Below are 140,285 nucleotides of genomic sequence, written 5' to 3'. Positions count from 1 at the left end.
AAATACTTTTTTTTATCCAGGTAAGGCTCTTTGAAGAAGCGACCTGTCCTATCGCAATTGATATCACCTCAACGAAGTAGCAGATCGTCTTCACGTTGACTTTAATAGCAGCCAAATACCCATGGAGAGAAATCCATGTGACCACCGGGACAGAGAGGGTGAGAGACGCAAACTCCAAATATACAGCAGGCATTGTCAGGGTCGGGATCGAACCCAGGACATCCTGTAGACCACGTGAGGTAGTCAACATCTCCTAGCCACCGTGATGATGATGAGAGAGACGCAAACTCCAAATATACAGAAGCAGGCATCGTCAGGGTCGGGATCGAACCCATGATATCCTGTAGACCAGGCGAGGTAGTCAACATCTCCTAGCCACCGTGATGATGATGAGAGAGATGCAAACTCCAAATATAGAGCAGCAGGCATCGTCAGGAATCGGGATCGAACCCATGATATCCTGTAGACCAGGCGAGGTAGTCAACATCTTCTAGCCACCGTGATGATGATGAGAGAGACGCAAACTCCAAATATAGAGCAGGCAATGCCAGGGTCGGGATAGAACCTACGACATTCTGTAGACCAGGCGAGGTAGTTAACATCTCCTAGCCACCGTGATGATGAGAGAGACGCAAACTCCAAATATACAGCAGCAGGCATTGTCAGGGTCGGGATCGAACCCAGGACATCCTGTATACCAGGCGAGGTAGTCAACATCTCCTAGCCACCGTGATGATGATGAAAGAGAGAGACACGCAAACTCCAAATATACAGCAGCAGGCATCGTCAGGGTCGGGATCGAACCCACGACCTCCTGTATACCAGGCGAGGTAGTCAACATCTCCTAGCCACCGTGATGATGATGCGAGAGACGCAAACTCCAAATATACAGCAGCAGGCATTGTCAGGGTCGGGATCGAACCCATGACATCCTGTAGACCAGGCGAGGTAGTCAACATCTCCTAGCCACCGTGATGATGGGAGAGACGCAAACTCCAAATATATAGCAGCAGGCATTGTCAGGGTCGGGATCGAACCCACGACATCCTTAATACCAGGCGAGGTAGTCAACATCTCCTAGCCACCGTGATGATAATGATGAGAGAGACGCAGACTCCACATAGACAACAGCAGCAGGCATTGTCAGGGTCGACATCGAACCCATGACCTCCTGTAGACCAGGCGAGGTCGTCAACATCTCTTAGCCACCACAATATCCCTCACCGAGCCCACACACCCAGCCCCGCCCCTCACCTACCCTTAACCCTTCACCCAGTTCCTCAGGCCGATTCCGTGAATCGTCACGATCGAGGCACCATTAGAGTCAAGGATCGATTCTTTATCTCTCCACTGCCCAAAGCCCCTCCCCTCACCCCCCTTCACTTCCTATAGCCCCTCCCCTCACTTCCTATAGCCCTTCTCAACCCCCTCATGCCCCATAGCCCCCCCCCTAATCCCCCTCGCTTCCTATAGCCCCTCCCCTCATCCCCTTTCATCTCCTATAGCCCCTCCCCTCATCCCCCACAGCCCCTCCCCTCATCCCCCTCACCTCATCCCCTATAGCCCCTCCCCTCATCCCTCACAGCCCCTCCCCTCATCCCCCTCACCTCATCCCCCATAGCCCCTCCCCTCACCCCCCACCTTCCCCCTCCTTTCTCCCTTCACCTCGCGCCCAATTCCCCCCACCCCTGCACATGACCACAGCCCCCCCCCCTCGTTACCATGGAGATCAGCTGACGAGCCCTCGACCAATGGAGAGACGCGAAGAGCGCTCGCCATTGGCTGAGCCCGATCTCGCGTGACCCCCCCCCCCTCAATACACCCCCCCCCCGCAACACACCCCTCCCCCCTATCCCCCGTTTCCCCCCCCACCTCCATCCCCCGCGCGCGGATCTCAACGGCCGTGAACTAAAGTAACCTTTGCGAAACTACTTTCTCCCCCCCCCCCTCTCACGTGACCCCATCACCGCCACCACCAACAGCCCCAAGACGTTGTGGGGGGTGGGGACTATTTTGTCCGTTGCCCGCGTTCATTTGTCTTCAAATTTTTTTCGACACTTTTAAAAATGACACTCGCATCGCGACAATTCCGTCGCGACGCGTCGAGACCTCCGCACGGATTTAAGGAGAAAACCAATAAAAATGAAAAAGTTATTTGAAAGAAAAAAATCGCTGGCACCGTCGATCTGTGCTGTCGAGTTACTTCGACGCGTTACTTCGACGCGTTACTTCGACGCGTTACTTCGACGCGTTACTTTAACGCGTTACTTCAACGCGTTACCTTAACGCGACGGCAACCCCAAAGGACTGGAACCTCCTTTCGCGATTTACAAAAATCATCCACCGGTCCATCGTGTAAAAGCACGTCGGCTCATCGTTGCGGAAGGAGCCATCGGTTTGCTGCTGGGCGGTAAACAGGCGCCGCTCTTCCATCCAGCAGTGGAGCAGTGGATGGACCAAGGCTGATCGCCATCACCCCCCCCCACCCCGCTTAGGATAGTTGAAGTGGTCTTCCACTAGAGGCCGCTATAGAGACATCCTTCACCAGCCTGCACATGAACACCCTGCAGATCTGTGCGGCTGGTATACAGGAGGTCGTGGGTTCGATCCCGACCCTGACAATGCCCGCTGCTGTTGTCTACGTGGAATTATTATTTGGTTCTTTCGGTAAAGTCACGTACAAAGATAAAATAATAAATTAAATAATAGCATACTACGACGTTTCGATTGCAACACAAGCAATCATCAGGTATAAAAGAAATAGCAACAGAAATCTAACCAGAAAACTATAGACCTGATGATGATTGCTTGTGTTGCAATCGAAACGTCGTAGTATGCTATTATTTAATTTATTATTTTATCTTTGTACGTGACTTTACCGAAAGAACCAAAGAATAATTCCTGCAGTCACGAAAGCTCCAAAATTAAGATTGTCTATGTGGAGTCTGCGTCTCTCTCTCTCTCATCATCATCATCACGGTGGCTAGGAGATGTTGACTACCTCGCCTGGTACACACGAGGTCGTGGGTTCGATCCCGACCCTGACGATGCCTGCTGCTGCTGTATATTTGTGTGTGGCTAGGAGATGTTAACTACCTCGCCTGGTCTACAGGAGGTCGTGGGTTCGATCCCGACCCTGACAATGCCTGCTGCTGTTGTCTATGTGGAGTCTGCGTCTCTCTCATCATCATCATCACGGTGGCTAGGAGATGTTGACTACCTCGCCTGGTGCACAGGAGGTCGTGGGTTCGATCCCGACCCTGACGACGCCTGCTGCTGCTGTATATTTGGAGTCTGCGTCTCTCTCATCATCATCATCATCACGGTGGCTCGGAGATGTTGACTACCTCGCCAGGTGCACAGGAGGTCGTGGGTTCGATCCCGACCCTGACGATGCCTGCTGCTGTTGTCTATGTGGAGTTTGCGTCTTTCTCTCTCATCATCATCATCATCACGGTGGCTAGGAGATGTTGACTACCTTCGCCTGGTACACAGGAGGTCGTGGGTCCGATCCCGACCCTGACGATGCCTGCTGCTGCTGTATATTTGGAGCTGGCGGTCTCTCTCTCCCCGTGGTCCCGTGGATTTTGTTTCCGAATCCCCCGTTTTTTTTCCTACACATTTAGAATCAGCGTCACGCGTTCATGGCATTCGGCTGCTACTAAAGTCCACGTGATGATGCTGTCAGCCATTTGTCATAGGTTAGGGCGCTTGTAGCGTTGAAGATTTATTCAGCTGCTAGCCGTGGAGTCAACATTGTGGGGGACCAAAACTTCCAGGGGGTCTGGGGGTCTAATAGTGTGTCGTATTACATTGCTCCGTTTTTTCTATTTTAAATGTTCTTGTTTCATTGTATGTAATGGCAGAGATTAGGGATTAATAAAGTACAACCATAACCACAATCATTTCAACAGAAATCAATTTTATAGCAATATATTGGGGGGGGGGGGCATTTTGAGCGTGTTAGACACGTCCCCCTCAGTGAGGCAGATGTGATAGCTGCCTCCCCTGGTGGTTTTTCATTGCAGTTTCATGACGAGACCGGCGAGCCTAACATCTTTATACACATACGTGAAATAAGTTACCTGGAGTATGGAAGGCGAGGACATGAAACGAAGGGGTCTACAAACATGACATTGTGACATACTGAGATAGTAACAGGCACGCGCGTATTGCCCTCGCTCCATCCAGTTACCGAGGGGTTGCGCAATCAGAGGGGAGGCTGAGCTCGTCGCTGCCTCACCTCTCGTCTCTTCCTGTATTTGCAGCGGAGCTCCGCAAATTTGGCGATTTCGACTAGAAAAAAATATTGGAATCGTACAGAAATGACATTTATAACACAGATCAGTGGGAAAAAAATCTTAATATACATTTTTTTCGTAACAGCTATTTTTATTGGAGAAGAGATGCCGCGACTCTAAGGTAATACCAATCGCATTTACACTAACCTCTGCTGCTGTCCACAAGTAGTGACTAATCCCATATCTGCATTTCCCATAAATATGCTAAATTCCTCTTGATATGCAAATTCCTTTGTCAAGGCGCTCTTCACCCTCCAACCTAGCTTAAATATACGCTGCCAAGCGTGGTGGTGTTTCATTCAGACGCTGTCTTCCCGACAGACCTGTTCTTCACCTGAGGGCGGCTGCTTGCGTTGTGGCCGAAACGTCGTGAGAATTGTATTTTATTATGTTGTATTTTTATTATTTTATTATTTCCCTTCTTCGTGAATAATAAAAAAATAAAACATAATCCTCTATTATTTTATTATGTAAAAATTGTATTATTTTATTATTTCCCTTCTACGTGAATAATACAATAATAAAATAAAACATAATAAAATATTTTATTGTTTTATTTTTTATTATTTTATTATTTCCCTTCTACGTGAATAATAAAATAATAAAAATAAAACTTAATAAACTATTATTTTATTATGTTTTATTTTTTATTATTTTATTATTTCCCTTCTACGTGATGACTTTACCGAAAGAACCAAGAAGATGAATCCCTGCAGTCACGAAAGCTTCAAATCGAAATCTATGACAGGTGATGAGGCTCTGCCTCCACTGCCTCCCCTGACCGCACCGCCCTGATCCACTTCTGCCTGAATGTGTTCCCCAACCCCCAGCCACCGCAGAACATGACGCGTCGTCCATCTATCGCTCCGCGTCTCGGAGTCGATGCCAAGCACACAATAAGACCGCTTCCCATTCAACACTTGGCAGAGATCACAATGATTACACTGATCAACACACATTTTCTGGCATAAGGTATTCCAACGGTTTTAAGGTAATTTTGGGGTGCTGATTCCAAATCTGTTTTTGTCCATCACATCAGTTTTTTGAGATATCAAACATTGCATTTTCAATAAAAACTGCGGAAGAAAAATATTAAATAAATGTGGATATCTACATAAAATGATATTATAAACACACTATCCTAAAAATACAGCACCATATTTTAACACTAAAGCAACTCACTGACTCGCAACAACTTGCAATCATAAGTGACAGAGTTAATTTCGGGTAAAATCAATGAAAATGTGGTATGCCGATATCATACAAATGAGATGTGAGATGAGCAAATCTGAGATCATATTTGGAATGAGCACTCTGCAAAAGTCCAGGCTAAAAAAAAAGATTTTATTTTGTTGACCAGTGTTATACATCACCTTACCCTAAAGCGTCGTTAGTGGGGATACATTCGTGTGTGTGTCTAGGGGCCGTCCATAAATGACGTCACGCACCTGGAAGGGGGGGGGGTCAGACATTTGTGACGATGTGTGACGAGGAGGGGGGGGGATTTGAGAAATGTGACGTCACATCAAAATGCGCAACTTTAAATCAATATAGACAACACGTTCTACTTAATTAAATATACTTTGTAATCATTTTTTTCTCCTACAACATCAGAGTGCAGCGCCCCATTAAATACGCACTACAATGACATTTGAAGCATGTTTTTTTTAGGGGGGGGGGCAGAGCTTTGTGACGTCATATTTGAGGGGGGGGGGTCTGACTTTTTGTGACGCCGTGTGACTGGGGGGGGGGGGGGTCGAAAATCGTCCAAAATCGCGTGACGTCATTTATGGACGGCCCCTAAACATTGATGCATGGTCTAAGGATCACAGTGACGAATCGCATTCACAACGATCGGCGTTGCTGCTACTCGCTACGAACAGCACTTGCCCCCAGCAGTCTGCTAGAGGCTACATGGGTGAGCTTTGTCTGTGTATAGGCGCTGTTGCTACTCTCTACTAACAGGACTTGTCCCATCAGTCTGCTCGAGGCTACACGGGGGATCTTTGTCTGTGTATAGGCGTGTTCCTACTCGCTACTTACAGCACTTTCCCCTACAGTCTGTTTGAGGCTACACGGGGAATCTTTGTCTGTGTATAGGCGCTGCTGCTACTCACAGCACTTGACCCAACAGTCTGCTAGAGGCTACACGGGGAGCTTTGTCTGTGTATAGACGCTGCAGCTACTCGCCACTAACAGCACTTGCCCCAACAGTCTGCTAGAGGCTACACGGGAGATCTTTGTCTGTGTATAGGCGCTGCTGCTACTCGCTACTAATAGCACTTGCCCCAACAGTCTGCTAGAGGCTACACGGGGGATCTTTGTCTGTGTATAGACGCTGCAGCTACTCGCCACTGACAGCACTTGCTCCAACAGTCTGCTAGAGGCTACACGGGAGATATTGTCTGTGTATAGGCGCTACTGCTACTAACAGCACTTGCCCCAACAGTCTGCTAGAGGCTACACGGGAGATATTTGTCTGTGTATAGGCGCTGCTGCTACTAACAGCACTTGCCCCAACAGTCTTCTATAGGCTACACGGGGGATCTTTGTCTTTGGTGGGGGGGGGGGGCAAATGAGTGTGTGGGTGGTTGCATTGCTCAGCAAAACAATTGGTGCTGTGGAGAGACAACACAATGGAGCTTGTGATGTTGGAGATTAGTGAAAGTGGACCACAGTGGTTACACAGACCCGTGCACAAAGACAAAGATCCCCCGTGTAGGCTCTAAGAGACGGCTGGGGCAAGTGCTGTTGGTAGCGCCTATACACACACAGATTCCCCGTGTAACCTCTAACAGACTGGTGGGGCAAGTGCTCTCAGTAGCGAGTAGCAGCAGCGCCTATACACAGACAAAGATCCCCCGTGTAGCCTCTAGCAGACTGTTGGGGCAAGTGCTGTTAGCAGCGAGTAGCAGCAGCGCATATACACAGACAAAGATCCCCCGTGTAGCCTTTAGCAGACTGTTGGGGCAAGTGCTGTTAGTGAGCACCTATGAAGACCAGAACGGCACACGAGTGGGGTAGGTGGCCAGCACCACACCCAGCCGCCTTTGTCTCCCCAGTGGCGATGTTTATGCACCGCACCAGGTTCACATTTGAAGTTGAGTCAACCTAGGGGAGACCCAGAACCAGTTCAGATAATCGTCACCGGTGTTGGCCGTGAGCGAAAATCGAACTCTGGGCGACAGGTTTGTAGTGGAGCGCGCTTACCGCTGCACCACCGCTCCACCTCTCGCTCACACTCCATCTCGTTCACAAATCATTTGAAATATTGGTGGCCCGGAGCCAATTGAGTAATTTTGTACATGCTTATGACGAGGCCCTGTTTCGATTTAAAGCTTTCGTGACTGCAGGGATTCATCTTCTTGGTTCTTTCGGTAAAGTCACGTAGAAGGTAAATAATAAAATAATAAAATAAAACATAATAAAATACAATTCTCACAACGTTTCGGCCACAACGCAAGCAGCCGTCCTCAGGTGAAATTTCAGACGCTGTCTTTCCCACAGACCTGTTCTTCACCTGAGGACGGCTGCTTGCGTTGTGACCGAAACGTCGTGAGAATTGTATTTGCTAATGTTTTATTTTTATTATTTTATTATTTACCGAAAGAACCAAGAAGATATATTGAGTATACTGATGATAGTGATGTAGTTTATATTTTAGTTATTTACGTGGTGGTTTGGTTGCTGCAGCTCCTTACTATTAAAATTCCTTCCCTTTATTACTGCTAATCCTACTTCCTCCTTTTATTACTGATAATCCTACATAATACACGAGCATAATATGACTTTGAGACCCCACCCACCACCACCTACACATTCCACAAGTAGTGATTAATCCCATATCTGCATTTCCATAAATATGCTAAATTCCTCTGTTTATATGCAAATTCCTTTGTCAAGGCGCCCTCCTCCTCTAACCCAGCTTAAATATACGCTGCCAAGCCTGGTGGTGTGCATTCAGACGCTGTCTTTCCGACAGACCTGTTCTTCACCTGAGGACGGCTGCTTGCGTTGTGGCCGAAACGTCGTGAGAATTGTATTTTATTATGTTTAGTTTTTATTATTTTATTATTTCCCTTCTACGTGACTTTACCGAAAGAACCAAGAAGATGGAGATTAGTTCACACACTCTGCTTCTGTACCATAATCCACCAAGCCTGCCCGCTCCTGCTGCTGAATGCTGTCTCCACAATTGCAGGTGGCTGTCCACAATCAGCAGCATAGCCACCACCACCAAGAAGATGAATCCCCGTTTATTTTTCGTACAGCGTTTGAGAAAGAAAAAAAAACAGCCACTGGGGAGTGTCAGCTATTTGGAGCAGACCACTCGTTCCACCAGCCGACAGCGTGGTGGACTGATTACTTAGAGAGTAACAACTGCCCATAGACCATCACTGCCCATAGGATCACACTGCCCATAGACTCACACTACCCATGGACTAACACTGCCCATAGACTAACACTGTCCATAGACTAAGACTGTCCATAGACTAACATTGCCCATAGACTATTACTGTCCATGGACTAACATTGCCCATATACTAACACTGCCCCCATAGACTAACACTGCCTATAGACTAACACTGTCCCCATAGACTAACACTGACCATAGACTAACACTGCCCATAGACTAACACTGCCCATAGACTATCACTGCCCATAGACTAACACTGCCCCCATAGACTATCACTGCCCATAGACTAACACTGCCTCCATAGACTAACATTGCCCATAGACTAACATTGCCCAAAGACTAATACCGCCCATAGACTAACACTGCCCATAGACTAACACTGCCCCCATAGACTAACACTGCCCATAGACTATCACTGCCCATAGACTAACACTGCCCCCATAGACTATCACTGCCCATAGACTAGCACTGCCCAAAGACTAACGCTGCCCATAGACTAACACTGCCCATAGACTAACACTGCCCATAGTATAACACTGCCCAAAGACTAACACTGCCCATAGACGAACACTGCCCATAGTATAACACTGCCCATAGACTAACACTGCCCATAGACTAACACTGCCCATAGTATAACACTGCCCATAGACTAACACTGCCCATAGACTAACACTGCCCATAGACTAACACTGCCCATAGTATAACACTGCCCATAGTATAACACTGCCCATAGACTAACACTGCCCATAGACTAACACTGCCCATAGTATAACACTGCCCATAGACTAACACTGCCCATAGACTAGCACTGCCCATAGACTAACACTGCCCATAGACTAACACTGCCCATAGACTAACACTGCCCATAGACTAACACTGCCCATAGACCAACATTGCCCATAGACTAACACTGCCCATAGACTAACACTGCCCATAGACTAAGACTGCCCATAGCCTAACATTGCCCATAGACTATTACTGTCCATGGACTAACATTGCCCATATACTAACACTGCCCCCATAAACTAACACTGCCTATAGACTAACACTGTCCCCATAGACTAACACTGCCCATAGACTAACACTGCCCATAGACTAACACTGCCCATAGACTAACACTGCCCATAGACTATCACTGCCCATAGACTAACACTGCCCCCATAGACTATCACTGCCCATAGACTAACACTGCCCCCATAGACTAACACTGCCCATAGACTAACACTGCCCACAGACTAATACCGCCCATAGACTAACACTGCCCCCATAGACTAACACTGCCCATAGACTAACATTGCCCACAGACTAATACCGCCCATAGACTAACACTGCCCATAGACTAACACTGCCCCCATAGACTAACACTGCCCATAGACCAACACATGCCCATAGACTCACACTACCCATAGACTAACACTGCCCATAGACTAACATTGCCCACAGACTAGCATTGCCCACACACTAACACTGCCCATAGACTCAACACTGCCCATAGACTCACACTGCCCGTAAACTAACATTACCCATAAACTAACACTGCCCCAGAGACTAACACTGCCCATAGATGACCATTGCCCATACGCTAACATTGCCCATAGACTCAACACTGCCCATACACTAACATTGCCCATATGCTAACATCGCGGAGAATGGAGCGATGACATCACACCCCACCCCCAATTACTGCAATTTAGCAGCAATTTAGCTGCCATTGTCTCGCATTTGGGTCAGCGGATCCACCGTTGGCCAGCAGTGCTTTACCACAAGCCCAACTTGGATAGACCCATTAGCCATCAGGATGGCCTCGTCTCGTAACGCTCGCGAGAGAGAGGGGGGACGACTCAGAGAGAGAGAGGACGACTCGGAGAGAGAGAGGGGGACGACTCAGAGAGAGAGAGAGGACGGCTCAGAGAGAGAAAGGACGACTCAGAGAGAGATAGGACGATTCAGAGAGAGAAAGGACGACTCAGAGAGAGAGAGAGGACGACTCAGAGAGAGAGAGGACGACTCAGAGAGAGCGGACGACTCAGAGAGAGAGGACGACTCAGAGAGAGCGGACGACTCCGAGAGAGAAATGACGACTCAGAGAGAGAAAGGACGACTCAGGGAGAGAGAGGACGACTCAGAGAGAGAGAGGACGACTCAGAGAGAGCGGACGACTCCGAGAGAGAAAGGACGGCTCAGAGAGAGAGGGGGCAACTCAGAGACAGAGTGGACGACTCAGATAGAGAGGGGGACGACTCAGAGAGATTGGACGACTCAGAGAGAGAGTGGACGACTCAGAGAGAGATTGGATGACTCAGAGAGAGAGGGGACGACTCAGAGAGAGAGAGGACGACTCAGAGAGAGAGGGGACGACTCAGAGACAAAAGGGGACGACTCATAGAGAGAGTGGACGACTCAGAAAGAGAGAGGACGACTCAGAGAAAGAGGGCGACTCAGAGAGAGAGAGAGGGGGGGGTGCGACTCAGAGACAGTGGGGACGACTCAGAGAGAGAGGGGACAACTCACAGAGAGAGAGGACGACTCAGAGAGAGAGGACGACTCATAGACAGATTGGACGACTCTGAGAGAGAGAGGACGACTCACAGACAGAGAGGACGACTCAGAGAGAGAGGGGACGACTCAGATAGAGAGAGAGAAAGGACGACTCAGAGACAGAGGGGACGACTCAGAAGGGAGAGGGGACGACTCAGAGAGACAGAGAGGACGACTCAGAGACAGAGTGGACGACTCAGAGAGAGAGACGGGACGACTCAGAGAGATTGGACAACTCAGAGAGAGAGGGGACGACTCAGAGAGACAGAGAGGACGACTCAGAGACAGAGTGGACGACTCAGAGAGAGAGACGGGACGACTCAGAGAGATTGGACGACTCAGAGAGAGAGATTGGACGACTCACAGAGAGAGAGAGAAAGGACGACTTAGAGGCGTCAGGACGATCCGGCGCTACCAACGATTGTCCAAGCTCTGCGATCATCTGCACGTGACGGCGCTGACGAGCGGTGAAGCGCGCGATGAAACCGGAGCACGCGTGCGAGGGGGAAACGCTCTATTCCTGGACAGACGGAACAGATGGAGATTAAATTTCGATTTAAAGCTTCCGTGACTGCAGGGATTCATCGTCTTTGTTCTTTCGGTAAAGTCACGTAGAAGGGAAATAAAATAATAATAAAAGTAAAATATTATAAAATTATTTTCACGACGTTTCGGCCATAACGCAAGCAGCCGTCTTCAGGTGAAGAACAGGTCTGTCGGAAAGACAGCGTCTGAATTTCTGAATTTCATTAAGACGCTGTCTTTCCGACAGACCTGTTCTTCACCTGAGGACGGCTGCTTGCGTTGTGGCCGAAACTTCGTGAGAATTGTATTTTATTATGTTTTATTTTTATTATTTTATTATTTCCCTTCTACGTGACTTCACCGAAAGAACCAAGAGGATAGAGATTAGTCCACACACTCTGCTGCTGTACCATAATCCACCAAGCCTGCCCGCTCCTGCTGCTGCTGAATGCTGTCTCCACAATTGCAGGCGGCTGTCCGCAAGCAGCAGCATCGCCACCACCACCATCACCATCACGTGGAGCAGTAGCACCACCACCACCACGTGCAGCAGCAGCAGCAGCATCGCCACCACCACCACCACCACAATCAAGTGCAGCAGCAACAGCAGCATCGCCACCACCACGACCATCATCACGTGCAGCAGCAGCATCGCCACCACCACCACGTGCAGCAGCAGCAGCATCGCCACCACCACCACCATCACCACCACCACCATCACCACCATCACCACCACCATCACCACCATCACCACCACCATCACCACCACCACCATCACCACCATCACCACGTGCAGTAGTAACAGCATCATCGCCACCACCACCATCACCAGCAACAACTCTGGGCTATTGATGGAGAACCCGCGGTTGGGGGCTCCGTGTGGACGCCCCTGGTATTGTCCAAACATAAGAAGTGAAAATCAGTACAGGGGACTCCTCTTCTGGTCGGAAGTCGATTTGTTCATGAGTTCAACTTTACTCCTGTCGATTGCAAACACGTACGGCGTGTACGCTAAACAAGGGGGTGGCTTTAAACGTTGAATAATCTGATGCAGATGCGTTCTGTAGATGTAGATGCCACTGGTTATTCATGTTCTGTAGATGCCGCTGGTTCTTCACGTTCTGCAGATATAGATGCCGCTGGTTCTTCACCTTCTGCAGACATAGATGCCAATGGTTCTTCATGTTCTGCAGATGTTGATGCCGCTGGTTCTTCGTGTTCTGTAGATGTAGATGCCACTGGTTCTTCACGTTCTGCAGATGTAGATGACAATGGTTCTTCACGTTCTGCAGATGTAGATGCCACTGGTTCTTCACGTTCTGCAGATGTAGATGCCACTGGTTCTTCACGTTCTGCAGATGTAGATGCCACTGGTTCTTCACGTTCTGCAGATGTAGATGCCACTGGTTCTTCACGTTCTGTAGATGTAGATGCCAATGGTTCTTCACGTTCTGCAGATGTAGATGCCACTGGTTCTTCACGTTCTGTAGATGTAGATGCCAATGGTTCTTCACGTTCTGCAGATGTAGATGCCACTGGTTCTTCACGTTCTGCAGATGTAGATGCCACTGGTTCTTCACGTTCTGCAGATGTAGATGCCACTGGTTCTTCACGTTCTGCAGATGTAGATGCCACTGGTTCTTCACGTTCTGTAGATGTAGATGCCACTGGTTCTTCACGTTCTGCAGATATGGATGCCACTGGTTCGTCACGTTCTGCAGATGTAGATGCCGCTGGTTCTTCACGTTCTGAAGATGTAGATGCCACTGGTTCTTCACGTTCTGTAGATGTAGATGCCACTGGCTCTGCACGTTCTGCAGATGTAGATGCCACTGGTTCTTCACGTTTTGAAGATGTAGATGCCACTGGTTCTTCACGTTCTGCAGATGTAGATGCCACTGGCTCTTCACGTTCTGCAGATGTAGATGCCACTGGTTCTTCACGTTCTGCAGATGTAGATGCCACTGGTTCTTCACGTTCTGTAGATGTAGATGCCACTGGTTCTTCACGTTCTGCAGATATGGATGCCACTAGTTCGTCACGTTCTGCAGATGTAGATGCCGCTGGTTCTTCACGTTCTGAAGATGTAGATGCCACTGGTTCTTCACGTTCTGTAGATGTAGATGCCACTGGCTCTGCACGTTCTGCAGATGTAGATGCCACTGGTTCTTCACGTTTTGAAGATGTAGATGCCACTGGTTCTTCACGTTCTGCAGATGTAGATGCCACTGGCTCTTCACGTTCTGCAGATGTAGATGCCACTGGTTTTTCACGTTCTGAAGATGTAGATGCCACTGGTTCTTCACGTTCTGAAGATGTAGATAGGCATCCAGAGCTGTCTGGATGCCTATCTCAAGCCTGACTCCCACCACCATCCAGCCCAGAAGAATTCCCTCATCAAAACATTACACCATAGGGCCCGTTGCATCTCCCACCAGCATCACCTAGTCAGTGAACTGGAGCACGTACACCAAGATATTCAGACCGGACAATCCGGAAAGCTGTCTCGGGTGTGGACCAATCAACTTCAAGGACAGTGCACATTATCAGAGTTATGTTTTTTGTTTGCATTATGACTGCAGGTATTGTGGTCTATGTAACATGACTCCTTGTAAAAAGGTGCCAGTTTTGTTGCCAGATAGAAGGGTAAAAAAACAATTATCAGTGTTGTTGTCACGTTCTGATCCCGTCGCCCCCCTATCTGGACATCTGTGAACAAAGCGCTTTATAGCTCATCGGATTCCTCCTCCTGCAGTATAAAATACTGATTCAGATTTATTTCAGAGTAGACTCCGTTTCTTTTTTTTTTAGTTACGTCGGTTTTTTTCATGTTAGTACTGCCCGGCATTGAATAGATCATTATATTCTCAACATGAATCGTCGTTGTTTGCACTGCGAATGGCAAGCGGTGACCTGCTTACGGAACGAAATGGCAAAGTATTCTTAGGTTTTTTCGGTAAAGTCACGTAGGTAAAACATTAAAATTAACAAAAGTAAAATAAAATAAAAATCACGACGTTTCGGCGGCAACACAAGCTTCCGTCTTCAGGTGGAACCGTCACACTCCGTTTAAAAGGAGTGGTAGCTCCTGCAATCTCTCATTTACTTGATACAGCTGTCGTGGCTGTGACTGTTCCACCTGAAGACGGAAGCTTGTGTTGCCTCCGAAGCGTCGTGATTTTTATTTTATTTTACTTTTATTCATTTTAATGTTTTACCTACGTGACTTTACCGAAAAAACCTAAGAATATGAATCCTTGCAGTCACGAAAGCTTCAAATCTAGAAGAAATGGCAAAGCTTTTACGAAGGGTGGAGACGAATCATCGGAGCAGTAAACGCGAGAATGTATTCACCATCATGAGACCTCCTTTGCCAGTACCAATACGTTATCATGTGCACCAACAGGGGCTTGCACACAAACACGTCCACGTCTACGCGCACCTCGTGCTCTCTTTTAGCCCCCCCCTCCCACTCCCAATACGTTCCATTCATTGGCTACCACATTCTGATAAGCTCCCCCCCCCCCTCTCATCCCCCTTAACTTGTATTTAACAGGTCCCTGCGGGGTGGGCTGGTAGGAACGAACAAATACGATACGAAGGGAGAGTTTGAGGCCTAGTTCTAGGCTTTAGGCCTAGCTGTAGGCTTTAGGCCGCTGTGAGTTAATTTTTAATGTAAATGTTTTAATTAAAAACTATCTCAGGGAATGAGTGAATTTTTTATTTAAATGTTTTAATTAAAAACTACCTAAGGGAATTAAAAAACTATCTCAGGGAATTATAAGGGAATGTTACCCTTGAAAGCCTCACTGAGTCTAAAGGTTTTTGTAGGGTCCTGCCAAGTGTTTGCAGTAGGGGGCGATGTTGCTACACCTAATCGGACGGACGGACGATATAATCTATTGTAGGCTGGTTCACTTCGTTCCTACCAGTAAGAACTTGCATCTTGAAATCCCTGCCTCACTTGATACAGCAAATCCTGGCTGTGACGGTCCCACCTGATGACGGAGACTTGTGTTGCCTTCGAAACGTCGTGATTTTTATTATTTTATTTTTAATTAATTTTAATTTCATGTTTTTTACCCACGTGACTTTACCGAAAAAACTAAGAGTATGGATCCTTGCAGTTACGAAAGCTTCAAATCTAGAAATACGATAACAGGTTTTCCCCTTTTTTCTGGCAACAAAACAGCTGTGTTAAGAAAGGAATCATGTCTGCATTAACCACATATACTAGTGGTCAGAATTCAAACAAAAAACCTACTCGGACAGATTGTCTTTGAAACTGATTGGTCCACACCAGAGACGACTTTCTTTCGAGCCTCGTCTCAAACGGTGTTAGACCAGAGGACGCCAAAAGGCGTACAGCACAAAGACAATGCCAGATCAGGACATTGAGAGCTCGGGGTTATCAGCTACATTATGAGACCTCCTTTGCCAGTATTAAATTATGATTATAGGGTTTTCCCCTTTCTGGCAATAAAACTGGTGTTAGGTTTTGATTTGAAGCTTGCGTGACTGCAGGAATTACTCTTTGGTTCTTTCGGTAAAGTCACGTAGAAAGAAAATGAATTAAGTAATAGAATACGACGTTTCGATTGCAACACAAGCATCCGTCATCAGGTAGAACTAAATTTGAGAGAGAGATAAAACACAGACACGGAGCCACACAGACAGACACACAAGCAGAGAGAGAGACACACACAGAGAGACACACAGAGAGAGACGGCTGCTTGCGTTGTGGCCAAAACGTCGTGAGAATTGTATTTTATTATGTTTAATTTTCATTATTTTATTATTTCCCTTCTACGTGACTTTACCGAAAGAACCAAGAAGAAAAAACTTAGAACATTTTTTGGGAAATTTAATGCAATGCAACACATAGAGTCGGCTAACACACAGTTAACGTACAGCCTGGTTGATTACGATCTCCAAAGATTGATATATTTGAAGTTAAGTGTGAAATTTGACACTCCCCACGCCACCAACCACCACCACCACGTACAGCAACAGCATAGCCACCATCATGAACAGCAGCAAATCCACCACAACCACCACCACGTGCAACAGCAAAGCCACCACCACCACCGGCCGGCATAAACTTAGCTTCTGAGGACTTAGAGGCCGTCCATAAATGACGTCACGCACCTGAGGGGGGGGGGGGGGTCAGACATTTGTGACGATGTGTGACGAGGTGGGGGGTGAGACATGTGACGTCACATCAAAATGCGAAACTATAAATAAATATAGACAAAACGTTTCTACTTAATTAAATAGACTTTTTAGCAAATTTCGATTTAAAGCTTTCGTGACTGCAGGGATTCATCTTCTTGGTTCTTTCGGTAAAGTCACGTAGAATGGAAATAATAATATAAAAAAATTTTTACATTCTTTTATTATGCTTTATTTTTATTTTTAACAAATGTTTTCTCCTACAAGAGTGCAGCGCCACATTAAATACGTACCGCAATGACAATAGTTTAAAGCGATTTGAAGCATGTTTTATTTCAGGGGGGGGGGCAGGATAGGAGGATATGCAGCTGGGTCTACTTGCTGATGGCCGGTAGCAGGAGGTAGCAGGAGGCTCATGAAGGACGCTACTGGGCAAAGAAGCGAAATATTTGTGCTCATCTTTCAATCTCAGTCAGCCATTCACCCACTCACTCACCCATTCACCCACTCACTCACCCATTCACCACTCACTCACTCATTCACTCACTCACTCAACTACTCACTCAACCACTCACTCACTCACTCAGCCATTCACCCACTCACTCACCCATTCATCCACTCACTTACCCATTCACCCACTCACTCACTCATTCACTCACTCACTCAACTACTCACTCAACCACTCACTCACTCACTCACCCACTCACTCAGCCATTCACCCACTCACTCACCCATTCACCCACTCACTCACCCATCCACACACTCACTCAACTACTCACTCAACTACTCACTCAACCACTCACTCACTCACCCACTCACTCACTCACTCACCCACGCACTCACTCACCCACTGACTCACCCACTCACTCATTCGCTGACTCACCCGCTCACTCACTCACCCACTCACTCAACTACTCACTCAACCACTCACTCACTCACCCACTCACTCAACTACTCACTCAACCACTCACTCACCCACTCACTCACCCATTCACCCACTCACTCACCCATTCACCCACTCACTCACTCATTCACTCACTCACTCAACTACTCACTCAACCACTCACTCACTCACCCACTCACTCAGCCATTCACCCACTCACTCACCCATTTATCCACTCACTCACCCATTCACCCACTCACTCGCTCATTCACTCACTCACTCACTCAACTACTCACTCAACCACTCACTCACTCACCCACTCACTCAGCCATTCACCCACTCACTCACCCATTCACCCACTCACTCACCCATCCACACACTCACTCAACTACTCACTCAACTACTCACTCAACCACTCACTCACTCACCCACTCACTCACTCACTCACCCACTCACTCACTCACTCACCCACTGACTCACCCACTCACTCACCCGCTGACTCACCCGCTCACTCACTCACCCACTCACTCAACTACTCACTCAACCACTCACTCACTCACCCACTCACTCAACTACTCACTCAACCACTCACTCACCCACTCACTCACCCGCTGACTCACCCGCTCACTCACTCACCCACTCACTCAACTACTCACTCAACCACTCACTCACTCACTCACCCATTCACTCAACTACTCACTCAACTACTCACTCACTCACCCACTCACTCAACTACGCACTCAACTACTCACTCACCCACTCACTCACCCGCTGACTCACCCGCTCACTCACTCACCCACTCACTCAACTACTCACTCAACCACTCACTCACTCACCCACTCACTCAACTACTCACTCAACCACTCACTCACTCACCCACTCACTTACCCACTCACTCAACTACTCACCCGCTGACTCACACACTCACTCACTCACTCACCCACTCACTCACTCACTCACCCACTCACTCACTCACTCACCCACTCACTCAACTACTCACTCACTCACCCACTCACTCAACTACTCACCCGCTGACTCACCCACTCACTCACTCACCCACTCACTCACTCACTCAACCACTCACCCACTCACTCAACCACTCACTCAACCACTCACTCACTCACTCACCCACTCACTCACTCACTCACTCACCCATTCACCCACTCACTCACTCACTCACTCACCCACTCACTCAACTACTCACTCAACCACTCACTCACTCACCCATCCACCCACTCACTCACTCACCCACTCACCCGCTGACTCACCCAATCACTCACTCACCCGCTGACTCACCCACTCACTCACCCACTCACTCACTCACTCACCCACTCACTCAACCACTCACTCAACCACTCACTCACTCACTCACTCACCCACTCACTCACCCATTCACTCAAACACTCACTCAACCACTCACTCACTCACCCACTCACTCACTCACTCACCCATTCACCCACTCACTCACTCACCCACTCACTCAACTACTCACTCAACCACTCACTCACTCACTCACCCATCCACCCACTCACTCACTCACCCACTCACCCGCTGACTCACCCACTCACTCACTCACCCGCTGACTCGCCCACTCACTCACTCACCCACTCACTCAACCACTCACTCAATCACTCACTCACTCACCCACTCACTCACCCACCCACTCGTATTTGAGGGGGGGGGGGGGGTCTGACTTTTTGTGACGCCGTGTGACGAAGAGAGGGGGGGAGGGTCAAAAATCGTCCAAAATCGCGTGACTTCTTCATTTATGAACGGCACCCTTAGGACCTCATACGATCCAGACGCTGAACGCAGTGAGTCTGACGTGGCCATTGCGAACCGGGGGCAATTCAAGGCTGTCCCCTGAACGCGAGCTATCTGACCGCAGTTTGCTAATCTTCGACCGTGGGAGTGGTGAGTGAATGGGGTGGGGGGGGGGTGACATCCAGACCGCCGATCAGCCTCAACGGAGAGTCTGACGATAAAATGTCCTGACCTCGAGTTGCGGCGCTAGACCTTGAACCTATTCCCATCCATCTAGATGGTGATGGTCGCTGCTCAAACGGCAGCCCAACTTTGACACGTGGTGTGATTGGTGTTGGGTGGTGGCGTGATTGGTGATGGAGTGGTGATGGCAGGTGGCGTGATTGGTGATCGAAGGTGGTGTGATTGGTGATCGAAGGTGACGTGATTGGTAATGGAAGGTAGAGTGGGTGGTGGTGGAAGGTGGAGTGGGTGGTGGAAGGTGGAGTGATTGGTGGTGGAAGGTGGAGTGATTGGTGGTGGAAGGTGGAGTGATTGGTGGTGGAAGGTGGAGTGATTGGTGATGGCAGGTGGCGTGATTGGTGATCGAAGGTGGTGTGATTGGTGATCGAAGGTGACGTGATTGGTAATGGAAGGTGGAGTGGGTGGTGGTGGAAGGTGGAGTGGGTGGTGGTGGAAGGTGGAGTGATTGGTGGTGGAAGGTGGCCTGATTGGTGATCGAAGGTGGCCTGATTGGTGGTGGTAAAGTGGAGTGGGTGGTCATCAAAGGTGGAGTGGGTGGTCATCGAAGGTGGCGTGATTGGTGGTGGAAAGTGGCGTGATTGCTAATCGCAGGTGGCGTGATTGGTGATCGAAGATGGAGTGATTGGTGATCGAAGGTGGCGTGATTGGTGTGGAAGGTGGAGTGGGTGGTGGTGGAAGGTGGCGTGATTGTTGATCGAAGGTGGAGTGATTGGTGGTGGAAGGTGGCGTGATTGGTAATGGAAAGTGGAGTGGGTGGTGGTGGAGTTGGTGGTGGTGGAGTTGGTGGTGGAGGGTGGCCTGATTAGTGGTGGTAGGTGGCGTGAGTGGTGATGGGTGAATAAACCAACGCCGACGGCCGTGACAAACGCAAACACAATGCGGACGCAAAACCTCAATAATTGTCACCGGGCCCTGCCATGGTTTGTGGAGCTTGGGAGAGGTGCCAACGGGCACCTGTGGGCAATGATGGCATGCCTCATCCCCAACAGACCATGGCATCTTCTTGGTTCTTTCGGTAAAGTCACGTAGAAGGGAAATAATAAAATAAAAAAAATAAAACAGAATAAAATACAATTCTCACGACGTTTTGGCCACAACGCAAGCAGCCGTCCTCAGGTGAAATTTCAGACGCTGTCTTTCCGACAGACCTGTTCTTCACCTGAGGATGGCTGCTTGCGTTGTGGCCGAAACGTCGTGAGAATTATTTTATTATGTTTTATTTTTATTATTTTATTATTTCACTTCTACGTGACTTTACCGAAAGAACCAAGAAGATGAATCCCTGCAGTCACGAAAGCTTTAAATCGAAATTAGACCATGGCATGTCACCTTCGGACCTTCGCGCACAACGCTCATTTCGTGCCTGGGTCCGGGAGGTGTTCAACCTGGCAGCCTCCCGCGTCTCAGAAACTCGTCTAAGGGACACTTGGACGTGGACGGGAAGAGTCGTCTGAGGAGGCATAATGGGGGAACCCTATTGGACATCAACGGGCGGCACATTCTCCCTCCCGTACATGAGGAAGAATTCTAGATTCGAAGCTTTCGTGACTGCAAGGATTCGTATTCTTGGGTTTTTTCGGTAAAGTCACGTAGGTAAAAAATTAAAATTAAAATTAATAAAAGTAAAATAAAAATAAAATAAAAATCACGACGTTTCGGAGGCAACATGTGGAACCATCACAGCACGCTTGCTGTATCAAGTGAGAGAAATTTCAAGAAAACAGTCCTTGTATATATACTGGTTAAGGGTGGGAGGAGCCCAGGTAGGCCCTGGATATTATTATTGTGAGGCTGAAGCACGCTGTTAGCAATGTGCCTTTGTTGTGTAGACTGGTTGAAAAGAGTTGTTAAGGTGAGGCTGATGTATAGGTGCGTGTAAATGGGACTGAGCCTTTTGTTATGTAGAGGTGGTGAGGCTGAAACCGCTGCCAGGAATGAGTCTTTGTTGTGTAGACTGCAGGGGCGGTTTCTTCATTAGGACGATTGGGCGACGCACCACCAATGTCATTCAACCACAGAGTCACGCTAGCCGTCACTGCAGCCTCTGGATATAGTCCAATCAGCGTCATGTCACGTTCTGTGGAGTACCGCCTCTTTTTGGGCGATTTCACTCCTGGCTGAGAATCGCCCCGAGTGTTCCCATAGACTTACATTCAAAGATGTTTTTTTTCGAACGGGGGCGCTGCAATGCATTCTCTATGGCTTCCGGGAGGGCTCGCCCTAGCGTGCTTACGTCATCATACGTGCTTACGTCATCATACGTAAGCACGTTTCATCCAACAATATAATTTGTGGCCACCTAGTGGAATCTTTAATAAAATAAACTTGAGTGGTTTGTTTTAATAGTGAGTATAGAAACAAACAAGATGTATTGTAAGAGTCACTTTATTTTTCATTAATAATAAAGAAGTGAAGTTGCCTTTACATGCTTAAGCTGTTAATTTATCCATTGCATGGGTGGACCTTATCCTTATCAATCATCCAGACATTTGCCCCCCCTGAGAGATTTTGCAAGAGCCGCCACTGGTAGACTGGTTGAACTGGGAGGTTCTAAGAGTTGTTAAGGTGAGGCTGATGTAACAACTCTTTTCAACCAGTCTACACAAGTCTACACATGGCATTAGCTAATGAAGGGGGCGTGGTCTTAGTTAATGAATGGGGTGTGGTCTTAGTTAATGGGGGGTGGACTCAGTTCATAATAAAAATCTGTATTCAGACGGCAGGAGGAGGAACCCAAAAAGCTATGAAGCTCTTTGTCATATTCTTGGTTCTTTCGGTAAATTCACGTAGAAGGGAAGTAATACAATAATAAAAATAAAACATAATAAAATATATTGTTATATTATTTCATTTTATTATGTTTTATTATGTTTTATTTTTATTATTTTATTACTTCCCTTTTACGTGACTTTACCGAAAGAACCAAGAAGATGAATCCCTGCAGTCACGAAAGCTTTAAATCGAAACTCTTTGTCATATATGCCCAGCAATTAATGAGAAAAAAAAATCCGCAGACTACATGGAATTTGACCTAAGGTCTTCGCTCATTTACCAACTTCACATTCCCTATTGCCGTACAAATACTGGAGGAAGGGCCTTTGCTATTGATGCCCCCAGGGTCTAGAATGATATTGCCAATGAACAGCAACTTAAATCACTACCTGTGAGATCTTCACTTAAAACTGCTCTAGAGGAGTTGTACACCCCTAGCTGCCACTGCAATTTAGTGGCCTAAAATACAATGTTTCGCTCTGGATGATCGCTGCAAAGTATGACCTGTGTTTTGATTTAGTGTGCTGATCTTTAAGGGTGCATTGAAAAATGTTTATACTCCGACTGATGCTCCTGCTGTTGTGGAGTGACTCATGCAGCCAGTTATGGCTGCAGGGTTTTGGTTGTACGTGTTGTTTACGGCGTTTATTGTGAAAATTCGGCCACAGTTCCTATGATCGCTGTTACATTGCTTTTATGGCTTTATTTTTGGTGATTTCGAAAAGTTTTTTTGGTTTGGCCATGTTTGTTTTTTATCGTCTGGAGTTAGACTGATGGCCTTATTCTAAGATGTATTGTTGTTGTTTGACTTGCATCCCACTGGGATTTTTGCACACAGCGTTGGTGTACGGTGCATTTTCTAGAATTTTTGCTGGTTTTTTTCCTGGATTTTCAATTTTGCACGTAGTCACATAGTCACTTTAAGATGTTTTCTTGTTCATGTTTTTTTTGTTGCGGTTGCACCCGATTCAAGAGCCGAATGGCTCACATGGCTACACCAAATCAATGAACTTGAACTTGAATGAGGAGTCTGTGACCTCAGCCAACGATAAGGGGCGGAGCTTCAACTCATATATAAGGGAGGGGCGCCGGGGGGGGGTCTCAGCCAATGGATGGCGATGGTGAGTCGCGCGGGGGGGGGAGCGGCGTCTCAGCCAATGGATGGAGTCGGGGTGGGGTAGTGGGGCGGGGGGGGCGGCGTCTCAGCCAATGGGTGGTGTCGGGGTGGGTTAGTGGGGCGGGGGGGGGTGGCGTCTCAGCCAATGGGTGGTGTCGGGGTGGGGTAGTGGGGCGGGGGGGATGCGGTTTGGGTGCGTGCAACCCCCCCCTCCTCCGGGCGGGGTGACGTCACGCTATATAAACGTCTGCAGTCGCGCGACGGCTGCCACTCGCTGCTCGGCGTCTCGCGGAGCGGAGCTCCCCACAACAACCACCACCACAATCACCACAACCACAATCACCACAACCACCACAACCACCACCACCATGGGACGCGGCGAGGAGGGAGCGCCTGGGGCTACCCCCTGCACCGCATCGCTGGTGGTGCCTTCTCGGTCTCCACCATCACCACCACCATCATCACCACCATCATCACCACCATCATCATCATCAACGTCTCCTCGTCTCTGGACCTGGGAGGAGGTCTCGCAGAGGAGCGGAGGTCGCCACGGGGAGCCTCGTTGGCTCGTGGTGGAGCGGCGCGTCTATGACGTCACCAAGTGGGGGGCCCGGCACCCGGGGGGGCAACGACTCCTGGGGCACTACGCCGGGGAGGACGCCACGGTAACGACGACGCCTCCTGCTGCACCTGCTGCGCCTGCTGCACTAGCACATGCTGCACCACCTACACCTGCACCTGCTGCTGCACCATCACCACCTCCTCCTCCTGCTGCTGCTGCTGCACCATCACCTGCTGCACAACCTACACCACCACCCACACCGCCTCCTGCTGCTGCTGCTGCACCACCAACAGCTGCACCATCACCTACACCTGCTCCTCCTGCTGCTGCACCATCACCACCTCCTACTCCTGCTGCTGCTCCTGCTGCTGCTGCACCATCACCTGCTGCACAACCCACACCACCTCCTGCTGCTGCACCATCACCTGCTGCACAATCACCACCTCCTGCTCCTCCTGCTGCTGCTCCTGCTGCACCATCACCTGCTGCACCATCACCTACACCTGCTCCTCCTGCTGCTGCACCATCACCACCTCCTACTTCTGTTGCTGCTTCTGCTGCACCACTACCTGCTGCACAATCACCTGCTGCACCATCACCACCTCCTACTCCTCCTGCTGCTGCCGCACCATCACCTGCTGCACGACCTACACCATCACCTACACCATCACCTACACCACCTCTACCACCACCACCTCCTCCTGCTGCACCACCACCCACACCATCTCCTCCTGCTGCACCATCAACTACACCACCTCCTGCTGCTGCACCATCACCACCTCCTTCTGCTGCACAATCACCTGCTGCACCATCACCTGCTGCACCACCTCCTCCTCTACCTGCACCACCAACTACACCACCACCTGCACCTCCTCCTGCTGCTGCACCACCTGCACCACCTACACCACCTGCACCTTCACCTCTGGAACCTCCACCACCACCACAACCTCCACCACGACCACCACCACCTTCACAACCTACACCACCACTACCTTCACCACCTCATTCAGCACCACCACAGCCTCTACCACCACCACAACCTCCACCACCACCTCCACCACTACCACCACAACCTCCACCACCACCACAACCTCCACCACAACCTCCACCACCACCTCCACCACTACCACCACCTTCACAACCTCCACCACGACCACTCCACCACTATCACCACTACCACCTTCACAACTACACCACCTCCACCACCTCCACCACTAACACCACCTCCACCACTACCACCTCCACCACGACCACCTCCACCACAACCTCCACCACAACTTCCACCACCACCACCTTCACAACCTCCACCACGACCACTCCACCACTACCACCTTCACAACTAGACCACCTCCACCACTACCACCACCTCTACAACCTCCACCACCGCCACCACCTTCACAACCTCCACCACGACCACTCCACCACTATCACCACTACCACCACCACTACCACCTCCACCACCACTACCACCACCTTCACAACCTCCACCACGACCACTCCACCTCCACCACCACTACCACCACCTTCACAATCTCCACCACGACCACCACCTCCACCACCTTCACAACTACACCACCACCGCCATCTCTACCACTAAATCTCCACACGTCTGGTGTATCTCTCTTCCATCAATATATCATCTCTGTAGCGGTCACCCCTCTCTCTCTCTCTCTGCCATCTCCCTCAGCTGATCGCTGCTGATGTTTTCGGGCTGTTTGCTATTCGCGTCTTTGCTGTAACTCGATTCCATTTGTTTCTGTCGTTCGTCAGATCCGTGAGCCCAGGGCACTCACAAATCTGGCGACCTGGCCTCTGCAGTATCTGTGGGTCTCTGAGAGTTTATGGGTCTCTGTGGGTATCTGTGAGTCTATGGGTCTTTGTAGGTCTCTGTGGGTCTCTGTGAGTCAATGGGTCTCTGTAGGTCTCTGTGAGGCAATGGGTCTCTATGGGTGTCTGTGAGTCTATGGGTGTCTGTGAGTCTATGGGTCTCTGTGGGTCTCTGTGAGTCTATGGGTGTCTGTGAGTCTATGGGTCTCTGTGGGTCTCTGTGATTCTATGGGTCTTAATGGGTATCTGTGAGTCTATGGGTCTTTGTAGGTCTCTATGGGTATCTGTGAGTCTATGAGTCTCTGGGTCTCTGTGAGTCTATTGGTCTCTGTGAGTCTATGGGTCTCTGGGTATCTGTGAGTCTATGGGTGTCTGTGAGTCTATGGGTGTCTGTGAGTCTATGGGTCTCTGTGGGTCTCGGTGAGTCTATGGTTCTCTGGGTTTCTACGTATCTCTCTGGGTCTCTGGGTCTCTTTGTCTGTGTCTTTATGGGTGCATGTGTCTTTCTCTTTATGTGTCTCTATGGGTCTCTGTAAGTTTATGGATCTCTATGGGTCTCTGTGTCTTCATGTTTATCTACGTGTCTGTATGGGTCTCTGAATCTATTTATCTCTATGTGTCTCTGTGAGTCTATGGGTGCCTCTGGTGAGTTTGTGGGTTTCTGGTGAATCTATGGGTCTCTGGTGAGTCTATGGGTTTCTCTGGGTTTCTCTGGGTTTCTCTGGGTCTCTCTGGATCTCTATGGGTCTCTTTGGGTCTCTATGGGTCTCTGGTGAGTCTATGGGTCTCTCTGGGTTTCTCTGGGTCTCCATGTTTATCAACGTGTCTCTTTTTGTCTTAATCGGTCCCCTTATCACCTGGGCTACTCACCTCATCCTGAACTCTCACTCGAAGGGTGGACTGAGGAGGAGGGGGGGGGGGATTGACGTTGGGCAATAAGAAGGGGGTGGATGGAGTGGTGGTGCACTGGTTAATGCGCTTCACCACGAACCCGGCACGGCTAACACCAGTGTGATGATTAATCTGTACAGGTCCTGGGCCTTCCCTAGGTCGACTCAGCCTCAAATGAGTACCTGGTGCGGTGTTTAATAAAGATCGCCACACACACCAGAAGTCGCAAATGGGTTTTGATTCCTTACCCGTACCCGGCCGCACCAGGGTCACAAATGGGTACCCGTACTCATACCCGGCCGGGTACGGGTATCCGTTCCCTACCCGTACCCTACCCGAAATGAGTGACAAACGGTTACTCACCAGTGACTCACGGCCTACCCGTACCCGGCCGCACCGGGGTCACAAACGGCTAGCCGGGTATCGGGTAGGGTACGGGTATCGGGTACCCGGTTGTGACCTCTGACACACACACACACGTGTACGCACAACAACAACCGCCATTCGCCACCAATAATAACTATAATGCAATTCATAACGCTCGCAAAACTGCGGACGTAACGGCTGCAACTCAGAGGCGCGGAGCCAAGCTCAGAGTCGCTCGAAAGAGTGGTTATAGAGGTGAGTTTTTAAGTATCTCTTGAAGGAGGCAATTGAGGTGATGCTGCAAATGTGCAGAGGGGTGATGGCGTTCCAGACTGTTGGGGCTGCCACTGAGAAGCGGCGTATAGACATGACCATCCTGGCTCTTGGTATCAAGAGGTTGTGAGTCGCGCTGCGCAGGCATAAGTGGTGGTGACGTCACCACGGCGCTTGTGCCAGGCTGTGTGCACGTTGAGGCCACGTCAAGTGTCTAACGCCCGCTGGCAGGAGGTCACCGGGCAGACCCAGGTGCCATGGGTCGACTGACTGAGATGACTGGCCGATGCACCACCTGTGTCCACTGCTGTGCCAACCTGATGTGTTTTAGCCGCCTGGCGCTCCGCTCGTTGTTGTGGGCATCACTCTTCTGCCCTCGGTTGCTGGAGGGCGACTGCCTCCAACTGCCCAGTAGCGTCCTTCACGAGCCTCCTCCACAGAGGCCGATCTTTACACCACTGGCACCAGTCATCGGCAAGTTCACTCAGTTCCACATCTTCTCATACCACATCATTCCATCTCTTCTCCAGCCCGTGCCATGCTTGTTTAGCCCCCTCTATCTGGCCGAACAAAAGCTATTGAGGCATGCAGTGACTGGGCATGCGGGCTATATGACCCAGCTAACGCCGCCTTGCCTGCTGAAAGAGCTCACCGATGGGCCTTTGTCTGGATCTTTCAAGGATTTGTGAGCTCACACAATTCAGTCTGGTTAAACCCAGGATGGATGATTTGTGATCGCGGGCCAGTGAGGCAGACTCCACCTCAGCAACCCGCGACCACCACCCAACCTCGCAGCGCCTCATGGCTCTCCGAACCTCCGAGAAAATTTGCGTTAAGCCTTTTCATTCTCTGACGTGGGATGCTGTAGACGGTGAGAGTGGGCCTCTGACTTTTTTCACCCAGCCTGTACACCTATGCCAGCCAGGGTCTCTGGGTAGGTTTGGACCGTGCACCCAGTCATGAGACTCGGTCCTAAACCTCGCCCATTTCCCCTCGGCATTAGAAGGAGTGGGTAACGATGCCAGCCCAAGCTGCAAGCGATGATGAAATTCTCGCTGGCAACTTTCATCAGCTAACTGAGACCAGGCCACTGTGGGTTTGAATGGGGTCCTGGGTGTATACACCCACCACCGGAGTGGAAAAATGGCAGGCGCATCTCTCAAATGCTAGCCGATGGTCAGTGGGCAGATCACCTCCATGGTAGGTCCTGGTGTCAAGGACATGGGCCCGCATACACTGTTCCATCACTATGTAGTCCAGCAGATGTTCTTGATTGGACCCAGAGTGCATCCACGATGTGTCGATGCGCCGATGCCAGAACAGCTTGTTGGTAATTACAAGCCCATGAGCTGCACAAAAGTCTAGCAGCCTCCTACTGTTATTGAGCTGATCTGGCCCATACATTTCAATCACTCCAGACCAGGTGCCAGTATCATGACCAACTCAGGCATTAAAGTTACCCTACAGGATGACTCTATCCCGAGGGGCCACTTTAGCTAGCACCTGTGACAGGAGGTCATAGAATGCATCTGTCTCATTGGCCTTGCCTGCATCCCTTCACTGATGTTCATCTTCGGTGGGGGCATAAGTAACCATGACCACCACTCCTCGCCTCTGGTTGATAGGAAGGCGAGCCCAAAGTAGCTTGGGGCTTACAGATTCCCACACCTCACCGCCACGCTCCCACGCCCCCCTTTATTCTTTGTTCAGAAGAAGAGCCACACCCTGTTGTTTGGCAGTCTCCTGCCCCGACTAGAGGACTGTCCAACCCTCATGGAGGCAGGAGCCAGAGCCGGTCCACCGGACCTCCTGAATACCGCAGAGATCCAGGCAGTACCGTTCCAGCTCCCGACAGAGGAGTGGCAGCCTCTCCTCCGCAGTGAGCGTTCAAACATTCCACGTGGCCACCCGCAGTGGCTTTTTGCTGTTTATGGAGGAATCCCGAGGATATGGAATCATTCTCCCGGCTCCGCCAAATGGGGTTTGGCCAGGGCACGTAATAGACACCTGTCCCCTCGGGGCCTCCGGCACAAGCTTAGCTGGATATGTTTTTCGTAGTTTTGTGGTCATTAATTGAAGGTTGAGGTGTTACCAGGCCCTCACACCCATGCAGAGCCCACCTTTGGCTGCTGTGGTGGCTGCAAATGCCATGAGGGGAAAGGCCAATCGAAATTGGCCCTCCCGCCCATGGCACTGCTCACCACAGCGTTACCGTCTGGCACATACGAGGAGGTCGGGGGTTGTTTTGCCGGGGTCACTTCGAGTTGGGTCACTCCCAGCCCAGTGGGGTCACTCCCAGCCCAGTGAGGTCACTCCCAGTGGGGTCACTCCCAGCCCAGTTGGGTCACTCCCAGCCCAGTGAGGTCACTCCCAGTGAGTTCACTCCCAGCCCAGCGAGGTCACTCCCTGCCCAGCGAGGTCACTCCCATCCCAGTAAGGTTACTCCCAGTCCAGCGAGGTCACTCCCAGCCCAACGAGGTCACTCCCAGCCCAGTGGGGTCTCTCCCAGCCCAGTGAGGTCACTCCCAGCCCAGCGAGGTCACTCCCAGCCCAGTGAGGTCACTCCCAGCCCAGTGAGGTCACTCCCAACCCAGTGAGGTCACTCCCAGCCCAGTGGGGTCACTCCCAGCCCAGTGAGGTCACTCCCAGCCCAGTGAGGTCACTCCCAGTGTATACACACACACGTGTGTATACACATACACGTGTATACACACACGTGTATGTGTACATACACGTGTGTATATACACACATGTGCATGGCCAGGTGGAACCATTGCGGTCCACTCGGATTGGTATCTCTCCCTGCGGGGTCACTCCGAGCCCAGTGGGGTCACTCCCAGCGGGGTCATTCCCAGCGGGGTCACTCATTCTCCTCCGCTGACTCCCCACCCACAATATCCGGAGATCCCTGACACCCTCACCCCACCCCCGTCCACATCTGCCCACTCACTGTGGAGTCACGTGTTCAAGTCCAGGGTCAAGGCCTCCCTCCCTGCCCTAGACTCACCACACAGATAGAGACCCATAGACTCACAGATACCCATAGAGACCCATAGACTCACAGATACCCACACACACCCATAGAATCACACATACCCATAGACCCACACAGAGACCCATAGACTCACGTACCTATAGACTCACACACGACCCATAGGCTCACAAACCCATAGACTAACAGACCCATAGACTAACAGATCCATAGACTCACAGACCCATAGACTCACACAGACCCATAGACCCACACAGAGACCCCTCGACCCATAGACTCACACAGACCCATAGAACCACAGAGACCCATAGAACCACAGAGACCCATAGACCCACAGAGACCCATCCACTCACTCAGAGACCCACAGACTCACACAGAGACCCTTAGACTCACACATAGACCCATAGACTCACACAGAGACCCATAGACTCACACAGAGACCCACAGACTCACACAGAGACCCTTAGACTCGCATAGAGACCCACAGACTCACATAGAGACCCTTAGACTCACACAGAGACCCTTAGACTCACACAAAGACCCACGGACTCACACAGAGACCCTTAGACTCGCATAGAGACCCACAGACTCACACAGAGACCCGCAGACTCACACAGAGACCCACAGACTCACACAGAGACCCACAGACTCGCATAGAGACCCACAGACTCACACAGAGACCCACAGACTCACACAGAGACCCACAGACTCGCATAGAGACCCACAGACTCACACAGAGACCCATAGACTCACATCGAGACCCACCTTTGCTGGGTGATATTTTTACAGCCCGTTATCCAGCAGTGGATTGATCATGGTGGTGGTAATGAACCCGATGTGTATCGTGCGAGTTTTCAGCTGGTTAATCGACTTGCGTGTACACGTGTATGTGTGTACACGTGTGTGTGTGTACACGTGTGTGTGTACATACTTGTGTGTCGACACGTGTGTGTGTGTTGACACGTGTGTGTTTACACGTGTCTTTGTACACGTGTGTGTACACGTGTGTGTGTGTCGACACCTGTGTGTTTGTACATGTGTGTGTGTGTACACGTGTGTGTGTGTACACGTGTGTGTGTGTACACGTGTGTGTGTGTACACGTGTGTGTGTGTGTACATACTTGTGTGTGTGGCGCAGTAGTGTCGTGGTTAGCGCTGCGCTACGCTACAAACCCGGCGACCCGAGTTCGATTCCCGCCCACGGCTAACACCACTGACGATTTTCCGACTGGTCCCTGGGCCTCCCCTAGGTCGACTCAACCTAAAATGAGTACCTGCTGCGGTGTGTAGTAAACATCGCCACTGGGGAGACAAAGGCGGCCGGGCGCGGTGCTGGCCACCCACCCCCTCGTGTGCCACAATGCCGGTAGCCTTCATAGGTGCTGCTACTCGCTACTAACAGCACTTGCCCCAACAATCTGTTCGAGGCTACACGGGGGATCTTTGTCTCTGTATAGGCGTTGCTGCTACTTGCTACGAACAGCACTTGCCCCAACAGTTTGTTGAAGGCTACACGGGGGATCTTTGTCTGTGTATAGGCGTTGCTGATACTCGCTACGAACAGCACTTGCCCCAACAGTCTGCTAGAGGCTACACGGGGGATCTTTGTCTGTGTATAGGCGTTGCTGCTACTTGCTACGAACAGCACTTGCCCCAACAGTCTGATAGAGGCTACACGGGGGATCTTTGTCTGTGTATAGGCGTTGCTGCTACTTGCTACGAACAGCACTTGCCCCAACAGTCTGATAGAGGCTACACGGGGGATCTTTGTCTGTGTATAGGCGTTGCTGCTACTTGCTACGAACAGCACTTGCCCCAGCAGTCTGCTAGAGGCTACACGGGGGATCTTTGTCTGTGTATAGGCGTTGCTGCTACTTGCTACGAACAGCACTTGCCCCAGCAGTCTGCTAGAGGCTACACGGGGGATCTTTGTCTATGTATAGGCGTTGCTGCTACTTGCTACGAACAGCACTTGCCCCAACAGTCTGCTAGAGGCTACACGGGGGATCTTTGTCTGTGTATAGGCGTTGCTGCTACTTGCTACGAACAGCACTTGCCCCAACAGTCTGATAGAGGCTACACGGGGGATCTTTGTCTGTGTATAGGCGTTGCTGCTACTTGCTACGAACAGCACTTGCCCCAGCAGTCTGCTAGAGGCTACACGGGGGATCTTTGTCTGTGTATAGGCGTTGCTGCTACTTGCTACGAACAGCACTTGCCCCAGCAGTCTGCTAGAGGCTACACGGGGGATCTTTGTCTGTGTATAGGCGTTGCTGCTACTTGCTACGAACAGCACTTGCCCCAACAGTCTGATAGAGGCTACACGGGGGATCTTTGTCTGTGTATAGGCGTTGCTGCTACTTGCTACGAACAGCACTTGCCCCAGCAGTCTGCTAGAGGCTACACGGGGGATCTTTGTATTTTATTGTGAGTGGGTGAGCGCTGCCCTCTGGTGGAGTTGGATGGACTTCCAAGATGAATCTCCTACTCGCAGCCATCAAGTTCAAGTTCATGTATTAGGTATAGCCCTGTGAGCCATTCGGCTCTTGAATCGGGTGCAACCGCAACAAACAAAAAAACATGAACAAAAACATCTTAAAGTGACTTTGTGACTGTGTGCAAACAGAAAATCCAAGAAAAGACTGCTAAATATTGCAGAAAAGCACCGCACACCAACGCTGTGTGCAAAAATCCCAGTGGGATGCAAGTCAAACAACAACAACAACCACAAGACAACTTATATTAAGGCCATCAGTCTAACTCTGTACTACAACAAACAAACATGGCCAAACCAAAAAACGTATCGAAGATCACCAAAATAAAGCCATAAAAGCAATGAAACAGTGATCATAGGAACTGTGACCGAATTTTCACAATAAACGACGTTAACAACATGTACCACCAAACTCTGCAGCCATAGCTGGCTGCATGAGTCACTCCACAACAGCAGGAGCATCAGTTGGAGTATCAACATTTTCCAATGCACCTTTAAGATCAGCACACTAAATCAAAACAGAGCAACTGAGTCTTGAGACTGGGGGGGGGGGGGGGGACACACCGGGGTGTCTGTGTGTGTGTCTGGCTGTGTGTGTGTCTCTCTGTCTGTGTGTGTGTCTCTCTGTCTGTGTTCGTGTGTTTCTGTGTCTGTGTATCTGTGTGTGTGTGTCTGTGAATGCCTCCTGTCTGTCCTTGAGTGTCTTCCTATTAACTACCCGTGTCCCTCTGTCCAACCTCTCCCCGTGTCCCCCCCAGGACGCATTCCGTGCGTTCCACATCAACCAGGCGCTGGTGCAGCGCTACCTGAAGACTCTGCTCGTGGGCGAACTCGCCCCCGACCAGCCCAGCTGTGAGCCTCACAAGAACGTGAGGACCGCTCACCACTCACCGCTCACTCTCACTGCTCACCACTCACTGCTCACCCTCACCGCTCACCCGCACCGCTCACCCGCACCGTTCACCCGCACCGCTCACCACTCACCGCTCACCCTCACCGCTCACCCTCACCGCTCACTCTCACCGCTCACTCTCACCGCTCACTCTCACCACTCACCGCTCACCACTCAACGCTCACCCGCACCGTTCACCCGCACCGCTCACCACTCACCGCTCACCCTCACCGCTCACCCTCACCGCTCACTCTCACTGCTCACTCTCACTGCTCACTCTCACCACTCACCGCTCACCACTCAACGCTCACCCGCACCGCTCACCCTCACCGCTCACTCTCACCGCTCACTCTCACCGCTTACCGCTCACTTTCACTGCTCACCACTCACCCTCACCGCTCACTCTCACCCTCACTGCTCACCCTCACCGCTCACTCTCACCGCTCACTCTCACCGCTTACCGCTCAATTTCACTGCTCACCACTCACCGCTCACCACTCAACGCTCACCCGCACCGCTTACCCTCACCGCTCACTCTCACCCTCACTGCTCACCCTCACCGCTCACTCTCACCGCTCACTCTCACCGCTTACCGCTCACTTTCACTGCTCACCACTCACCGCTCACCCTCACCGCTCACTCTCACCCTCACTGCTCACCGCTCACTCTCACCGCTCACTCTCACCGCTCACTCTCACCGCTTACTGCTCAATTTCACTGCTCACCACTCACCGCTCCCACTCAATGCTCACCCGCACCGCTCACCACTCAACGCTCACCCGCACCGCTCACCCTCACCGCTCACTCTCACCGCTCACTCTCACCGCTCACTCTCACCGCTTACCGCTCACTTTCACCACTCACCGCTCACCCGCACCGCTCACCCGCACCGCTCACTCGCACCGCTCACTCGCACCGCTCACTCTCACTGCTCACCCTCACCGCTTACCGCTCACCCTCACCGCTCACCCTCACCGCTCACCGCTCACTCGCACCACTCACCGCTCATCCGCACCACTCACCGCTCACCCGCACCACTCACCGCTCACAGCTCACCCTCACCGCTCACCCTCACCGCTCACCGCTCACCCTCACCGCTCACCGCTCACCCGCACCACTCACCGCTCACAGCTCACCCTCACCGCTCACTCGCACCACTCACCGCTCACTCGCACCACTCACCGATCACCCGCACCACTCACCGCTCACCCGCACCACTCACTCTCACCGCTCACTCGCACCACTCACCGCTCACTCGCACCACTCACCGCTCACCCGCACCACTCACCGCTCACCCGCACCACTCACCGCTCACCCGCACCACTCACCGCTCACCCGCACCACTCACCGCTCACTCGCACCACTCACCGCTCACTCTCACCGCTCACTGCTCACCCGCACCACTCACCGCTCACCCGCACCACTCACTGCTCACAGTTCACCGCCCACCGCCCACCACTCACCCGTTACTGATCACCCACAATGCTCCCTCCCTTGCCCTCTCCCCTCCGTCTCCTCTCTTCACTCCCCCCCTCCCCTCCCCCCCTGCCCGCCTCCCTTCCCCCCTCCCCATCCCCCCCGTCCCCCCCTGCCTGCCTCCCTCCCCCTTCCCCCCTCCCTTCCCCCCCTCCCCCCCTCCCTCCCTGCCTGCCTCCCCCTTCCCCCCTCCCCCCCCTCCCCCCCTGCCTTCCTCCCCCCTCCCTTGCCCCCTCCCTCCCCCTTCCCCCTCCCATCCCTCCCATACCCCCCCTCCCCCCTGCCTGCCTCCCCCCCTCCCCCTCCTCCCCCCCTCCACCTCCCCCTTCTCCCCCCTTCCCCCGTCCCCATCCCCCTCCCCCCCTCCACCCCCCCAAGGCGTCGTTGACGGAGGACTTCCGCTCCCTGCGCTCCCACGTGGAGCGATCGGGGCTCCTGCGTCCCAGCCCGGCGTTCTTCTCCCTCGCGCTGCTCCACATCCTGCTGCTCGACCTCGTGGCCTGGCTCAGCCTGCGGGCGCTCGGGGCGAGCCTCCACGGCTGGCTCCTCACCGCCGTGCTGCTCGCCACCGTGCAGGTGAGTGGGGATGCTCGCTCGCTCACCCGCTTACCGCCGACAACAAACTCAACCACTCACCGCCGCTACCACCAGCACCACCAACCAACAACCTCGCCCACTCACCACTCACCAGCACCACCACCAACCCACAACCTCAACCACTCACCACCAGCACCACCAACCCACAACCTCACCCGCTCACCACTCACCACCACTACTACCACCACAAACCCACAACTTCGCCCACTCACCACCACCACCACCACCACAAACCCACAACCTCACCCGCTCACCACCACCACCAACTCACGACCTCACCCGCTCACCACCACTACCACCGACAACAAACTCAACCACTCACCGCCGCTACCACCAGCACCACCAACCAACAACCTCACCCGCTCACCACCACTACCACCACCGACAACCTCACCCGCTCACCAGCACCACCAACCAACAACCTCAACTACTCACCACCACCAACAACCTCGCCCACTCACCACCACCAACCCACAACCTCACCCGCTCACCACCACTACCACCGACCTGATGGATGATGATGATGGATGATGGCTGATGATGATGGATGATGGCTGATGATGATGAATGACGATAATGGATGATGATGATGATGAATGGCTGATGATGATGGCTGATTATGATGATGATGAATGACGATGATGATGAATGACGATGATGGCTGATGCTGATGATGATGGCTGACGATGATGATGAATGACGATGATGATGATGAATGACGATGATGATGAATGACGATGATGATGATGAATGATGACGATGGGTGTCTGCAGGCCCAGGCTGGGTGGCTACAGCACGACTTTGGACATCTCTCCGTGTTCCCCACCTCGCGCTGGAACCACTGGGTTCACAAGTTCGTCATCGGTCACCTCAAGGTGATGCACTGCTCACTGCGTGTGGGTGTGCGCGTGCCCCTCCCCCCCTCCCCTCCACGGGGGGAGCGGTGGTGCAGCGGTTAGCACGCCGCGCTGCGCTACTAACCTGGTAACCCCGAGTTCGATTTCCCGCTCGGTGAAGATTATTTGAACCGGTCCTGGGCCTCCTCCCCTAGGTCGACTCAGCCTTAAATGAGTACCTGGTGCGGTGTGTGGTCAATATCGCCACTGGGGAGACAAAGGCGGCCGGGCGTGGTGCTGGTAGCCACCCACCCCCTCTGTGTATGCCACAGTGCCGGTAGCCTTCATAGTTGCTGCTACTCGCTAAGCAGAAACTTGCCCCTAGGCACAGCAAATATTTTTTGACACCTGATGAAGGAAGCTTGTGTTGCCTCCGAAACGTCGTGATTTATTATTTTATTTCTACTATTATAATTTCTATTATTTTTTATTTTTACCTACGTGACTTTACCGAAAAAACCTCAAAAAATAACATCCAGGTGCCTACCCTTGGCTCCTCCCACCCTCAACCAGTATATATACAGGTAATCATTGGAAAGATGTTATTAACCATGCAAAAAAGATTTAACTACACATATTTGGAGCATTCCTGGCAGCGATTTCAGCCGAACCACCTCTACATAACAAAAGGCTCGGTCAACCATTCTACACAACAAAGACTCATTTCCATGCAGCGATTTCAGCCGCACCACCTCTACATAACAAAAGGCTCAGTCAACCATTCTACACAACAAAGACTCATTTCCTGACAGCGATTTCAGCCAAACCACCTCTACATAACAAAAGGCTCAGTCAACCATTCTATACAACAAAGACTAATTTCCTGGCAGGGATTTCAGCCGAACCACCTCTACATAACAAAAGGCTCAGTCAACCATTCTACACAACAAAGACTAATTTCCTGACAGCGATTTCAGCCGAACCACCTCTACATAACAAAAGGCTCAGTCAACCATTCTACACAACAAAGACTCATTTCCTGGCAGCGATTTCAGCCGCACCACCTCTACATAACAAAAGGCTCGGTCAACCATTCTACACAACAAAGACTCATTTTCTGGCAGCGATTTCAGCCGCACCACCTCTACATAACAAAAGGCTCGGTCAACCATTCTACACAACAAAGACTCATTTCCATGCAGCGATTTCAGCCGCACCACCTCTACATAACAAAAGGCTCAGTCAACCATTCTACACAACAAAGACTCATTTCCTGACAGCGATTTCAGCCAAACCACCTCTACATAACAAAAGGCTCAGTCAACCATTCTACACAACAAAGACTAATTTCCTGACAGCGATTTCAGCCGAACCACCTCTACATAACAAAAGGCTCAGTCAACCATTCTACACAACAAAGACTAATTTTCTGACAGCGATTTCAGCCGAACCACCTCTACATAACAAAAGGCTCAGTCAACCATTCTACACAACAAAGACTCATTTCCTGGCAGCGATTTCAGCCGCACCACCTCTACATAACAAAAGGCTCGGTCAACCATTCTACACAACAAAGACTCATTTCCTGGCAGCGATTTCAGCCGCACCACCTTTACATAACAAAAGGCTCGGTCCCATTTACACGCACCTTTACATCAGCCGCACCTAGTTTACACAACAAAGGCTCATTCCTAACAGCGTGCTTCACAATAATAATATCCTGGTGCCTACCTTGGCTCCTCCCACCCTCAACCAATATATATACAAGGACTGTTTTCTTGGAATTTATCTTACTTGATACAGCTATCATGCTGTGACGGTTCCACCTGTAGACGGAAGCTTTTGTTGCCTCCGAAACGTCGTGATTTTTATTTTATTTTTATTTTATTTATATTTTTTATAATTTTTTTATTTTACTTTTATTAATTTGTCATTTTTTACCTACGTGACTTTACCGGAAAAAAACCTAAGAGTATGTATGATTTGCGATTTGCCGTCCCGGTGCGCGCTCCGGCTCATGCTCAGGGAGCCCCGGCGAGCTGGTGGAACCACCTCCACTTCCAGCACCACGCCAAGCCAAACGTCTTCCGCAAAGACCCAGACGTCAACATGCACCCGCTGCTGTTCGTGCTGGGAACGACGCTCGCCACCGAGGTTCGGGAGGGGGGGGAGAGAGGGGAGGGGAGGGGGGGGGAGAGAGGGGGAGGTGGGGGGGGAGAGGGGGAGGTGGGGGGTAGTGAGATGGGGGGGGGAGAGGAGAGGTGGGGGGGAGGGGGGGGAGAGGGGGGGGAGGGAGAGGTGGGGGGGAGGGAGATGGGGAGGAGGGAGATGGGGGGGGGGAGAGGGGAGAGATGGGGAGGGAGAGGGGAGATGGGGGGGAGGGGGGAGAGAGGGGGGAGAGAGAGGGAGAGGGGAGGAGGGAGTGGGGGTTGAAGGGGGGGGGGAGAATTCCCGGGGGGCATCCCGGTTGGAATAGAGGGGGGTTAAACGGGCGTGGTACAGGCTAGGTGAAGATATAGCCTGGTGGGTGAGTGAGTGAGTGGGTGAGTGAGTGGGTGGGTGAGTGAGTCAGTGACTGAGTGGGTGGGTGCGTAAGTGAGTGGGTGAGTAGCTGCATGGGTGGGTGAGTGGGTGGCTGAGTGGGTGGGTGGGTAAGTCAGAGAGTGGGTGGATGGGTGAGTGGGTGGGTGAGTAGCTGCATGGGTGGGTGATTGGGTGGGTGAGTGGGTGGGTGAATGGGAGAGTGGGGGTGAGTAGTTGCATGGGTGGGTGAGTGGGTGGGTGAGTGGATGGGTGAGTCAGAGAGTGGGTGGACAGGTGAGTGGGTGGATGAGTGGATGGGTGAGTCAGAGAGTGGGTGGACAGGTGAGTGGGTGGATGAGTGGCTGCGTGGTTTGGTGAGTGGGTAAGTGAGTGGCTGCGTGGTTGGGTGAGTGGGTGGGTGAGTCAGAGAGTGGGTGGGTGTGCATGCGAGTGTGTGTGTGTGTGTAAGTGTATGTGCGGGGGTGTGGGGAGCGGGAGGGGGCACAGGTGGTGCATCAGCCAGTCATCTCAGTCAGTCGACCCTTGGAACCTGGGTCTGCCCCGTGACCTCCTGCCGGCGGGCGTTCGATACTTCACGTGGCCTTAACGTGCACATAGCCTGGCACAAGCGTCGTGGTGACGTCACCGCCACTTAGTGGCCAATGGCGGTTGTTGGTGTTGTGGGGAGCGCAGTAGTTTAGCCTTGAATGCTACGCTGCGCTACGAACCGGACAAAACCGAGTTCGATTCCCGCTCACGGCCAACACCGGTGACGATGATCTGAACTGGTCAACAATCTGTTGAGGCTACATGGGGGACCTTTGTCTGTGTGTCACAGCTGGGTGAACAGAAGAAAAAGTACATGCCCTACAACCACCAACACAAGTACTTTTTCCTGTGTGAGTACCACCCCGCTCACTCGTCCAATCATTCGCTCATCCACTCGCTCACTCCCTCACTCGCTCACCCACCCATTTATCCAATCTCTCGCTCGCTCACCCACTCGCTCGCTCACCCACTCGCTCACCCAGCCACTTGCTCACCCACCCACTCACCCAACCACCCACCCAACCACTCACCCACGTACCCACTCGCTCACCCACCCACTCGCTCACCCACCCACTCGCTCACCCACTCGCTCACCCACCCGCTCGCCCACCCACCCATTCACCAACCCGCTCACAAACCCACTCACCCACTCGCTCATCCACCCAATCACCCATTCATGCACGCACCCACTTACCCACCCACTTAGTCACCCACCCACTCACCCACCCACTCACCCACCCAACCCGTCACCCACCCACTCACTCATCCACCCACTCATCCACCCACTCACCCACCCACTCACCCACCCACCCAACCAGTCACTCACCCAATCATCCACTCACCCACCCACCCACTCACTCACGGGGGTGGCTACTTCCTCCGAGTTGCGAGCAACTCCCGCCACCCAACCTGGCTACACCCCTCACGCCCTCCTGACGCACGCCCCCTCCCTCCCTCCTCCCCCCCCCACCCCCTCCCCCACCCGGCTACTGCCCCCCCCCCACTTTGCGTGGTGGTGGTGCGGTGTTGACAGTGGGACCTCCGGCACTCATCCCCCTCTACTTCCAGTGGTACATCTTCGTGTTCGCCATCAAGAGGAAGCAGTGGGCGGTGAGACGCACACGCAGACACACGCACAGACACACAAGCAGACACACGCAGACACACACGCAGACACACAGACACATGCACACGCAGACACACACACACAGATACATACACAGACACACACGCAGACACACACGCAGACACACACGCAGACACACACGCAGACACACACGCAGACACACACACGCAGACACACACACGCAGACACACACGCAGACACACACGCAGACACACACGCAGACACACACGCAGACACTCACACACGCAGACACACACACAGATACATACACAGACACACGCAGACACACACACAGATACATACACAGACACACGCAGACACACACACAGATACATACACAGACACACACACGCAGACCCACACGCAGACCCACACGCAGACACACACACACACACATGCAGACACGCACGCAGACACACACGCACGCACGCAGACACACACGCACGCAGACACACACACACATGCAGACACACACACAGACACACACACACGCAGACACACACACGCAGACACTCACACACGCAGACACACACACAGATACATACACAGACACACGCAGACACACACACAGATACATACACAGACACGCAGACACACACACAGATACATACACAGACACACACACGCAGACCCACACGCAGACCCACACGCAGACACACACACACACACATGCAGACACGCACGCAGACACACACGCACGCACGCAGACACACACGCACGCAGACACACACACACATGCAGACACACACACAGACACACACACACACGCAGACACACACACGCAGACACACACACACGCAGACACACACACACACGCAGGGTTCTCGAAGGGATGCGTGGCCCGGGCACGCCGAGGCCCATATAAGCAGCCTCCTCACGAGGTTCGAGGCTGCCCGTGTCAAGAGTGAAGATGCATCGTGAAGACGCCAAGAAGAGTCGAGCCTCCAGTCAGCGGACCTGCCAGGAGCCCACCTGGCTGAGTCACGCGAGAGTCGCTGAGAGTTAGAGAAGTGTGTGTGTTAGCTTGAGTAGCTCGGTGGTCACCACCCTATGCGTCATGTAAGATCTTCTTGGTTCTTTCGGTAAAGTCACGTAGAAGGGAGATAATAAAATAATACAATTCATCATAAAATAATACAGTTCTCTGGTGAGAATTGTATTATTTTATTATGTTTTATTTGTATTATTTTATTATCTCCCTTCTACGTGACTTTACCGAAAGAACCAAGAAGATGAATCCCTGCAGTCACGAAAGTTTTAAATCGAAAGGTAATCTTCTTGGTTCTTTCGGTGAAGTCACGTAGAATGGAAATAATAAAATAATATTATATTTAATTATGTTTTATTTTTATTATTTTATTATTTCCATTCTACGTGACTTTACCGATAGAACCAAGAAGATGAATCCCTGCAGTCACGAAAGCTTTAAATCAAAACGTAATGTAAGAGTTAAGTGTTGTGTTCAGTAATAATTAAGTGTTGCCTCCAAAGAAGTTGTGTGCGCCTAAATTCGAACCCATTACACACCTATGACACACGCAGATACACGGAGATACAACAACAACAACAACCGCCATTCGCCACTACATGAGGCTTGTGCCAGGCCATGTGCACCTTGAGGCCACGTGAAGTGTCGAACGCCTGCTGGCAGGAGGTCACGGGGCAGAACCAGCAGGTGCCACGGGTCGACTGACTGAGATGACTGAGATGACTGGCTGATGCACCACCTGTGCCCCCTACTATGCCAACTTGCTGTGCTTTAGCCACCCGTCGCTCCACTCGTTGTGAGCGTCGCTCCTCCGCCCTCCGTTGTTGTTGGAGGGCGACTGCCTCCAATTGCCCAGTAGCGTCCTTCACGAGCCTCTTCCACTGAGGCCGATCTTGACACCGCTGGTACGGGTCATCGGCAAGTCCACTCCCCTCCATATCCTCCTGTACCACATCACTCCATCTCTTCTCTAGCCCGTGCTGCGCCCGTTTAGGCCCCTCGATCCGGCCGAACAAAAGCTGTTTAGGCATGCGGTGGCTGGGCATGCGGGCTACATGACCCAGCCAATGCAGCCTTGCCTGCCGGAGGAGCTCACCGATGGGACTTTGCCCAGATCTTTCAAGGATTTGTGAGCTCGTCACACAATCCAGCCTGGTTAAACCCAGGATGGATCGTAGGCAGGCCAGCCTAAATGTTTCTAACTGGCGAAGATGCTCCATTTGGAGGGTCCACGTTTCGCAAGCGTAGAGAAGGGAGGGAATGACTGTGGCCGAGAAGACCTGATGCTTCATCCGACAGACCAGGCTGCTTCCACATAGCGTTACGCAACCGATGAAAAGATATTGCCGCTCGACTGATTCGGAGTGAGACCTCTGCTCCCAAACCGGAGCCGGTCATGAGCAGACTGCCCATATATGGGAAACTTTCCATTCTCGCCACAACTGCCCCATCACCGATTGGGAGTTGTGGGGGTGGAGTGTATGATGGTTCAAAATACCCAGGCAGGTGCTTAGTTTTTTTGGGGCTGTTGGTATGGCCCCCACCTCTTAGTGGAACACTCCAGTTTCAGCAGAAGTGTCTCTAACTACTCTGAATGAGCAGCAATTACCAAATAATCGGCATACATAACGTGGTTGACCAATAGGGAGCCATCCCTTGACCGCACCCGCGCATCGATCAGCCTCCCATTGTATCTGTACCAAATGGAAATTCCCCTGGTACAGCTATTGAATGCTTCACAAACTACGTGGTCAAAATAGATGTTAAATAATGTGGGAGCCAGAGGACATCCCTGTCGCACCCCAAGGTGTACAGAGAATGGTTCTGACTCCCGGCCACATAGTTTTACCCGGGCCCGCTCGCCATCATGAAGGTCCTTAATGATCGTGAGCAGAGGGTCAGGGACTCTAAAAGCACGAAGAACTACCCAGAGCCCAGGCCTCCTGATGGTATCATAGGCCTTGACCAGGTCAATAAAGCAGAGATGTTGGAATTCCCTACACCTCTGCTGACATTATGTGCAAGACCGCCCTTTCCTGAAACCGCATTGGGGCTCCGCAAGCCTCTCCTCAGCGTGCCTAGCAAGACGATGTTGAATAATCCTTGCCAGGACCTTTACCGGCACACTGGGGAGCGAGATGCACCTGTAGTTGTTACAGCCTGTGCAGTCCCCCTTCTTAAAGAGGGGGACCACCAGGGCATCCTTCCAATCCTGCGAAACCCATACAGTGGTCCAGACTGTTGAGGCACGGCAGCCTCAGCAGGGTCATCCCCACTTTGTGCCACGATGTTTTCCTGGCTGAGGGATTTGCCCTCCCCCAGGACCTCACAGAAATGCTCAGCAAATATGCAAACCTGTTCCTGGGGGTCAGAGATTGGATCACCGTTTTTTCTCCTAATGATGGTAATAGGTGTGGCGCTGCAGGTTACTTTTTTGATGGAGTTAAATAGGGATTTGTGATCGTCGACCACTGAGGCAGACTCCATCTCCTCAGCAACCCGCGACCACCACCCATCCTTGCAGCGCCTCACGGCTCTCTGAACCTCCGAGCGAAGGCTGTGGTAAGCCTCCTCATTCTCTGACGTGGGATGCTGTAGACGATTAGAGTGGGCCTGTTGCTTTTTCTCAACCATCCTGAACACCTCTTTCAGCCAGGGTCTCTGGGGAGGTCTGGATCGCATACCAAAAGCAGCCATTGCAGCTGCATGAGTCACAGTCCTAAACCTCATCCATTTACCCTCGACATCAGGAGGAGTGGGGGATGATGCCAACACCAGCCGCAAGCGATGATGAAATTCTCGCTTGCAACTTTCATCAGCTAACTGAGGCCAGGCCACCTTGGGTTGGAATGGGGTCTTGGGTGTACACCCACCACCGGAGTGGAAGAATGGCGGGGGCATTTTACAGATGACTAGTCGATGGTCAGAGGACAGATCAGCTCCACGGTAGGTCCTGGTGTCAAGGACATGGGCTCGCATCCGCTGATCCGTCACTATGTAGTCCAGCAGATGTTCTTGCTTGGACCCGGCATGCATCCATGATGTTGTGTGGATGCGCCGATGCCGGAACAGCTTGTAGGTAATTACAAGCCCATGGATGTTCGTCTTCGGTGGGGGCATAAGTAACCACGATCACTACTCCTCGCCTCCGGTTGATGGGAAGGCGAGCCAAAAGTAGCCTGGGGCTTACAGCTTCCCACACCTCATCGCTACGTTCCCACACCCCCTTCAATCTTTTGTTCAGAAGAGGAGCCACTCCCTGTTGTTTGGCAGTCTCCTGCCCCGAGTAGAGGACTGTACACTCCTCATGGTGACAGGAGCCAGAGCCGGTCCACCAAACCTCCTGAATGCCATAGAGATCCAGGCGGTACCGGTCCAGCTCCCGACAGAGGAGTGGCAGCCTCTCCTCCACAGTGAGCGTTCGAACATTCCACGTGGCCATCCGTAGTGGCTTGTCGTTGTTTCTGGAGGAGCCCCGAGGGTGAAGATTCAATCTCCTGACTTTGCCAATTGGGGTTTGGCCAGGAGACGTCATAGAAGCCTGTCCCCCCGGGGCCTCCGGCACAAGCCGGACGGGTTACCAGCCCCTCGCACCCATCCAGAGCCCCCATTTAGCCACTGTGGTGGTCACAGACGCCATGAGGGGAGATGGCCAATCGGAATTGGCCCTCCCCACCACAGCACTGTCCACAACAGCGTTGCCCGTCCGGCACCACGAGGAGGTGGGGGGTTGTTTTTTCCGGACCCAGATACACACAGACACACAGACATACACGCTAGACAAACACAGACACAGATACAGATACACATTGCAGACACAAAAACACACGCAGATACATACACAGATACATACACAGATACACACGCAGACACGCACGCAGACACGAATGCAGACACGCACAGACACAGATACACACTCAAGACACAGATACACACGCAGATACACTTTGAATCCAAAATCACTCTCCTACCCACTCATCCTTGCACTCATTCACCCATTCCATACGCACTCATTCACCCACGCACATACCCATTGATCCACCCACTCCATCATTCACTCACTCGCCCTCCCTCCCTTTTTTTTAAACGATCAGACGAAAAAGATGCTCAGTGTTTCGGCACTTCACTTCGTTCATCATGTCGTTTGTTTGTATTTTTTTTTCATGTGCTCCCTTTTTTTATCAAAGATATAACGCGGGTTTCCCGTGTAACATTAGTCCCATTGTGTGTTACTGTGTTCATAGACACCAACAAGAAACACAAATCACCAGATCCACTGCTGCTGCACTACCAGCAACATAGCGGCGAAGGCACCTGCCTGATCCTCCCTCCCTCGCCCTCCCTCTCTCCCTCGCGATGTCTCTGATGGTGGCGGTGGTCGTGGCATTGACGGACCAGGACTTTGCGTGGATGCTGACATTCTACTTGCGGTTCCTCGTCTGCTACGTCCCCTTGCTGGGCCTGGGCGGCTCTCTGCTGATGCTCGCCTTCGTTCGGTGAGGAACACCCCCCCCCCACCACCCCCACCCCCCACCACCCCCCAACCCCCCACCACCCCCCAACCCCCCACCATCCCCCAACGCCCCACCACCCCCCCACCCCCCTAACCCACCCCCCCAACGTCAACGCGCCGCCCTTGCGCAAGGGCACATCAGAAGTGTGTACGATAATTAACACAATTGAAACAATCACTCACCCATCCACACAATCACCCACCCACACAATCACTCACACAATCACTCACACAATCACTCACACAATCACGCAATCACTCACCCACCCACACAATCACCCATCCACACAATCACCCATCCACACAATCACACAATCACTCACCCACTCACGCAAGCACTCACCCACCCACACAATCACTCACCCACCCACGCAATAACTCACACAATCACGCAATCACTCACCCACCCACGCAATCACCCACTCACGCAATCACTCACCCACTCACCCACCCACCCACACAATCACTCACCCACACACTCACCCACCCACACACTCACCCACCCACCCACACACTCACCCACCCACCCACATAATCACTCACCCACCCACCCACACAATCACTCACCAACCCCATCACCCACACAATCACCGAGTCGTCCTCTCTCTCTGTGCTCGCTCTCCCCCTCACAGGTTCCTGGAGAGCAACTGGTTCGTCTGGGTGACTCAGATGAACCACATCCCCATGAACATCGACCGCGACCACCAGCGAGACTGGACCACCACGCAGGTGCCACGGCTACACGGTTCACGAACCTCCCTCCCCACCCACCCCCCTCCCCACCAAACCAGCCCCCACCCCACCCACCGTCCCCCACCTCCCCACTCACCCCACCCACCCCCCTTCCCACTTACCCCCCTCTCCACCCACCCCTCTCTCCACCCAACCCCCTCTCCACCCACCCCCCTCTCCACCCCCCTCCACCCCACCCCCCCTCCCCACCCACCCCCTCCACCCCCCCCCTCCACCCAACCCACCCCACCCTCCTTCCCCACACACCCCCCACCCAACCCACCCCACCCCACCCCCCATCTCCACCCACCTCCTCCCACCCACCACTGGGTTAACTGAGCAGAGGAGGGGGGGGGGGTGCAGGGTGCAGTAGGGAGGGTGCAAGGTGCAGGGGGCAGGGTGAGGGTGCAGTGTGCAGGGTGAGGTTGCAGGGTGCAGGGTGCAGTGTACAGGGTGCAATGTGCAGTGTGCAGTGTGCAGTGTCCAGTGTGCATGGTGCAGTGTGCAGGGTGCAGTGTGCATGGTGCAGGGTGCAGTGTGCATGGTGCAGTGTGCAGGGTGAGGTTGCAGGGTGCAGTGTGCAGTGTACAGGGTGCAGTGTGCAGTGTGCAGGGTGCAGTGTGCATGGTGCAGTGTGCATGGTGCAGTAGGGAGGGTGCAGTAGGGAGGGTGCAGTGTGCAGGAGGGGGGGGTTGCAGTGTGCAGGGTGCAGGAGGGAGTCATCAACGTGCGACTCTGCTCTGCTGTTCCCTGCGTGTGGCTTCAACTCAGTTGCAGGCAACGTGCAACGTCGACCAGTCGCTCTTCAACGACTGGTTCACGGGACACCTCAACTTCCAGATCGAGCACCAGTGAGTGTCACGGAGCGTGGGCACCACACAACGCCATCGTGGGCATCGTCATCAACACCACCACCATCATCAACATCATCAACACCACCATCATCAACATCATCAACACCACCACCATCATCAACACCACCACCATCATCAACACCACCATCATCAACACCACCATCATCAACATCATCAACACCACCACCATCATCAACACCACCACCATCATCAACACCACCATCATCAACACCACCACCGTCATCATCAACACCACCGCCATCAACACCACCACCGTCATCATCATTAACATCATCATCAACACCATCATCATCATTAACATCGTCATCAACACCACCATCATCAACATCATCATCATCATCAACACCACCACCATCATCAACACCATCATCATCATCATCAACATCATCATCATCATTAACACTACCGCCATCAACACCACCACCGTCATCATCATTAACATCATCATCAACACCATCATCATCATTAACATCGTCATCAACACCACCATCATCAACATCATCATCATCATCATCAACACCACCACCATCATCAACACCATCATCATCATCATCATCAACATCATTATCATCATTAACACCACCGCCATCAACACCACCACCGTCATCATCATTAACATCATCATCAACACCATCATCATCATTAACATCGTCATCAACACCACCATCATCAACATCATCATCATCATTAACATCATCATCAACACCACCATCATCAACACCACCGCCGTCATCATCAACACCACCACCGTCATCATCAACACCACCACCATCATCATCAACACCACCATCATCAACACCACCATCATCATCAACACTACCGCTATCATCATCAACATCATCAACACCACCACCATCATCAACATCATCATCATCATTAACATCATCATCATCACTACCGCCATCATCATCAACATCATCATCATCACCATCATCAACATCATCAACACCACCGCTATCATCATTAACATCATCAACACTACCACCATCATCATCAACATCATCAACACCACCGCCGTCATCATCAACACCACCGCCGCCATCATCATCAACATCATCATCATCACCATCATCAACATCATCAACACTACCACCATCATCATCAACACCATCAACACCACCGCCGTCATCATCAACACCACCGCCGTCATCATCAACACCATCATCAACACCACCACCATCATCAACACCACCACCATCATTAACATCATCATCATCACTACCGCCATCATCATCAACATCATCATCATCACCATCATCAACATCATCAACACCACCGCCATCAACACCACCACCACCATCATCAACACCACCACCATCATCAACACCACCACCATCATTAACATCATCATCATCACTACCGCCATCATCATCAACATCATCATCATCACCATCATCAACATCATCAACACCACCGCCATCAACACCACCACCACCATCATCAACACCACCACCATCATCAACACCACCACCATCATTAACATCATCATCATCACTACCGCCATCATCATCAACATCATCATCATCAACATCATCAACACCACCGCTATCATCATTAACATCATCAACACTACCACCATCATCATCAACACTACCACCACCATCATCAACATCGTCGTCATCAACACCACCATCAACATCATTAACATCATCATCAACATCATCAATGCTACCACCACCATCATCAACATCATATACATCATCATCACTATCATCAACATCATCAACACTACCGCCACAACTCAAAGACAATGCACCATCAGAGTATGAGAGCTCGGGGTAAGCATTTACACCATTGGAACCTCCTTTGCCAGTAGCAAAATATGATAATTGTTTTTTAGACTTTTGGCATCATCTGGTCCAACACCATGTGAGACTAGGCTCTAAGAAAAGCTGTCTCGGGTGTGGACCAATCAACTTCAAGGACAGTGCATACATTATCAGAGTTGTGTATTTGGTTTGCATTCCGCCCGCTGGTATTGTGGTCAATGCAAACATGACTCCTTGTAAAAAGGTGTCAGTTTTGTTTCCAGATAAAAGGGTAGAAAACCAATTATCATATTTTGCTACTGGCAAAGGAGGTTCCAATGGTGATATAAATATTGTTGATTATGTTGTTGGTGCTGTTGATGATAATGTTGATATTGATGTTGTTGATTGTGTTGATATTAATGTGGTTGATGTTGGTGTTGATAATGTTGATGATGTTAATGATGTTGATATCCATGTTGATGATGATATTGATAATATTAATGTTATAATTGGGTTTTTACCCTTCTATCTGGCAACAAAACTGACACCTTTTTACAAGGAGTCATGTTTGCATAGACCACAATACCTGCAGTCATGCAAACAAAAAAACATAACTCTGATAATGTGCACTGTCCTTGAAGTTGATTGGTCCACACCCGAGACAGCTTTCCTTAGAGCCTAGTCTCACATGGGTTGGACCAGATGACGCCAAAAGGCGCACAACTCAAAGACAATGCACCATCAGAGTATGAGAGCATTATGACTGCAGGTATTGTGGTCTATGCAAACATGACTCCTTGTAAAAAGGTGTCAGTTTTGTTGCCAGATAGAAGGGTAAAAAACCAATTATCATATTTTTACTGGCAAATGAGGTTCCCATAGAATATTAATGTTGTTGATGTTGTTGATGATGTTGATATTAATGTTGTTGTTGATGTTGTTAACGTTTCCAGCCTCTTCCCCACGATGCCGCGTCACAACTACCACAAGGTGTCTGCGCTCGTCAAGTCGCTCTGCAGCAAACACGGCCTGGACTACCAGAGCAAGCCGCTCATGACCGCGTTCGGTGATATTGTGCGGTGAGACATGGGGGGCGGGGAGAGGGGGAGACACAGGGAGACACGGGGGACACGCGGGGGAGACGCGGGAGATAGAGGAGACGCGGGGTAGACATGGGAGAGACATGGGGAGACGTGGGGGAGACACGGGGAGATGAAGGAGACACGGGGTAGACACTGGGGAGACACGGGGTAGACACTGGGGAGACGCATAGGGGAGGCACGGGGGGACACGGGGAGACACGGGAAGACACAGGGGGACATGGGGAGACATGCGGGGGAGACGTGGGAGATGGTGGAGACATGTCGGGGGAGAAAAGGGAGAGACACGGGGAGATGAGACACTGCAGAGACACGGGGGGGGGGGGGAGACACACGGGGGGGGGGAGACACGGGGGGGGAGACGGGGGGGGGGAGACACAGGGGGGGAGACACGGGGGGGGGGGAGACACGGGGGGGGGAGACGGGAGGGGGGAGACACGTTGGGGAAGACACGGGGGGGGGGAGACACGTGGGGGAGACGCGTGGGGAAAGACACTGGGGGGGGGGAGACACGTGGGGGAAGACACGGGGGGGGGGGGAGAAACGGGGGGGGGAGACGGGGGTGGGTAGACACGGGGGGGGGAGACGGGGGGGGGGGAGACACGGGGGGGGGAGACACGGGGGGGGGGAGACACGGGGGGGGAGACACGGGGGGGGGAGACACGGGGGGGGGAGACACGGGGGGAGACACGTGATCGTGCTATCAGAGGACACAACCTCATAGCGTGTGATGAATATGCGACTTCGCGTGTGTGATGTCACGTGATGATGTCACCTGGTGATGTCATCCCCCCCCCTCCCCCACAGCTCCCTCAAGGTGTCTGGTGACCTCTGGCAGGATGCCTACCTCCAGCGGTGACCTCGTCGCCCCCACCTCCTCACCCCCCCTCCTCGTTAACTCATCAACCCCCACCTCCTTACCCCCCCCACCTCCTCATTAACTCATCAACCCCCACCTCATCACCCCCCCTTCACCCCCCCCCCTCGTTAACCCCCCCCCCCCTCCAACTCATCACCTCCCTCTTCACCCCCCTCGTTTGGGGCAAGTGCGCTCGCACCCCCGTTCATTTCAGCCAAGCTCAGTCACTCACTCACTCATTCACTCACTCATTCACTCATTCAGTCACTCACTTATTCAGTCACTCACTCATTCACTCACTCATTCATTCACTCATTCACTCAGTCACTCACTCACTTATTCAGTCACTCACTCATTCACTCACTCATCATTCACTCATTCACTCAGTCACTCACTCACTCAGTCACTCACTCACTCATTCACTCATTCACTCAGTCACTCACACACTCATTCACTCACTCATTCACTCAGTCACTCACTCACTCATTCACTCACTCATTCACTCAGTCACTCACTCATTCACTCACTCATTCAGTCACTCATTCAGTCACTCATTCACTCATTCACTCACTCGTTCACTCATTCACTCACTCACTTATTCAGTCACTCACTCATTCACTCACTCATTCAGCCACTCACTCATTCACTCACTCAGTCAGTCACTCACTCATTCACTCACTTACTTATTCAGGCAGGCAGTCACTCACTCATTCACTCACTCATTCACTCACTAACCAACCACTCACTCACCACTCACGCACCAACCACTCACTCACCAACCACTCACTCACCACTCACCAACCACTCACCAACCACTCACCAGCCACTCATTCACTCACTCACCACTCACTAACCAACCACTCACTAATTCACTAATTTACTCACTCACTCAACCAACTCAACTAATTCACTCACCCACTAATTCACTCACCCACCGACTCACCAATTAACTTACTGACCCCCTTCACACACTCACCCACACACACACACACCCACACACACGTCTAGCCTTTAACTTATTCAGTCACTCACTCATTCACTCACTCACTTATTCAGTTACTCACTCACTCTTTCACTCATTCATTCAGTCACTCACTCATTCACTCACTCATTCACTCAGTCACTCACTCATTCACTCATTTATTCAGTCACTCACTCATTCACTCGCTCATTCACTCAGTCACTCACTCATTCACTAACATTTCTCTCATTCACTCATTCATTCACTCATTCACTCACCACTCACGCACCAACCACTCACTCACCACTCACCAAACACTCACCAGCCACTCATTCACTCACCACTCACTAACCAATCACTCACTAATTCACTCACCCACCGACTCACCAATTAACTTACTGACCCCCTTTCACACACACACACACACCCACACACACGTCTAGCCTTTAACTTATTCAGTCACTCACTCATTCACTCACTTATTCAGTTACTCACTCACTCTTTCACCCATTCAGTCACTCACTCACTCAGTCACTCATTCACTCATTCACTCACTCACTCATTCACTCACTCACCACTCACTAACCAACCACTCACTAATTCACTAATTCACTCACCCACCGACTCACCAATTAACTTACTGATCCCCTTCACACACTCACCCATTTGCTCAGCCACACACACACGTCTAAGCCTTTAACAAGTGCCGTTAGCGAGCAGCGATTGTCCAAGCACCTACCCCGACCGCCTTTGTCTCCCCGCTAGCCATGGTGACTACACACACATAGGCATTCATTTCAGTCTGAGTCGACCTAGGGGAGGGCCCGGGACCGGCTCGAGATATTCGCCGGCCGTGAGCGGGAATCGAACTCGGGTCTCGCAGCGCCGCTAAGCCCTGCACCCACCGCTCCCGACGCGATTCGCCTTGATTTGTGGTTTTTTTTAATTTAAGACATTAAATGGTGAAGTGATGAAGCAAACGACGCCATTTGTCACGTTCTGTGCGAGTTCTCCTACCACCCTCCTCCTCCCCGTCTCTCTCTCTCTCTCTGTGGGTGTCTGGATCCTGGCACGGGTCAGCACAACAGTGGGGCTGTGCAGGTGCTTGTGGTGGTGGTGCTACTGCTGCACTTGATTGTGGTGGTGGTGTTGGTGGTTGTGGTGGTGTTGGTGCTGCACGTGGTGGTGGTTGTGGTGGTGGTGCTGCTGCTGCACTTGATTGTGGTGGTGGTGGTGCTGCTGCTGCACGTGGTGGTGGTGCTGCTGCTGCACTTGATTGTGGTGGTGGTGCTACTGCTGCTGCACGTGGTGGTGGTGGTTGTGCTACTGCTGCTGCTGCACGTGGTAGTGGTGGTGGTGCTACTGCTGCTGCACTTGATTGTGGTGGTGGTTGTGGTGGTGGCTGTGCTGCTGCTGCTGCACCTGGTGGTGCTGCTGCTGCACGTGGTGGTGGTGCTGCTGCTGCACTTGATAGTGGTGGTTGTGGTGGTGGTGCTACTGCACGTGGTGGTGGTGGTTGTGGTGATGGTGCTGCTGCTGCTGCACTTGGCGGTGGTGGTGGTTGTGGTGGCAATGATGCTGCTGCTGCACATGATTGTGGTGGTGGTTGTGGTGGTGGCGATGCTGCTGCACATGGCTGTGGTGGTGGTTGTGGTGGCTATGATGATGCTGCTGCTGCACATGATTGTGGTGGTGGTGGTTGTGGTGGTGGCTATGATGATGCTGCTGCTGCACGTGGCTGTGGTGGTGGTGGTTGTTGCTGCTGCTGCACATGGCTGTGGTGGTGGTTGTGGTGCTGCTGCTGCACACGGCTGTGGTGGTGGTGGCTATGATTATGATGCTGCTGCTGCACATGCTGGTGGTGGCAATGCTGCACTGGGTGGTTTTGGCGATGCTACTGCGGCCGCACATTGTTGTGTTGGTGGTTGTGTTGGTTCTGGTGGTGGTGGTTGTGGTGGTGGTGGCTATGCTGCTGCTGCTGCTGGAGGTGGCTGTCTGGAATCATCCAGCAACTGTTCAGGCAGCAGCAGCAGCAGTAGCAGCAGCGAGGGTTGGTGGATCACGCACAGATGGGTCGTGAAACTCCCTTGTCGCGGGTGTCGGGGAGGAGCCGTGTACCCCCCTTGGCTCTGCTGCCAGGAGGTGGTGGAACAGGTGGAGATGAGTCCACGTGCGTGTGCAGGCGTATGAATATTGAACTTCTTTCGCGCCGTACATAGCCAGCAGTCCTAATCGGAGCTGTTGCACCGTCTGCACCGTTGCTGGATGATGACTGACAGCCGCCACTTGCAGCAGATGCAGCAGTAGCAGCATCGCCACCACCACCACATGCAGCAGCAGGAGCAGAGCCACCAATACCAACAGCCGCCATTCGCCACTATGTAGTGGTGATGTCACCACGGTGCCTGTGCCAGGCCAGGTACAGGTCAGGGGACAGACCCAGGTGGTGCTATGGGTTGTACTGCTGTGCCAGGCTAGGTGCAGGAGGTCACGGAAGAGACCCAGGTGGTGCCATGGGTTTTACTGCTGTGCCAGGCTAGGTGCAGGAGGTCACGGGACACACCCAGGTGGTGCCATGGGTTTTACTGCTGTGCCAGGCTAGGTGCAGGAGATCACGGGACAGACCCAGGTGGTACCATGGGTTAACTGCTGTGCCAGGCTAGGTGCACGAGTTCACGGAAGAGACCCAGATAGTGCCATGGGTTTTACTACTGTGCCAGGCTAGGTGCACGAGGGCACGGAAGAAACGCAGGCGGTGTCATGGGTTTCACTACTGTGCCAGGCTAGGTGCAGGTCACGGGACAGACAGGTGGTGCCATGGGTTATACTGTTGTGCCAGGCTAGGTGCACGAGTTCACGGAAGAGACCCAGATAGTGCCATGGGTTTTACTGCTGTGCCAGGCTAGGTGCACGAGTTCACGGAAGAGACCCAGATAGTGCCATGGGTCTTACTACTGTGCCAGGCTAGGTGCAGCATTGCTCCTGTGCCCCTCCGCTGTTTGTTGTCGGGAGCGGCGACTGCCTCACAGCTGACCAATTACCCTCGCTGTGCACCTAGCCTGGCACTGCCCAGTAGCAGCAACAGCAGCGTCCTTCACGAGCCTCATCATCATCATCATCGCCCTCCTCCTCCGCAGGGGCCGATCTTGACACCAGCTGCAGCAGCAGGGCCAACCCTACCGCGGCCGCCAATCCGTTAATCGACGTCCGCTCCGGGTGCCGAGAGCCAGAACTCCGCAACCCGTCGTGGTGGTGGTGACCCTTAGCCATTGAGCACGCGGCGCCACGCAAAGACTACGGAACGCCCTGCCGCGCCGCGTGGTCACACGGGGTGAGGGTCGCGTCTTCCCGAAAGTCTCGCCCGTTTCGCCCGCAAGGCCCACACACACATTTGCCACGACGGTGGGACCCCACCAACGGACACTGGACCACCCCGCGCATTTGTCGAGTTCCTGACTTGGTGCGTAGCGCGCGCTGAGATCCGCGGATGAACTGCGTCTTCAGGAATGTCAATGAGTATCTTTATTGTTTGTTATTGACTCGGACCGATGGGTTCGAGGCACGGGCCAAACACCGCAGAGTATGATTCGACGGGAGGTGGGGGTAGGCATTGGAAGTGTGCGCTTCCAGTGTGGAATATATGTAAAGGTTTTACAAAAAACAAAGTAAAATCTACTGACCGTTTCAAAGCACTTATTCTAGGCATGCGGATGATGACAGCAGCAGCAGCAGCAGGGATGTGGTTTTTCAGTTACTAACGACCCATAGACTAACACTGGACCCATAGACTAACGCTGGACCCATAGACTAACACTGACCCATAGACTAACACAGGACCCATAGACTAACACCGGACCCATAGAATAACACTAGACCCATAGACTAACACTGGACCCATAGACTAAACACCGGACCCATAGAATAACACCGGACCCATAGACTAACATTGGACCCATAGACTAACACCGGACCCATAGACTAACACCTGACCCATAGACTAACACCAGACTCATAGACTAACACTGGACCCATAGACTAAACACTGGACCCATAGACTAACACTGGACCCATAGACTAACACTAGACCCATAGACTAACACTGGACCCATAGACTAACACTGAACCCATAGACTAACACTGGACCCATAGACTAAACACCGGACCCATAGAATAACACCGGCCCATAGACTAACACCGGACCCATAGACTAACACTGGACCCATACACTAACACTGGACCCATAGACTAACACCGGACCCATAGACTAACACTGGACCCATAGACTAACACCGGACCCATAGACTAACACTGGACCCATAGACTAACACTGGACCCATAAACTCAACGCTGGACCCATAGAATAACACCGGACCCATAGACTAACACTGGACCCATACACTAACACTGGACCCATAGACTAACACCGGACCCATAGACTAACACTGGACCCATAGACTAACACCGGACCCATAGACTAACACTGGACCCATAGACTAACACTGGACCCATAGACTCAACGCTGGACCCATAGACCTAACACTGCATCCATAGTCATAACACTGGACCCATAGACTTAAAACTGGACACAATCTAACACTGGACCCATAGACTCAACACTGGACCCATAGATTCAACACTGGACCCATAGACTAACATTGGAGGAGGAGGAGGGAGTGTGGAGGAGGTAGGAGGGAGGATTTGCGATGGTGGAAGAGGGAGGGTGCAGGAGGGAGGGTGCAGGAGGGAGGATGAAGGATGGAGGGTGAAGGATAGAGGGTGAAGGAAAGAGGGTGAAGGAGGGAGGGTGAAGGAGGGAGGGTGAAGGAGGGAGGGTGAAGGATAGGAGGGTGAAGGAGGGAGGGTGGATGAGGGAGGGTGGATGAGCGAAGAGGAGTGGTGGTGACACGGCACGAACGCTCTCTGCTGAAGCTCGCCTCTTCTCTTATAGTGGCAGGAGCAGCAGTTGGACCTCCACATTGGCCTCCAGCTCCTGGACAACCACGTCGCTGCCGCCGCTGCTGCAGCTTCTGCTGCTACTGGCATCACCACCGTCATGCAAAAGCGTAGAATAGCCCTGACCCTGTCACCCTGGCTGGGAGAAGAGGTCCCACAGGTCGCGATCTGCTGCCCTGCCTCAAGGGCAGGACAGGTCTCCCCGAATGCTGCCCTCCGGCTTCTTGGACACTTGCTTATTGTGCATGTTCAGGCTGTAGTAGGAGTCTGTAAGAGTGAGGGCAAGAGACCAGGCATAGGGGAGAGGGCATTAGAATGGTCAGTGTAAGGTGGCGTGATGACAAATCTGGTTCTTGTAGACCTCCTGAACTTAGCATGACGGTTAGTCCTCTTTCTCTGGGATTCCTGGATGAGACATTGACAAGCTGGCTTCTTTCGACCTTCTGGAGATGGGTGACAGTCCTGGAGCTATATCCCTTTCTGTATATTATTATGTTACTCATCCTGGGCCTCACAATACTTCCTGGAGATACTCCTATGACAGCCCCTGAGTCTCTACAACTCTTGGATATGAGGTTGTCTCTCACTGCTTGTGTATTGGTCTTCGTGTCTGTGTCTTACAAATTTCACACTTAACTTTTAATTTAGCAATCTTTGGAAGAACGTAATCAACCAGGCTATGCGTTAATTGTGTGTTGACCGACCCTCTGTGTTGCATTGCATTACATTTCGAAATTTTGCTAGGTTTATTTGATTTAGTGTACTTTGTCTGTCTCCACTCGTTTTGTCGTTCTTATGTTCTGCTCTCTCTGTGTGTCTCGGCTATTGTCCATCTCCCTCTCTGCAGCGTGCCACTCATTGATATGCTAATTTCTCTAACCCCTCCCTCTCTCTCCGCCCCCACCCCCTCTTTCTATTTAAGGCCTCGACACAGAGATGTGGTTTCTCTGTGTGCCTATGTACGTCTCTCTCTATGTATCTCTGTGATATATGTCTCTACTTATATGTCTGTCTATGTGTCTCTGGTTCTGTGTTTTATCTCTCTCTCAAATTTAGCATTCTCAGGAAGAACGTAATCAACCAGGTAAGGTGAGGACTGTTATGTTATCCGACTCTCTGTTGTATTACATTACATTTCTAAGTATACTAGATTTGTGTTTCTATTTCATTTATACCTGATGATGATTGCTTGTGTTGCAATCGAAACGTCGTCGTATGCTAGTATTTAATTTATTATTTTCTCTTTATACATGACTTTACCAAAAGAACCAGAGAGTAATTCCTGCAGTCACGAAAGCTCCAAATTAGGTGATGGAGAACCCTGGGTTTCCTCTGGACCAGTGGTTCTTAACCTGGGGTATACGGCACCCTCTGGGCGTGGCTAGACATGGCCAGATGTTCTTTGGTTCTTTCAGTAAAGTCACGAACCAAAGAATATGGATCCTTGCAGTCACGAAAACTTCAAATCTAGAATAGAGGTTTTTGTTGGGGTTAGATCGTATGAATGTAAATGTGTCGTTAATTCCTCCACCACCACCACCCGACACAGCCAATGAGTATAGGGTTTGTCACGTAAACCAAACGTGACCATTCCTTACTAGTTCAGAAAGAACTGGTTGTGTGATGGAGAGTGAACCCACGACAACATTTAACAATTCGAGATACCGTGAAGGTAAATAATTGAAAACAAAAATTAAGCACGGACACTTAACTCCAACAACCCCTATGTGTTTATTAACATTGTGCATTTCTTGTTTTACGATTAGAGAACCAAAGTGGTGCCAAGGCTGCAGTAAAGGTTAAGAATCCCTTGCTCTAGACCTTCAGGGAATGGCATTGAAAGGCCTGGAGACATCTTGCCTTTCATGGCTATGATGTGGGTCTCTATATCCTCTTGGAGACACAACGATGAATTGGAGAAACCTGGGTTCGCCTAGACCTACAGAGAATGGCATTGCAAGGCCTGGGGACCTCTTTCCTTCATGGCTATAATGTGGATCTCTATGTCCTCTTAGAGATATACTAATGTATTGGAGAACCCTGGGTTCCCCTAGACCTTCAGGGAATGGCATTGAAAGGCCTGGATAAATCTTTCCTTCATGGCTATGACGTGGGTCTCTATATCCTCTTGGAGACACAACGATGAATTGGAGAACCCTGGGTTCCCCTAGACCTTCAGGGAATGGCATTGCAAGGCCTGGATAAATCTTTCCTTCATGGCTATGACGTGGGTCTCTATATCCTCTTGGAGACACAACGATGAATTGGAGAAACCTGGGTTCGCCTAGACCTTCAGGAAATTACTTTGCAAGGCCTGGGGACCTCTTTCCTTCATGGCTATAATGTGGGTCTCTATATCATCTTGGAGACACAACGATGAATTGGAGAACCCTGGGTTCCTCAAGACCTTCAAGAAATGGAATTGGAAACCCTGGGGTTGGTTTTTGTTAGACTTGTCTGCAGGGCATTCATCCCGGGCGGGGGTGGGGGGGAAGTGGAATCTACGCGAACGCCGAAAAGCAATTGTCTCCCTTTCGTCTTCCTCCCCGTCGTCTCTCTCAATCGCTCTCACCTCTGACGACGACGAAGTGCCGGTAGGAAATCCGGGCTGCGGGCACCGCCGGCGCAATGGGCCTCGTGAAGACGGAGGAGTAGTCGAGGGGGAAGCCCTTCCAGTGAATGTGGATCGAGCCAAACTGCAGCTGACCTGGCACACGGGAAATGCACAGCGTGGTCTTGGGGTTGGGTCTCCGGTTCGGGCGGTTAGCCGTCCGCATTACGGCCACAGAGTTAGGGTCGTAGCATTAGGGCAACAGGGTTAGCGTCAGGGTTAGGCTTCAGGATCACGGTGATAGGGGTATAATCATAGTGTTTAGGCCAGGGTCAGGTTTAGGATTATAGGGTTAGGGCTATAGCATTAAGGCACATGGTTAGAGTCAGGGTTAGTCTTTAGGTCCAGGGTTAGCGTTGTGGTCACAGGGTTAGGAGTAAGGTCATAGCATGAAGGTACAGGGTTAGATTCAGGGTTTAGGTTCTGGGTCATGGTGAGGATTAAAGGATTACACTGGTCAACAAAAAAAAAAACTTTTATTCTGGCCTGGACTTTGCAGCTGTTTTAGACTAATTTCAGGGTGCCGATTCCAAATCTGATCTCAGATTTGCTCTATCACATCTCATTTTTATGCTATCGGCATACCCCATTTTCATTGATTTTACCCGAAATTAACTCTGTCACTTATGATTGCAAGTTGATGCGAGTCAGTGACTGCTTTAGTGTTAAAATATGGTGCTGTATTTTTAGGATGGTGTGTTTATAATATCATTTTATGTAGATATCCATATTTATTTAATATTTTTCTTCTGCAGTTTTTATTGAAAATGCAATATTTGATATCTCAAAAACCTGATGCGATAGACAAAAACTGATGCCAGATTTGAAATTAACACCCCAAAATTACATTAAAACCGTTGGAATACCTTATGCCAGAAAAAGTGTGTTGACCAGTGTTATGGTTAGGGTCACGGTGTTCAGGAACAAGATTAGAGTCAGAGTTAGGCTTTCGGTTCAGGGTTAGGATTATGGTTTGGGTCATAGTGTTAACACAGGGTTAGAGGTCATGGGTCAGAGTTCAGGTCATCGTCGTGCCAGACTTACTTTTGGAGCTTCTGGTGTCCACGGCACGGCCCCTGCGTAACTGGAAATGGATCCTCGCTTGGGATGCTGGACATTCGTGTTTCTTGAACAGGTACTTTGCCACGGTAGGTCCTGAACATCATCGTTACGATCATCATCATCGTCGTCATTGTCGCCGTCATAATCCTCATCACCACCGCCATCAATATCAACGTCATCTTTACCACCTTCTTGGTTCTTTCGGTAAAGTCACGTGGAAGGGAAATAATAAAATAATAAAAATTTTACATTTATAAAATAATTCTCACGACGTTTTGGCCACAATGCAAGCAGCCGTCCTCAGGTGAAGACCAGGTCTGTCGGGGAGACAGCGTCTGAAAAACGTCGTGAGAATTGTATTTTATTATGTTTTATTTTTATTATTTTATTATTTCCCTTCTACGTGACTTTACCGAAAGAACCAAGAAGATGAATCCCTGCAGTCACGAAAGCTTTAAATGGAAATCTTTACCACTATCAGTATCCATGATCGTTATCATCGTCGCCGCCTTTAACATTATTAATACCCTTTGGTTCTTTCGGTAAAGTCACGTATAAAGATAAAATAATAAATTAAATAATAACATACAACGTTTCGATTGCAACACAAGCAATCATCATCAGGTATAAATGAAATAGCAACAAAAATCTAACCAGAAAACTGCGAATTGCCCGATGATGCTGGATGCAATTACCAGCGAAACGTCGTACTCAAATTGTAAATGTTGTGGTTTCACGCTTCAACACACCGGTGGGGCTAAAGCAGTGAACTATTTGTCTTTTGTCAACGTGACACTTTTTTACTGATTGGCCGTGTCGAGTGGTGGAGGGTTACGACACATTTATAAATAACGCGGCGATCTAAACCCAAAAACGTTGATTATGAATAATATTGGTCGCGAAAACCTACGTGTTAAACTGACATCGGTGGAGGTGGGTTAGGACATTACCCTGAAACAGAAACACGTGCTCCGACCCCCGCTTTTCCCCAGGCACTGGGAGGGCCGCCGTGATGGGACCTTGGAGTCCGCTGAACCCTTGCGAGATGAGCTTTGGGTACCCCATGTCTGGGACTCCATTATCCAGGCGCCAGTACTTATCCCCCTGTGACGCACACACACACACACAATACGCACGCGGTACGCACGCGAGACATACACAATTGAACACGTAGTAGTAGGGCTTTAGCCAACAATATTTTCCAAAATAGAGGGTTTTTTTTACTCTTTGTATAATTCGGTAAAGTCACGTAGGTAAAAATAAAAAAAAATGAAAACGAATGAAATTAAGATAATTGTTTTTTTACCCTTTTATCTGGCAATAAAACTGACACCTTTTTTTACGAGGAGTCATGTTTCCATAGACCACAATGCCTGCGGTCGGAATGCAAACAAAAAACATAACTCTGATAATGTATGCACTGTCCTTGAAGTTGATTGGTCCACACCCGAGACAGCTTTCCTTAGAGCCTAGTCTCACATTGGTTGGACCAGATGATGCCAAAAGGCGCACAACTCAAAGACAATGCACCATCAGAGTATGAGAGCTTGGGGTAAGCATTTACACCATTGGAACCTCATTTGCCAGTAAAAAATATGATTGTTTTTTTTTACCCTTCTATCTTGCAACAAAACTGACACTTTTTACGAGGAGTCATGTTTGCATAGACCACAATACCTGCAGTCATAATACAAACAAAAAAGACAACTCTGATAATGTGCACTGTCCTTGAAGTTGATTGGTCCACACCCGAGACAGCTTTCCTTAGAGCCTCGTCTCACATGAGTTGGACCAGATGACGCCAAAAGGCACCTTTAAAAAAAAAATTATCATATTTTTTACTGGCAAATGAGGAACCAATGCTGTCAATGAAATAAAATCACGACCTTTCGGAAGCAACACCTACGCTTCAGTAATTTTGCTGGAGCAGTCGCACCTGATTATGGTTGCTTGTGTTGCTTCCGAAACGTCGTGATTTTATTTATTTGTTTTCATTTTTATTTATTTTATTTTTTACCTACGTGACTTTACCGAAAAAAACAAACAGTATGGATCCTTGCAGTCACGAAAACTTCAAATCTAGAATAGAGGTTTGTGTTGGGGTTTGATCGTATGAATGTAAATGTGTCGTTAATCCCTCCACCACCACCACCCGACACAGCCAATGAGTATAGGGTTTGTCACGTAAATTAAACGTGCCCATTCCTTACTCGTTCAGAACTAACTGGTTGTGTATTGGAGAGTAAACCCACGGCAACATTTACCAATTCGAGATACCGTGAAGTTTCGCCAGTTATTCCAACAACAACTAGCATCATGGGACCTCCTTTGCCAGTACCAAAAATATGAGAATAGGTTTTCCCCTTTTAATCATTGTTACACGCTTTGATTGAACTCACTGTCTGTTCTTCTTGGTTCTTTCGGTAAAGTCACGTAGAAGGGAAATAATAAAAGAATAAAAATAAAACATAATAAAATAATTCTCACGACGTGAGACGCTGTTTTCCCGACAGACCTGTTCTTCACCTGAGGACGGCTGCTTGCGTTGTGGCCGAAACGTCGTGAGAATTATTTTATTATGTTTTATTTTTATTCTTTTATTCTTTCTCTTCTACGTGACTTTACCGAAAGAACCAAGAAGATGAATCCCTACAGTCACGAAAGCTTTAAATCGAAATTTCACTGTCTGTTGTTGTCATTGTATCCTCAAATCTTGTAACTCATTTTAACCCACTTCCCAATGTGGTATCGACTGCAAACTTGGTATACTTATGTCATTCTGATGACAATATTATATTCTATAATTAAAAAAAAACATTTTAAACGATCGTTTTACATGCTTTCTATGAACTCTGTTGTTGGACTTGGATCAGGTAGGACTCAGGTGGCTGGGGCATGTGCTTAGAATGGAACCAGAGTTCCAGAGTGAAAGCTACCGTAAGTTGGACACCACACGGGAAAAGACCACAGGGGCAGGCCGGAGACCACCTGGAGGCTATGGGCCTGTCTTGGGGTGAACCAGAGCAAGCTGTTGGAACCTCATTTGCCAGTAAAAAATGATAATTGTTTTTTTACCCTTCTATCTGGCAACAAAACTGACACCTTTTTTACAAGGAGTCATGTTTGCATAGACCACAATACCTGCAGTCATAATGCAAACAAAACACACAACTCTGATAATGTGCACTGTCCTTGAAGTTGATTGGTCCACACCCGAGACAGCTTTCCTTTGTTGCCAGATAGAAGGGTAAAAAAACAATTATCATTTTTTACTGGCAAATGAGGTTCCAATGGTGTAAATGCTTACCCCGAGCTCTCATACTCTGATGGTGCATTGTCTCTGAGTTGTGCGCCTTTTGGCGTCATCTGGTCCAACCCATGTGAGACTAGGCTCTAAGGAAAGCTGTCTCGAGGGTGGACCAATCAACTTCAAGGACAGTGCATACATTATCAGAGTTATATTTTTGTTTGCATTATGACTGCAGGTATTGTGGTCTATGCAAACATGACTCCTCGTAAAAAATAGGTGTCAGTTTTGTTGCCAGATAGAAGGGTAAAATAACAATTATCAGAACAAGCTGCTTTGAAGGCCAACCAGCATGGCATGGGCTTGTTGACGCGGTGCTGCGTCATTGACATATACCGAATGTGGAGCATCGAGGCCTCCCCCGTACCTTGAAGATGTAGGTCTTGGGCTGACAGCTACAGCGGGTGAACATGGCGTCGATTGGGGAAGGCACCCGCCACACCGTGGAGACCCTTTGTGGGACCAACCTCAGTCTCAGGTTCCAGAAGAACGGCCCTGATGGTGGAGGGGACATCCGCAGCTTAGCATGCTGAGGGTGGCACAACACAGCAGCAGCAGCAGCAGGGGGGAGCTCTACTGCTCATAGACTAACATTGTACTATAGACTAGCATTGTACCATAGACTAGCATTGTACCACAGACTAACATTGTACCATAGTCTAACATTGTACCATAGACTAACATTGTACCATAGACTAGCATTGTACCACAGACTAGCATGGTACCACAGACTAGCATTGTACCATAGACTAACATTGTACCATAGACTAGCATTGTACCATAGACTAACATTGTACCATAGACTAGCATTGTACCATAGACTAGCATTGTACCACAGACTAGCATGGTACCACAGACTAACATTGTATCATAGACTAACATTGTACCATAGACTAGCATTGTACCATAGACAGACATTGTACCATAGACTAGCATTGTACCACAGACTAACAGTGTACCATAGACTAGCATTGTACCATAGACTAGCATTGTACCATAGACTAGCATTGTACCATAGACTAACAGTGTACCATAGATTAGCATTGTACCATAGAATAACAGTGTACCATAGACTAGCAGTGTACCATAGACTAGCATTGTACCATAGACCAACAGTGTACCATAGACTAGCATTGTACCATAGACTAGCATTGTACCATAGACTAGCATTGTACCATAGACTAACAGTGTACCATAGACTAGCCGTGTACCATAGACAGACATTGTACCATAGACTAGCATTGTACCATAGACTAACAGTGTACCATAGACTAGCAGTGTACCATAGACAGACATTGTACCATAGACTAGCATTGTACCATAGACTAGCATTGTACCATAGACTAGCATTGTACCATAGTCTACCATTGTACCATAGCCTAACTCTGTACCATATTCTAACATTGTACCATAGACAAGCATTGTACCATAGACTAACATGGTACCACAGACTAACATTGTACCATAGACTAACATTGCACATAGACTAGCATTGTACCATAGACTAACAGTGTACCATAGACTAGCAGTGTACCATAGACAGACATTGTACCATAGACTAGCATTGTACCATAGACTAGCATTGTACCATAGACTAGCATTGTACCATAGTCTACCATTGTACCATAGCCTAACTTTGTACCATATTCTAACATTGTACCATAGACAAGCATTGTACCATAGACTAACATGCTACCACAGACTAACATTGTACCATAGACTAACATTGCACATAGACTAACATTGTACCATAGTCTAACTTTGTACCATAGACTAACATTGTACCATAGACTAACATTGTACTACAGACTAGCATTGTACCATAGACTAACATTGTACCATAGACTAGCATTGTACCATAGTCTAACTTTGTACCATAAACAGACATTGTACCATAGACTAACAGTGTACCATAGACAGACATTGTACCATAGACTAACATTGTATCATAGACTAACATTGTACCATAGACAGACATTGTACCATAGACTAACATTGTACCATAGACTCGCATTGTACCATAGACTAGCAGTGTACCATAGACAGACATTGTACCATAGACTAGCATTGTACCATAGACTAGCATTGTACCATAGACTAGCATTGTACCATAGACTAGCATTTTACTAGCATTTTACCATAGACTAGCATTGTACATAAATACGTGTTGCCTCCTACGAAGACTCCGTCTCCTTACAAACCCACTACACATGGCCACAATCGCACCACTGTGACTTGTGACTGTAATGTCGCACAATATGGAGGAGATGCGGTGCAACATCAGCGTGGTGATGTTCTAGCGGATGCGGTCAATGGTTCCGCTGGTGACTTCAAGAAGGAGGAGGAAGTCAAATCCAGGTGGAGGTGTGCGATGATGTTTTGGTGTTTAATGAAGAGGTGTGTATTCGATCATGATCAGTTCTATAACGATTTAAAGCTTTCGTGACTGCAGGGATTCATCTTCTTGGTTCTTTCGGTAAAGTCACGTAGAAGGGAAGTAATAAAATAATAAAAATAAAACATAATAAAATAATTCTCACGACGTTTCGGAGGCAACACAAGCTTCCGTCTTAAGGTGGAACCGTCACAGCACGATAGCTGTATAAATCATTTACTTGATACAGCTATGATGCCGCCGCCACGAAGCCGTTCGGCAGGCGCCCCATCCCCGTCTTCGCCACCACCAAGCGACGGAGCCAACCCCTCGTCCCCCTCACCTCACCTCACATGAACACACCCGCACGCATTCCCCGCCCCCCCCCCCCAATAGAGCTGGAAGAGAAGGTCACCTGATCGACTGGTTTTTATCCGAGAAACCCTTATCGGGATTAACTCTCACGGTTTCCGGCGATCAGGGAATTGGACGACCTCCCCCGACGCTACTTTGCACCGCGGCGCTGCGACCGGCCTTAAGATGGTATGGCCGCGGTTGAAGCGCATCCCCCACACACACCACCCACGTGTCGACGGGGCAAGCAGGGGAGGGACCGCAGGGGCTCTTGCGCATAGTCACGGAGGGTTGGGATAATTACGCTTGAGCGCGCAGGCACCATTGTTAGAGAGGGTAAGGGATTAATTAGGATTTACGCCACGCACGCCGCACATTGATTAGCATATCAAAAACGCCCGGAACCGCCGTGCGCGTGCTAGGGGGCAAGAGCCCATTGTTAAGGAAGAACTCAGAGCCGCATCCCTTTGATGTAGGCAGGATAAATAGGGGGCTCAAAGGGGAAATCGCTCTCTCACTCCAGCGCCAGGGACAGGACGCTCTCCAGTCCAGCGACCCGGACGTCCGTGCGACGCATCAAGGTACGCTGCTGGCACAGGGATCAACGGACCGCCGTGAGCACCTAACCGTGAGTAGCAAGGTGAATTAGGATCATAGCCGATAAATAGAGAATAGATTCAGGGGTGGTAGAATAGGCCAGCCTCGTCGACCCATACTGACTCCACAACCAGTTCCAGGTAGCAAATAATAAATCCTTAATAGCTGCCCGTGTCTCCGTGTGATCTCGCTGAGAAGTGGGAACGCGTGTGGTGCTGTGTACACAGCGGCTTGTCACGTGGGAGCGCTGCGTAGAGCTGCGCAAAAGTGGGTATCGCGTGGGTGCAGGTGTGTGCGCTCGTAGCGTGGGGAAAGGGCTCGGTGCGCCCACAGGTACCAGCTCCGTCTATCACCGCAGGGACTCGCGCAGTGTGAGGGCAGCGTCATTCGCCCTCCGACCCCTGACCCCCATTTAATAGCGCGTGATTCATGGAGAGACAACGCAGCGTTTACAGGTGAACGAGAGCGTGCGGCGAGCTATGCCTCTCACACGAGCTCGCGGAGGGACGGACAAGGGAGGGGAGCCGTCGGGCGATGAGCCCAGCGATGGCAGCAGCTGCTCGCAGAGTAGCGAGGGGTCGACGAATAGCAGAGCCCCTGCCATAGGCACGGAGCAGGGAGGGACTTCGGGGACCAGCGGCCCCAACACAGCTATCGTGCTGTGACGGTTCCACCTGAAGACGGAAGCTTGTGTTGCCTCCGAAACGTCGTGAGACATATTTTATTATGTTTTATTTTTATTATTTTATTACTTCCCTTCTACGTGACTTTACCGAAAGAACCAAGAAGACAGTTCTATAACGGTCAGGAGGCCTGCAAGCCACACACATCCGGGATCAAAACTCGTACCTTTCACCACGACAGTGTCTCCGTTGGGCAAAGTCGATATTCCGCTCACCGGTCTCTCATTGCAGATGTCCTTGTCCACGTAGTCTGTACACCAGAGGAGAGGGACGGTGGTACACAACATCAAATTGCCATGAAGAGTGGCAGCCAAGGTTATAATAGTGGCAGTGCCATCGTAGTTATCATCGTAGACTGATACTGGGCCCGTAGACTAGCACTCACCCATAGATTAACACTGATCCATAGACTAACACCAGAACTATAGACTAACACTGGACCCATAGACTAACACTGGCTCCGTAGTCTAACATTTGGACCCATTGACTAACGCTGAACCCATAGACTAACACCGAACCTATAGACTAACACCAGACACATAGACTAACACTGGACTCATAGACTCAACACTGGATCCATAGACTAACACTGGACCCACATTAGCACTGAACCCATATACTATAACTAGACCCATAGACTAACACCAAACACATAGACTAACACTAGACCCATAGACTATAACTATACCCATAAATTAACACTGGACCCGTAGACTCAAGCCAGACAGAGACTAAAAAACCTGTTTCAAAAAAAATTGCTACGTTTGTTATCTCAAACTGCCTATTTCTCACCAAAAATGTACCAGGCTCTCATAGGTCAATTCGCTCTTTCTCTCCCCCGGCCGCTTCGGCGTGGATTTCCACAAAACTCTCTCTAAAATTCACCAGTCTTCTTGGTTCTTTCGGTAAAGTCACGTAGAAGGGAAGTAATATAATAATAAAAAGAAAACATAATAAAATCATTCTCACGACGTTTCGGCCACAACGCAAGCAGCCGTCCTCAGGTGAAGCTTTAAATCGAAAAATTTCACCAGACTTGCTGGGTCTTTCTCTCCTCCAGCCACCGCGGGGTGAATTTCCACACAGGTCTCTCATTGACATGCTAATTTCTCTGCTCCAGCAGACCCACCTCTCTCTCTGCCTCCACCCCTCTCTATTTAAGGCCACGACACAGAGGCATTGGGTCTCTGTGTGTCTATGTTGTGTGTCTCTCTCTCTGTGTGTCTCTGTGTTGTCTCTCTCTGCTTAGTGTGTCTGTCTGTGTGTCTATGTGTGTGTCTCTCTCTGTGTGTCTCTGTGCGTGTCTCTCTCTGCTTGTGTCTGTCTGTGTATCTATGTGTGAGTCTCTCTCTGTGAGTCTCTCTCTGTGTGTCTCTGGGTGTCTCTCTCTCTGCTTGTGTCTGTCTGTGTATCTATGTGTGAGTCTCTCTCTGTGTGTGTCTATGTTGTGTGTCTCTCTCTGTGTGTCTCTGTGTGTGTCTCTCTCTGCTTGTGTCTGTCTGTGTGTCTATGTGTGAGTCTCTGTGTGTGTGTCTATGTTGTGCGTCTCTCTGTGTGTCTCCGTGTGTGTCTCTCTCTGCTTGTGTGTCTGTCTGTGTCTATGTTGTGTCTCTCTCTGTGTGTCTTTGTGTTCTCTCTCTCTCTCTCTCTGCTTGTGTGTCTGCCTGTGTGTCTCCGTGTCTGTGTTTTTGTCTCTCTCTCAAATTTAGTTCTACCTGATTACGGTTGCTTGTGTTGCAATCGAAACGTCGTATTCTATTATTTAATTTATTTTCTTTCTACGTGACTTTACCGAAAGAACCAAAGAATAATTCCTGCAGTCACGAAAGCTTCAAATCAAGTTAGAATACCTGTCTTTGCCACTGGGACTTGCCCACGATAGTTACCTGTGGTTTTCATCGTTGGGACTTGCACTCTGGGCGGCCGATACGTGCTGCCCTCCCCAGACCCATTGTCAGGCCACGATTGGTCGGTGGTCATCTTTCCGGGTCTGCGGGTGATCACTCTGTACACGGCCGGGATGGAGATAAGCAATGGACAATAACTGATGGCGATAGAAAAAAAACAGCCGGTGAGTTTTAGTTTAAATTTTTTACGTGGTGGTTTAGCTGCTGCAGCTCCTTACTATTAAAATTCCTTCCCTTTATTACTGCTAACCCTACCTCCTCCCTTTGATGCTGCTAATCCTACATAATGCACGGGCATAATATGACTTTGAGACCCCCCCCCCCCACCTCCTACGCATTCCACAAGTATTGACTAATCCCATATCTGCATTTTCCATAAATATGCTAAATTTATCTGCTGATATGCAAATTCCTTTGTCAAGGCGCCCTTCCTCCCCTAACCCAGCTTAAATATACGCTGCCAAGCTTGGTGGTGCTCATTCAGACGCTGTCTTTCCGACAGACCTGTTCTTCACCTGAGGACGGCTGCCTGCGTTGTGGCCGAAACGTCGTGAGAATTGTATTATTTTATTATGTTTTATTTTTATTTATTTTTATTATTTCCCTTCTACGCGACTTTACCGAAAGAACCAAGAAGATGAATCCCTGCAGTCACGAAAGCTTTAAATCGAAGCTTACTCTTAGTTTTTTCATCGCTGAAGTCACGTCGGTAAAAAAATAAAATAATAAATCAATTGAATTAAATGACGACGTTTCGGAAGCAACACAAGCAATCAAATCTTCGTGATTTAATTTAGTTGTTTTCAACAACTAACAGGTCTGTCTTTCCGACAGACCTGTTCTTCACCTGAGGACGGCTGCTTGCGTTGTGGCCGAAACGTCGTGAGAATTGTATTATTTTATTGTGTTTTATTTTTATTACTTTATTATTTCCCTTCTACGTGGTGACTTACCGAAAGAACCAAGGAGATGAAGCCGGTGACTTTACCCCACAGGTCGAGGCACACATTAAACCCAGTCACCACGGTGGCTTAGGAAATGTTAACTACCTCGCCTGGCATGCAAGGAGGTCGTATCCCTATGTATCTCTGAGCATCTCTATGTGTGAGTCTGTGTATCGCTATACGTCTGTGGGGAGCGGTGAGTGTAGCGGTTAGCGTGCTGCGCTATGAACCTGGCGACCCGGGTTCGATTCCCGCTCACGGCCAACACCAGTGACGATTATCTGAACCGGTCCTGGGCCTCCCCTAGGTCGACTTAGCCTTAAATGAGTACCTGGTGCGGTGTGTAAACATCGCCACTGGGGAGACAAAGGCGGTCGGGCGTGGTGCTGGCCACCCACCCCCACGTGTACAGTTCCGGCCTTCATAGGTGTTCGCTAACGGCATTTGCCCCTACAGTCTGTTAAGGCTATATGGGGGATCTGTTATATGTCTGTGAGTCTCAATGGGTTTACAATACGGCCCATGGTTTCTGGATTGCATGGATACAATCGTAACATTCTGGCTTGTATAATGCAGGTTTACACCATTGGAACCTCATTTGCCAATTAGCAAAATATGATAATTGTTTTTTTACCCTTTTATCTGGCAACAAAACTGACACTTTTTTTTACAAGGAGTCATGTTTGCATTGACCACAATACCTGCAGTCGAAATGCAAGCAAAAAACACAACTCTGCATTTCGACTGCAGGTATTGTGGTCAATGCAAACATGATTCCTAGTAAAAAAAAAAGGTGTCAGTTTTGTTGCCAGATAAAAGGGTAAAAAAAAATTATTATAATGCAGGTTTGTTTTTGGGCTAGATCGCGTAAATATATAAATGTGTCGTTAAACCCGCCAACACCCAACACAGCCAATTAGTAAGGTTTGTCACGAAAAGAGAACGTGCCAAATCGTTACTAGCACAGCACACCGGTGTGTTGGAGAGCCAAGCCACAACATTTACAATCTGAGCACGACGTTTCGCCCGTAATTACAACTAGCTTCATCAGGTGACAGCCAGATGTGTGGCTTTCGCCTGATAAAGCTAGTTGTCACCTGTATTATGGATGATATTGGTCGCGAAAGCCTACGTGTTAAATTGTGGCTTATCTTTAACGTATCTTTATGGGTCACTGTGTGTCTCTATTGGTCTCTATGTATCTCTATGAGTCTCTCTGTTTCTCTATGCGTCTCTCCGAGTCTTTACAGGTCCCAATGCATCTCTGTAGGTCTCCCTGTGTCGCTAAATATCTCTATGGATCTCTCTGTGTCTCTATGCGTGGTCGAAAGACTTTAGTGTTCCAATGATCTTGAGAGCTAGGCTGTCTGGAGTTATGCTCCTGGTAGCGTTTTCCATGGTGGTAAGGTCGAGGGGGAGGCCCGAGACCAAGTACGATCCAAGATGTCTAAGTACTACCACCCCCACCCAGCAGGTGGAGGTGGGCTGCAGAGGTTTTGTGGCAACATCTACAACCAGACTGCTTAGAGACCTGGGAATTAAGGGCCAGAGCCAGCGTTCGGCAATCAGAGCGGTATCGGAGGCGGCAGAAGGCAGCAGTCAGTGGCTCTGGATGAAGAGGAAAGACCCCAGCTGGGCCCCGAAGTGAGAGGGCCCAGAGGTATGCAGTCAACAATGCTTGACTCAGGGAGGAGGACGCCCCTGGGAATGGGACACAAGCGTAGGATTGATCACCCTGTCGCTGGCCGCCTTTGGGGAGGGTGTATAGTATGAAAGGCCGAAACACCCTAGAACCCAAAGGTTCACTACTGACGATGCGCTCCCCAAATTTCACCAGGCTCACTGTTCATGAACTCTTGGAAGTGCTTTCACAAAGGATAGTAACATCTCATTCTGTGTTCTTTGGAATCCACCCCCACCCAGCAGGTGGGGCTCTATAGCTTCGTGCGGCAACTCACCTATGCATCTTTATGTGTCTGTGAGTTTCTATGGGTTTACAATACAGCCCATAGTTTCGGGATTGCATGGCTACAATTGTAACCATTATGGCTTGTCTTTAACATATCTCCGTGGGTCACTATGTGTGTGTCTCTATCGGTGTCTATGTATCTCAATGGGTCTTTCTGTGTCCCTATGTGTCTCTGGGTTTATGGTACATAGAATAAATATTGTGGTCACGTGTTCGCTACCTCTCAGCAGGCCACGTGGTGGTGGAGGCCACGAGGGAAGTGGACAAGAAGGTGGTAAGCGGTTCTTGAGTGGTGGGATTTGGAGTTGTGGTAGGCATTGTATTGGTAAGTGGTTCTTGAGTGGTGGGATTTGATGTTGTGGTAAGAACGGGAAAGTTGGTAAGCGGTTCTTGAGTGGTGGGATTTGGAGTTGTGGTAGGCATTGTATTGGTAAGCGGTTCTTGAGTGGTGGGATTTGATGTTGTGGTAAGAACGGGAAAGTTGGTAAGCGGTTCTTGAGTGGTGGGATTTGGAGTTGTGGTAGGCATTGTATTGGTAAGCGGTTCTTGAGTGGTGGGATTTGGAGTTGTGGTAAGCACGATATAGTTGGTAAGTGGTTCTTGAGTGGTGGGATTTGGAGTTGTGGTAGGCATTGTATTGGTAAGTGGTTCTTGAGTGGTGGGATTTGATGTTGTGGTAAGTCTGGTGTAGTTGGAAAGTGGTTTTTGAGTGGTGGGATTTGATGTTGTGGTAAGGATGGTGTAGTTGGTAAGTGATTCTTGAGTGGTGGGATTTGGAGTTGTGCTAAGAACGGTATAGTTGGTAAGTGATTCTTGAGTGCTCGGATTTGGAGTGGTGGTAAGAACGGTGTAGTTGGTAAGTGATTCTTGAGTGGTGGGATTTGGAGTGGTGGTAAGAACGGTATAGTTGGTAAGTGATTCTTGAGTGGTGGGATTTGGAGTGGTGGTAAGCACAGTATAGTTGGTAAGTGATTCTTGAGTGCTCGGATTTGGAGTGGTGGTAAGCACGGTGTAGTTGGTAAGTGATTCTTGAGTGGTGGGATTTGGAGTGGTGGTAAACACGGTGTAGTTGGTAAGTGATTCTTGAGTGCTCGGATTTGGAGTGGTCGTAAGAACGGTGTAGTTGGTAAGTGATTCTTGAGTGGTGGGATTTGGAGTGGTGGTAAACACGGTGTAGTTGGTAAGTGATTCTTGAGTGCTCGGATTTGGAGTGGTCGTAAGAACGGTGTAGTTGGTAAGTGATTCTTGAGTGGTGGGATTTGATGTTGTGGTAAGAACGGTGTAGTTGGTAAGTGATTCTTGAGTGCTCGGATTTGGAGTGGTGGTAAGAACGGTGTAGTTGGTAAGTGATTCTTGAGTGCTGGGATATGATGTTGTGCTAAGCACGGTGTAGTTGGTAAGTGATTTTTGAGTGGTGGGATTTGGAGTGGTGGTAAGAACAGTGTAGTTGGTAAGTGATTCTTGAGTGCTGGGATATGATGTTGTGCTAAGCACGGTGTAGTTGGTAAGTGATTCTTGAGTGGTGGGATTTGGAGTGGTGGTAAGAACTGTATAGTTGGTAAGTGGTTCTTTAGTGGTGGGATTTGGAGTGGTGGTAAGAACGGTGTAGTTGGTAAGTGATTCTTGAGTGCTCGGATTTGGAGTTGAGGTAAGGACGGTGTAGTTAGTAAGTGGTTCTTGAGTGATGGGATTTGGAGTGGTGGTAAGCACGGTGTAGTTGGTAAGTGATTCTTGAGTGGTGGGATTTGGAGTGGTGGTAAACACGGTGTAGTTGGTAAGTGATTCTTGAGTGCTCGGATTTGGAGTGGTCGTAAGAACGGTGTAGTTGGTAAGTGATTCTTGAGTGGTGGGATTTGATGTTGTGGTAAGAACGGTGTAGTTGGTAAGTGATTCTTGAGTGCTCGGATTTGGAGTGGTGGTAAGAACGGTATAGTTGGAAAGTGGTTCTTGAGTGGTGGGATTTGGAGTGGTTGTAAGAACGGTGTAGTTGGTAAGTGATTCTTGAGTGCTCGGATTTGGAGTTGTGGTAAGAACGGTGTAGTTGGTAAGTGATTCTTGAGTGCTGGGATATGATGTTGTGCTAAGCACGGTGTAGTTGGTAAGTGATTTTTGAGTGGTGGGATTTGGAGTGGTGGTAAGAACAGTGTAGTTGGTAAGTGATTCTTGAGTGCTGGGATATGATGTTGTGCTAAGCACGGTGTAGTTGGTAAGTGATTCTTGAGTGGTGGGATTTGGAGTGGTGGTAAGAACTGTATAGTTGGTAAGTGGTTCTTTAGTGGTGGGATTTGGAGTGGTGGTAAGAACGGTGTAGTTGGTAAGTGATTCTTGAGTGCTCGGATTTGGAGTTGAGGTAAGGATGGTGTAGTTAGTAAGTGGTTCTTGAGTGATGGGATTTGGAGTGGTGGTAAGAACGGTGTAGTTGGTAAGTGATTCTTGAGTGGTGGGATTTGGAGTTTCAAGAGGCACCGTGACAGTCAGTGGTTCCTGAGTGGTGTGAATTGTAGGTTCAGGAGTCAGAGCAGGTAGGGACGGGGCAATGGGAGCCAGCGGTAGCTTCAGAGGGAGAGTTTCTTTACCACTCTGCAACAACAATAACAACAACAATCAGTGGGCAAGCAATATCTTGAACCTGTCTTGTGACTCATTTAGGTAAACTCCATCATCGCACTGGTCAACACACTTTTTCTGGCATAAGGTATCCCAACGGTTTTAAGGTAATTTTGGGGTGCTGATTCCAAATCTGGCATCAGTTTTTGTCTATCACATCAGGTTATTGAGATATCAAATATTGCATTTTCAATAAAAACTGCAGAAGAAAAATATTAAATAAATGTGGATATTTACATAAAATGATTTTATAAACACACTATCCTAAAAATACAGCACCATATTTTAACACTAAAGCAGTCACTGACTCGCAACAACTTGCAATCATAAGTGACAGAGTTAATTTCGGGCAAAATCAATGAAAATGGGGTATGCCGATAGTATAATAAGTATAACCAGTAAAAACAAAGTTTTTCACTATAAATCCTTTATATGCGTGGCGGCTAGAGTCCTCTCGTCCTCTGGCTTGAGATGGCTGCCACCTATGGGTCAGATGATTGCATTGCACCAGTAAGCAATTGGTAATTAAATCTAATATTTTTGTCCTAAAAAGTGTACAATTTTGGAAAAAAAATTTCACGAACATTAATTGTCACACACAACGAGTCTGTGTGGAAAATGACAGCTCGATTGGATCACAGGAAGTCGGTTAAAAAACGACCGAAAGATTTACACGGTCCTAAGCAAGCAAGCGAACTTAATATAAAGGATTTAAAAATTAGATGTGATAGAGCAAATCTGAGATCAGATTTGGAATCAGCGCCCTGAAATTAGTCTAAAACAGCTGCAAAGGTCCAGGCCAGATTTTTTTTTGACCAGTGTCATCATCATGAGCCACTTGCAGATTGCTTTTTCACCTCCAAAATTGGCACAATCCAAAATGCAGAATAAACCTAAACCCTGGGTCCTCCTGGCCACAATTCTCCCCTCCTCATGGGACATTTTGCTATATCATGGGACATTTTTTTGCCAGTTTCAAAATGTAAAAAATAAGAATAGGGTAAAACCTCTTCTTGGTTCTTTCGGTAAAGTCACGTAGAATGGAAATAATAAAATAATAAAAATAAAACATAAAACGTAATTATGTTTTATTTTTATTATCTATCTGGTGTTTGAACATAAAACATAATTATGTTTTATTTTTATTATTTTATTATTTCCATTCTACGTGACTTTACCAAAAGAACCAAGAAGATGAATCCCTGCAGTCATGAAAGCTTTAAATCGAAGGGTAAAACCTATTCTTATTTTTCATAATTCGATACTAGGGGAAATGTCTCGTGATATCGCTGCTCATCACAAACTATAAATGCTCTGATGCGTGCATTGTCTTTGTGCTTCGATTTAAAGCTTTCGTGACTGCAGGGATTCATCTTCTTGGTTTTTTCGGTAAAGTCACGTAGAAGGGAAGTAATAAAATAATAAAAATAAAACATAATAAAATAATTCTCACGACGTTTCGGCTACAACGCAAGCAGCCGTCTTCAGGTGAAGAATGAGACACTGCCAAGCTAGGAGCTTATATATAAGCTGGGTTGGAGGTGGAAGAAGAGCGCACATTCTTTTGTTAAGGCGCTCTTCTGCCACCTCCAACCCAGCTTATATATAAGCTCCTAGCTTGGCAGTGTCTCATTCTTCACCTGAAGACGGCTGCTTGCGTTGTAGCCGAAACGTCGTGAGAATTATTTTATTATGTTTTATTTTTATTATTTTATTACTTCCCTTCTACGTGACTTTACCGAAAAAACTAAGAAGATGTCTTTGTGCTGTTCACCTTTTGCCGTTGTTCTGTGGTCTACTAACACTGCTGGTAGTAGTCCATACGGAAGGCTGTCTCTGGTTTAGGGCAATCAGTTTCAAAGACAATGCTGCATATTCATTATCAGAGTGTGTTTGTCTGCATATTCACCACAAGTATGTGTGGTTAATGTCAACTTGAACAGTCACGAAAACTTCAGATCTAGATTAATGTAGACTTGATTACTTTAAAAAGGTATCGATATAAGAAGAGGGTAAAACCGATTCTTTTCATACTTTGATACTGGCAAAAGGTCCCATGATGTAGCTGCTCACCGCAAGCTATAAATGGTCTGATGCATGTATTGTATTTGTACTTGGGGCCTTGTGGCAATGTTCTCTGGTCTACTAACACTAGTAGTGGGACTAGGCTATAAAGTAGGAAAAACAGTTTCAAAGACAATGCTGCATATATGATCAGAGTGTGTTTGTTTGCATGTTTAGCACAAGTAAGTGTGTTTAATTCAGACTTGATTACTTGAAAAAGGTATCTATCTGGCGTTTGAACATCTTAACTCCTGTTTTATTGCCAGAAGGGCTAAAATATATTCTTACAAGTCATACGTTTTGTGACTGGCAATAAGGTCCCTATGATAGATGGAGATTAATTCTAGATTTGAAGCTTTCGTGACTGCAAGGATTCATATTCTTAGTTTTTTCGGTAAAGTCACGTGGGTAAAAATTTTAAATTAATAAAAGTAAAATAAAAATAAAATAAAAATCACGACGTTTCGGAGGCAACACAAGCTTACGTCTTCAGGTGGAACCGTCACAGCACGATTGTTGTTTCAAGTGAGAGAAATTCCAAGAAAACAGTCCTTGTATATCTATACTGGTTGAGGGTGGGAGAAGCCAAGGTAGGCCCTGGATATTATTATTGTGAGGTTCGGTGCGGCTGAAGCACGCTGTTAGGAATGAGCCTTTGTTGTGTAAATTGGTTGAACTCGGAGATTCCAAGAGTTCATCTTCTTAGTTCTTTCGGTAAAGTCACGTAGAAGGGAAGTAATAAAATAATAAAAATAAAACATAATAAAATAATTCTCACGACGTTTCGGCCACAACGCATTGGCCGAAACGTCGTGAGAATTATTTTATTATGTTTTATTTTTATTATTTTATTACTTCCCTTCTACGTGACTTTACCGAAAGAACCAAGCAGATGAATCCCTGCAGTCACGAAAGCTTTAAATCGAAAGAACCTACGTGTTAAACGAACAAAAGCTCATCGCTCAGTTGACCTTTCAACTGGTAAATAATGAAATCGTTGCAACTTAATGTGGTCAATCACAGTCCAGCGTTAACAATCTCCCCCCCCCCACCCCGATTCCTAACGAGCATTGACACTCGCCGCACCTTATCGGGTTTGATGGGGCCTCCGGGTTCTACGGCTTGCTGCTCCTTATTGGCCCTCCCAGCCGGGATCTTCTTGTGTGGAGGAGCTTGATCACCTTGTTGGCCCTTCTCCACATTCTCCTCCAAAGGTGAGGCCTGGGTAGGGGCCTGAGCAAGCTCCACGGAGTGGCTCTCTGCGGGGGATACCTCTGAGTAGTCGTAGTCTGGGCAGAAGGACAGCAAGTGGGGGTGAAGGCGTGCATGTGTGTACAGATGCCGCTGCATTGTACATAGACTCAACATTGAACCATAGACTCAATACAGCACCATAGACTCAACACTGCCCATAGACTCAACACTGCCCATAGACTCAACACTGCACCATAGACACCACACTACACCATAGACTCAACACCTCACATATACCAAAAACTGCACCATAGACTCAACACTGCATCATAGACTCAACACCTCACATATACCTAAAACTGCACCATAGACTCAACACTGCACCATAGACTTAACACTGCACCACAGACTCAACACTACACCATAGACTCAACACTGCACTATAGACTCAACACTGCACCATAGACTCAACGCCACCCATAGACTCAACATTGCACCATAGACTGAACACTGCACCATAGACTCAACACTGCACCATAGACTCAACACTGCACCATAAACACCACACTACACCATAGACTCAACACCTCAAATAGACTCAACACCTCACATAGACTCAACACTGCACCATAGACTCAACATTGCACCATAGACTCAACACTGTCCATAGACTCAACACCGCCCATAGACTCAACATTGCACCATAGACATCACACTACATCATAGACTCAACACCTCACATATACTCAACACCTCACATAGACTCAACACTGCACCATAGACTCAACACTGTACCACAGACTCAACACTGCTCCATAGACTCAACACTGCCACCCATAGATAGGCGTCGGCAAGGTAAGGTAAAAGTTAAAAGGTAAAAACAACAGGCCTACCTTTACCCTACCTTTTACCTTACCACAATACAATCACTCTACCCTTACCTTTTACCCTTTAGACTCAACACTGCCCCCCATCGACTCAACACTGCCACCCATCGACTCAACACTGCCCATAGACTCAACACTGCCACCCATCGACTCAACACTGCCCATAGACTCAACACTGCCCATAGACGCAACACTGCCACCCATCGACTCAACACTGCCCATAAACTCAACACTGCCCATAGACTCAACACTACCCCCCATCAACTCAACACTGCCCATAGACTCAACACTGCCCCCCATCAACTCAACACTGCCCATAGACTCAACACTGCCCATAGACTCAACACTGCCACCCATAGACTCAACACTGCCACCCATCGACTCAACACTGCCCCCCATAGACTCAACACTGCCCCCATAGACTCAACACTGCCCCCCATCAACTCAACACTGCCCATAGACTCAACACTGCCCATAGACTCAACACTGCCCCCCATCGACTCAACACTGCACCACAGACTCAACACTGCCACCCATCGACTCAACACTGCCACCCATCGACTCAACACTGCCACCCATCGACTCAACACTGCCACCCATCAACTCAACACTGCCCATCGACTCAACACTGCCATCCATCAACTCAACACTGCACCACAGACTCAACACTGCCACCCATCAACTCAACACTGCCACCCATCGACTCAACACTGCCACCCATCGACTCAACACTGCCACCCATCGACTCAACACTGCCACCCATCGACTCAACACTGCCACCCATCAACTCAACACTGCCACCCATCGACTCAACACTGCCACCCATCGACTCAACACTGTCACCCATCGACTCAACACTGCACCCCATAGACTCAACACTGCCCCCCATAGACTCAACAATGCCACCCATAGACTCAACACTGCCACCCATCGACTCAACACTGCCCCCCATAGACTCAACACTGCCCCCCATAGACTCAACACTGCCACCCATAGACTCAACACTGCCACCCATAGACTCAACACTGCCCCCCATAGACTCAACACTGCCCCCCATCGACTCAACACTGTCACCCATCAACTCAACACTGCCACCCATAGACTCAACACTGCCACCCTATAGACTCAACACTGCCACCCATCGACTCAACACTGCCACCCATCGACTCAACACTGCCCCCCATCGACTCAACACTGCCACCCATCGACTCAACACTGCCACCCACAGACTCAACACTGCCACCCATAGACTCAGCACTGTCACCCACAGACTCAACACTGCCACCCATAGACTCAACACTGCCCATAAACTCAACACTGCACCATCGACTCAACACTGCCACCCATCGACTCAACACCTCACATATACTCAACACTCAACCATAGACTCAACACTACCCACAGACTCAACACTGCACCATAGACTCAACACTGCCCCCCATCGACTCAACACTGCCACCCATCGACTCAACACTGCCCATAGACTCAACACTGCCACCACCCACAGACTCAACACTGCCACCCATCGACTCAACACTGCCACCAATCGACTCAACACTGCCACCCATCGACTCAACACTGCCACCCATCGACTCAACACTGCCCCCCATAGACTCGACACTGCCCCCCATAGACTCAACACTGCCACCCATCGACTCAACACTGCCCATAGACTCAACACTGCCACCCACAGACTCAACACTGCCACCCACAGACTCAACACTGCCACCCATCGACTCAACACTGCCACCCATCGACTCAACACTGCCACCCATCGACTCAACACTGCCCCCCATAGACTCAACACTGCCCCCCATAGACTCAACACTGCCACCCATCGACTCAACACTGCCCCATCGACTCAACACTGTCACCCATTGACTCAACACCTCACATATACTCAACACTCAACCATAGACTCAACACTACCCACAGACTCAACACTGCACCATAGACTCAACACTGCCCCCCATAGACTCAACACTGCCACCCATCGACTCAACACTGCCCATAGACTCAACACTGCCACCCACAGACTCAACACTGCCACCCATCAAATCAACACTGCCACCCATCGACTCAACACTGCCACCCATCGACTCAACACTACCACCCATAGACTCAACACTGCCACCCATCGACTCAACACTGCAACCCTTCGACTCAACACTGCCCCCCATAGACTCAACACTGCCCCCCATAGACTCAACACTGCCACCCACAGACTCAACACTGCCACCCACAGACTCAACACTGCCACCCATCGACTCAACACTGCCACCCATCGACTCAACACTGCCACCCATCGACTCAACACTGCCCCCCATAGACTCAACACTGCCCCCCATAGACTCAACACTGCCACCCATCGACTCAACACTGCCCCATCGACTCAACACTGTCACCCATCGACTCAACACTGCACCATCGACTCAACACTGCCACCCATCAACTCAACACTGCCACCCATCGACTCAACACTGCCACCCATCGACTCAACACTGCCCCCCATAGACTCAACACTGCCCCATCGACTCAACACTGCCACCCATCAACTCAACACTGCCACCCATCGACTCAACACTGCCACCCATCGACTCAACACTACCACCCATAGACTCAACACTGCCCCCCATAGACTCAACACTGCCACCCATCGACTCAACACTGCCACCCATCGACTCAACACTGCCACCCATCGACTCAACACTGCCACCCATCAACTCAACACTGCCACCCATCGACTCAACACTGCCACCCATCGACTCAACACTGTCACCCATCGACTCAACACTGCACCCCATAGACTCAACACTGCCCCCCATAGACTCAACAATGCCACCCATAGACTCAACACTGCCACCCATCGACTCAACACTGCCCCCCATAGACTCAACACTGCCCCCCATAGACTCAACACTTCCACCCATAGACTCAACACTGCCACCCATAGACTCAACACTGCCCCCCATAGACTCAACACTGCCCCCCATCGACTCAACACTGTCACCCATCAACTCAACACTGCCACCCATAGACTCAACACTGCCACCCATAGACTCAACACTGCCACCCATCGACTCAACACTGCCACCCATCGACTCAACACTGCCCCCCATCGACTCAACACTGCCACCCATCGACTCAACACTGCCACCCACAGACTCAACACTGCCACCCATAGACTCAGCACTGTCACCCACAGACTCAACACTGCCACCCATAGACTCAACACTGCCCATAAACTCAACACTGCACCATCGACTCAACACTGCCACCCATCGACTCAACACCTCACATATACTCAACACTCAACCATAGACTCAACACTACCCACAGACTCAACACTGCACCATAGACTCAACACTGCCCCCCATCGACTCAACACTGCCACCCATCGACTTAACACTGCCCATAGACTCAACACTGCCACCCACAGACTCAACACTGCCACCCATCGACTCAACACTGCCACCAATCGACTCAACACTGCCACCCATCGACTCAACACTGCCACCCATCGACTCAACACTGCCCCCCATAGACTCGACACTGCCCCCCATAGACTCAACACTGCCACCCATCGACTCAACACTGCCCATAGACTCAACACTGCCACCCACAGACTCAACACTGCCACCCACAGACTCAACACTGCCACCCATCGACTCAACACTGCCACCCATCGACTCAACACTGCCACCCATCGACTCAACACTGCCCCCCATAGACTCAACACTGCCCCCCATAGACTCAACACTGCCACCCATCGACTCAACACTGCCCCATCGACTCAACACTGTCACCCATCGACTCAACACCTCACATATACTCAACACTCAACCATAGACTCAACACTACCCACAGACTCAACACTGCACCATAGACTCAACACTGCCCCCCATAGACTCAACACTGCCACCCATCGACTCAACACTGCCCATAGACTCAACACTGCCACCCACAGACTCAACACTGCCACCCATCAAATCAACACTGCCACCCATCGACTCAACACTGCCACCCATCGACTCAACACTACCACCCATAGACTCAACACTGCCACCCATCGACTCAACACTGCAACCCATCGACTCAACACTGCCCCCCATAGACTCAACACTGCCCCCCATAGACTCAACACTGCCACCCACAGACTCAACACTGCCACCCACAGACTCAACACTGCCACCCATCGACTCAACACTGCCACCCATCGACTCAACACTGCCACCCATCGACTCAACACTGCCCCCCATAGACTCAACACTGCCCCATCGACTCAACACTGCCCCCCATAGACTCAACACTGCCACCCATCGACTCAACACTGCCCCATCGACTCAACACTGTCACCCATCGACTCAACACTGCACCATCGACTCAACACTGCCACCCATCAACTCAACACTGCCACCCATCGACTCAACACTGCCACCCATCGACTCAACACTGCCCCCCATAGACTCAACACTGCCCCATCGACTCAACACTGCCACCCATCAACTCAACACTGCCACCCATCGACTCAACACTGCCACCCATCGACTCAACACTACCACCCATAGACTCAACACTGCCCCCCATAGACTCAACACTGCCACCCATCGACTCAACACTGCCCCATCGACTCAACACTGTCACCCATCGACTCAACACTGCCCCATCGACTCAACACTGCCACCCATAGACTCAACACTGCCACCCATCGACTCAACACTGCCACCCATCGACTCAACACCGCCAATAGACTCAACACTGCCACCCATCGACTCAACACCACCCATCGACTCAACACTGCCCCCCATAGACTCAACACTGCCCATCGACTCAACACCGCCCATAGACTCAACACTGCCCATATACTCAACACTACACCATAGACTCAACACTACTCCATAGACTCAACACTGCCCATAGACTCAACACTGCCCCCCATAGACTCAACACTGCCCCCCATAGACTCAACACCGCCCATAGACTCAACACTGCACCATAGACTCCACACTACACCATAGACTCAACACTGCACCATAGACTCAACACTGCACCATAGACTCAACACTGCACCATAGACTCAACACTACTCCATAGACTCAACACTTCTCCATAGACTCAACACTGCACATAGACTCAACACTGCCCATAGACTCAACACTGCACCATAGACTCCACACTACCCATAGACTCAACACTACCCATAGACTCAACACTACCCATCGACTCAACACTGCCCATCGACTCAACACTGCCCCCCATAGACTCAACACTGCCCATAGACTCAACACTGCCTATATACTCCACCCATCGACTCAACACTGCCCATAGACTCAACACTGCCACCCATAGACTCAACACTGCCCATCGACTCAACACTGCCTATATACTCCACCCATTGACTCAACACTGCCAACCATAGACTCAACACTGCCACCCATAGACTCAACACTGCCCATAGACTCAACACTGCCTATATACTCCACCCATCGACTCAACATTGCCCATAGACTCAACACTGCCACCCATAGACTCAACACTGCCCATAGACTCAACACTACCCATAGACTCAACACCTCACATAGACTCAACACTGCCCATAGACTCAACACTGCCCATCGACTCAACACTACCCATATACTCAACACTACCCATAGACGCAACACTGCCACCCCTTCCTCACCATCCTCCGGCGTCGTATCGATGCAGAACTCTGCGTGGTCCGGGCAGCACTCCCCGAACTCTACGCAGGTCGAGTCGCAGTGGCACCGCCGGCCCCGGCGGAACGGCTCCTCGCAGCGGCCTCGGCACGACGACTCTGCGGTCAGCGCCCCCCCCCCACCAAGCACACAACATCGTTCAAACGTCTCCCCCCCGTGTAGCCTCTAGCAGGGCTGTAGGGGCAAGTGCTGTTAGTAGCTAGGAGCAGCAGCGCCTATACTATAGGCAGCTAGGAGCAGCAGCGCCTATACTATAGGCACTGCTGCTCCTAGCTTCTAACAGCACTTGCCCCAACAGCTCTGCTAGAGGCTACACGGGGGGTCTTTGTCTGTGTATATAGGCCCTATACACAGACAAAGATCCCCCGTGTAGCCTCTAGCAGGGCTGCAGGGGCAAGTGCTGTTAGTAGCGCCTATACACAGATAAAGATCCCCCGTGCAGCCTCTAGCAGACTGTAGGGGCAAGTGTTGTTAGTAGCGCCTATACACAGACAAAGATCCCCCGTGTAGCCTCTGGCAGGGCTGCAGGGGCAAGTGTTGTTAGTAGCGCCTATACACAGACAAAGATCCCCCGTGTAGCCTCTAACAGGGCTGTAGGGGCAAGTGCTGTTAGTGGTGAGTAGCAGCAGCGCCTATACACAGACAAAGATCCCCCGTATAGCCTCTAACAGGGCAGTAGGGGCAAGTGCTGTTAGTAGCGCCTATACACAGACAAAGATCCCCCGTGTAGCCTCTAGCAGGGCTGTAGGGGCAAGTGTTGATAGTAGCGAGTAGCAGCAGCGCCTATACACAGACAAAGATCCCCCGTGTAGCCTCTAGCAGGGCTGTAGGGGCAAGTGCTGTTAGTAGCGAGTAGCAGCAGCGCCTATACACAGACAAAGATCCCCCGTGTAGCCTCTAACAGACTGTGGGGGGCAAATGCTGTAAGGGGCCGTCCATAAATGACGTCACGCGATTTTGGACGATTTTTGACCCCCCCCCCCTCCCTTCGTCACACGGCGTCACAAAAAGTGAGACCCCCCTCAAATATGACGTCACAAAGCTCTGCCCCCCCCCCAAAGCAAATAAAACATGCTTCAAATCGCTTTAAACTATTGTCATTGTAGTGCGTATTTAATGTGGCGCTGCACTCTGATGTTGTAGGATAAAATATTTATTAAAAAATCTATTTAATTAAGTAGAACGTGTTGTCTAAATTGATTTCAAGTTGCGCATTTTGATGTGACGTCACATTTCTCAAACCCCCCCCCCCCCCCAATCGTCACACATCGTCACAAATGTCTGCCCCCCCCCCCCCCCGCTAGGTGCGTGACGTCATTTATGGACGGTCCCTTAGCGCTGCTACCACCCCCGTCCCCCCATAAATGATGGCGATGATGATGATGATGGTGGTAGTGATGATGATGGTGGTGGTGGTAGTGATAGTGATGGTGGTAGTGATGATGATTATGGTGGTAGTGATGATGATTATGGTGGTAGTGATGATGATGGTGGTGGTAGTGATGATGATGGTGGTGGTGATGATGATGATGATGGTGGTAGTGATGATGGTGGTGGTAGTGATGATGGTGGTAGTGATGATGATGGTGGTAGTGATGATGATTATGGTGGTAGTGATGATGATGGTGGTAGTGATGATGGTGGTGGTAGTGATGATGATGATGGTGGTGGTAGTGATGATGATGATGGTGGTGATGATGGTGGTGGTAGTGATGATGATGGTGGTAGTGATGATGATGGTGGTGGTGGTGATGATGATGGTGGTAGTGATGATGGTGGTGGTAGTGATGGTGGTGGTGGTAGTAGTGATTATGATGGTGGTGGTGGTAGTGATGATGATGGTGGTAGTGATGATGATTATGGTGGTAGTGATGATGATGGTGGTAGTGATGATGGTGGTGGTAGTGATGATGATGATGGTGCTACTGTAGTGATGATGATGGTGGTAGTGATGATGATGGTGGTGGTAGTGATGATGATGGTGGTAGTGATGATGATGGTGGTAGTGATGATGATGGTGGTGGTAGTGATGATGATGATGGTAATGATGATGATGGTAATGATGATGATGGTGCTGGTGATGATGATGATGATGATGCTGACGATGATGACGATGGTGCTGATTATGATGGTGATGATGGTGCTGATGATGATGGTGATGATGATGATGGTGATGATGATGGTGATGATGACGATGTTGCTGATGATGATGGTGCTGATGATGGTGCTGATGATGACGATGGTTGATGATGATGGTGCTGATGATGATGACGATGATGATGACGATGGTGATGATGATGACGACGGTTGATGACGATGTTGATGACGATGATGATGATGACGATGATGATGGCGATGGCGATGATGATGACGACGGTTGATGACGATGTTGATGACGACGGTTGATGACGATGATGATGATGATGGCGATGACGACGGATGATGACGATGTTAATGATGACGGTTGATGACGATGATGATGACAATGATGATAACGATGATGACGGTGGTGCTGATGATGACGGTAATGACGATGATGACGATGACGACGATGATGATGGTGATGATGATGACGATGGCGATGACGATCTTGATGACGACGACGACGATGATGATGACGATGTTGATGGCAATGATGACAGTGGTGCTGATGACGACGATGATGATGGTGATGACGATGATGATGACGATGACGACGACGACGATGATGATGACGACGACGACGCCGTGTCTCTCTGTCACCCTTGGTGCAGACGCTCCTGAAGTCGCGGCAGCACTGCTTGAACTTGGTGCAGTCGAAGTCGCAGGAGCACGTGGCGCCTCTCACGAACGACTCCCCGCAGCGGCCCACGCACGACCCTCGTGGGGAGAGAGGCAAAGACAAAGATCACCCGTGTAGCCTTCGCAGGCTGCTGGGGGCAAGTGCTGTTGGGGCAGAAGCAGCATCTGGCCACCCCCCCCCCTCCACCATCACCCGATGATGGTGGTGGTAGGGTTGGTGATGGTGATGGAGGTGATGATGGTGGTGATGTTGTTGGTGAGGATGGTGGTGTTGATGGTGATGATGGTGGTGATGGTTATGATGATGGTGGTGGTGATGGTGGTGATGTTGTTGGTTATGATGGTGGTGTTGATGGTGATTATGATGATGGTGGTGACGGTGATGGTTGTGGTAATGGTGGTGATAGGGTTAGTGATGGTGGCGGAGGTGATGATGGTGGTTGTGGTGATGATGGTGATGATTGTGGTGATGATGGTGATGGTGCTGATGATGGTGATGGTGGTGATGATGGTGGTGATGGTGGTGATGGTGGTGATGGTGGTGATGGTGGTGATGGTGGTGATGGTGATGATGATGGTGGTGATGATTGTGATGGTGGTGATGGTGGTGATGATGATGGTGATGGTGGTGATGGTGGTGATGATGATGATGGTGGTGGTGATGGTGGTGGTGATGATAGTGATGATGGTGGAGGTGATGGTGGTGATGATGGTGGTGGTGATGATGGTGATGATGATGGTGGTGGTGCTGATGATGGTGGTGATGGTGGTGATGATAATGGTGGTGATGATGGTGGTGATGGTGATGATGATGGTGGTGGTGATGGTGGTGATGATGGTGGTGGTGATGATGGTTGTGGTGATGATGATGATGGTGATGATGGTGATGATGATGATGGTGGTGGTGGTGATGATGGTGGTGGTGGTGGTGATGATGGTGATGATGATGGTGGTGATGATGGTGATGGTGGTGATGATGATGACGGTGGTGGGTGGTGATGATGGTGGTGGTGGTGGTGATGGTGGTGAAAGACTCACTGTCTCCTCGTCTTAATGAGGTGGTGGTTTGTAGAAGCAGCAGCGTTGTCATTGCGAACAGCAACACCGAGATCCCTCCCAGAAACATCCTGACAGAAAAAGAGTCCACCAACTCACTCACCCACTCACCCACTCACCCACTCACTCACTCACTCACCCACTCGCCCACTCACTCACCCACGCACTCACTAACCCACTCAGTCACTCACCCACCCACTCACTCACTCTCACTCACTCAGTCACTCACCCACGCACTCACTCACTCACTCACCCACTCAGTCACTCACCCACTCAGTCACTCACCCACTCACTCACCCACTCACCCACTCAGTCACTCACCCACTCACTCACTCACCCACTCACTCACTCACTCACCCACTCACTCACTCACCCACTCAGTCACTCACCCACTCACTCACTCACCCACCCACTCACTCACTCACTCACTCACCCACTCACTCACTCACCCACGCACTCACTAACCCACTCAGTCACTCACCCACCCACTCACTCACTCTCACTCACTCACCCACCCACCCACTCACCCACCCACCCACCCACTCACTCATTCACCCACTCACTCACCCACTCAGTCACTCACCCACTCACCCACTCACTCACCCACCCACTCACCCACCCACCCACCCACTCACTCACTCATTCACCTACTCACTCACACTCACCCATTCAGTCACTCACCCACTCACCCACCCACTCACCCACTCACTCACCCTCTCACTCACCCACTCACCCACTCACTCACCCACTCACTTACCCACTTACTCACCGACTCACCCACTCACCCACTCACGCAGCCACTTACCGACACTTTCAACCACTCACTCAGTCACCCACTCAGTCACTCACTCACCCACTCACCCACCCACTCACCCACTCACTCACTCACCCACTCACTCACTCACCCACTCAATCACTCACTCACTTACTCACCCACTTACTCACCCACTTTCTCACCCACCCGCTCAACCACTCACTCACCCACTCGCTCACCCACTTACTCACCCACTCACCCACCCACTCACGCAGCCACTCAGTCACCCACTCACCCACAAACTCACTCACCCACTCACCCACCCACTCACTCACCCACTCACCCATTCACTCATTCACTCACCCACTCACCCACGCACTCACCCACTTACTCACCCACTCACCCACTTACCCACTCACCTACCCACTCACTCACCCACACCTTCACCCACTCAGTCACCTACCCATTCACCCACCAACCCACCCATTCACTCACCCACTCACTCACCCACTCACCAACCAACTCACACACTAACTCGCCCATTCACCTACCAAATCACCCACTCAGTCACCCACTCACTAATCCACCCACCCACTCGCCTACTCATTAACCCACTCACTCACCCATTCACTCACCTACTCACTCACCTGCGCACTCACTCAACCACTCACTAACCCATTCACCCACCCACCAACTCACCCACTCACTCAATCACGCACTCAATCACGCACTCACTTACCCACTCACTCACCGATTCAACAAATCACTCATTAAAACACTCACTCACCCATCCATTCACCCACCCAGTCATCCACTCACCCACACACTCACTCACCCACTCACTCATTCACCGACTCACTCACCCACGAACTGACTCACTCACCCATCCACTCACTCACCAACTCACTCACCCATCCACTCACTCACCCATTCACTCACCGATTCAACAAATCACTCAAGAACACACTCACTCACTCACCCATTCACCCCCCAGTCACCCACTCACTCACTCACCCACTCACTCATTCACCTACTCACTCACCCATTGACTCACTCACCCATCCACTCACTCACCCACTCACTCACCAATTCACCCCACAGTCACCTACTCACTCACTAACCCACTCACCCACTCACGCACTTACTCACCCACTCATTCACCCACTCACTCACCCACTCACTTACTCACACACTCACTCACTCACTCACACACTCACCCAATCACTCACACACTCACGCACTCACTCACTCACCCACTCACACACTCACCCACTCACTCACCCACTCACTCACCCACTCACTCACTCACCCACTCACCCACTGTACTTACCTAGTACTCTCTCTGTACTCTCTCTCTGTACTCTGCACTACTTCTCTACTTACTCTGTGCGCTGCTGCCTTGCTCGCTCCACACGATGACCCAAATCGACCTCTCAGAGCTCGATTCTAACTCAGCCCCTGCTCACTCTTACACCGCCTTATACACCACGCACTCCACCTCGTCACTCCCCCCCCCCTCCTCCCCCTCGCCCCCCCCTCGCCCCTCCTCCCCCTCTTCCTTCTCGCCCCTCCCCCCTCCCCCCCTCCTCCCACTCCTCCTGATCACCCCACCCCTCCTCCTCAGTGGGTGAGTGGGTGGGTGAGTGGGTGAGTCAGTTGGTGATTGAGTGGGTGAGTGAGTGGGTGGGTGAGGGGGTGAGTGAGTTGGTGATTGAGTGGGTGAGTGGGTGGGTGAGTGAGTAGGTGATTGAGTGGGTGAGTGAGTGAGTGAGTGGGTGAGTGGGTGGGTGAGTGAGTGGGTGAGTGAGTGAGTGAGTGAGTGGGTGATTGAGTGGGTGGGTGAGTGAGTGGGTGAGTGGGTGGTGGGTGGGTGGGTGAGTGGGTGAGTGGGTAGGTGAGTGGGTGAGTGGGTGATTGGGTGAGTGGATAGGTGTGTGAGTGAGTGGGTGAGTGAGTGGGTGAGTGAATAATTGGGTGAGTGAGTGGGTGGGTGACTGTGTGAGTGGGTGAGTGAGTGGGTAAGTGAGTGGGTGATTGAGTGGGTGAGTGAGTGGGTGAGTGGGTGAGTGAATGAGTGGGTGAGTGAGTGGGTGGGTGACTGTGTGAGTGGGTGAGTGAGTGGGTGAGTGAATGAGTGGGTGAGTGGGTGAGTGAGTAGGTGAGTGAATGAGTGGGTGAGTGAATGAGTGGGTGGGTGACTGTGTGAGTGGGTGGGTGATTGAGTGGGTGAGTGAGTGGGTGAGTGGGTGGATGAGTGGGTGGGTGAGTGAGTGGGTGAGTTAGTGGGTGAGTGAATGAGTGGGTGAGTGAGTGGGTGGGTGACTGTGTGAGTGGGTGAGTGAGTGGGCGAGTAAGTGCTTGAGTAGGTGGGCGATTTGCTCTCACGCTGCGCACGAACCCGACCACCCGAGTTCGACTCCTGCTCACATCCACCAACTCCAAATATCTGAACCGGTCCTGCGACTCCCCTAGGTCAACTCAGTCTCAAACGAGTACCTGGTGTACTCGGTAAACATCGCCAATGGGGGAGACAAAGGCGGTCAGCCAGTGTGACAGCACTTGCCCCCACAGTCTATTAGAGGCTACCGGGGGAATCTTTGTCTGTGTATAGGTGCTGCTGCTACTCACTCCTAACAGCACTTGCCCCAAGAGTCTGTTAGAGGCTACCGGGGGAATCTTTGTCTGTGTATAGGTGCTGTTGACACTTGCTACGAACAGCACTTGCCCCAACATTCGGTAGAGGCTACCCGGGGGATCTTTGTATTTGTCCGTTCTCCCCTCTGTTCTGTGCCGGCTTTGACCGGGATGCGCCCTGCTTTGTTCACAGTGTAACCAGCCTCGACACCTGCTTAGCTTGGCTCGGATGAGGACCCATTGGTCGATGGGAAACCCGGACTCAGGATGCGCTGATGATCAAGATTGGCCGCGCATTCCACAATCGGCCCCATTCACGCACCCACTAACACACTAACAACAACAACTACAAGCGCCATTCGCTACTAAGTGGCGGTGACGTCACCACGACGCTTGTGCCAGGCCATGTGCACCTTGAGGCTACCACGTGAAGTGTCGAACGCCCGCTGGCAGGAGGTCACGGGGCAGACCCAGCAGGTGCCACGGGTCGACTGACCGCGATGACCGAGATGACTGGCTGATGCACCACCTGTGCCCCCTACTGTGCCAACTTGCTGTGCTTTAGCCACCCGGCGCTCCGCTCGTTGATGTGAGCGTCGCTCCTCCGCCCTCAGTTGTTGTTGGAGGGCGACTGCCTCCAACTGCCCAGTAGCGTCCTTCACGAGCCTCCTCCACAGAGGCCGATCTTGACACCACTGGTAACAGTCATCGGCAAGTCCACTCAGCTCCACATCCTCCTGTACCACGTCATTCCATCTCCTCTCTAGCCCGTGCCGCGCCCATTTAGCCCCCTCGATCCGGCCGAGCAAAAGCTGTTTAGGCATGCGGTGATTGGGAATGCGGGCTACATGACCCAGCCAACGCAGCCTTGCCTGCGGGAGGTGCTCACCGATGGGACTTTGTCCGGATCTTTCGAGGATTTGTTAGCTCCTCACACAACCAGCCTGGTTAAACCCAGGATTGATCGTAGGCAGGCCAGCCTAAATGTTTCTAACCGGCGAAGATGTTCCATTAGGGGGGTCCACGTCTCGCAAGCGTAGAGAAGGGAGGGAATGACTGTGGCCGAGAAGACCTGAAGCTTCGTGCGGAGCGACAAACCAGGTAGCTTCCACACAGCAGCGTTACGCAACCGATGAAAAGATATTGCCGCTCGACTGATTCGAAGTGAGACCTCTGCTGTTAAACTGGAGCCGGTCATGAGCACACTGCCCAGGTATGTGGGCAAAACTCTCCACTCTGCCTGTCGCAAGCGCGTCAACGCAGCGCGCGGAAGAAGAGCTTCCTCTCTAAGATGTCTTGTGGTTGTTGTTGTTTACACTATGAGATCTCTTTTACCAGTGGCAAAATATAGTAGTAGGTTTTTACCCTTTTAAACTGGTACAAAACTGACACCTTTATTCAAGGCATCATGTTTGCAATGACCACAACACATGTAAATTTCGATTTAAAGCTTTCGTGACTGCAGGGATTCATCTTCTTGGTTCTTTCGGTAAAGTCACGTAGAAGGGAAGTAATAAAATAATAAAAATAAAACATAATAAAACAATTCTCACGACGTTTCGGCCACAACGCAAGCAGCTGTCCTCAGGTGAAAACCAGGTCCGTCGAGGCGACAGAGTCTGAATGAAACAGCACACGAGCTTGGAGCATATATATAAGCTGGGCGCATTGACAAAGGAATTTGCATATCAAAAGGAATTTAGCATATTTATGGGAAATGCAGGAATGTGATTAGTACTGCATATGCATGTGCATTATGCAGGATTAACAGCATCAAAGGGAGCTGCAGTTACTGCTGCTGCAGCAGTTGCTGCTGCTGCTGCTGCAGTTTCTGCTGCTGCTGCAGTTGCTGCTGCTGCTGCTGCAATTGCAGCAGCAGCAACTGCAGCAGCAGCAGCAACTGCAGCAGCAGCAGCAACTGCAGCAGCAGCAGAAACTGCAGCAGCAGCAGCAACTGCTGCAGCAGCAGTAACTGCAGCTCCCTTTGATGCTGTTAATCCTGCATAATGCACATGCATATGCAGTACTAATCACATTCCTGCATTTCCCATAAATATGCTAAATTCCTTTTGATATGCAAATTCCTTTGTCAATGCGCCCAGCTTATATATATGCTCCAAGCTCGTGTGCTGTTTCATTCAGACTCTGTCGCCTCGACGGACCTGGTTTTCACCTGAGGACGGCTGCTTGCGTTGTGGCCGAAACGTCGTGAGAATTGTTTTATTATGTTTTATTTTTATTATTTTATTACTTCCCTTCTACGTGACTTTACCGAAAGAACCAAGAAGACAACACATGTAGTCAAAAAAGCAAACAAAAAGAAGCAACTCTGATAATGATAATAATATGCACTGTCCTTGAAGTTGATTGGTCCACACCCGAGACGGCTTTCTTTAGAGCCTAGTCCCCATTGGTGTTGGACCAGATGACACCAGTTTAAAAGGGTAAAAACCTACTACTATATTTTGCCACTGGTAAAAGAGATCTCATAGTGTAAATGCTTTCCCCGAGCTCTCAATACTCTGATATTGCACTGTGTTTGAGTTGTACGCCTTCTGGTGTCATCTGGTCCAACACCAATGGGGACGAGGCTCTACAGAAAGCCGTCTCGGGTGTGGACCAATCAACTTCAAGGACAGTGCATATTATTATCATTATCAGAGTTGCTTCTTTTTGTTTGCTTTTTTGACTACTTGTGTTGTGGTCATTGCAAACATGATGCCTTGAATAAAGGTGTCAGTTTTGTACCAGTTTAAAAGGGTAAAAACCTCCTACTATGTTGTTGTTGTTTGACTTGCATCCCACTGGGATTTTTGCACACAGCGTTAGTGTACGGTGCTTTTTTCTGCAATATTTTGCTGTCTTTTCTTGGATTTTCTGTTTGCACTCAGTCTCATATTCACTTTAAGATGTTTTTTTGTTCATGTTTTTGTTTTTTGTTTGTTGCGGTTGCACCCGATTCAAGAGCCGAATGGCTCACAGGGCTATACCTAGGCCTCGGCAAGGTAAGGTAATTGTATCATTTTTACCGGGTAAAAGGGTAAAGGTAAAGGTGTCGGCATGCCAAGGGGTAAGGGTAAAGGGTAGGGTAAAATGTAGGCTCGTTGCTTTTTACCTTACCTGCTAAAGGGTAAAAAGTAGAGTGATTGTATTGTGGTAAGGTAAAAGGTAGGGTAAAGGTAGGCTCGTTGTTTTTACACTTTTACCTTACCTTGCCGAGGCCTAGCTACACCTAATAAATGAACTTGAACTTGAACCTGCTTGTCACGTACACGTTGAAGCACCTGAGGCTGGAGTCAGTCAGGACGAAGTCGACAGAAATCAAGTGTGACCTTTGACGATTTTTTTGAAGGAGACGTTCTCTGGTGCAAAACGCGAACTGAGCACAATCGCCACGCCGGCGAGGTTGAAGAAGGCCCGGGTCGCCTAGGAAAGGCTGCCGTTGGGCCTTCAGAGTGGCGTCGAGGTGAGTTTCCTGAAGGAGAGCCACATCCGCTTCGTGTTCCCCGACAAAGCGGCAGATCTGGTCCCACCTCTTGTCGCTGCGAGCGCTTGTTACAGTTCAGACTAGCAACCTTAATAGCTGAAGCCATCATGTTGTTGTGTGTTGGTGGTGTTGGTGGTGGTAACAGTAGATGTGAGAAAAATAAACGGAGAAATCGGAGGTTTGTTTGCAGCGTACGAGAGCGTGGCTGAGTTCTTTATAATCTTGCCGGCTTTTTGTTTTGCATTGGTAGGTGCTCGTCAGTTGCTGATCATCTCTCCGGAAATGCCAACAGGACCGACTTGTGGAGGTTTTGGAGGTCGGCGTGGGCTGCTACTTCTCTCGGCATCCTTAGGAAATGTCAAGCGCATCTATTGTTTCACACCAACGCCAACACCACCACCATTGTCTTCCTGCCAAGATCAGTGACTCGAATCAAAGCTTTGGAGTTTCCAGCTTCTGATCGGGTATTAAATTGCCGGTAGAGTTGATTTGCCCTCTGGAGACCAACAAGGGAGCGGTGAAGACTTTTCTAGAACCTGCGAGCAATTTTGGCCTTGGCAGCTGCTCTTGATGTATGAGGCCAGAGAAGCAGTGGTAATTGGCTGCGTGGAGGGACAACCCCAACAGATCCCTTCTCCAAGCTCCCACGGACGCACTCGGAGACGGAGGTAAGTTAAGGGCTTTCGCCAAGGGTTTATTAAAGGTGAACAATAACACACAAGTCATCTTCTTGGTTCTTTCGGTGAAGTCACCACGTAGAAGGGAAATAATAAAATAATATTATAAAACATATAACATACAACTCTCACGACGTTTCGGCCACAACGCAAGCAGCCGTCATCAGGTGAAGAACAGGTCTGTCGGAAAGACAGTGTCTGAATGACGTGACATACCGAAAGAACCAAGAAGATGAATCCCTGCAGTCACGAAAGCTTTAAATCGAAACCTTTTGCACTCTTTGCTTTTCAAGCCCAGGATGCCCGTTGTGGGGCATTAGGGGCCACCAGTTTGATAATATTCGTTGTGCCTACGCACGTGGCAGGGAAGGGTAGACTGACTGTCTCACCCGTGTCTCCCCTGTGTCTTCCCCGTGTCTCCCCCTTGTGTCCACGTGTCTTCCCTGTGTCTTCCCCGTGTCTCCACCTGTGTCTTCCCTGTATTTTCCACGTGTCTCCCACTTGTCTCCTCCGTGTCTCCACGTGTCTCCCCCGTGTCTCTCGCCGTGTCTCCCCCCTATCTCCCCCGTGTCTCCACGTATCTCACCCGTGTCTCACCGTGTCTCCCCCATGTCTCACCCGTGCCTCTCCCCGTGTCTCACCCGTGTCTCCCCCGTGTCTCCCCCGTGTCTCCCCCATTTCTCCCCCGTGTCTCCCCCGTGTCTCCCCCCGTGTCTCCCCCGTATCTCGCCCGTATCTCCCCCGTATCTTCCCCGTGTCTCACCCGTGTCTCCCACGTGTCTCCCACGTGTCTCCCCCGTGTCTCCCCCGTGTCTCCCCCATGTCTCACCCGTGTCTCCCCCGTGTCTCCCCGTGTCTCCCTCGTATCTCTCCCGTGTCTCCCCCGTGTCTCACCCGTGTCTCACCCGTGTCTCCCCGTGTCTCCCCCGTGTCTCCCCCGTGTCTCACTCGTGTTTTCCCCGTGTCTTTCACGTGTCTCCCCCGTCTCTCCACCCGTATCTCCACCCGTATCTCCCACGTGTCTCTGTGGTGCCACAGCGACGGGGCCGCTCTGCCGAGCCAGGGAGCCGCCCGGCTTCCCCCACCGCACTGCCCCCAATCACCCGCCCCACATAAGCACACACCCGCACGCATCCCCCCCCCCCCCCATAGAGCTGGAAGGGAAGGTTACCTGATCGACCGGTTTTTATCCGAGAGACCCTTATCGGGATTAATTCTCACGGTTTCCGGCGATCAGGGAATTGGATGACCTCCCCCGTGCTACGTGGTACCGCGGCGCTGCTGCCGGCCTTAATATGGTGTGGTCGCGGCGTGGGGCATTCGGCCACCGCGGTTGAGGCGCATTTCCCCCCACACACACCCCCACGAGTCGACGGGGCAAGCAGGGGAGGCACGGGACAGCATGAATAGCGGGGTCACAGGGGCTGTTGCGCATAGTCATGGAGGGTTGGGATAATTGCGCTTGAGCGCGCAAGCCCCATTGGTAGGAAGGGTAAGGGAGTAATTAGGATTTACGCCTTGCACGCAGCACACTGATTAGCATATCAACAGCGCCTGGGGACTGCCGTGCGCGGGCTTGGGGTGCACGAGCCCATTGTTCAGCGCAGCATCCCCTTTGGGAGGTAGGGAGGATAAATAGAGGAGCGCAGAGGGGAAATCGCCCTCTTACTCCAGCGCCAGGCGACCAGACGCAGCTCGAGCCAGCGACCCGGACGTCCGTGCGACGCACCGAGGCACGCGGTTAACAGAAGGATCAGCGGACCGCCGTGGACACTTAACAGTGAGTAAGAAGGGGAATTAGAATCATAGCCGATAAATAGGGAATAGGTACAGGTTTAGTGGAATAGGCCAGCCTCGTCGACTCACTGATTCAACATCAATTCGCAGGTGGCATATAATAAATCATTAATAGCGAAGCGTGGTCTCGCGTGATCTTGTCGTGCAGTGTGAGCGTGTGGGTGCGCTGTGTGCACAGTGGTTCGCCACGTGAGTGAGCGCTGCGCGGAGCTGAGCGCGCGGGTTGCGTGTGGGAACGCGTGTGGTACTGTGTGTGCGTAAGCTCGCGGCGTGCGTAATCGGCGTACCCCAGGTGCGCGATTGTAACGTGAGCGGCCAGCGCGGCGCAGAGAAGCGCAAGAGTGAGTGCCGTACAGAGCTGTGTGTGTGGGTGTGCGCGTACGTAATTAACCATGCCTGCTACGCGGACCCGCGGTGGAGTGGAACCCTCGGGCGACGGCTCCCACACCATGGGTGAGGAACTTAGCAGCGGTTCGCTTAGCAGCGGGGGGGCGATTGATGATGCTAGCCCGGCCGTTAGCATTATCGAGGGAGGGATTTCGGGGGCTAGCGACCCCCACAAATTGGTGTCAGAAGCGGTACGGACCCCCGCGTTACCTCACGCTAAAATAAGACTAATATTTACCGGCCGGGGGGCCCCTTCGTGGAAGGCATTCGCCCGCAATCTCTTAGGGGCCAAGGAAATTAATGGATGGACGGACGCGCAGGCAGTACGTCAACTTAATATGAATCTTGATGGGCGGGCAGCCGATTTTGTAGAAGCGTTACCCGCGAGCGCACAGACACAGCTAGAGGAGCTGATGCGCCGACTCGATCAGCGTTTTGGCACGCGTGACGAGGAGGAAGCAAAATCGGCCTTAGAGGCGCGCCGGCGCCAACCTGGCGAAGATCTACGTGATTACGCCGAGGATGTGCGTGAGTTAACAAAGATCGCACGCCCGGGGTACGCAACTGATGTTATTGAGGAACTGGCCGCCGAGAAAATCCAGCGGTACCTGTCTCGCACGGCGTGGTGGCAGCCAGACATGAGCTGCCCACGTCTTCCGTTTAACACCCTTGTCGAGCGCGCACGTAAGTGTGAAAGAATTCACAGCGAACGCGCGCAGCTCCGGGGGCTGGGACGAGAGCGCGCCATTGCGAGCCTGCTCTCGGAAGACGAGGAGGAGGGACAGGAGCTCGCGAGGACGGTAAGGGGCCGGGAAAGAGAGCCACAGAGACCCAACGAGACGACCCCGGGGTGGGTAGCCGGGTTACAGGCCGGCATGGGAGATATGATAACCCAAGTAGGTGAAAGGGTAACCCAGGTACGCGAGGAAGCAAATAAAAATATGACCAAACTGCAATCCTCCGTTGAGACCATCCGATCCGAAATGGGGGACCTACGCGCCACGGTGGGAGGGTTATCTGGGAGGGTAGCCCGACTAGAGGCGGAGGGTGGACAGCGGCGTAATGGGGGGGGAGGGAGCGGACAGGGGACCCGCTACGGAACCGCCCCCCCTCCCCGGGCATGTTATATGTGCGATCGCCGAGGGCATCTAGTGAGGGACTGTCCTGAAATCACCCGAGCGAGACAGACGCGGGGGTTAAACTCCAACGCCCCCTAGAGAGCGGACCAACTAGGGGTGCAATCGACGCGGTCCCGATACAAATGGACGATAATGAGAATAATGGCGAGCGAGTGATCTCCACACAGGTTCCAGCAACAACGCCCACAGAAACGGTGACTCCTGGCGACTGGCTACGGGAGCTGGTGGCGGGGATCACGGGGGCCACGTCGCTGGTGGAAGGGGAGGTTAACGGAGTGCGTACCCGAATCCTGCTGGACACGGGGGCGGTGGCCTCGCTCGTGAGCGCAGCGCACTGCAGCGCGATCGGGGTCGACGTGCGTCACCTGCAGGCACCGGACCGCGCGCTGCACACTGCGAGCGGAGCCGGAATGGGGCTGCTGGGGAGAGCCACCCTAGAGGTCCGCATAGGCAGTCAGGTGTGCACCCAGGAGTTCTACGTGTCGAGTGCGTTGTGTCACGAGTGTATCGCAGGTACCGACCTCTTAGAACGGCTGGGACTCAACGTGCAACCCCGCCAGCGATGCGCCACCATGGAGAGCAACGGCGAGCGGATACCGTTCCTGGGACGAGAACCGACGCGCCGCCGCTTTGCACCTGTGGCCGCTATCCTGACGACGGCAGTCACCATCGGCCCGCTCACCGAGATGCTGGTGCCGGTGGCAACATCCCCCACCGACCCCGCGCTCCGACCATCAGGGGAGGTAATGCTAACTCCTCACCCGGAGTTGGCAAAACGGTATGGGGTTGTGGGATCCGCCACGTTGGTAAACGCAGATGGGGACCGATTGTTTATGCGGATGTTTAACCCCCACAATACCCCCGCGATACTGCGACGGCGCACCCCGATAGCCACAGTACACCCCCTGCACGCACGCCACTCTAACGACTCGGTGTTCGCACTCTGGGCTGAGGACCCCGGTCGTCCTGAGGGTGAGCAGGGCCTGGCCTGGCGAGTCGGCCCGACTCCCCGAGCCGAGGTCGTTCCCCTGCTCGACGCGTTACATGTACCATGGGCGGACTTACCTAAGGGAGAGGCCGATCGGCTGCGCGAGTTACTGCGGGAGTATGCCGACGTGTTCAGCGAACACGACTCGGACGTGGGTCGGACCGACCTTGTTAAGCATCAAATTGACACCGGTGCAGCCCGACCCATCAAACTCCCTGCGTACCGAGTGGGCGCACCCGAACGCGCCCAAATCAAAGAGGCAGTTGGGGACATGCTTCGCGATAACATAATTCAGCCCTCGGCGAGCCCCTGGTCAGCCCCGGTGGTACTAGTAACGAAAAAGGATGGGTCAACCCGATTCTGCGTCGATTACCGTAAACTAAACGCAGTCACGCTCGGCGATGCCTTCCCCATACCTCGCATCGACGACACCTTCGACAGTCTCGCAGGAGCGCGGTATTTTTCCACCCTCGATCTGGCGTCCGGTTACTGGCAGGTGGAGATGACGGAGGAGGATCGGCCAAAAACAGCATTCACCACCCCGATGGGCCTGTTTGAGTTTCGAGTGTTGCCGTTCGGACTCACTAACGCGCCCGCGACGTTCCAGCGGTTGATGGAGTTGGTGATGCGGGGCTTGCAGTGGGAACAGTGCCTGATTTACTTGGACGATGTGATAGTGTTCAGTAGATCTTTGTCTGAGCATTGGTCCAGGCTTCGAGAGGTGTTCCAGCGGCTGCGAGCGGCTCATCTCAAGCTCAAGCCACGTAAGTGTTACATCGCACAACGCGAGGTGGGGTACCTCGGGCATCGCGTCAGCGAGGCAGGCGTGCGCACCGATCCGGAGAAGGTACGCGCCGTAGTGGAGTGGCCACGGCCAAGGAATCTGACGGAGATCAGATCATTTTTGGGGCTCGCCACCTATTATCGTCGATTTGTAAAGGGATTCAGCGAGATTGCACGCCCCCTCACCCAACTCACCTCCCCTAAGCACCCCTACCAGTGGACGGGGGCCTGCCAGACGGCCTTCACCACTCTCAAAGACCACCTCACCCACGCCCCCACCCTCGCTTTCCCCGATTTTACCACCGATTTTATTTTGGACACCGACGCCTGCAGCAGCGGGCTGGGCGCGGTGTTGTCACAGGTACAGGATGGGGCGGAACGAGTCATCGCGTACGCCAGCCGGACCTTGAGTGGGGCCGAGCTGAACTATTGCGTGACCCGCCAAGAGTTGTACGCCGTAATTTTCGCATGCAAACAGTTCCGACCGTATTTGTACGGCAGGAGATGTCGCGTACGCACTGACCATTATGCTCTGCAGTTTCTTCTTACATTCAAGGAGCCGCGGGGGCAGATGGCCCGGTGGTTGGCGCAGTTGCAGGAGTACAACCTGCAAATCGAGTATCGGGCTGGCCGGACGCATGCAAACGCGGACGCCTTATCGAGGCGACCCACGGTGTACGCCGAGACGAGGGCGGAGGAGGCCTGCCCGTGTTTCACGGGGGGACGCTGCCGGCAGGCAACGGACCCCCGAGAGGCCGCGGCCACTGACCCCCCCCCAGCGAGGGAGAGTGCAGTGTGCGCCACAGAAACCCTCACAGGTGGCACTGAGGATCCCGTCGACCGCCCGGCAAGCGCGGGACCCGCGGCTCGGGACCCGATCGGACGGATCCAGGAGGACGTCGGCTGCGCCTTCCCGGGCCTAAACGACGAGCAGCTGAGACAGACCCAGCAGCGAGATCCGGATCTGGCGGCAGTGGAGGCGGCACTGCGGGAGGAAAAGAGCGCCCTACCAGGACCCTGGAGCGGTTTGTATGCCCGGTTGTGTGTGCGGAACGGAGTGGTACGGGAGTTAACCGAGGCCGGCCAGCCGGGGGGCATCTGTGTTCCTGCCCAGGTGCGACCCCAGCTGCTACGGCTGGTGCATGACCACCCACTCGGGGGCCATGATGGGGAACGGCGCACCCGGGAGACCCTGCGTCGCCAGTATCTCTGGCCCAAATTGGCACAAGATGTGGCCGCCTGGGTGCAGGGCTGCCGGGCCTGTCAGCAGTGTGGGCAAAAGCCGGCGAGGTACCAGGTACCCCTGAGGCCGTTCCGAGTCAGTCGGACGAATCAGTTGGTCGGAATCGACCTGCAGGGGCCCTTTCCACGATCCCACCGGGGCAACCGATATATTCTCGTAGCGGTGGAATACTTCACCCGCTACCCCGTGGCGGTGGCTATCCCAGATAAAACAGCCCTTGTAGTGGCCCGAGCCTTCGTGGAAAACTATGTTCTTAAGTGCGGGATCCCCGAACGAGTCATTACCGACCAGGGTAGTGAATTCGAGGCCGAATTATTTCAGGCGCTGTGCCGAGAGTTCGGGATCCAGAAGGACCGAACCACGGCGTATCACCCCCAGGCGAACGGGATGGTAGAGAGGATGAACCAGACTCTGGCCGGGAAGCTTAAACGCATGGCGGCCGCGAATCAACAGGACTGGGACGAACACCTTCCCTATGCCCTGTTCGCCTACACCACCGCCGTTCACACCTCTACAGGACAGACCCCGTTCCTAATGATGTTTGGTCGCGAGTCTCGCCTGCCCGCAGATCTGCTGTTCGGTGTTCCTCCGCCGCAACGGGAGGAAGGGAGCCACCCCGTGGAGCACTTGCTGGAGACCCTGCGAGGGGCCAGGGGCCGAGCCTGCCCGCACGGAGAGGCCGCGCACCAGCGGCAAGAGCAGGGCGCCCGACCCCGTATGGAGCCCCCCTTCTACACTGCGGGCTCCGAGGTGTGGCTGTACACTCCCCGCGTCGGTGCCGGACAGGTGGGGAAGCTGACCACCTACTGGCGAGGACCCTGGATTGTGAGACGGCAGATCTCACCATGGACGGTGCTGATTCAGGGAGGAGAGAGGGGCCGGGAGATGGTGGTCAACATCCGCCGACTGAAGCCGTGGCGAGCAGCCCCCGAGGGGGGGAGCCCCGCCGTCCAAGTACCCCGAAACCCCGGGGTCCCCCCACCCCCCGTGCCCGGGGGCCTCGCGCAGTACATGGGCCCCACGGAGCCCCGGGCTCCGAGGGGCCCCGGGCGGGGCCGGGGGCGACGAGGACGGCGACCCTTAAACCCCACCGCCTCTGAGTTTGTTCCCCAGCCCGCAGGTGCCAGAGGCCGAGGGGAGCCGTTGGAATGGAGGAGGAGACCCCCGCCGGAGCCCCAGGAGACGGAGCCGCCACCCCCGAGGCCAACCACAAGGGCCGGGCGAATCCCGCGGACCCCGCGGCGATACCTCGTGGGGGCAACCCAGGCGAGGTGCTCAAGTCAACCCGGGACGGGGACTGGCACCCCGGGGGGCTATGTGGTGCCACAGCGACGGGGCCGCTCTGCCGAGCCAGGGAGCCGCCCGGCTTCCCCCACCGCACTGCCCCCAATCACCCGCCCCACATAAGCACACACCCGCACGCATCCCCCCCCCCCCCCATAGAGCTGGAAGGGAAGGTTACCTGATCGACCGGTTTTTATCCGAGAGACCCTTATCGGGATTAATTCTCACGGTTTCCGGCGATCAGGGAATTGGATGACCTCCCCCGTGCTACGTGGTACCGCGGCGCTGCTGCCGGCCTTAATATGGTGTGGTCGCGGCGTGGGGCATTCGGCCACCGCGGTTGAGGCGCATTTCCCCCCACACACACCCCCACGAGTCGACGGGGCAAGCAGGGGAGGCACGGGACAGCATGAATAGCGGGGTCACAGGGGCTGTTGCGCATAGTCATGGAGGGTTGGGATAATTGCGCTTGAGCGCGCAAGCCCCATTGGTAGGAAGGGTAAGGGAGTAATTAGGATTTACGCCTTGCACGCAGCACACTGATTAGCATATCAACAGCGCCTGGGGACTGCCGTGCGCGGGCTTGGGGTGCACGAGCCCATTGTTCAGCGCAGCATCCCCTTTGGGAGGTAGGGAGGATAAATAGAGGAGCGCAGAGGGGAAATCGCCCTCTTACTCCAGCGCCAGGCGACCAGACGCAGCTCGAGCCAGCGACCCGGACGTCCGTGCGACGCACCGAGGCACGCGGTTAACAGAAGGATCAGCGGACCGCCGTGGACACTTAACAGTGAGTAAGAAGGGGAATTAGAATCATAGCCGATAAATAGGGAATAGGTACAGGTTTAGTGGAATAGGCCAGCCTCGTCGACTCACTGATTCAACATCAATTCGCAGGTGGCATATAATAAATCATTAATAGCGAAGCGTGGTCTCGCGTGATCTTGTCGTGCAGTGTGAGCGTGTGGGTGCGCTGTGTGCACAGTGGTTCGCCACGTGAGTGAGCGCTGCGCGGAGCTGAGCGCGCGGGTTGCGTGTGGGAACGCGTGTGGTACTGTGTGTGCGTAAGCTCGCGGCGTGCGTAATCGGCGTACCCCAGGTGCGCGATTGTAACGTGAGCGGCCAGCGCGGCGCAGAGAAGCGCAAGAGTGAGTGCCGTACAGAGCTGTGTGTGTGGGTGTGCGCGTACGTAATTAACCATGCCTGCTACGCGGACCCGCGGTGGAGTGGAACCCTCGGGCGACGGCTCCCACACCATGGGTGAGGAACTTAGCAGCGGTTCGCTTAGCAGCGGGGGGGCGATTGATGATGCTAGCCCGGCCGTTAGCATTATCGAGGGAGGGATTTCGGGGGCTAGCGACCCCCACACTCCCCCGTGCCTCCCAATAACTTTTCGCAATTGTAACGTGTGCGACCTTAGTCGTGTCAGAGTGAGGACAAGCGGGCGGAGAAAGGCGACGCAATCGACGGGAACGATCCGTTGTTCTCAAACAACGGAAACAGCGTGCGAGGAGGAAACACGAGACCCAGAGCGCGCAGACAAAATTAAAGCCCCGTGACTCAAACCGAGAGGCGAGACGGAGGGGAACGAACACGTGCAGAGAGACAGAGAGAGAGCGAATTAGAGGAACTCACTCACGCCTTGAGTTCAGAGAACGCATCATGTCCGCGTGTGTGTGTATAGACGTGTGTATAGACGTGTGTGTGTGAGTCTGTGTGTTTACGTGTGGGGAGCGGTAGTGTAGCGGTTAGCGCGCTGCGCTATGAACCTGGCGACCCGGGTTCGATTCCCGCTCACGGCCAACACCAGTGACGATTATCTGAACAGGTCCTGGGCCTCCCCTAGGTCGACTCAACCTTAAATGACTACCTGGTGCGGTGTGTAAACATCGCCACTGGGGAGACAAAGGCGGTCGGGCGTGGTGCTGGCCACCCACCCCCTCGTGTACCGTTCTGGCCTTCATAGGTGCTCGCTAACAGCACTTGCCCCTACAGTATGTTAAGGCTATACGGGAGATCTTTGTCTTTGTTACGTGTGTGTACGTACAGTGAGGGAAAAAAGTCTTTGATCCCCTGCTGATGTTGTACGTTTGCCCACTGACAAAGAAATGATGAGTCTATAATTGTAATGGTAGGGTTATTTGAACAGTGAGAGACAGAATAACAACAACAAAATAAAAAAAAACGCATGTCAAAAATGTTATAAGTTAATTTGCATTTTAATGAGGGAAAAAAGTATTTGATCCCCTGCTGATTTTGTACGTTTGCCCACTGACAAAGAAATGATGAGTCTATAATTTTAATGGTAGGTTTATTTGAACAGTGAGAGACAGAATAACAACAACAAAAATCCAGAAAAACGCATGTCAAAAATGTTATAAATTGATTTGCATTTTAATGAGGAAAATAAGCTGAGATTAGGAGCACTCCCTTTAAGAGTGTGCTCCTAATCTCAGCTCGTTACCTGTATAAAAGACACCTGGGAGCCAGAAATCTTTCTGATTGAGAGGGGGTCAAATACTTATTTCCCTCATTAAAATTCAAATCAACTTATAACATTTTTGACATGCGTTTTTTGGATTTTGTTGTTGTTATTCTGTATCTCACTGTTCAAACAAACCTACCATTAAAATGATAGACTGATCATTTCTTTGTCAGTGGGCAAACGTACAAAATCAGCAGGGGATCAAATATTTTTTTCCCTCACTGTATGTGTGTGTGTACGTGTGTGGGGAGCGGTGGTGTAGTGGTTAGCGCTATGCTGCGCTATGAACCCGGGGACCCGAGTTCGATTCCCGCTCACGGCCAACACCGGTGACGATTATTTGAACCGGTCCTGTGTTGAGTAGCAGACGGAGGTACTCGGAGACGGAGGTGAGTTAGGGGCTTCCGCCAGGGTTTATTAACACGTATCACTATCCCTGGTTCCCTCTTTACCCCTTATACTATCCCCGTTCCTCCAGTGACCCCGCTTACGTCACGGGGTCTCCCTTAAATACCCTAGGAGGGGTGACGTCACGTGCACTGCCCAGCGCGTGCGACCCCACGTCCCGTGATGTCACCGCACCGGACAGTGCACACGACGCCACCACTCTCCTCTACTCCTCTACATCACCCCCCCCCCCCCCGTGAAAAAAAAAACAGCCGACCCGGCTGCAATCACCCCGCAAGCGGGGCCCCACACCGGACCGAAGACCGAATAATCACGAGTTCGTGTGCCTGAAGGTAAAACTGGCTGCTAGAAAACTCAACCTTAGGGCAGCACGGCCCCTCAAGCAGAACAGCAACAACAACCACAACAACAAAAAAAAACAAATAGAGCCCGAAGGCCTCATCCGCCGGATAGCGCCGAACGGGCGCCAGGGGCTGGGCCCGCTGAACGGCCATCAGGGCCGTCACCGGAGCCGCATCCCCCTCGAGCGGGTATGCGCTGCTGGCCCGCTCCCCCGTGAGGTGTCCGCCACCCGTGCAGGTGGCCCGTCAGCGGGCAACAGGCCCACCGCCGTGGCCTCCGGTGACCGGGGGGTCTCTGTCGGCCTCACTCGGGAGGGGCCTGGGGGCACACACACAGGTCGGACGTCACCTCCGTCAACGAGACCCGGCCGGTCAGGTACGCCGGATACATTATCAGCCGGCCGCTCCAGAATTGGGGGTGGATCCCCCAGGGTAGATGGAACATAACGTTTGAGCCGGGACGGGTGCACTATCCACTGCCGGCGACCGAACCGAATCCGGACGTATTGCGGCCGGCGGACCTCCACAACCTCCACGGGGCCCTACCAAGGGCGATGCAATTTGGCCGATGTGCCCACGGGGACCTGGGGACAATGCAGCCACGCTTTTTGACCCGCTACCCACGGGAGGCCAGTAATAGTCCCGCTCTAAGGGTCAATAAGGTCTTATGGTAGCCAAGGTGCATAAGCTTCTCATGAATGGCTCAGGTTAATTTACCACGCAGGCTAGTGGGCACAACCACACAATAGCGTTCCAATTGGGCATCCCAACGCATGAGTAGTCCGTCATGCACGGCGATCGCCGGGCAGCCGACGAAGCTGAGCTCCGGGCCTTATGTCCGACACGGCACCATAGCTTCAGCAGAGAGGAATCCTCCATCTGCAAGCTGGACCATACCTCCCGGGGAAGTCCAAGGCCGAAATCCGCGGGCGCCGCCGCACCTGGAGGGGTGGCCGCCTCGGCCGACGCGACCAACTGGGCCGCAGTGTCCCCTGGGGCCTTGCAACGGCTAGAGCCCAGGGTGCAAGCACACCCGCCGCCTGCCGGCAATCGGGATAAACCGTCCGCATTTCCATGCTGTGTCCCCTTCCTGTGGATTACATCAAAGGGGTAATCCTGGAGCACTTCGAGCCAGCGAGACAGCTGACCCAAGGGCTGACTAATCTTCAGCGAATATTGCAGGGCCGCATGGTCAGTTCGGACCATAAACAGCCTACCGTACAAATATGGTCTATACAACTGAACAAAATAAACTATGGCCAAAAGCTCCCTCCGGGTCACACAATATCGCTGTTCCGTCGAGGACAGAACGCGACTGCCATAGGCTACCACCCTCTCAACCCCGTCGACCACCTGGGCCAGGACAGCCCCAATTCCAGTGTCGCTGGCATCGGTATCAAGCAGGAATGGTTTCGAAAAATCCGGGTACCCCAAGGGCGGCACATCCGCCAAGGCCGTGCGAAGCGCCGCAAAAGCCGCCTCCTCCTCCGCGCCCCAGTGAAACCTTTGGCCTTTGGCAGAAAGGGCGTGCAGTGGCTTCGCAATTGTCGCAAAATCGCGGACAAACCGGCAATAGTACGGTGCGAAGCCAACGAAGCTACGCACCTCCGCGACAGATGTGGGAGTCGGCCACGTCCGGACACAAGCCGTTTTATCCGGGTCCGTGGCGACACCTGACATGCTAACAATGTGTCCCAAACGTATGGCCAAAAACAATAACGTCATCCAAGTAGATTAGACAAGACTCCCACTGCAGCCCCGCCAAGACCATCTCCATGAGACGTTGGAAGGTGGCCGGGGCCGAATAGAGACCCATAGGAAGCCGATTGAACTCGAACAACCCCTGGGGCGTGCGGAACGCTGTCTTGGGTCTAGAGGCCTCATCCAGTGGCAATTGCCAGAAGCCTGAGAGCAAATCTAAAGTCGAAAAGAACCGCGGGCCCGAGAGGGCGTCCAGGGAATCATCCATGCGAGGCAATGGATATGCATCAGCCACCGAGATCTTGTTCAATCTACGAAAATCGACGCAGAACCGGAGACTCCCGTCCCATTTCTTGACTAGCACAATGGGGGCACCCCAAGGGCTAGTAGATGGAGAGATGATGTCCGCCGCCAACATTTCCTCGACAGCCGAGCGGACATGATCTTTTTCCGATGGGCTAAAGCGGTGGGAATTAAGTCGAATAGGGGCCGCGTCGCCCGTGTCTATGTGGTGGTCCAAAAAAGTAGTGCGACCCAGATCAAACTTATTTTGGCTGAACACATCGGTGAACCGCTCGATGAGGTCGCGGAGTTGCCGACGTTCCCCGGAGGACAACGAGGCATTCTCGTCGCACAACGTGGCGATCCATGATGCGTCGGGGTCCCCCATGCGCATCACGCCCGCCACGATTCCTTCATCCAGGGCAGCACTCTCGGGTGGAGGAGCCGGGGTCGCGTGTGCCAGGACGGCGCCGGCCGGGACTACGACCGGCAAGGGTCCCGAATTGAGGACCTGCAAAAAAAGGTCCTGGCCCCCTGACACGGCTGTCAAGGCGCCCACCAACCCCTTCATCCTTGAAAAGTAGCTTGACGGGGACAGGAGGATACCCGTCTCCGTGGAGCCCATTTCGAGCGGTTTGCGCAACCTAAGGGGTATCAGGATTTGTGACACCGGTGGTACGGTCACCGGCGCTTTATTCAAGGCCTGTACACCGGCGACCAAGGGAGACAGGACGGTAGGCGATTCTAGGAATTGCAGCCGCCTCCCTGACGGCATTTCCACACAGCCCTGGTCAACGAGAATTCGGATGGGCATCCTAGACAAAAAGTCGGTCCCCAAGAGGCATGGCACTGCCAAGGTCCTGGAGACCAAAATAGGCCCGGCCAACTCAATCTCGTCAACCCGAACCGACGCTACAACGTGGCCCAAGATGCCCAAACTGCCGCCGTTCGCGGCGATACAAGCCCCGCGAACCGGCCTTAACGGACCCACGCTGCGGGGTAGCAGCCAAAAAATGGCCTCAGAAATAATGGTGGCCGACGCCCCCGTATCCACCAAGAGGCGAACGTGCACCCCTTGTACATATCCTGCCACCGCTGAGGAGCCGGCAGCTGCCGCCACCATCCTATGCGCAAGCGCATCCCAGTGGTGGGTCTGTCTGGGCCATTGAGGGGGTGATGACGATGGTGCACCCGACCCTTCGAGGACAACCCCATGACGATGGGCCCTAGCCCCGCTAGATGCATGAGGTGAAGGGAGCAGCCGCGCAGATGATGCGTCGCGACTCGCCTGGGGCCCCGGACCCGATGCCAACGAGGGTCTGGGAGAAGGTGGAGTCCCTTTTCCAAAGGCCCCCGGGGCATTCCGGCAGCCCCGCTCAATGTGGCCCCGCTGATAACAGCGGAAGCAGGCCACCGTGTCCGCCTCCTGCGGACGGGAAGGTCCCGGCCGCCCCCGCTGCTCCGGATGGCGACCACCCGCCCTTCTTCCTCGACGATCGGGCATCGCCAGGGCCGCGAGGGTGTCCACCCCCTGAGAGGTGGCCCCCCTGTCCGGCGCCGGGACCCCCGCACACGCCGCCATCTGAGGCCGTTGGCGGAGGGAGAGGTGCGCCTGAATGTTTTCGGCGACCGCCAAGGATGTGATCTGCCGATCATTGTTGATCGACAGAGCAATTCCTAGCTCCCTTGCCAGGTCAAGCAGCTTCCCCAAGGCCATAGAATCAAGTGCTCTGCCGTACAGGTCAGGGTATGCAGCCTGCGCCAGGGCCAGGAGCGAGCAGCGGAAGGCCAGCGGCAGTTCCCCCTCCTCCCGCCGCCGCAATGAGAACTTTAGCTGCGCGGTGGACGGCGGCTCAAAAACGTTGGCCATTTGGATATAGGCCGCCGGGAGTGTAGCCCGATTGGCTGGATGGATGGACTTGAAGGCCTGCAGAGCCCTTTCGTCCAAGCAGGTCGGAAGCGCCGGCAAGGCCTCCTCCATGGACCAGCCGACCGACATGTATGCCGCGTCGAACCGGTCCTGGAAGGCCGACCAGTCGCCCCCTTGCGCGACAAACGGCGCAACGTCGGGTAACCGGCGCTGCCATTAGCCGCGCGGCGCCGCGAGGTGTGGAAGCCAAGCGGCACCTGCGGGCCACCCGGCGGACGCGACGTGGTGCGGCGGTGGCAGCGTTGTGGCTCCCACGGGCCACGGCGAAGACGCGGAAAGGTGCGGTGGTGCTGCGGCCCCCATGGGCCACGCCGTAGGCGCAGCGAAGTGTGGCTGAGTTGCGGCCCCCATGGGCCACGCCGTAGGTGCAGCAAAGTGCGGCTGAGTTGCGGCCCCCATGGGCCACGCCGTAGGTGCAGCGAGGTGTGAAGGCGCCTGCGCTTTCGCGACCCACCTGTCAGCGGCGGCGTACGAAGCCACGGTGTCGTCCCGCGACGCGGCGAGGGACCACGACGTTGCAGCCTCCCCGGGCCACGCCGGAGCCGTGGCGGCATCCATGACAAGGGACGCAGGCACGGCGAGGTGCAGAGCTGCGGCATCGCCGGTGGCCGGCCCCGTGAGCGCGGCGACAGGTGGAGCCGCGGCAGCACCCGCGGCCCATTCCGGCGGCACGGCGATGTACGGGGCAGCGGCAGCCGCCGCTGCCCATCCCGGCGGCCCGGCGAGGACGGCACGCGCGTACTTACCCGGGGCCCCCCCGGCGGGCGCAGCTTGATGTGGAGCCGCGTCATCGCCGGCGGCTAGTCCCGCAGGAGCGGCATGCCGCGTCGGTGGAGAGACGCGGCGTCGCGGTCGCCATGGCAGCCATGGCGCCAACTTGCGCCGTCCCAGCAACAATGTCCGCCGGCTGCCGCGTCGCAGCCGTAGCAGCGGCCGCATACGGCTCCCGAGCCAACATGGCCACCGCGGATTGCGTCGCATCCAACATGGCGGCCATTTCCATTTCCGGTGGAGCGGTCGCTGGGAAAACAGCGGCGGTTTCAACGATGGCGGTTGACGGTTGCTCCCGTCCCGAGTGCGGGCCGGTTGGCTGCGTCCGCGCCTCCACCTCGGCCAACCTGACGGTCAGCTGCCCCACCGCCTGCAGGAGCTGCTGCAGCAGAGCTGCGGGGACGCTCTCCGTCTCTGGCGGCGGCGGTGAGCTGGCACTCCCTGCAGCCGACTCCTCCCGCTCCGGCCCGCTCGTCTCCATGGGGACCGTCACCGGGGTCCCGGGCTCCGGGGTCACTGCTGGAGCCTCCTCTCCGCCTTCGGCACCCTCCAAGTGATGTGCCGGTGGGTTCTTACGCCGTGCGCCCGCTTAAGACATGTTGGCGACAGTGTAAACTACTGACACCAGTTGTTGAGTAGTAGACAGAGGTACTCGGAGACGGAGGTGAGTTAGGGGCTTCCGCCAGGGTTTATTAACACGTATCACTATCCCTGGTTCCCTCTTTACCCCTTCTACTATCCCCGTTCCTCCAGTCACCCCGCTTACGTCACGGGGTCTCCCTTAAATACCCTAGGAGGGGTGACGTCACGTGCACTGCCCAGCGCGTGCGACCCCACGTCCCGTGATGTCACCGCACCGGACAACGCACACGACGCCACAACTCTCCTCTACTCCTCTACATCGGGCCTCATCTAGGTCGACTCAGCCTCAAATGAGTACCTGGTGCGGTGTGTAAAAACATCGCCACTTGGGAGACAAAGGCGGCCGGGCGTGGTGTTGGCCACCCACCCCCTCGTGTACCGTGACGGCCTTCATAGGTGCTCGCTAACAGCATTTGCCTCAAAAATCTTTAAAGGCTATGAAGGGATTATTTGTCGTTTGCGTGTGTAACGGGTTCCGGAGACACTTGTAGATGTAACTTCTTTATTACAATACAACACTCCAACAGTCCTGATACTCTGTTACAGCCTAGGTACACAGCCTAGCTACACAGCCTAGATACTCTAGATACTCTACTCTGGCTACGCTCGCCCTCACAAGGTCGTAGAGTCGGGAGTTCCAGAGTCCCACCACTGGCTCTCACAGCATCCCAGGGTCTTCAGATGGCTGGTCGTGGGTCTTGGGTCTTGAGTTACAACTGGGCCCCGATCGTCATTTTATGCCTGGTCCAACGAGGGGTGGGGCCGTGTGCGCTACCAGACATCCCACAGAGCACACACAGCCCCCCCCACCCCCCCCCCCCGTTGGCGGCGCCCAGGGGATTAAGCGCCTGGGAACTCAACGCCTGGCTCCCAGAGGCTTAAGCGTCTGGACCCCCTGGGAACCCAGCGCCTGGCGCCCAGAGGCTTAAGCGTCTGGACTCGCCTGGGATCCCAGAGCCCCCAGCAGCCCCTCCCTTCTTATGTCACTACACGTGTGTACGTGTGTGTGTGATCGTGTGTGTGTGTACACGTAAACCACGAATTAAACATAAACCTGTAACAAATAAGCTTGTGCCGGAGGCTCCGGGGGGTCAGGCTTTTATGACGTCTCCTGGCCAAACCCCATTTGGCGGAGCCAGGAGATTGAATTTTCACCCTCGGGGCTCCTCCAGAAACAACAAAAAACCATTGCGGATGGCCACGTGGAATGTTCGAACGCTCACTGCGGAGGAGAGGCTGCCACTCCTCTGTCGGGAGCTGGACCGGTACCGCCTGGATCTCTGTGGCATTCAGGAGGTCCGGTGGACCGGTTCTGGCTCCTGCCACCATGAGGGGTGGACAGTCCTCTACTCGGGGCAGGAGACTGCCAAACAACAGGGTGTGGCTCTTCTTCTGAACAAAAGAATGAAGGGGGCGTGGGAGCGTGGCGGTGAGGTGTGGGAAGCTGTAAGCCCCAGGATACTTTGGGCTCGCCTTCCCATCAACCAGAGGCGAGGAGTGGTGATCGTGGTTACTTATGCCCCCACCGAAGACGAACATCCGTGGAGGGATGCAGGCAAAGCCGATGAGTCAGACTCTTTCTATGACCTCCTGTCACAGGTGCTGGCTAAAGTGGCCACTCGGGACAGAGTCATCTTGTTGGGTGACTTCAATGCCCGAGTTGGTCATGATGCTGATACCTGGTCTGGAGTGATTGGAAGGCATGGGCCAGATCAGCTCAATAATAACGGTAGGAGGCTGCTAGATTTTTGTGCAGCCCATGGGCTTGTAATTACCAACACGCTCTTCCGGCATCGGCGCATCCACACAACATCATGGATACATGCCGGGTCCAAGCAAGAACATCTGCTGGACTACATAGTGACGGACCAGCGGATGCGAACCCATGTCCTTGACACCAGGACCTACCGTGGAGCTGATCTGTCCTCTGACCATCGACTAGTCATCTGTAAGATGCGCCTGCCTTTCTTCCACTCCGGTGGTGGGTGTACACCCAGGATCCCATTCCAACCAAAAGTGGCCTGGTCTCAGTTAGCTGATGAAAGTTGCAAGCGAGAATTTCATCATCGCTTGCAGCTGGGGTTGGCATCGTCCCCCACTCCACCTGATGTCGAGGGGAAATGGGCGAGGTTTAAGACTGTGACTCATGCAGCTGCAATGGCTGCTTTGGGTACGCGGTCCAGACCTCCCCAGAAACCCTGGCTGACAGAGGAGGTGTTCAGGTTAATTGAGAAAAAGCGTCAGGCCCACTCTCATCGCCTACAGCATCCCACGTCAGAGAATGAGGAGGTTTACCGCAGCCTTCGCTCGGAAGTTCGGAGAGCCGTAAGGCGCTGCAAGGATGGGTGGTGGTCGCGGGTTGCTGAGGAGATGGAGTCTGCCTCAGTGGCCCGTGATCACAAATCACTATTTAACTCCATCAAAAAAGTAACCTGCAGCGCCACACCTATTACCATCATTAGAGGAAAAAACGGGGATCCAATCTCCGACCCCCAGGAACAGGTTTGCAGATTTGCTGAGCATTTCTGTGAGGTCTTGGGGGAGGGAAATTCTCTCAGCCAGGAAAACATCATGGCACAAAGTGGTGATAACCCTGCTGAGGCTGCGGTGCCTCAAATATTGGAAGAGGTCACCCCCTGTGAGTGGCTGGCTGAGGTGCCAGCTGTTGAGGAAGTACTGAGGGCAATCCGGAGTCTGAGACCAGGGAAGGCATCGGGCAGAGATGATCTCCCAAGCGAAATGCTGAGGGAGGGTGGCGTTTGTGCACAGACTGCCCTACATGACATCATAACAACAGTCTGGACCACTGGACGGGTTCCGCAGGACTGGAAGGATGCCCTGGTGGTCCCCCTCTTTAAGAAGGGGGACCGTACCGACTGTAACAACTACAGGGGCATCTCACTCCTCAGTGTGCCGGGTAAGGTCCTGGCAAGGATTATTCAACATCGCCTTGCTAGGCACGCTGAGGAGAGGCTTGCGGAGCCCCAATGCGGTTTCAGGAAAGGGCGGTCCTGCACAGATGCCATATTTTCTGTCCGTCTGCTACAGCAGAGGTGTAGGGAATTCCAAAAGACCTACATCTCTGCTTTATTGACCTGGTCAAGGCCTATGATACCATCAGTAGGACTGGGCTCTGGGTTGTTCTTCGTGCTTTCGGAGTCCCTGACCCTCTGCTCACGATCATTAAGGACCTTCATGATGGTGAGCGGACCCGGGTAAAACTACGTGGCCGGGAGTCGGAGCCTTTCCCTGTACACCTTGGGGTGCAACAGGGATGTCCTCTGGCTCCCACATTATTTAACATTTATTTTGACCGCGTAGTTCGTGAAGCCTTCAATAGCTCTACCGGGGGAATTTCCATTTGGTACAGATATAATGGGAGGCTGATCGACGCCCGGGTGCGATCAAGGGATGGCTCCCTATTGGTCAACCATGTTATGTATGCCGATGATTTGGTAATAGCTGCTCATTCAGAAGAGGAGTTGGAGACGCTGCTGCTGAGACTGGAGCGTGCCACTAAGAGGTGGGGCCTTACCATCAGCCCCACCAAAACTAAGCACCTGCCTGGGTATTTTGTACCATCGGACACTCCACCCCTACAACTCCCAATTGGTGATGGGGCAGTTGTGGAGAGAGTGGAGAGTTTCCCATACCTGGGCAGTGTGCTTATGACCGGCTCCAGTCTATCAGCAGAGGTCTCACTCCGAATCAGTCGAGCGGCAATATCTTTTCATCGGTTGCGTAACGCTGTGTGGAAGCTACCTGGTCTGTCGCTCCGCACGAAGCTTCAGGTCTTCTCGGCCACGGTCATTCCCTCCCTTCTCTACGCTTGCGAGACGTGGACCCCCCTGGTGGAGCATCTTCGCCGGTTGGAAACATTTAGGCTGGCCTGCCTACGATCCATCCTGGGTTTAACCAGGCTGGATTGTGTGAGGAGCTCACAAATCCTTGAAAGATCTGGGCAAAGTCCCATCAGTGAGCTCCTCCGGCAGGCAAGGCTGCGTTGGCTGGGTCATGTAGCCCGCATGCCCAGCCACCGCATGCCTAAACAGCTTTTGTTCGGCCGGATTGAGGGGGCTAGACGGGCGCGGCACAGGCTGGAGAAGAGATGGAGTGATGTGGTACAGGAGGACGTGGAGCTGAGTGGACTTGCCGATGACTGGTACCAGCGGTGTCAAGATCGGCCTCAGTGGAGGAGGCTCGTGAAGGACGCTACTGGGCAGTTGGAGGCAGTCGCCCTCCAACAACAACGGAGGGCGGAGGAGCGACGCTCACAACAACGAGCGGAGCGCCGGGTGGCTAAAGCACAGCAAGTTGGCACAGTAGGGGGCACAGGTGGTGCATCAGCCAGTCATCTCGGTCATCTCGGTCAGTCGACCCGTGGCACCTGGGTCTGCCCCGTGACCTCCTGCCAGCGGGCTTTCGACACTTCACGTGGCCTCAAGGTGCACTTTGCCTGGCACAAGCATCGTGGTGACGTCACCGCCACTTAGTGGCGAATGGCGGTTGTTGTTGTTGTGTACACGTATTGATGTCCAGTGGACTGGCTCTGGCTCCAGTCACCATGAGGGGTTTACAGTCCTCTCTTTGGGGCAGGAGACTGTCATACAAATGCGTCGGTCTTTTTATAAATAAAATAATTAAGGGGGTGTGGGAGCGTGGCGGTGAGGTGTGGGAAGCTGTAAGCCCCAGGCTACTTTGGGCTCGCCTTCCCATCAACCAGAGGCGAGGAGTGGAGGTCGTGGTTACTTATGCCCCCACCGAAGATGAACATCCGTGGAGGGATGCAGGCAAGGCCGATGAGTCAGATGCCTTCTATGACCTCCTGTCACAGGTGCTGGCTAAAGTGGCCCCATCGGGATAAAGTCATCCTGTTGGGTGGCTTTAATGCCCGAGAAAGTCATGATGCTGGCACCTGGTCTGGAGTTATTGGAAGGCATGGGGCAAGATCAGCTAAATAACAACGGTAGGAGGCTGCTAGACTTGTGTGCAGTCCATGGGCTTGTAATTACCAACACGCTGTTCAGGCATCGATGCATCCACGCAACATTATGGATGTACGTCGGGTCCAAGCAAGAGCATCTGCTATATAGCGCATGCGAGCCCATGTCTTTGACACCAGGACCTACCGTGGAGTAGAGCTGCCCACTAACCATCGGCTTGTCATCTGTAAGATGCGCCTGCCATTCTTCCACTCCGGTGGTGGGTGTACATCTGGTCTCAGCTAGCTGATGAAAGTTTCAAGTGAGAATGTCATCATCGCCTGCAGCTGGGGTTGGCATCGTCACCCCCTCCTCCTGATGCCGAGGGGAAATGGGCGAGGTTTAGAACTGTGGCTCATGCAGCTGCATCGGCTGCTTTCGGTACCAGTACAGACGACGTCCCCAGAGACCCTGGCTTACGCAGGAGATGTTCCGGCTGGCTGAGACGAACACCACCCTCTACATCATCCCACATCTGTGAATTAGGAGGCTTACCGCAGCTTTCATTCGGAGGTTCGGAGAGCCATGCAGTGCTGCAAGGATCAGTAGTAGTCGCTGGTTGCTGAGGAGATGGAATATATGCCTCATATGCCTCATTAGCCCACGATCACATTAGCCCACCATCAAGAAAGTAACTTGCAGCACCCCACCTATCGCCTTCTTTAAGGCAAAGAATGGTGATCCGATATCCGACCCCCCAGGAGCAGGTTTGTTGAGCAATTCTGTGAGATCTTGGGGGAGGGGAAATCCCTCAGTCCAAAAAAACACCATGGGGCGAAGTGGGGATGACCCTGCTGAGGTTGCGGTGCCTCAAATATGGGAAGAAGAAGTCACCCACTGTGAGTGGCTGGCTGAGGTGCCATCTGTTGACGAAGCACCGAAGGCGATCCAGAGTTTGAGAGCAGGAAACGTGCTTGGCAGAGATGACATCCAAAGCGAAATGCTGAGGGAGGGTGGCGTTTGTGTGCATACTGCCCTACGTGACATCATAACAACAGTCTAGACCACTGGACAGGTTCCGCAGGACTGGAAGGATGCCCCGGCGGTCCCCCTCTTTAAGAAAGGGAACCGCACAGACTGTAACAACTACAGGGGCATCTCACTCCTCAGTGTGCCGGGATAGGTTCTGGTAACAATTATTCAACATCGCCTTGCTAGGCACACTGAGGAGAGGCTTGTGGAGACCCAGTGTGGTTTCAGGCCAGGGTGGTTATGCACAGATGCCATATTCTCTGTCCGTTTGCTACAGCAGAAGTGTAGGGAATTCCAACAGGACCCACAAGGCCAATGCTACTATCAGTAGGTCTAGGCTCTGGGTTGTTCTTCGTGCTTTCAAAGTCCCTGACTCTCTGCACACAATCATGAAGGACCTTCATGATGGTGGGCCGGCCCAGGTAAAGCTACGTGGTCGGTGATGTGGCGATTGCTGCTCAATCAGAGGAGGAGTTGGAGACGCTGCTGCTGAACCTGGAGCTTGCCACCAAGAGGTGGGGCCTTACCATCAGCCCCACCAAAACTAAGCACCTGCCTGGGTATTTTGTACCATCGGACACTCCACCCTCACAACTCCCAATCGGTGATGGGGTGATGATGGTGGTGATGATGATGATGGTGGTGATGATGGTGGTGATGATGATGATGGTGGTGATGATGGTGGTGATGATGGTGGTGATGGTGGTGATGATGGTGGTGATGATGGTCGTGATGGTGATGTTGATGATGGTGGTGATAATGATGATGATGGCGGTGATGGTGGTGATGATGATGGTGGTGATGATGATGGTGATGATGGTGGTGGTGATGATGGTGATAATGGTGGTGATGGTGATGTTGATGATGATGGTGATGATGATGATGGTGATGATGGTGGTGATGATGGTGGTGATGATGGTGGTGATGGTGGTGATGATGGTGATAATGGTGGTGATGGTGATGTTGATGATGATGATGTTGATGATGATAATGATGATGGTGATGATGGTGGTGATGATGGTGGTGATGATGGTGGTGATGATGGTGGTGATGATGGTGGTGATGATGGTCGTGATGGTGATGTTGATGATGGTGGTGATAATGATGATGATGGCGGTGATGGTGGTGATGATGATAGTGGTGATGATGATGGTGATGATGGTGGTGGTGATGATGATGGTGATAATGGTGGTGATGGTGATGTTGATGATGATGATGTTGATGATGATAATGATGATGGTGATGATGGTGGTGATGATGGTGGTGATGATGGTGGTGATGATGGTGGTGATGATGGTGGTGATGATGGTCGTGATGGTGATGTTGATGATGGTGGTGATAATGATGATGATGGCGGTGATGGTGGTGATGATGATGGTGGTGATGATGATGGTGATGATGGTGGTGGTGATGATGCTGGTGATAATGGTGGTGATGGTGATGTTGATGATGATGGTGATGATGATGATGGTGGTGGTGATGATGATGATGATGGTGGTGGTGATGATGATGATGGTGGTGATGGTGGTGGTGATGGTTATGATAATGGTGATAATGGTGGTGGTGATGGTGGTGACGATGATGGTGATGGTGATGATGGTGGTGATGATGTTCGTGATGATGATGGTAATGACGATGGTGATTACGACGATGGTGATTCACTTCCTCGATTCGAAACTAGTCCATTCATATTTTAGGCGACTTTGCCGAAAGAACCATAGAATATGAATTCGTGCAGTCACCAAAGTTTTAAGTCAAAATTTTATCCATACATCTGTCCGGCTCGTAGAGTCCCACTGACGCACGATCGAGCTTTTAGAAAACTATCCACAAACACCCCAAGCCAAGCGGACATGAACCTCTTAGTGGTGATTATGCTGCGGTTATGATGATGATGGTGGTGATGATAATGCTCTGGGGATGTTGTTGTGGTGGTGGTGGTGATGATATTGTGGTGATGATGTTGTTGTGATGATTATGTTGTGGTGATGATGACGATGCTGTGGTGATAATGATGTTGTGGTGGTGGTGATGATGGTGATATTGTGGTGATGTTGTGGAAATGATCGTGATGATGATGTTGATGTTGTGGTCATGATGTTGTTGTGGTGGTGGTGATGATGGTGATGTTGTGGTGATAATGTGGTGGTGATGTTGATGTGATGATGATGTTGATGATGTTGTTGTGGTGATTATTTTGATGATGTTGTAATAATGGTGGTGATGATGATGTAGTAATGATGGCGATGGTGTTGTAGTAACGATGATGATGATGTTGTAGTAATGATGATGATGATGTTGTAGTAATGATGATGATGATGTTGTAGTAATGATGGTGGTGATGTTGTAGTAATGATGGTGATGATGATGTAGTAATGATGATGATGTTGTAGTAATGATGGTGATGGTGATGATGATGTAGTAATGATCGTGGTGATGGTGATGATGATGATGTTGTAGTAATGATGGTGATGATGGTGATGATGATGTTGTAGTAATGATGGTGGTGATAGTGATGATGTTGTAGTAATGATGGTGGTGATGGTGATGATGTTGTAGTAATGATGATGTTGTAGTAATGATGGTGATGATGATGGTGTAGTAATGATGGTGGTGATGGTGATGATGATGTTGTAGTAATGATGGTGGTGATGGTGATGATGATGTTGTAGTAATGATGGTAATGATGATGATGGTGGTGATGGTGATGATGATGTTGTAGTAATGATGGTGATGATGATGATGGTGGTGATGGTGATGATGATGTTGTAGTAATGATGGTGATGATGTTGTAGTAATGTGATGATGATGTTGTAGTGATGGTGATGATGATGTTGTAGTAATGATGGTGATGATGTTGTAGTAATGTGATGATGATGTTGTAGTGATGGTGATGATGATGTTGTAGTAATGATGGTGATGATGATGGTGGTGATGATGATGTTTTAGTAATGATGGTGGTGATGATGATGATGTTGTAGTAATGATGATGTTGTAGTGATGTTGTAGTAATGATGGTGATGATGATGTTGTAATGATGGTGATGATGATGGTGATGATGATGGTGATGATGGTGTAGTAATGATGGTGGTGATGGTGATGATGTAGTAATGATGGTGGTGATGATGTAGTAATGATGGTGATGATGATGGTGTAGTAATGATGGTGATGATGTTGTAGTAATGATGATGATGATGTTGTTGTCGTAATGATGGTGATGATGATGTAGTAATGATGGTGATGGTGATGATGATGTAGTAATGATGGTGGTGATGGTGATGATGATGTTGTAGTAATGATGGTGGTAATGATGTTGTAGTAACGATGGTGGTGATGGTGATGATGTTGTAGTAATGATGATGTTGTAGTGATGTTGTAGTAATGATGGTGATGATGATGGTGTAGTAATGATGGTGATGATGATGGTGTAGTAATAATGGTGATGATGGTGGTGATGGTGATGATGTTGTAGTGATGTTGTAGTAATGATGGTGATGATGATGATGTAGTAATGATGGTGATGATGATGGTGTAGTAATGATGGTGATGGTGATGATGTAGTAATGATGGTGGTGATGTTGTAGTGATGTTGTAGTAATGATGGTGATGATGATGATGGTGTAGTAATGATGGTGATGATGATGATGGTGGTGGTGATGGTGATGATGATGTTGTAGTAATGATGGTGATGATGATGTTGTAGTAATGTGATGATGATGATGTTGTAATGATGGTGATGATGATGATGGTGATGATGATGGTGTTTTTGCCGGGCATTTCATTGAACACGAAGTCTCCTGCCAGGAATTCGGGGATTTGGTAGGAAATTCTTCTCAGCCAACTCGCTGGCATCGTGCAGGCGACGAGTGGTGAACCTCACAAACACTTTGGATTTCCCGTTCAATTTGGCAGCGATAATGCTGCTGATGATGCTGATGATGATGATGCTGATGCTGCAGTTGTGCAACAACGACAACAGCAACAGTGTGTGTCCGTGTGTGATGATGTGTGTGTGTGTGGCAGTGTGTCTGTGTGTGTGTGAGTGTGTGTGAGTGTGTGTGTGTGTCCGTGTGTGAGTGTGAGTGTATGTGAGTGAGTGTGAGAGAGTGTGTGTGTGAGTGTGTGTGTGAGTGTGTGTGAGTGTGTGTGAGTGTGTGTGTGAGTGTGTGTGAGTGTGTGTGTGAGTGTGTGTGAGTGTGTGTGTGTCCGTGTGTGGCAGTGTGTCTGTGAGTGAGTGTGTGTGTGAGAGTGTGTGATGGTGTGTGTGTCCGTGTGTGTCTGTGTGTGAGTGTGTGTGAGTGTGTGTGTGTGTCTGTGAGTGTGTGTGAGTGTGTGTGAGTGTGTGTGAGTGAGTGTGTGTGTGAATGAGTGTGTGTGAGTGAGTGAGTGTGAATGAGTGTGTGTGGGAGTGTGTGGGAGTGTGTCTGAGTGAGTGTGTGTGAGTGTGTCATCTTCGCCGGTTGGAAACATTTAGGCTGGCCTGCCTACGATCCATCCTGGGTTTAACCAGGCTGGATTGTGTGAGGAACTCACAAATCCTTGAAAGATCTGGGCAAAGTCCCATCGGTGAGCTCCTCCGGCAGGCAAGGCTGCGTTGGCTGGGTCATGTAGCCCGCATGTCCAGCCACCGCATGCCTAAACAGCTTTTGTTCGGCCGGATCGAGGGGGCTAAACGGGCGCGGAACGGGCTAGAGAAGAGATGGAGTGATGTGGTACAGGAGGACGTGGAGCTGAGTGCACTTGCCGATGACTGGTACCAGCGGTGTCAAGATCGGCCTCGGTGGAGGAGGCTCGTGAAGGACGCTACTGGGCAGTTGGAGGCAGTCGCCCTCCAACAACAACGGAGGGCGGAGGAGCGACGCTCACAACAACGAGCCGTGTGTGTGGAGCGGTAGTGTGTGAGTGTGTGTGAGTGTGTGAGTGTGTTTGAGTGTGTGTGAGTGTGTTTGTGTGTGTGAGTGTGTGTGTGGGGGTGTGTGTGAGTGTGTGTGAGTGTGTAGTGTGTGAGTGAGTGTGTGTGGGTGTGTCTGTGTGTGTGTGGAGCGGTAGTGTAGCAGTTACCGCGCTGCGCTCCGAACGTGGCTATCCGAGGTCGATCGCCGTTCACCGGTTCTTGTCCTCCCTCTAGGTAGACTCAGCCTCAAATCAGTTCCCGGTGCAATTGTGCGTTAAACATCGCCACTGGGGAGACAAAGGCGGCCGGGCATGGTGCACTCCCGACAGCACTTTCCCTGACAGCCTGCTGAAGGCTACATGGGGGATCTTTGTCTTTGTCTTGAGTCTGTCCAGACGATGCGTGACAACGCCCCGATCAGGAATGAATTTTTGCGCGATGGACGAATACAAAAAAATGAGGATTGGAGCCGTGAATCACGGGTGGCAGCCTGGGCTGGCCAGGGGCAGGACGTCCGATTGAACTGACTGAGGGTAGAGAATAGTCAGATCATTAGCCAGTCACCCACTTACACCACTCACTCACTCAGTCACCCACTTACTTACTTACTCAGTCACTCACTTACTCACTCACTCAATCACCCACTTACTTACCCAGTCACCCACTTACACCACTCACTCACTCAGCCAGTCACTCACTTACTTACCCAGTCACCCACTCACTCACTCAGTCAGTCACTCAGTCACCCACTCACTCACTCACCCAGTCACTTACTCGCTCAGTCACTCACTTACACCACTCACTCAGTCACTCAGTCACCCACTTACACCACTCATTCAGTCACTCAGTCACCCACTCACTCACTCACCCAGTCACTTACTCGCTCAGTCACTCACTTACACCACTCACTCAGTCACTCAGTCACCCACTTACACCACTCACTCAGTCACTCAGTCACCCACTCACTCACCCAGTCACTTACTCGCTCAGTCACTCACTTACACCACTCACTCAGTCACTCAGTCACACACTTACACCACTCACTCAGTCACTCAGTCACCCACTCACTCACCCAGGCACTTACTCGCTCAGTCACTCACTTACACCACTCACTCAGTCACTCAGTCACACACTTACACCACTCACTCAGTCACTCAGTCACACACTTACACCACTCACTCAGTCACTCAGTCACACACTTACACCACTCACTCAGTCACTCACTCAGTCATCCACTTACACCACTCACTCACTCACCCACTCACTTACCCAGTCATTCACTCACTCACTTACACTACTCACTCCCTCAGCCAGTCACCCACTTACTCAGTCACTCACTCACTCAGTCACCCACTTACACCACTCACCCAGTCACTCACTCAGTCATCCACTTACACCACTCACTCAGTCACCCACTCACTCACTCACTTTCACCACTCACTCACCCACTCACTTACCCAGTCATTCACTCACTTACTCACTTACACTACTCACTCACTCAGCCAGTCACCCACTTACTCAGTCACTCACTCACTCACTCACCCACTTACACCACTCACTCAGTCACCCAGTCACCCACTCACTCACTCAGTCATCCACTCACTCACTCAGCCACTCACTCAGTCAGTCACCCACTTACCCAGTCATTCATTCACTCACTCACTCACCTCAGTCACCCACTCACTCACTCAGTCACTCACTCAGTCAGTCACCCACTTACACCACTCACTCACTCACCCACTCACTCACTCACCCACTTGCACCACTCACTCACTCACTCACCCAGTCACCCACTCACCCAGTCACCCACTCACTTACTCATCCAGTCACCCACTTGCACCACTCACTCACTCACTTACTCACTCACTCACCCAGTCACCCACTCACTCACTCACCCACTCACCCACTCACCCTCTCACCCACTCACCCTCTCACCCACTCACCCTCTCACCCACTCATTCACTCACCCACTTGCACCACTTACTCACTCACCCAGTCACCCACTCACTCACTCACCCAGTCACCCACTTACTCATTCACCCAGTCACTCACTCACTCACCCAGTCACCCACTTGCACCACTCACTCACCCAGTCACCCACTCACCCACCCACTCACCCACTCACCCAGTCACCCACTCACTCACCCTCTCACCCACTCACTCACCCTCTCACCCTCTCACCCACTCACTCACTCACTCACCGAGAATAATTCTCCGCATGCTCCTGGAGGATGACTGCCCCCCATGGCCCGTATCTGATGCATCGGTTCGTGACACAATCGGTTTTTGTTCTCATCAGCCAACCTCAACATCGGCTCGTGGGTCAGAGCATTTCTTGAGTATCTCAAATGGTTGCGTTGCCTCAATATCTCTCTCTATTCTATTCGTCGAGGCAACATTTTGGATACATTTCTGGTGATATCCCACCAGCCTGAGAAAGGTCCAAAGTTAAATTTCGATTTAAAGCTTTCGTGACTGCAGGGATTCATATTCTTGCTTCTTTCGGTAAAGTCACGTAGAAGGGAAGTAATAAAATAATACAAATAAAACATAATAAAATAATTCTCACGACGTTTCGGCCACAACGCAAGCAGCCGTCTTCAGGTGAAGACCAGGTCTGTCGGGGAGACAGCGTCTGAATCTGACGCTGTCTCCCCGACAGACCTGGTCTTCACCTGAGGACGGCTGCTTGCGTTGTGGCCGAAACGTCGAAACGTCGTGAGAATTGTATTTTATTATGTTTAATTTTTATTATTTTATTACTTCCCTTCTACGTGACTTTACCGAAAGAACCAAGAAGATGAATGGGCCAAAGCTTCTTCTTGTTTTTGGGAGTTTTTGCCTCCGATCTCTTGCCAAGTTTCTTTTTTCCAGTGGCCCCATGCCACCTTCTCCCACGCAATGTCCCAGACAGTCCATTACTCACGATGAAGGGGTTTTTTTGGGTTAGATCGCCAAAGTATAAATGCGTCGAAACCCTCCACCACCCGACACAGCCAATTAGTAAGGTGATTTGTCACGTGAATAAAACGCCAAATAGTTACTCGTATAGTGTAGAGTAGTTTATAGTGTGTAGTGCACAGTGTAGTGTATAGTGTAGTATATAGCTTATAGTGTAGTGTATAGTGTAGTGTATAGTAGTTTATAGTGTAGTGTATACTAGTTTATGGTGTAGTGTATAGTAGTTTATAGTGTAGTGTATCGTATCATAGTTTATAGTGTAGTAAATAGTTCAGTAAATACTGTAGTCTATAGTGTAGTGTATAGTGTAGTGTATAGTGTAGTGTATAGTGGTGTATAGTGTAGTGTATAGTAGTTTATAGTGTAGTGTATCGTATCATAGTTTATAGTGTAGTGTATAGTGTAGTGTATAGTGAAGTGTACAGTGTAGTGTATAGTGTAGTGTATAGTGTAGTGTATAGTGTAGTACATAGTGTAGTGTATAGTGTAGTGTATAGTAGTTTATAGTGTAGTGTACAGTGGAGTGTATAGTAGTGTATAGTAATGTATAGTGCAGTGTATAGTAGTTTATAGTGTAGTGTATACTGTAGTGTCTTTTTAATTGTTGAACATTTTTATTATTTTATTATTTCCCTTCTACGTGACTTTACCGAAAGAACCAAGAATAGTGTATAGTAGTTTATAGTGTAGTGTATAGTGTAGTGTATAGTGTAGTGTATAGTGTAGTATATAGTGTAGTGTATAGTAGTGTATAGTGTAGTGTATAGTGTAGTGTATAGTGTAGTGTATAGTGTAGTGTATAGTAGTGTATAGTGTTGGATAGTGTAGTTTATAGTGTAGTGTATAGTGGTGTATAGTGTAGTATATAGTGTAGTGTTTAGTGTAGTATTTAGTGTAGTGTATAGTGTAGTGTATAGTGTAGTGTATAATGTAGTGTATAGTAGTGTAGTGTATAGTGGTGTATAGTGTAGTGTATAGTGTAGTGTATAGTGTAGTAAATAGTGTAGTGTATAGTGTAGTGTATAGTAGTGTAGTGTATAGTAGTGTATAGTGTAGTATACTGCTTCAGCCTACCGGTGTGTCGGAGAGTAAATCCACAACAAATCGCTTTAAACTATTCTCATTGTAGTGCGTATTTAATGTGGCGCTGCACTCTGATGTTGTAGTAGAAAACATTGATCAAAAAGTCGATTTAATTAAGTAGAACGTGTTGTCTATATTCATTTAAAGTTGCGCATTATGATGTGACGTCACATTTCTCACCCCCCCCCCTCGTCACACATCGTCACAAATGTCTGACCCCCCCCCCCCCACCCCAGGTACGTGACGTCATTTATGGACGGTCCCTTAGCACCTGCTGGAGCGTTCGCAACCCCGAGGGGCATTGTCCGCATCATGGGTTGTGAAGGCCGCTTTATGTCAATGGCTCGGATCTATGGGAATTTGCCAGCTCCCTTTTGCAAAATGAAGCCTTGCGAAGTACTGTGACTCTTCTTCTTGGTTCTTTCGGTAAAGTCATCACGTAGAAGGGAAATAATAAAATTAAAATAAAACATAATAAAATACAATTCTCACGACGTTTCGGCCACAACGCAAGCAACATTCAGACTCTGTCTTCTCGACAGACCTGTTCTCCGCCTGAGGACGGCTGCTTGCGTTGTGGCCGAAACGTCGTGAGAATTATTTTATTATGTTTTATTTTTATTATTTTATTACTTCCCTTCTGCGTGACTTTACTGAAAGAACCAAGAAGATTAATCCCTGCAGTCACGAAAGCTTTAAGTCGAAATTTTACGCGCCCACCACTGGCCTTACACTGCACTCAGAAAAACCACACAGCAGAGGAATTCACAGGAACGAGGTCTGTCGGATTTTTTTTGTTTTTGAAATGAGCTTTTATTGGCCACTCTCTCAATCCCACGGGGGAGACACGGGGAGGGGAGACACTGGGAAGTGAGACACAGGGGGCATGAGGGAGACACGGGGGGAGGGGGAGGGGGACACGGTGATAAAGGGGGACATAGGGAGAGAGAGACACCGGGGGCGAGAGAGAGACACGGGGGGAAAGAGAAACACAGGGAGAGAGAGAGAGACACGAGGAGAGAGACACGGGGAGAGAGAGAGACACGGGGGGGGAGGGGGGAGGGGGACACGGTGATGAAGGGGGACATGGGGAGAAGCAGACACGGGGGGAGAGAGAGACACGGCGGGAGAGAGACACAGGGAGAGAGAGAGAGACACAGGGAGAGAGAGAGAGAGACACGAGAGGAGAGAGAGAGACGCCATGGCCTTTGTGACGTCAGGGCTTCCATTCGAGCCACGTGGCTTCTTCGAGTCGGGCAGCAGCAGCCGTCGCTCTCGAGCTCTCGAACTGCACAGGAGCAGCTGCGGGTCCAGGCAAGGGGTGGGGGGAGGGGGGTCTCGGTTTAGGCATAAAATGGCGGTATAACCACGTGTTCAATGTAACTCTACAACATCACAATAGAAGTTTTCGTTGGGTTAGATCGCGCAAATATAAATGCTGCCGCCACCAAAAAAAAATTTAATACAATATTTTTTTTTTGAAAAAAATCTTTTTATTTTAATCTTAATTTTGGAGCTTTCGTGACTGCAGGAATTATTCTTTGGTTCTTTCGGTAAAGTCACGTCTAAAGATAAAATTATAAATTAAATAATAGCATACGACGTTTCGATTGCAACACAAGCATTCATCATCAGGTATAATGAAATAGCGACACAAAATCTAACCAGAAAACCACAGACAGACATAAGCAGACAGATATCACCAAGATACACAGAGAGAGCAACACAGGTACAGAGAGGGGTGATCGTCTCTGTGGGTTGGCCTTAAATAGACAGAGGGGGCGGAGGCAGAGAGAGGGAGGGGGTTAGAGAAAAAATTTACATGTCAATGAGTACGAAGAGACGCGTAGTAAAGTACGCAGGCTAAGAGGGAGAAGGAACACACTAAATTAAACAACCTACGTAACTTTATCGAGAGAACCAAAGAGTACACACAGGATTTCTTTGTCTTTGTTTGTCAGTGTCCCCTTCTGTGTAATATCGAGTAACAACAGCTGCATGCGTTCGGGATGTGTGCGTAAGGGAGGACACCACAACAACAACACCACCACTCACACAGAGCGACTTGTGTGTTCCTCTAGATCCCTTAAGCCGGCAAGGGACAGACCCTTGGCATGACAGGCGAAGTGAACGCTTTACAAGGGATCATTTCCGAGTGCCATTGAAAATTACTGTTATTGTTGTTGATGTTGTTTCCCGTCTCCTAGCAACCGACGAGACGTCGTATGTGTGTGTGTGTTTGTGGCACGAAGCTTCAGGTCTTCTCGGCCACGCTCATTCCGTCCCTTCTCTACGCTTGAGAACCGTGGACCCCCCTAAATAGAACATCTTCGTCGGTTAGAAACATTTAGGCTGGCCTGCCTACGATCCATCCTGGGTTTAACCAGGTTGGATTGTGTGAGGAGCTGACAAATCCTTGACAGATCTGGGCAAAGTCCCATCGGTGAGCTCCTCCGGCAGGCAAGGCTGCGTTGGCTGGGTCATGTAGCCCGCTTGCCCAGTCACCACATGCCTAAACAGCTTTTGTTCGGCCGGATCGAGGGGGCTAAACGGGCACGGGCTAGAGACGAGATGGAGTGACGTGGTACAGGAGGACGTGGAGCTGAGTGGACTTGCCGATGACTGGTACCAACGGTGTCAAGGTCGGCCTCTGTGGAGGAGGCTCGTGAAGGACGCTACTGGGCAGTTGGAGGCAGTCGCCCTCCAACAACAACGGAGGGCGGAGGAGCGGAGCGCCGGGCGAGTAAAACACAGCAGGTTGACAAAGTAGGGGGGAGCTGGTGGTGCATCTGCCGGTCATCTCAGTCGGTCAACCCATGGCACCTGCAGGGTCTGTCCCGTGACCTCCCGCCAGCGAGGTCTTTGACGATTCACGTGGCCTCAAGGTGCACCTGGCCTGGCACAAGCACCAGTCACGAATTATCTTGAACCTGGTCCTGTGCCTCGTCCCCCTCCTAGGTCGACTCAGCCTCAAATGAGTCCACTTTGGTGGGGGGGGCGTTTAAACTTGTTTTCGTCAAGCAGCCACGAAACTTTTGTTCTATCTCCGAGAGAGAGTCGCTTTTCATGTCCGCGTGTTTTTGTTTTTGTCCAAATTTAAACCGGGTAGGGGGGGAGGCGGGGGGGTGGAATTCGCTGTTCACCTTTTGGCATTCAAGAGCGGTAGCCGGTGGAGTAGCTGGACGACTCCTTGGTGGTCGTGGTCTTCACCACCGATCCACCACCGCTGCTGCTGATGCCGCCACCACCACCACCACCGCCGCTGCTGCTGCTGCTGCTGGTCATGGTCATGCTCATGCCACCACCGCCACCACCACCGCCGGAGACTCCACCGCCGCCGCCGCCGCCACCGCTCACGGTGATCAACCCGGAGGTGGAGTTGGCAGAGATGTTGCCCATCCTGGGGTTGTTGTTGTTGTTGGTGGTGGTGGTGAGAGTGGGGGGAGGGGGAGTCACAGAGAAAACGGAGGAGGAACATGGGGGGGGGGGAGGTGAACAACAAATCAATAATTGTTTACGTCCAAAGACAAAGATCCCCCGTGTAGCCTTGACAGACCGTCGGGGCAAGTGCTGTTAGCGAGCAGCGCCTATGAAGGCCTGAACGACAAGCACTGGGGGTGGGTGGCCAGCATCACACCCGGCCGCCTTTGTCTCCCCAGTGGCGATGTTCACTACACGCCGCTACCACCAGGAACCCATTTGAGGCCGAGACGGCCTATTGGGGATGAGGCCCAGGACCGGTTCTAAATCTCGGTCGAAACTAACAGAGGAAACAAAGACGCAGGCAAAGGTGGCCCGTGTAGCCTTCACGCAGGATGTCGGGGCAAGTGCTGTTGAGTGAGCAAGCGGTCCTTTGACGGCCACAGACGCCACTCACAGAGCCAAACTGGCACACGATGTGGGTGGGTTTGGGTGGGATGGATGTATCGGATGCGTGGGTTTTGGTGGGATGAGAGCATGCGATATGTGTGGGGATGTTATGCCATTGATGGGGGTGTGGTGTTGTGGTGGTGGTGTGTGTGTGTGTGAACGCCGGGTGGCTAAAGCACAGCAAGTTGGCACAGTAGGGGGCACAGGTGGTGCATCGGCCAGTCATCTCAGTCAGTCGACCCGTGGCACCTGCTGGGTCTGCCCCGTGACCTCCTGCCAGCGGGCGTTCGACACTTCACGTGGCCTCAACGTGCACGTAGCCTGGCACAAGCGTCGTGGTGACGTCAACGCCACTTAGTGGCTAATGGTGGTTGTTGTTGTTGTGTCTGCGTAGGATCAGCAAGATGGATGCATGGGGGTGTTAACATTATAATTGATAGGGGTCGGAGGGCGTTGGTTGTTGTGATTGACTGATACGTGGGGACGTGTGGTTGGCACCTCCACCACCATCCACCACCATCTCCATCACCACCACAACTATCTCCACCACCACCATCACCACCACAACCATCTCCCCCACCAGCACCACCATCCACTAACTCCCTCCCCCACCACCATCATCTCCATCACCACCACCACCATCTCCATCACCATCACAACCATCTCTCACCCACCACCACCATCTCCACCACCACCAACTCCCCCACCACCACCTCCACCACCCCCACCACCACCACCACCACCACCCCCACCACCACCACCACCACAACCACCAACCCCCACCATCACCACCACCACCCCCACCACCACCACCACCACCCCCACCACCACCACCACCACAACCACCAACCCCCACTATCACCACCACCACCCCCACCACCACCGCCACCATCACCACCATCTCCACCACCCCCACCACCACCACCCCCTCCACCACCCCCTCCACCACCACCACCCCCACCACCACAACCACCACCACCCCCACCACCACCACCCCCACCCCCACCACCACCACCACAACCACCACCACCCCCACCACCACCACCCCCACCCACCACCACCACCACCACCACCACCACCCCCTCCACCACCCCCTCCACCACCCCCACCACCACCATCACCACCACCACCTTACCGGCTATCCTCCCCCTCCAGCAGGCGCCTGTAGGTGGCGATCTCCGCCTCGAGCTTCATCTTCATGTTGAGGAGATCCGCGTATTCCTTCAGCTGCTGGTTGATGCCGTGGCGCAGGTTCGAGAGTTCACCCTCCAGGCGCTGGATCTGCATCGTGTAGGTGGAGAGGTCGCGAGCGTTGCGCTCCTCCGTGTCCTGGAGCTGGTCCTCCAGCGAGCGGATCTGGGACAACGTGGATAGGGGGGGGGGGAGAGGCAGGGGGAGGGGGTGAGATGAGAGGGGAGAGGCAGGAGAATGCGTGGAGGGGAGTAGAGTGAGATGAGAGGGGAGAGGCAGGAGAGTGCGTGGAGGGGAGTGGAGTGAGATGAGAGGGGAGAGGCAGAAGAGTGCGTGGAGGGGAGTAGAGTGAGATGAGAGGGGAGAGGCAGGAGAGTGCTTGGAGGGGAGTGGAGTGAGATGAGAGGGGAGAGGCAGGAGAATGCGTGGAGGGGAGTAGAGTGAGATGAGAGGGGAGAGGCAGGAGAGTGCGTGGATGGGAGTGGAGTGAGATGAGAGGGGAGAGGCAGGAGAGTGCGTGGAGCGGAGTGGAGTGAGATGAGAGTGGAGTGAGATGAGAAGGGAGAGGTAGGAGAATGCGTGGAGGGGAGTGGAGTGAGAGGGGAGAGGCAGGAGGAAGGGTGAGATGAGAGGGGAGTGGAGTGGAGGGGAGTGGAGGGGGGAGGCAGGAGAGTGCGTGGAGGGGAGTGAGATGAGAGGGGAGAGGCAGGAGGGTGCGTGGAGGGGAGTGGAGTGAGATGAGAGTGGAGTGAGATGAGAAGGGAGAGGTAGGAGAATGCGTGGAGGGGAGTGGAGTGAGATGAGAGTGGAGTGGAGGGGAGTGGAGGGGGGAGGCAGGAGAGTGCGTGGAGTGGAGTGAGATGAGAGGGGAGAGGCAGGAGAGTGCAGTGGAGGGGAGTGAGATGAGAGTGGAGTGAGATGAGAGGGGAGAGGAAGAGGAGGGGGTGAGAGCGAGATGAGAGGGGAGTGGAGGGGAGTGGAGGGGAGTAGAGGGGGGAGGCAGGAAAGTGCGTGGAGGGGAGTGAGATGAGAGGGGAGAGGCAGGAGGGTGCGTGGAGGGGAGTGGAGTGAGATGAAAGGGGAGAGGCAGGAGAGTGCTTGGAGTGGAGTGAGATGAGAGGGAGAGGTAGGAGAGTGTATGGAGGGGAGTAGAGTGAGATGAGAGAGGCAGGAGAGAGCGTGGAGGGGAGTGGAGTGAGATGAGAGTGAAGTGAGATGAGAGGGGAGAGGCAGGAGAGTGCGTGGACCGGAGTGGAGGGGAGGGGAGTGGAGGGGGTAGCAGGAGAGTGCGTGGAGGGGAGTAGAGTGAGATGAGAGGGGAGAGGCAGGAGAGTGCGTGGAGGGGAGTGGAGTGAGATGAGCGGGGAGAGGCAGGAGAGTGCGTGGAGAGGAGTGGAATGAGATGAGAGGGAAGTGAGATGAGAGGGGAGAGGCAGGAGAGTGCGTGGAGCGGAGTGGAGGGGAGGGGAGTGGAGGGGGGAGGCAGGAGAGTGCGTGGAGGGGAGTGAGATGAGAGGGGAGAGGCAGGAGAGTGTGTAGAGGGGAGTGGAGTGAGATGAAAGTGGAGTCAGATGAGAAGGGAGAGGTAGGAGAATGCGTGGAGGGGAGTGGAGTGAGATGAGAGGGGAGAGGCAGGAGAGTGCGTGGAGCGGAGTGGAGGGGAGGGGAGTGGAGGGGGGAGGCAGGAGAGTGCGTGGAGGGGAGTGAGATGAGAGGGGAGAGGCAGGAGAGAGCGTGGAGGGGAGTGGAGTGAGATGAAAGGGGAGAGGCGGAAGAGAACGTGGAGGGGAGTGGAGTGAGATGAGAGGGGAGAGGCAGGAGGGTGCGTGGAGGGGAGTGGAGTGAGATGAAAGTGGAGTGAGATGAGAAGGGAGAGGTAGGAGAATGCGTGGAGAGGAGTGGAGTGAAATGAGATGATAGGGGATAGGTAGGAGAGTGCGTGGAGGGGAGTGGAGTGAGATGAGAGTGGAGTGAGATGAGAGTAGAGTGAGATGAGAGGGGAGAGGCAGGAGGATGCGTGGAGGGGAGTAGAGTGAGATGAGAGGGGAGTGAGATGAGAGGTGAGAGGCAGGAGAGTGCGTGGAAGGGAGCAGAGCCTGGCACTGCCCAGTAGCCCAGCAGCCTCACGGTGCACCTAGCCTGGCACTGCCCAGTAGCCCAGGCAGCAGCAGCGCCCGACGGCTGCAGGGCAAACTCACCAGGCCTCGTAGAGAATCGAGCTCAGCCTGGAGGCTCTGCATGGCGCGCCGTGTCTCCGTGACCTCCACCTTGGCAGCCTGCGATGCCTGTGAGTGCTGCACGGCCACCACCTGCACCGACTGGGCCTGCGGTAGGGATTGAGTGAACCAGGTAGGGGTGGGACAGCGGTTAGCGGAGAGTGCACCAACCCAACTTAGTCTACTACTCCTCATCCTCATGGTAGTGTGAGCACAGCCACTGAGTAGCACTACTATTACTACAACCACTCACTACTACCACTACAACCACCACTACTACCACCACCACTACTACTACTACCATCACCACCACTACCACCACTACTACACCCATCACAACCACCACTACAACCACCACTACTACTACAACCACCACCACTAATACAACCACTACCACTACAACCACCATCACAACCACCACCACAACCACCACTACTACTACAACCACTATTACAACCACTACCACCACTGCTACAACCACTACCACTACTACAACCACTACTACTACAACCACCACTACCACTACTACAACCACCATCACAACCACCACTACAACCACCACCACCTGCACCGACTGGGCCTGCAGCAGGGAGCAGAGTGACCCAGGTGGGACAGCGGTTAGTGGAGAGTGCACCAACCCAACTTTGTCTACTACTCCTCGTGGTAGTGTGAGCACAGCCACCGCGTACCACCACCACCACTACTACTACTACCGCTACCACTACTACTACAACCACCACCACTACTACAACCACCACCACTACTACAACCACCACTACTACTACAACCACCTACCACCACTACTACAACCACCACCACCACTACTACTACTACCGCTACCACTACTACCACTACAACCACCACCACTACTACCACTACAACCACCACTACTACAACCACCACTACTACTAAAACCACCATCACTACTACAACCACCACCACCACTACTACCGCTACCACTACTACCACTACAACCACCACCTCTACAACCACCACCTGCACCGACTGGGCCTGCAGCAGGGAGCGGAGTGACCCAGGTTGGGGTGGGACAGCGGTTAGTGGAGAGTGCACCAACCCAACTTAATCTCCTACTCCTCATCCTCGTGGCAGTGTGAGCACAGCCACCGTGTAGCACCACCACTACTACTACTACAACCACTACTACTACCACCACCACTACTACTACAACCACCACCACCACTACTACTGTAATAAAAGGACTCAGACACTTCTCTCTGACTCCGTGTCCTTTATTTGGGGTTCGCGTTCTCCTTCCCACACGGCACTCCTCCTGAGACTCTCTCCCTGGCAGCCCCACATCTGCCTTCGCTCCCGTAGCCTTCCACGCTCCTGCAGCTCCGCTGCAGGCTCTTGGTGCAGCCCTCTGGCTGCTCTCACAGCAGCTCCATCGCTGCTCCCTGTTCCTCCGTGCGTGGCGATCTCGCCACCTCCCAACGTCAGCCCTTCGTGGCCTCTATGGCTATCTTGCCATTTCCTACCTCAGCCCTTCGTGGTCTCTGTGGCTATCTCGCCACTTCCTACCTCAGCCCTTCGTGGCCTCTGTGGCTATCTCGCCACTTCCTACCTCTGCCCTTCGTGGCCTCTGTGGCTATCTCGCCATCTCCAACCTCAATCCTCCACTCTCTCTTCCATCCCGCTGGCTGGCGCCGTCATGAGCCCCTCAGCCACCAGGCTGAGGCACGGCGACCACCCAACGTGTTCACCACCCTTCACTCCCCCGACTGACCCAGATAGCTTCCTGTCTCCCCGCTATAACTTCTCCCCCACGTCACCCTGACTCCTCCCTCTCGGATCGTCATATCCGCCCCGCCCATTTACGCCCGCATTACACTACTACAACCACCACCACTACTACTACTACAACCACCACTACTACTACTACAACCACTACTACTACCACCACCACTACTACTACAACCACCACCACCACTACTACTACAACCACCACCACCACTACTACTACAACCACTACTACTATCACTACTACTACTACAACCACTACCACTACTACTACTACAACTGCCACTACTACTACTACCGCCACCACTACCACTACTACAACCACCACCACTACAACCACCACCACCACTACAACCACCACCACCACTAGAACCACCACCACCACTACAACCACCACCACCACGACAACCACCACCACCACTACACTACTACAACCACCACCACTACAACCACCACCACCACTACAACCACCACCACCACTAGAACCACCACCACCACTACAACCACCACCACCACGACAACCACCACCACCACTACAACCACCAATACAACCACCACTACAACCACGACCACCACTACAACCACGACCACCAGTGGATGTGGTGATAGTGGTTGTGGTGGTTGTTACTGTGGTGGTTGTGGTAATCGTGGTTGTGGTGATAATGGTTATGGTGATAGTGGTTGTGGTGATCGTGGTTGTGGTGGTTGTTGCTGTGGTGGTTATGATGATAGTGGTTGTGGTGGTGTTTGTGGTGATGGTGGTGATCGGTGGTGGTGGTGGTTGTGGTAATAGTGGTGATCGGTGGTGGTGGTGGTTGTGGTAATAGTGGTGATGGGTGGTGGTGGTGGTTGTGATGATAGTGGTGGTTGTGGTGATAGTGGTGGTTGTGGTGGTGGTTGTGATGATAGTGGTGGTGGTTGTGGTGGTTGTGTTGGTGGTTGTGATGATAGTGGTGGTTGTGGGGGTGGTTGTTATGATACTGGTGGTGGTTGTGGTGGTGGTTGTGGTGGTTGTGGTGGTGGTTGTGCTAGTTGTGGTGGCTTCCCACTGCCCGACCTGTTTGTTGAAGGCCTCCTCCTGGTCCACGCGGTTCTTGGCGATCATCCCCTCGTACTGAGCCCGGATCTCGGCCAGGATCTTGTGCAGGTCCTTGCCCTTGGCGCTGTCCACCTCCACCGACATCGATGACCCTTCCAGCTGCGCCCGCAAGGCGGCCAGCTCCTGTAGGGGCAGAGGCAAAGGACCATTAAACAGACGTGCGGAGAAGCCGTGGAGGTTTACACCATTGGAACCTCATTTGCCGGAAGAAACAAAAATGACAATTGGTTTTTTACCCTTTTATCTGGCAACATAACTGACACCTTTTTTTACAAGGAGTCATGTTTGCATAGACCACAATACCTGCGGTCGTAATGCAAACAAAAAACATAACTCTGATAATGTATGCACTGTCCTTGAAGTTGATTGGTCCACACCCGAGACAGCTTTCCTTAGAGCCTAGTCTCACATGGGTTGGACCAGATGACGCCAAAAGGCGCACAACTCAAAGACAATGCACCATCAGAGTATGAGAGCTCGGGGTAAGCATTTACACCATTGGAACCTCATTTGCCAGTAAAAAAATATGATAATTGTTTTTTTTACCCTTCTATCTGGCAACAAAACTGACACCTTTTTTTACAAGGAGTCATGTTTGCATAGACCACAATACCTGCAGCCGTAATGCAAACAAAAAACACAACTCTGATAATGTATGCACTGTCCTTGAAGTTAATCGGTCCACACCCGAGACAGCTTTCCTTAAAGCCTAGTCTCACATGGTGTTGGACCAGATGACGTTAGCGTCATCCGTGGAGGTGTTTTGGTTTTTTAACGTGGTCTGGTGGCCGGGTGGGTGGGGGCGGTGGTGGTGGTGGTGCAGCGGAGATGAGAATCTCATTCCAGACTTGAAGTTTTCGTGAAATGCAAGTATCCATACTCTTTGTGGTTCTTTCGATAAAGTCACGTAGGTAGAAAAATAAAAAAATAAATTAAACCACAGCCTGATGATGGACGCTTGTGTTGCGTCCGAAACGTCGTGATTTTTTTTATTTTTTTACCGACGTGACTTTACCGAAAGACCCAAAGGGTATGAGAATCTCCAGGCCACCGTGGCCACAAAGCGCCACAGCAAATTCCTTCCCCCCACGCCCCATCTCCTCCGTCACCCTGCCACCCTGCCACCCCATCACCCTACCACCCCATCACCCCATCACCCTGCCACCCCATCACCCTGCCACCCCATCACCCCATCACCCTACCACCCCATCACCCTGCCACCCTCCCACCCCATGACCCTGCCACCCTGCCACCCTGCCACCCTGCCACCCCATCACTCTGCCACCCCATCACCCCATCACCCTGCCACCCCATCACCCTGCCACCCTCCCACCCCATCACCCTGCCACCCCATCACCCTGCCACCCCATCACTCCATCACCCTGCCACCCTGCCACCCCATCACCCTGCCACCCCATCACCCTGCCACCCCATCACCCTGCCACCCTATCACCCTGCCACCCCATCACCCTGCCACCCCATCACCCTGCCACCCCATCACCCTGCCACCCCATCACCCTGCCACCCCATTACCCTGCCACCCC

The 140,285-nt window shown here is 51.7% G+C and overlaps 3 protein-coding genes across 4 annotated transcripts in view; 1 reads left to right on the top strand and 2 right to left on the bottom strand.

The window, feature by feature from the left end:
• The first annotated feature begins 24,014 nt into the window (after nt 1-24,014).
• Nucleotides 24,015-53,895, top strand: LOC133359973 (acyl-CoA (8-3)-desaturase-like). The gene is made up of 12 exons (XM_061578540.1): nt 24,015-24,397; nt 33,896-34,006; nt 35,884-36,081; nt 36,876-36,977; nt 38,964-39,092; nt 40,300-40,360; nt 41,044-41,120; nt 46,523-46,620; nt 47,270-47,366; nt 48,141-48,220; nt 50,949-51,074; nt 51,903-53,895. Exons 1-12 carry the CDS (start codon nt 24,101-24,103, stop codon nt 51,952-51,954), a joined length of 1,428 nt encoding a protein of 475 aa, XP_061434524.1. The 5' UTR covers nt 24,015-24,100; the 3' UTR covers nt 51,955-53,895.
• Nucleotides 53,896-56,421: 2,526 nt separating this feature from the next.
• LOC133359968 (mucin-2-like) lies at nt 56,422-92,186 on the bottom strand. Of its 2 annotated transcripts, none has more exons than XM_061578533.1 (13): nt 92,120-92,186; nt 89,965-90,053; nt 88,888-89,004; nt 86,109-86,243; nt 79,434-79,636; nt 73,897-76,256; nt 70,743-70,861; nt 69,023-69,106; nt 65,216-65,343; nt 62,492-62,645; nt 61,524-61,634; nt 60,441-60,575; nt 56,422-58,135 (listed from the first exon to the last, which is right to left on the bottom strand). In XM_061578533.1, exons 2-13 carry the CDS (start codon nt 90,050-90,052, stop codon nt 58,050-58,052), a joined length of 3,720 nt encoding a protein of 1,239 aa, XP_061434517.1. In that variant the 5' UTR covers nt 90,053; nt 92,120-92,186; the 3' UTR covers nt 56,422-58,049. The 2 variants fall into 2 exon arrangements, with proteins under 2 accessions (XP_061434517.1, XP_061434518.1); XM_061578534.1 differs by having other exon boundaries at nt 92,067-92,180.
• A 37,258-nt stretch (nt 92,187-129,444) lies between these two features.
• The window catches only part of LOC133359972 (keratin, type 1 cytoskeletal 11), a 16,120-nt gene continuing 5,279 nt past the window's right edge, over nt 129,445-140,285 (bottom strand). The window contains exons 5-9 of the mRNA XM_061578539.1: nt 138,700-138,864; nt 135,864-135,989; nt 133,610-133,830; nt 131,748-132,004; nt 129,445-129,906 (exon numbers count right to left, since the gene is read on the bottom strand). Of these exons, the coding sequence (XP_061434523.1) occupies nt 131,758-132,004; nt 133,610-133,830; nt 135,864-135,989; nt 138,700-138,864 (759 nt within the window). The 3' untranslated portion in view covers nt 129,445-129,906; nt 131,748-131,757. The remainder of the gene's footprint in view (nt 129,907-131,747; nt 132,005-133,609; nt 133,831-135,863; nt 135,990-138,699; nt 138,865-140,285) is intronic.

The sequence above is a fragment of the Lethenteron reissneri genome, chromosome 66 (genome assembly GCF_015708825.2).
Source record: "Lethenteron reissneri isolate LAM-NWPU_2019-01 chromosome 66, ASM1570882v1, whole genome shotgun sequence".
Taxonomy (NCBI): domain Eukaryota; kingdom Metazoa; phylum Chordata; class Hyperoartia; order Petromyzontiformes; family Petromyzontidae; genus Lethenteron; species Lethenteron reissneri.
The sequence above is the reverse complement of the archived record's forward strand: the minus strand, read 5'-3'. Positions and strand labels throughout refer to the sequence as shown.

What these genes read in the sequence shown, in the direction of transcription:
- LOC133359973 (XM_061578540.1), top strand. Translation starts at nt 24,101, where the DNA reads ATGGGACGCGGCGAGGAGGGAGCGCCTGGGGCTACCCCCTGCACCGCA. An exon ending in TGCTGCTCGCCACCGTGCAG is followed by an intron (nt 36,082 to 36,875) that starts GTGAGTGGGGAT and finishes GGGTGTCTGCAG; the next exon opens with GCCCAGGCTGGGTGGCTACA. An exon ending in ACACAAGTACTTTTTCCTGT is followed by an intron (nt 40,361 to 41,043) that starts GTGAGTACCACC and finishes CGGTGTTGACAG; the next exon opens with TGGGACCTCCGGCACTCATC.
- LOC133359968 (XM_061578533.1), bottom strand. Translation starts at nt 90,052, where the DNA reads ATGTTTCTGGGAGGGATCTCGGTGTTGCTGTTCGCAATGACAACGCTG. An exon ending in CGATACGACGCCGGAGGATG is followed by an intron (nt 79,637 to 86,108) that starts GTGAGGAAGGGG and finishes CCTTCTGCCCAG; the next exon opens with ACTACGACTACTCAGAGGTA. An exon ending in AGACACTGTCGTGGTGAAAG is followed by an intron (nt 65,344 to 69,022) that starts GTACGAGTTTTG and finishes CTCCACCATCAG; the next exon opens with GGCCGTTCTTCTGGAACCTG.